Source organism: Lissotriton helveticus, chromosome 5_1, assembly GCF_964261635.1.
Source record: "Lissotriton helveticus chromosome 5_1, aLisHel1.1, whole genome shotgun sequence".
NCBI classification, from domain to species: Eukaryota; Metazoa; Chordata; class Amphibia; order Caudata; family Salamandridae; genus Lissotriton; species Lissotriton helveticus.
The window spans coordinates 590,002,798-590,146,976 of NC_136065.1; the positions used below are offsets into that span (position 1 = coordinate 590,002,798).

The 144,179-nt window shown below is 44.9% G+C and overlaps 1 protein-coding gene across 1 annotated transcript; it reads left to right on the forward strand.

Annotated features, from left to right (window-relative positions):
* The first annotated feature begins 8,477 nt into the window (after positions 1-8,477).
* Positions 8,478-86,340, forward strand: RASGEF1A (RasGEF domain family member 1A). The gene is made up of 13 exons (XM_078642939.1): positions 8,478-8,766; positions 31,588-31,767; positions 39,748-39,876; positions 60,588-60,725; positions 62,790-63,011; positions 64,106-64,180; positions 66,160-66,255; positions 69,655-69,757; positions 70,688-70,767; positions 76,227-76,418; positions 76,873-76,996; positions 79,082-79,154; positions 82,462-86,340. The coding sequence occupies exons 1-13, from the start codon at positions 8,761-8,763 to the stop codon at positions 82,484-82,486; spliced, it is 1,443 nt and encodes a 480-aa protein (XP_078499065.1). The 5' UTR covers positions 8,478-8,760; the 3' UTR covers positions 82,487-86,340.
* Positions 86,341-144,179: the final 57,839 nt, after the last annotated feature.

A 144,179-nucleotide genomic window follows, 5' to 3' on the forward strand; every position in this document is an offset into this window, starting at 1 on the left:
CACTCACTTGGTGCAAATGAGAAATTAATTTATTATTTTTGACAGGGCTGTTTTACATTCCCAGTCCGGCCCTGGGTAGGGGTCCCTAAAGGGTTGGGAGGCCCCTGCGCCATGACCCCACCACCAGCTTCTAATCAACATTTTTAACCTGTCTCTGTATTTGAATTTTTCGACAGTGATTGTTGAAAACAGAGATGTCTGGTTGTGGTTGCTGCCAGTGACCCCTGACCTCAACCACGCAGGACCAGGAAACCCTTAAATGCTGTGGCGAGTAAAATATTCAGACCAGGGTCAGCGGGACCTGGTATAGTTGTAATTTTTCTTTGAATTTTGTTTGTTATATTTAATTCTGGCTTAGGTGAAAAAAACAAAAGACAACCAATTGCAAATATATAAATCTCCAGGATACTAGTGACGTTGCAGCTTGCGATTTAGACTGCCGCACTCCCAGGGCACCTGCGAAGAAAACCCTCTTAAAAGCGTTAAGTCTTCTGAACAGAGCAATGCACTTTGCGGACGTCCATTAGGGCAGCATCGGCACGTTGCATCCTGGGAGAGAGGTTCTGCGAAAAGGAATCATGGACCGGAACCCAAACCATCCTGCAATCCCTGGACCAGGACTCAAACCCTCAAACTATTGTCTTGGGGGCATATGTATGATCCGTTTTTTTAGTCGCAAATGCGGCGAGTCGCAAAAAAGCGTTTGCGACTAAAAAATCGGAAAATGCGATGTATGATTAAAATTGCATTGCAAAATTAAGGAATCGCAAAATTTGCAATCCCTTAATTTTGCGTCAGCATTTAAGGGATCAAAAATTGCGATTCCTTAAATGCTATGTAGGAAGCAGCCAAGTTGTGCGATTTCTCATTAAGAAATCGCAAATTACCACCAACTTGAAGTTGGTGGTAATTTGCGATTTCTTTCACAAATGCACTTTTTGGCATTTGTAAAGGTGCCATGTGGCGCACATGCCTGCCCTTAGGGCATGTATGTGCGCCATATGCGCACACATGTAAATTTCAGGGGTGCATCAGGGTGTCCTTATGACACCCTTGCACCCTTGAAATTATTCTCAATTTGCGATTCTCAAATTGCGAATCGCAAATTGAGAATAACTTTCCATTCATTCCTATGGGCCTCCTGGCCCATAGAAATGAATGGGAAAGTATTCCTTAATTGCGATTCGCAATTTGCTAATCGCAATTAAGGAATATTAAGAAATCGCAAAAAAAATTGCGATTTCTTACATACATCCCTATTTGCAATTCTCAAATAGCGGTTTCAAAAAATCGCTATTTGAGAATCGCAAATCAAGATGTTGATACATATGGCCCTTGAATTCCTCTTGAACCACTTGGCCTTCGTTTTACTCTACTGTCTGTAAGGTGTTTATTCTTCTTAGTAACCTTCTATGTAAGTGATGTAACCTGTGTTAGACACTCATGTTTACTGTGTGATAATTGTGTTATAGCATGTCTAGCTCATCTTCCTATGTAATATGATTTGACTACTGTACACGGTCCCCGTGAACATCCCTCGACAATAAACAGCTGCAAGCATGAGGCCTGCATTGTTGTCATCGCCTACCTGCCACACTACAGCTTCTTCTGCCTGTGAAACACCAGAGGCCATAGTACACATAGTACACACCTGCATGGGGCAACATTCCCGCCTGCTTTTTGTGCCTTGCCCCCATGGGCACTTTGGTATTACACAAGGGGTCACTGATGCTTCTTTAATATGGATCATGTCCGTGCAAATACACACTAATGAAGATGACAAGTGGGTTTTCCCTTATTTGCATTGTTGTGTGCCATTTACAAAAGCACCGGTGCGCTGCCGCCGTAGTACAGACGTGGGCGCAAGGGCAAATAAGCCCCTGGTTTTCCATCAGAAAGAGTTAGGCCAACATAAGTATTACCCTTGGGAGGGTACATGGTGCTACTAGGGGCGCCCCAGGCATTCGCCCTGGCAAGTGTAGTCGCACACTGCGCCCACCCGAAGGGGAATCCCCACCCACTGGCACGGGAATCGCTGTCTCACCTTAGAAATGAGGTTGAATTCGCTTCCAATAAGAAAGGGGTCAGAGTTCTAAACTGTTCTACCCTCTCTCACAGTTTAACTGCTGGAGTTTCCACACACCACTGTGGACAGCGAAATCCCCCCCTCCCACCACCAGGCCCCACTATCTCACTGCTCTTACCTGCACGGGCTGCGGCTGCTTCTTTATCACAGTTCAAGGTGACTCTCGTGGACACACTCCATGACTCCCCACGTTCAATATTCCACAAAGCAAATGCCCCATTCATCCGCTCAGTGCATGTCTCCTGTGACAATGAAGCTGTTGCTCACCCAATTAACAAAAAAAGCATTGGAAAAGCCAATAGGTCTTGTCTTCACGGGTTACTGGCTTTGCCAATTTTGTAGCCACCATGTTGTACAACAGTTCATCACCTATGCAGCATGGCTGGAAGTTAAAAAGAAACAAGCATTTGCAATGCAATAGGTCTCGCATTAGTGAAAGTTTGAGCTATTGGCTTTGCTAATAATAATGTAGCGCCAAAAGCTGAAACTTTCAGTAATGCCAGAGCTATTACATTAAAAATCGATTGTGGCACTTGCGTTTTAGCTTAAAATATCTTAAGCTAAAACGTAGGTGCCGCAATTGCTTCAAAAGTAAACAAATAGATTTTTTTTTCTCTTTCTTTACTTTTGAAACAATGGACGCACCTGCACTTTAGCTTGAGATATTTAAAGCTACAGTGTGGTGGCCGCAAGTGTAACAAGAAATGTTGGACGCATACTTTTTTTTCTATTTATTTATTTTTGTTACAAAGGCAGCATTGCTGCCATTTTAACAAAAGTAAAGTAAATAAACCGTAAAAAAGGCATGTGGCCGCATTTGGTGCCGCAAATAACGAAAGAAAGGCGTGCCGCTATTATGTTAGCCGAGGGGTGCAGCGCTGGATACATTAAAAATTAAAAAAGCGTTGTGGTAGGGAATGTCCGGCCTTGAACAGCAGGCAGGAGAAAGCTATTTAAGAAAATAGTGCTCTGAGGCTGTAATTAAAACGTACTGAGTAGCAACACATGTAACAGGGGGTGTCCTCATGGGAGGTTACAAAAAGAGAAAAGACGGTACAAAGGAGGGATTACTAAGCCTATTGACCAATGAAAAGCCATCATTTACAAAGGACAGTGACAGGAGCCAACTAAAAAGATGGGTGAAAAGTGGGAAGAGCCTCCTGCCCATATCCTGAATATAGCATGTCTCGAAGAGACAGTGCAAGAGCTGCCTAGGTGAGACCTAAAAAAGCACTATGGCATGGCCAGTACTAGCCACATATTAGCACTGTTATTTAACTGCTTAGGCAGCACGGGGAAGGTAGAGGCAAACATGAGGGTGGAGAAAAAAAAACTCGATGATGCAGCAAGAATTGTCCACGTAAGATCGCTTTTTGGTGGCCAGTAAGGGGGCAACATGGGCAACAGAGAAGGGTAATTGGGAGGGAGGGGCAAGCAACACTGACAATCATAGAAGGGGACGGGCAAGCAACAACAGAATAGGGAGTGCAGGAGGGTAGGTGGAAACAAGCACAAAGGAAGGAGAAAGGGTGGGTGAGGGCAAGCAAAAACAGAAGAATGAATACAGGGAGGGTGGGTGATGCAAGCAACAACAGAAAGAGGGAGGTGTGAGCCTAGGTGGTAACAAACATCAATGGAAGAATTGAGGGCTGGTGGGTTGCTTGTGGACAGGCAAAAATGGAAGGAAGGAGTGTGGAATAGCTGGAGGGGGAATGCAACACTGGTAAGAATAAGAGGATGGGGGCAGGTGTAACAGACAGCGGAGCGGGCAAAAGTACATGAGTGAGGTGGCTGAAAAAGAAGCACTCCAGTAGAGTGCTTAACTACACCTAGTAGAGTGCACCTACAAAAATGAGCACTGGAAGGACTCAAGTAATGCATCTATGCACCAGGGCAGAGACAAACACATGATGGGGTATGGAGCTTACGATAGTTGACCAATATCAAGCATGCCAGAGTAACAATGAAGCCGACCAATTGTATGCCATTGGTTGTCCCTAAGCCCACTGGTGGAAAACAAAAGGTTTAGAAGAGACAGCTCATGCGCTTTCTAAGCCAGACCTAAAAATCACTGCCTCAGCATCTGCACAACCTAAGACCCTCATCCTTTGTTTCGTTACATTACCATCCCCTGTGCTCTCTGGCTCTATCCGGTGCTCCTCTGTAGGCTGACACTAGGATTGCTGTGGAAAGCCTGCAGCACTGTCCTGAGCCCTTAGAGTTCCCACCCTGCCTTCAAGAACCTATGGATTTCAACAACCATATCAAGAGCCAACATGACACCATCTCTGAGCAACTACAGGCCACTCATGTCCACAACACCCACTTGCAGCCAGCTCAATCCAATTGTAGAATTGATAGCATACTCCACTCGCCTCCTCAGGCCATGTCATGTTATGTTATGTTGCGTTGTTATTAGAGTGCTCAAACACCCAAAGGTCTCTTGGGCTATCTCAACACACAAGGTAAAGCGATGGTTGTTAAAAAGCTTTAGATCTTAGATACTTTGATCCACCTTCCCCCAAAAACACACAGAAGCTTGCTGGCCTACATTTAGCATTTAGGTTCAGTTTTTGTAACACATTTTTTAGAATATAATACAGTACCAGTGCTTAATTTGTGAGTAAACAGGTGCGGGGCCCATGTTATTGCTCAGAAGGCCACTGCAGGTTGCCCAACCAACTGGAAATCCCATCACTGCCACATTCTATTATAAACACTCACTACTAAACACACTTCTATGAATGTCAGAGTTTGGAAAATTCCAAGCCATACAGAGCATTAAGAATGGACTGGCCGCTCTACCGCTGTGTTTTTAAATATGCCTTTCACTGGTAACAGATGTGCTCCTGTGGAAATAGACAGTGCCACATTGTGGTGGGCTGTGATAGGTAAGAGCCTCTGTTAACAAATGCGTGCCAGTGTCCGTACTGGAAAACTCCTGCACAAATTAATCAATGATATACCCCTGGGGATTGGGAAGAAATGTATGCAAATCGATCTCTCCCCCTTTACCCAAGATGTTGCGTTACAATCTGGGAGGCAAACTGGGGAACCAGTTTCGAGTCTCGGCTTCGGCTCAACATCCTGTGATTCTGGACAATTCACGTAATCTCCTGAAGCCTGTAAACAATACATGTAATGTTGTGTAATGTAACTGGTACTTATGTAAAGAACTCCAATACCTTCGGGTCGAGTTTGCTCTATATTTCAAGAACTGCAGAAACATGCACTGAAAGGTAAAAACAAAGCCTTAACATAAGGAAAAGACAAATAGATACCCATTTACGATCTAATTTGTACAAAGTGAAACAAAAGGCCTGGATAAATCACAGCTTCCCTGCTTAAATTGTGTGATCTTATGTAAATATTTTATTTTACCAAAACTTTATTTTCTTCATTATTGTGTATGAAAGCACTTTCAAATATGTGAGTTCAGACTACCACTTGTACAAAACTACTACTTTTAATAAGTACTTTCTCACTGCACAGCATAATGTGCCCTATTAATGTCAAAGCTTCCATGTTAAAGGAATTCCCTGTAAATTTGCTGGCTCGTCCGCCTCTAAAAAGGGGCACACTTTTATTTCCCTGAGCGTGTTGAAGACAGAAACATACATCAGAATCTCTAGTGACTGGCTCAAGATTAGAGTCATAAACAACAACCTCGCCACGTTTCACGTTCTGGGAAAGCCTGCCGGAGTCTCAGAGAGCTGTAGGGAAACCCCCCGCCTGCGCAATAAAATAAGTTATAGGAAATACTCGCGGGACCAGCCGCGCAGACGCTGAAGGCGATGAAAGTGCAGTGAGTGGACTCGGGGAGACAGATTGCTTGGCGCGCTGTGGTGAACCGAGAACCATGTATGTATGCTCTCTGTGGCATGAAATGGGAGGGGCTTGCTGGAGATCCGGGAGGGGGCGACAAGGGGGATGAAGCTGCGGTTCTGTACATCGCGCCGGTCTCTGACACTTTTCTGCTCTACCACGCTATAAAGTGTTCTAATTGATATATCGATCTGAATGTATTTATTGTAAAAAAAAGCCGAGCCCTTCGAACGGCAAGGCGTGCAAGGCGACGGAAACCAATTAGCACAGGCTCAAATTAAGCATTGGCTGGCCGTGCTTATGGCATTTCAGCTGGATGCTGGTGGGGGTTGAGGTGAGAGCTTGGGGGGGGGGCGTTGTAAAGACGGATGCAGGCTTTGACTACATGAGATATAGCGTGCACTGACGCCCAGTTTTTATATCCGTCTGAATTCTTGTTAAGTTGTAATCCACTCTAATGCCTTACCCAGCAATCGTGCGATTTAATGCCCTGCTATATTATAAGTCTCCCTAATAACCTGTTATGCGGTAAATCCCTTGGATGCGCTTTCAGGCAGCGCTTTAAATGGAACTATAGAAGGGCAGGTACTCCCTGCTCCGAGTACTCGTTTGCTACTGAGAAGTTCTGGTACCCAACCATTAAATGTATTGGAGAGGTGCGTAGTACTCTACCTCTCAATTAAATAAGTGCAGGTACTCGGTACCAGGCAGCACCGGCCTATTTAAAGCACTGCTTTAAAGTTATAATGCGCCCTGCTACCCTGTATTTACATGAAGCCGGCTGATGCCTTTGTGTAACCCCCCTTTGTACCGCTTTGTTCGCCATAAGTTGGCAAGGTATGCCCAGATGTGAGTCCCTTGCTCACGTTGCCATTGGATTCAAGCAAGCCTGGCTGAAGACGGCTGAAATGCCAGAAACCGGTCCTAGGAAGCTTGAATCCGGTCCAGGGAAGGCATGGCTTGGCAGTTCGGGCTGGACTGTTCCCATGAGGCACAGGGTCAGACTGATTTGCATATGACCATGTCTGAACTGGGGTGGCAGAGTGGGCTAAAGAACAGTGATGGATTAAACCCAGATCTGTTGACTGGGTGTGAGTGTTTGATTGCTTCAGATGCTCCGTCCATCACCACCCCCTTTTGTACCGCTTCGTGTAACAGAGCACCTTTAAGCAATGCTATAAAGCTCTTTGATGCCTTTTAATGTTATGAAGCCCTCTTATAAACTGTATTTTTGTAAAGCGCTTTGATGCCCTAATGTACCACAAAGTCTTTTGACAAACAGTCATAGGAAAGTTGAAACATGCCAACTCCCTCACATTAGATCTCTGACGTCCTGTCATGGTAGGAATGGTGTTGAAGCACCTCACCAAATAAAGAACCCTGACGCCCAGTGATGCCTCAAAACTCTATGATGCCATACCATATTCTAAATGGAAAATGAACAATTGATTTACGGAATGCTGAACAATATCAAGGATTCACACCCAAGTACACAGATCTGGGTCTAAATCCATTGGTGTTTTGCCCCCATACCATTCCAGTTTAAACCCAGCCATATGCAAATCAGTCTTGACCATACTCCCCATGGGAACAGTCCAGCCTGACCTGCCAAGCCAGGTTTTCCCTGCACCGGAAACAAGCATCCTAAGACAGGTTTCGGGCTTTCAGCCCTCATCAGCAAGGCTAGCTTGAATCCAGTGGCATGGAGAGCAGGGGTCCCGCATCTGGGCATACCGTCCCACTCGGGGTGACAAATGCAAAAAAAACAATTGATGGACAGAATGCAGACCAATACCAATCATTCACCTCAGTAAAGATATGTTGCCTAAATCTATTGTATTGTGCCCACCATTCCATTCCAGTTTAAACCCACCCACTGTTGGTGGGAGGACCTGGCTTATGGTGAGAAAAAGAACAATGGATTAAACCCAGATCTGGGGAGAATATTTTATTTGTTCTGCATTCCGCACATCATTTGTGTGTTTTTTGCTTTTATACGATATTGTAAAGTGCTCTCAAGCTGACATCTCAATGCGGCCTGACCTTCATAAAAAGCCCGTCATGATACATTAAAATGAGCTTGCCCCTCTCCTCAGAGAAAACAAATGATTACACCTTCTTCAGACGTCAATAAAACGTAAATAAATGAAAGCACTTTAGCCAAAAGCACTTAGGGGCAGATTTACAAGCCCTTGCGCCACTTTTGCATCACTTTTCCCATGTTAAAAATTACGCAAAAGTGGCGCAAGAGCCTTGTAAATAAGCCCCTTAGCATTCCGAAGAGTGCATACTTGCAATGCAAAAAAGTGAAACCACAATTCCCAGAATGCCACTGTGTTCCTACAAGGACTGTACATGGTGGGGGCGTCTTGGGTTGCGACTGGTGGCACACTCGGCAGCTACAGTTCACTTTATTTGCCGGGTTTCCTTCTCGGTCGCAGAGAGCTCCATGCAAGGGGCGTGGCCAGCGTAGGGGGCGTGGCCTGGGAGCAGGGCTGCTTTAACCTGCAGAGCGAGTCTTCGCCGGCCCAGGAAGGAGGAGGCGGTGTCTCGGCCGGGAGTATTCAGAGCTCATACAAAAGCCGCAGCGCCTGGATCTCTTGAAAGAGAGGCGCTGCAGCCTGTGGGGTCAGAGCCGGAGCAGGACCACCCAGGGCAGGGCGCAGGAGACCCCCCCCGCAGTACAGTGGAGGCATACATAAACACCCCCAAGGAGGTCGGGCTGCATTGGCGGGAACCGAAGGATATTTATTGATCTTGCTGGGGGGCAAGCACTGGACTTCTGAAGCCCCCACCTGTGGATCTCAACGGGGACCCCACGGTTCCACCGGCGCCGCCTGGTGCGCAAAATGAGGGTGAGATTCTGCCCTGCAATACTGCTGTTTGGGGTTTTGACAAGGCGTTGGGGGGGGGGGGGGAGTGGGTTGAGATCGGTGGAATTCCTAGGGTTCAAAGAATGTGTGGGAGGACAGATGAGACGTCAAAGTGTCACGATGAGCTGTCTGCGCCCAGTGTGGGTACCTGTTTGTGTCTCTCACGCCATCTAGTATTTTAGCAGTTTTCTTCACACCCCTCCCTTTGCATCCACCTGTTGATTTCTGCCACTTTCCCCCCCTCAGAGCGTGATTCTTGCAGAGGGTGGGGTGTTGAAGTAGGCAGAAAAAATTACAGTTTGCAATTATTTTTGTATTGTTAATAAAACAACAAATATGGATATAATTCATGGGGGCTGGGCTTAGTTGCAAAGTGTCTCCCTTAAATCCTGTCTTTCTATATCACCTCATCCAAGAGCAGGCTGCCTCCTCCTGTATGAGGGGCAACGGTTCTATCACAGGAGAGAGCGGGGCAGGCTAGTCTGACAGTTTTCCCGGGCTGGGAGGGCGGGGGCTGCGGTTTCTGTTTGAAATAAGTAGGTGGCGCGACTTTCCCTTTCCACTGGCCCAGCTGGTAGGCGGGACCCCGAGTTTGGTTCACATTATAAGAGAACATTGGATAGCGAGGCTGGTGGGCTTCTTTAGAGTCTACAGGGCTCCCCCTGGTGGCCAAGGTGAGGAGGGCTTCTCTTATTTATTTATTTCTCTCACTTCTGCCATTTATTGCAGTATTATCCTTCTACCTGTGTTTGGTACTCTTTTGTAACCTGCACACGTCACTTTTCTCTTGTAACACGCAGTTGGCTACCTCTTACATTTTTGTTTGCTTTGGATACTTGCACAAGTGCCACCATTGCCTATGTAACGTTTGTTCTTGTGCTGGAGTGTCTGCCATTTATTGCAGTATTATACCTCTACTTGTACTGTGTACGCTTTTGTAACTTGCACACATGTCACTTTTTCCTCCTGTAATGTACCTTTGCTACCTCTTGTATTTTGTTTGCTCGCAATTGTCACTTTTGCCTCATGTAACTTAACATTTGCTTTTGTAATTTGTTCACTTGTAATTTTCTCCTCATGTATCAGTACTGTCTGTTCCTATTGTGAAGTGCTCTGACACCTTCGGGTAAAGTCCGCGCTATATAAAAACGCATAAAATAAATACATAAATAAATAAATCCCGGCTCGTCGTTGTAACTGGTTTGTCGAAAGTAGAACGCGCAGGGCCTCTCGGGTACTTCCCGTGCAGGTCAGATATTTCGGTTTGTGGTTTCAGAAGGCACGTGCGGCTTATCTGATCTGCTGTCTTCCTTGTTTGTGTGCTGCTGTCACGAAACTCTTGCGGCTCGGGCTATGGGAGCATTCTTTCTCCGTCTCCTTCAGTGTTCGGCTCGAGTGTGTTCTGCCCCCTCCTTGTGCAGTTAGTATGTTTGTGTGATGCCATAACACGAGGGCATCCTACCCACTTAACTGTGCTTTTTGATTGTTTTTATTGTAAGTGTGCGCGGCGCTTGTACCCACAGTGCTTGCAATGCAAATCGGGGCGTAGAATCAGTGAGTGCAGCAGGTGCAGTGGCACCGGGGCCCAGAGACCTAAGGGCCCACTGAACACAGATTATTACTGTATTTTGTATTTCAAACACCAGGGCGGCTTCTGTCCATGCACTAGGGCACGCTGGCTACGCTACTGGTTCGAATGTTTCTGTGACGCCTGAAAACGAGAACCCCCCCCCCCCCCCCCGTTGTCGTTTCCTTGACATAAACGGCGGGTTCCCTTTTTCCTTGCATTGTAGTTGGAGTGTTGTCATCATTAAAGCACTTCCACTACTGTTTGCTGTTATGTCTGTGGGTATTTTTATAGGTACACCTTACTAACACCCCTTTCCTCTGCAGGGTTTTCTGTTGTCAGAATTTTCGAGTGATGCTAAAATTCGAGAGGCATCTTGTTTTATCCAAGCGCAGTGAGAACGTTTGGGTAAATTCGTAAAAATAGCGCGTCTCCAAAACCATGCTTTTGCAAATAAAATGTTTCTGTGGTATTCAAACATGAGGGGTTCCCACAACCCATTCTTGTTGCAGTTCCAGACATAATTATCGTGTCAAAAATACGAGCGGCGAGCCCTTACAAACATGCCTAGCAGTTACGTTTCTGTCATGTTATAATCAATGGGTTCATATACCTCCTTTTCAGCATAAGTGTGTGTATTCTATTATAATGCAACCGTCTCCCTTTCCTCACTCTGTCAGTGCTGTCACGAGGAACTTCAAGCATCCGCGCGCTACCCAAGTGCTGTATACAAGTTTGGTTGTGGAATACCAGATGTGCGCATCTCTCGTTGATTTCCATGTGTCTTTAGAATGTCCGCGTGATTTCAAAATGCAATCTGGGCTCCTGCCTCTGATTGGCTAAGAACAGTGGGTAGCAATGTCGCTATCCTGTTATTGTTATTCAAGTTCGGTTTCAGCGTTCTTAGGAAAAAAAACACAGGGCTTAAAAATGAACTTTGTCCTTTTTTAACGCTCCCTTCCATATGTTGTGGTCAGTTTCGGATGGTGAATGTGATTTGGGTGGACGTACCCATGGTGCAAGACACAACTGCTCTGCAGTGCCTTGGCTTGGTGTATGCTACTTTGCCCTCTCCTCAGCACCTGTCTTTAAGCACTCCGAAGTGAAATGTCCATTAAACTATTCATCTCTGCTGACTCTTGTTTCGTAAAGAACTGAAAAATATAAAGCTGTGTTCACAGTGATCACTGGAATGTGTGACTAGGCCCCTTCTGCGAGGCTGACGTGCGTAGCGTTTTATGGACTCGTTTGTGCACAGGGACAGGCATCAGTGCCTTGTTGAGATGAATGTGTGTAGCACCGATACACTCTTTTGTAGTGCCAAATAATCCTCCCAAGGGGGTAACTTTACCACTGAAGGCAACGATATGGTAATGACGAGGCAGCTAGGCACGTAGTGAGTGGAGACTTGGGGGGCTGTGTTTAAAGGTTGTCGTGTTGGCGTAATAGAAGAGTAGTTTGCTTGCTGACAGCAGCTAGGTTTGAGAACCGGAGCTATGGGACAGACTCCAGCCGTTTCTAGATATTGGTTGGTTGGAGTGTTTGAAGAGATGTAGAGGTTGGCGAGTCACTGAAACCTCAAGCCAGATTCCGGGCTCAGCTCGAGGTACTCTTGGAACCTCGAGCCTACAGTGAAGCAACATTTCTTGTGACTTCTACTAGTAACCCACCATTTAACCTCATGCACCAAAAGTTTAAGGTAGAACCACCTTGTATGTAAAATTAAAGATTGAAAGGGGTACCCATCTGGTAGCTTAAATGGACAGGGTGAAACCAGATAATCTCGGCCCAAACCAGTCTTCATTGCTTGACCAAATATTGTGATGTGGCATAACGGCCAGAGCTGCCATCTTTGGATTTGGGGAACCCAAGTTCGAGTCTGGGCGTCAGCTCAACATCCTGTGATTCTGGGCAAATCACTTAATCTCCCCGGTGCCTACCAAAAATGAATATGCCCTTGTGTAAGAATCTAAGCCATACATTGGGTGCACATGACACCTAACTTGACTCCTATTTCTCTAATATCATTGTTGTGAGAGAAGGGGCATGAATGTTTCGAAGTTGAAACGAAGTTCAACCTATGGCTGTTAATAAATGCCTCTCAATGCAGTGATTACGCTCTTATGTAGTACTTTCAAACACTTCTGAATGTTAACCCCTTGCCTGCGTCGGACGGCCGGTAACGGTGGGCGTGTGCGTCGGACGACCAGGACATGTCCGATCTGCCCCCCGTGGGATTTTCCCGCACCGCTGGGAAATTTCGTCCGAGGTCAAGGAGTTAAAGCAATACACTTGTTTACATTTTGAAGAGACATCATTTTCTAATGATGTTTGTTGCAAGAATTACATGCCAAACATTTTCATGCATCTGCTCTAGCACAGGCTCTTAGAGCCAAGTCAGTCACCTTGCTCATACCTGGCTCGGCTGTTCCTGGTAATTGTTTTGCAGTCTTGCCTTGTTTGAGGGACTGCTTGGTAGGAGTGTTGAAGGGAGGAGAGGTTCTCATGCTGTTTAATGCTATCGATAGGTCGAAGTATTGAAAAGACGGGAAGGTCTGAAGTTGTTTCTGAGGGGCCTAAAGTTTGCGTTACGTAGTAGTGTATTGTTTCGGAGAGGCCCGTAGGTTGGAATAGTGAGGGCATGAGAGGCCGTGAGTCCTCTTTTTTGAAGACCAATTTGTTGTAATACTGTAGGGATGATAAAGTCTGTATTTGTTTCCAAGAGGCCATTAGGTTTGGAGTTTTGAAGGGACAAGAAGGTCTTCAGTTGTTTCTTGAAGGCTGATAGGTAGGTTATTGAAGGGTTTGAGTTATTTATGAAAAGCCTGTATTTTAGATTGTTAGAGGGAATGTAGAGTCTTGCGTTGTTTCCAAAAGGCTGGTTGATTGGACTATTGAAAGGATGATAGTCTTTAGTTGTTTCAAGGGGCTGCTTCACTGGAGTATTGACAGGATGATAGTCTATAGTTGTTACAAGAGGTTGGCTGGTGGTAGTATTGAATGAAAGTCTTTAGTTGTCTGACTAGGCTGCTTGGTTGGAGTATTGAAAGGATGATACTTTTTGGTTGTTTGATGATGTTGCTTTTTTTCTTCTAATTTTTGTATTCATTCATAACGTTTTGTGTTGCGCGAACATGAGCCTAGTTGGTTTCAGAGCTCGTTACATGAAGTGAAGGTAGGGTATAATTGAACTACGTAAAATGATCACATATATGAATGAACACATTACTAAGCTTGTTTTCAAAGGTAGTCCACAATGAAAAGGTCAGGCATCATAAAAACAGTCGCAGGTATGGTTACAATCAATAGTCACAGAGGTGATAGCTTAGGGTAAACACTTGTTCATCAGAAATGATTTTGCTTGGTTGAAGTATTGACAGGATAATAGTTTTTAGTTGTGTCAAGAAGTTGGTTGGTTGGAGTATTGACATGATGATAGTCTTTAGTTGTTTCAAGAAGGTGGTTGGTTGTAGTATTGACAGGATGATAGTCTTTAGTTGTTTCAAGAAGGTGGTTGGTTGGAGTATCAAAGGGATGCTAGTCTTTAGTTGCTTCAAAAAGTTGGTTGGTTGGTTGGAGTATTGACAGGATGATAGTCTTTAGTTGTTGCAAGAAGTTGGTTGGAGTATCGAAGGGATGCTAGTCTTTAGTTGCTTCAAAAAGTTGGTTGGTTGGTTGGAGTATTGACAGGATGATAGTCTTTAGTTGTTTCAAGAAGTTGGTTGGTTGGAGTATCGAAGGGATGATAGTCTTTAGTTGCTTCAAAAAGTTGGTTGGTTGGTTGGAGTATTGACAGGATGATAGTCTTCAGTTGTTTCAAGAAGTTGGTTGGTTGGAGTATTGAAGGGATGATAGCCTTTAGCTGGTTCCTAGAAGACATTTTGCTGGATTGTTGAAGGGACAGGAAGGTCTCGAGTTGTTTCTGGAAGGGGCCAGTAGGTTTGATTATTGAAACAATGGAAGGATTTTAGTTATCTGAAAGACATGTGTGTTGGAGGGAAGCTTTCAAGAGGTTGGTGGGTTGGTTATTGAAGGGCTGGTAGTATTTAGTTTGCCAGCAGAGGTTTGGCTGGAGTGCTAAAGAGACAGGAAGGTCTTGCACTGTAGTTTTGAAGGTGAGTACGTTGGAACGATTCAGTCCTTGTTCTTGGGGGCAAGTTCTGGTTATTGACATTGGTAGACCAATGAGCCAGGGATGGCGGAGATGACATCAGAAGCTATTTGACCCCCCAATCACATTATTGACTATTTTATTTTCCGCACCTGTCGCTCTTTTACAGGCATTTTTTTAATTCTCCGTGTTAGAAGAGGGACACGGAGTCTGAACTACAATAAACAAAAGTGGCTCTGAAAGAGGTATGCTTTGTTTTCCTGCTGCCGCTTTCATGCCCTGAGGCCAGGGGTGGCAAGGCAACGGCCAAAGGTACAAAGGGGGCACGACCCTTCATTGCCACCTGTGCTTCTAATTTATTTATTTATTTATGCGATTTTATATAACGCGGACTTTACCCGAAGTTGTCAGAGCGCTTCACAATAGGAACAGTAATGATACATGAGGAGAAAATTACAAGTGAACAAATTACGAAAGCAAACGTTAAGTTACATGAATCAAAAGTGACAATAGTGAGCAACCAAAATACATGAGGTAGCAGTCGGTACATTACAGGAGGAAAAAGTGATATGTGTGCAGGTTACAAAAGCGTACAAAGTACAAGTAGAGGTATAATACTGCAATAAATGGCAGACACTCCAGCACAAGAACAAGAGTTACGTAGGCAATGCTGGCACTTGTGCAAGTATCTAAAGCAAAAAAAAAAGTGAGAGGTAGCATACAGTGTGTTACAAGAGAAAAGTGACGTGTGCATGTTACAAAAGGGTACCATACACAGGTACAAGGATAATACTGCAATAAATGGCAAACACTCAAACTGCCAGAACACACTGGGAAGGCACTTCCATAGTCATGGACAATAGAATTTTCAATAATGGGAGGTCTTCCTTCAGATGATAGAGAGGGCGTGAATTACTAACCCAGCCTCTCCCTCGCGCCACGCCCTCTCTCGGTGGGCTGACCAGCAGTTTTCGTCCCTCACAGAACTTCCTGTCGCTCTTTCGCGCGCCTCCACTTCCGGAACAGACAGAGCAGCACGTGCCGGTGTTTGCATCTCCTCACACGTCCTTCCATCTCACCCCACCCCCTCCCCTCCTCCACAGCCCCCTGTACTCCGACCCTTGCTTCACCGCTAGCCTGATCCTTGCTAAGCAGGTCCCTCGCGAGTCACGCAGATAATTACATTTCAGATGTCAGAGCTGCCTGTTCCCTGCTGCCAAATCGAATTGACGGTGTAAATTGCCATTGAAGGAGCAAAGCCAGTGGATCTGTGTTTTCCAGAACCACCTTCGTCTCTGTTTTATGAATATTGAAGGCTCTTTATCCGCTGCTCACTCTTCACTTATGCAGAGGGGTTGTTCGAGTTTCATTTCCTGGTCGTCAAAGCTGGAACTATATGAATGGATTTGTGTATGTCCATTGCAAATCAAAATGGCAAAGGGTGGCTGTTATTATACTGATTAAAATCTTTTAATGGTGCAGTGTTACATTGCAACACATATTTTTAATTCGTTGTGCCTCCAGCGCATCGGTGCCATAAATAAACTGAAACATCCGCGCCTCTTCCCATTATGTCTAATTAACATACCATTGCCGTTCCCATCTTAAATAATACTTCGTGGCTAATTTTAATTGTCCGCTTAGCACATTATGGTCAATTGTAGGGGCGTGTGGCTTTTGCGTAATTTGCTTTCACGTAATTACACAAAGGATCAGACAAATTATGCAAAATGACACTTCATCATGTGAAACCAGCATTTGGCACTATGTGTTTGCGCAAAGTGAGTCCTGGCGTCCATTTTAGCGCCTTTTAACTAAAAACCACGAAAACAAACTTAAGTATCAAACAGCAGCTACTTGCAAGCTATTCATTTTATTTTTTTATTTGCATTGTTTCCATGTCAGTTTCCATTCGGCCTAGCTAACAAATGCTGGTGTCATTAACACTACATGGCCTGTTAGAAGTATGCCTAATTAAATGATCGCTGCCAGTTTCAAGAATGCCCCATGGCACATAATTTTCCATTTTGGAAACTGGTGGGTACCAAGCTGGAATATGAAGGTCAACACATTGTGATTATTGTTGATTGTCTCCAGTTAGCGCATCATTTCCAGTTTCTAGTATAACTGGATAACGTAAACAATTTTCACTATGCCCTTGTAGGACAGCATGACCACTTCCAATTATGCCTCTTTGGTAGAATTGTTAGTTTCACTTACAGCCAGCTAAGACATTGTGGTCTTTTCCTTATGACCAGGAAGGACCGGAGATCTGTTGTGAGGATTTTTCTGATGTCTCTCAGGATTTCCTGTCATTAAAGGTGAGACTCCTTGTGTTACCTACTGCTGTTGGTTCCTTTCTCTGGGATGGCCCAATGAGCCTCAAACCATCTTCATTTCTTCTTGGTGTGTTGGTTGACCACTCAAGACTTGGTCTATGGCAAGTCATCTGACAGTGGAGTCGGATATAGTGTGACACAATTATGTACAACATGTGGAGCCAGGATTACTACTTGATAATAAATAAAACATGTAATAAAGACACAAATTGAGAACCATGGTATGCTCAAGTTTCAAGCCCTTAAAGTTTCGGATATCCCATAATCTAATGTCAAGGCAGGGTGACAAGTCGGTGCTTCAGATCTGTTTGTGGGGCTGTTTCCTGGTACAGTTGTGTAAACTTGGGGCCAATAGTGTCAAATTAGTCAGAAGCCAATATGACTCTGGAGCTGTCCACGGTGCTGAAAGTCCTTAGAAATAACTCTACAGATGTCATGGGGTACTTTAAAAAAAAGTCACAAGATTCATAGTCAAGAAGTACCCCTGGGGGACTAGCTTCTGCATGTCCCCCCCCCCCCCTCAAAAATCTTTAAATCAATGGATTCCGATATCACACTTTCTACCGCAGAAAGTAAAGAGTTGTTTTGTTTCTCCAAGCTTTTGGGCTTGGAAGGGACCTCCCAGCTGGAGTAGAAGGTCCCTGTCAGATTCCAGGACCAATATCTTGGAATCTACTTATCTTAGGTATTCATGTGTGTAATGTTTGGGTAGCAAAACCCTAGCCAGAAGGCAGTGGTCTATATTGTTGAAGGCTTAGATGCAATCAGAGTGAATCTAGTCGGAGGTGGTGCATTCTGATCGCATTACTGTATAGCGATGTAGTGTACTTGGAGTTGTGCTCTCCAGTGGTGTAGAAGTGGGCCATAGTGCTAGCAAGGAAAATACCAAGCCTCAACCTCCTAGTTGGGTAGAAAAACTCCATAATAATCAGGGTGCAGTGGACCCCTTGGCTCCTTGCTTCCTGTTGCCACTGCACCACTGATAACTATGTCCCTGGTGTCTTCCGCTCTGTACTAACTCGAAGTAAGGACAGGATGGATACCCTGCATATGCTGACGGTGTTACTTATCCTGATGTCTTAGTTTCTGCTGCATGAATACCTGTGTTTATAAAAAGCACTACCTTTTACAGTTTCTTCACTGTGCAGTTGGAAGTTCAATGACTTGTGATCCTTTCCTCCTGCACTGATGAGCTAAGTCATCCGCCATTTTGGCTACCCGTCTCTGCATTTCCATCAATCAGCTTTTATCGTTCCAGAGGAGGCCGGCAGAGCCAATGTACAGTAACCCAGGAAGGGCCTTCAGAAATGGACTCGATGTTCCACTTGGGGCCTACCTGTATGAACCTATTGCAGTACTGTAGATATGCCCACCTCCCAGGAAATGGACACAATACTCTAGACTGAAACTCTGTTATTAGTTGAGAACTCTTGGTGTGGCCTTGCGAACTGGACTCAATGATACTGGACGTAGTGGCCTCCAGAGGTGGGACCTCTACTCTACATGGGCTTAAAGCAGTGATCTGGAGGGTGGTGTTCTTCTCTCCACAACCCCATATCCACCTTTGCTTTCCCCACATTCTTTTATTGCTTTCTTCATCTTCCGTTTTGAAACTGCGCAGAACTAGATTTGTGCGTCTCTTGTTATTGGTGGACTTAATAAATGAGATGAACGGTTATTTTTTGTAATCAGTTCTTAGCCTGCAAAGAAAAATGCACGGGCAATTTTTTTATACAACTAGAGAATTTGCCCCCAGTAAAAAACAAAATACAGTTTTATACTGTTCTTGTAGATTTGAGCAGAAGTCAGTTAAGATAGACCTATTGATCTCTCTAAGAAAATGCAGATTACTTCTTCACCTGAACTCTGGTTTGAGGAGAAAATGGCTCCGCCAAGAAATTTGCTGCATCAACCAGACTCTTCCGACAAAATGTACGCCCAATTTCACAAAATTCAGAAGACTTTGTGGAGGTGAAAAATCACCCGACCGTAATAACTTATTTTTTACATAACGCTTCTTACTGATCTATGTAAATACCAGATGTTCCTATTACCCAGTTTAATGATAACTTCATTTACCGACTTCCTATGGATGGAAGGCATGACTCTGGCCTGCAAGGACTCGATCTCGAGAGCATCAGATCACCGCAGATGTCAGCGGTGGGCGTCAAGTTTCTGGTGACTCATGTACTGTGCCCCTGGAGCCGAGGCCTGATGACATACTGTCAGCTGTCTGCCAGAAAGCCTTGGTGAGAGGGTTACAGTCACGTGGGCGCTTATGAACAGTGTAAGGACAAGTGGGACAGCACAAGGGAGGGAATGACCCTGGAGTTCTGCCAACCGGGGCTTGTCTGACACCCGCACCCCTCCCTCTGTTCTGTTCCACTTGTGCGTACCGCCTTCTTACTCCGTGTTCCCAACAAGTCGCTCGTGTAACAACTTATGTAAACATCGGAGAATGCCATGCAGGCCTACGCTCCTCTTCTAAGAATGGACGTTCAGGGAAAATTGGTCACGCGTGCGCGGCACTGCATGACTTCCTTTCCGCCATTGTTCTCAAAGTCTCGGGAAATAAAACAAAAATATGGCAGCAAGTCAGCAAAATATACCGGGTGAACGGCGATCAGGAAAATCTCTCAAATTCACTTTCTGACGATTATTTTTAAACAAGTGACTCAAATGGCCTTATGAGTTCTCACCGTATTTTTCTATATAATTCACTTAATTTTGGAGCTAAAATTTCACCACTTGTAAACCTATTTAATTAAAGGACATGCCCGCAGATGCATCAAGCATCCATTTTGCGATTCCTTATTAGCGAAAAATAAGGAATCGCCAATAAAAAATAGCAAAACGGTATGCAAGAAGAAATCACTTTAAGAATAGCGATTTCTTAAAATTCCTTCATTGCGATTCGCAAATTGCGAGTCATAATTAAGGAATACCTCCCCATTCATTCCTATGGGCCTAGAGGCCCATAGGAATGAATGGGAAGAATTTTCAATTTGCGAATCGCAATTAGCGAATCGCAAAATGAGATTGCGATTTCAAGGGTGCAGGGGTGTCCAAAGGACACTCTGTTGCACCCCTGAAATTGATCTGTGCACATATGTTGCGCACACACATGCGCAACATGAAACTTTGAAAAATGCACTTTAGTGCATTTTTCAAACTTTTTGCAAATTACCATGTAGTTGTACCTCATGGTAATTTGCGTGCCCTATTATCGAAATCGCTATTTTTTAAACTTTAATGCATTGCATTTAAGGAATCTCAATTTGAGATTCCTTAAATGCAAGTAATCTCAATTTAGCGAATTCTCAATTTGCGAATTTTGCATTTGGGATGATGAATCCCAAATGCAAAAATACCGGTCGCAAAGGGTCAGATTCTGAGAATCTGCCCCTTTGCGACCAGATTTTCCTTTGATGCATCTGGGCTACCTACCTATAACACTCCAGTTGCCCGTGACACCACTGGTGAGTCTTGCACCAGGATTCTTGCAGGTTTTTCTCCACCAGGGTAGGACATGGCCCTGTGTTTTCCTGCTGAGCCTGACCCCTCTACCAGACCACCATCCGCTACTGACATGCTTGTGTTATGCGCCCTTGTGTAACTCTTGCAGACTGGAGGCCTAGTCAGCTTGTGATGATGTGTCACAGTGTGATTGGTTCTCTTCCTCTCTTCAGTCAAAGTGTCCCATTCATTAAGTTGTAGTTGAAATTTTTGGGTGATTGATGGGTGAGATGGAAGGTCTAACGAGATGGACTTAAGAGTGCTGCTGAATTCCTTAGAGCAAAGGGCATAGGTCACATCAGACTACCCCTCCTATTCGGAAATAGCCTTGTGGTGAAATGCTAATGCCTAGAATTATGATGGGCTTTACATTTTTTTGGCATGGAATGTGGGGACCAGCTGCTTCTCTGATAGGAATAATTTGCAAATGATGTTTTTTTTGTAAGGACACAGCACAGTACAATCATGCAGTGCTGCTCGTGTGTGTAGACAGTTTTGCCACAGCGAATTTTGTAATTGGTACGTAAAACCTGTACTTTTGTTTTTCTTTGAAGGCAGGATAAATGACAATTTAGGGTTGTCTACAAGCAAAATATGAAGGCGTGGTTCGGGGCCTTAGATTTTTTTTTCCACAAATAGCTGTGATTCGTTCTTTGGCACAGAGCCTGCGGTTCCTGCCTTCCAGATAGGGCAGAGGTGAAACCTGACGTGCATGCCTCATGTTGGTGTCGGCGCTCTTAGTTGTAATTGGGACATTTAACTCTGAAACACGTCAGGAGCTCTTGTCGACTCAGTGCAAAATAATTCGGCCTTTCCAGCGGCGCCATTGTTAGGTCTCCCGATTCTGAGACCTAGAAATGTGTTGATTTTTTTTTCTGAATGCTTTTTTTGCCTCTCCTGTAAATGTGTTTCCCTCCACAAATAGAAACTATTACCGTAGCCTCTGTGAATGGCCGTGCAGTAGGAAATGTTGCCAGGCTTCTACTCGCTACAAGGGCCCGTGAATGGGCACGTGCGCCAACATGCATGTATTAAGCGTGTCACTGGAGTGCAGACCTCACAGGCTTGCGTATAAAGGCCCAAAGGGGCTAATCTTGTTGTACATTGTCGTAGTTCCAATGACCGCATTTATACACATGAACACCTGGTTCACACCATAAGTATATATTTGCTCAGGTGCAGGCACTAGCAGAGGGTGTGAGGAAACCATGGTCACCCTTTCACATGGTTTGAGGAAACCATGGGCACTCTTACACACAGTTTGAGAAAACCATGGGAACCCTTTCACAGGGTTTGAGGAAACCATGGGCACACTTTCACAGGGTTGAGGAAACCATGGGCACACTTTCACAGGGTTGAGGAAACCATGGGCACACTTTCACAGGGTTGAGGAAACCATGGGCACACTTTCACAGGGTTGAGGAAACCATGGGCACACTTTCACAGGGTTGAGGAAACCATGGGCACACTTTCACAGGGTTGAGGAAACCTTGGGCACACTTTCACAGGGTTGAGGAAACCTTGGGCACACTTTCACAGGGTTTGAGGAAACTATTGGCACACTTTCACAGGGTTTGAGGAAACCATTTGCACACTTTCACAGGGTTTGAGGAAACCATGGGAACTCTTACACAGGGTTTGAGGAACCCATGGGCACACTTTGACAGGGTTTAAGGAACCCATGGGCACACGTTCACAGGGTTTGAGGAACCCATGGGCACACTTTCACAGGGTTTGAGGAACCCATGGGCACACTTTCACAGGGTTTGAGGAACCCATGGGCACACTTTCACAGGGTTTGAGCAACCCATGGGCACACGTTCACAGGGTTTGAGGAAACCATGGGAACTCATACACGGGGTTTGAGGAACCCATGGGCACTCTTTCACAGGGTTTGAGGAACCCATGGGCACACTTTCACAGGGTTTGAGGAACCCATGGGCACCCGTTTACAGGGTTTGAGGAACCCATGGGCACCCGTTCACAGGGTTTGGGGAAACCATGGGCACCCGTTCACAGGGTTTGAGGAACCCATGGGCACCCGTTCACAGGGTTTGAGGAAACCATGGGAACTCTTACACAGGGTATGAGGAAACCATGGGCACACTTTCACAGGGTTTGAGGAAACCAGAGGAACTCTTACACGAGGTTTGAGGAAACCATGGGCACATTTTCACAGGGTTTCAGCATGGCAGATTATGGCTATCTTTTAGGGCACAGAACTTGATTCTGGGTAACAGGACGTCGCTTTGCATCACACTGGCAGTGCTTGGCTTCACCAGGCCTCTGCCTTCATGATGCAGCTGGGCTCTCTTGAGAGTGGCATGTCTTTTAGCGCCGCTCGTGGGTTTACGTCAGCTGCAACCAGGTGCACGAAGTGTTTGTCTTCAGTATGATGCTTGTTCCTACAATATCCGACACATGTCTCCTGGTCTTCCTAATCCGTGGTGATTTCTGGGTAATGTCTGGATCGCTTGAAGCGATTGGACGTGGCACGAAGCAAGAGATGAGGAAGTTGAGCCCGAAGCTACAAGAATGCAACAATGTGTGCTTACACCATCCTTCTCGCCCACGACGCCCCGCAGTGGAGTTGACTTTGGCTCAGTTCAGCAACCGCTCCCTGGGCAAAGACAGGAGCACATCTTGTGACGCGTGGCAACCACAGTGAAGCTTGCCTGCTTCACCCTGCCTGCACGGGGAAGCCGCAAGCCTGTCGCTACACCAAGTAGCTGCAGCCGTTGAGCATCATTGTGCAATGTTTAAGCCATATATTCAGGAAACACTGCCCTACAATAACCCAATCCTGCTTTGCTTTTTACTTCCTGCTGTGCTGAGTGGGACTGCCGCAAGGGTTTGTCATGGATTAGGTCATCTGTGTAATGGAGCCTCAGTTTCATAGGTGTCACACTTGGAAGTTGTACAAAATGAGCTGAGATCCCTGCAATAGCTTATCCTTGATTCATGCATGGCTCACTCTGAGCTATTTTGGGGTCAATAGCACGTGAGAGCATTATAAACCTGATGAAGAGGGAGTCATCGCGATTCCAGCATTGCTCCTTCATCCGTCATGTCAGTTTATTGTGGAATTTGCATTGTCTTCACGACTTACATAAACTGAACATGAAGGGTCCAAATAACAGTTGAAAAACTAAAGGCCTGATGAAACGTCATTTTGTGGTTGCCACACCTACAATGTGCAAAATCATTGGGTTTGGGATGAAAAAAGCCTATTCGTTATGTACTAAAACCATTTAGTTATTCTTGAACTGGTTACTGAACAGGAAATAAGTTTGGAAACATATAACCAATCAATATTCCGAAAGGGCGCGTTTAGGGCGTCCCTTCCAAATAGTAATTTGTTGTAATATGTGTCTATGTTTTGCAACTGAAATCCAGTTGCAAAACATTGACATTTTATTAACACTTCAAAGGAGGTGGTAACCCATTCGGCAAATGGGAAGGGGTCCGCCAACATTGTGAATGTTCAAGAAAATAAATATATTTAAATATATGCAGTGGTCCATAGTACAACTACCAACTCAAAATCAAAACCATTTCTTTTTAAATACCACCCTGTTACCTTTAAGGAACATGGCCAGCATTTATATATATTTTTTAAATGCCATCAGACAGATGGTCTGCCGACTGCAACCAGCCACCTTCCCTGTGAGGGCATTCAAACGTGGAGTTCCTTCATTAACCCCTTAGCTGCGGCGGCTATTCCGCCGCAGTGCTAAGGGGGAGGGGGGGGCCGCGCGGCACTCCCGTACTCGTGATGGAACTGCTCCGTCAGGAGCCTCGGGTGGGCTGTGCTTGTGACGGAACGGTTCCGTCACGGCCCCGCCCGCCTAATAGAACGGTCAGCGCGGAATTCGCGCCACGCAGGCGCGGGGAGCGGGCCGTGACGGAACTGTTCCGTCACCAGCACAGCCCACCCGAGGCTCGTGACGGAACGGTTCCATCACGAACAGGCAATGGGTTAATATTGATGCAGTAGGTTGGATTTCACTCACTACGATTCAGAATACTGTGAACAGATCTAATAGTGCAGAGGTCGATTCGTAAAAATTCCTTTCCATTCACAAAATGTTGGTGTGCAATTTGTGGCCACCTTTTGAGAAAGGAAATTTCGTGCAACGTGCACTAATATGATTATGAACTTTGGTGAAGCACTAGGCCTCTGTGTATATCTAAAACATTGTTGTGTACAATGTTGTCATCTGTGAGATGCGCTCATCAGCCCTGCGGAACCGCTCATCCGTGCTGTTCCCCAAGCTACTCAATTAATTGATGGCGTTCTCTGCTCCCGCCCCCACCACCTCCATGTAGTACTAATTATGTTCAATGCTGTGGAGAAACAATGACAGTTCTTACTGCGGCCTCCCGGCACTCATCTGTTACTATGGATGCTGGAGTACCACATAGTATAGGAGGTGATGGTGCATGGTAAACTGCACCATAAAACTGCATAGAAACTGCATGTTAATGTAGGAGATTTGTAAAGCGCTCTGTTACCATACAATGGGGCATATGTAGGTAGCCGTTTGCGATTTTCGGCGTTTGCGAATCGCAAACGGCGTTTTGCTATGTAGGTGCATATTAGCAAAATAAGGAATCGCAAAAATTGCGATTCCTTATTTTGCTCAAGCATTTAAGGAATCGCAATTTTGCGATTCCTCAAATGCTATGTAGGAGTCAATTAAAAAATGTGATTCCGGCTCAAGGAATCGCAACATACCACCTACTCCAAGTAGATGGTATTTTTCCATTTCCTTTAAAAATGCATTTTTAAAGGAAAAAAATGCACATGTTGCATCCAGGGGTGCAACAGGTGTCCTTTGGACACGCTGGCACCCTTGGAATTGCGATTCTCAAATTGCGATTTTCTCATAGAAAATCGCAATTTGAGAATGTATCCCCCTTCATTCCTATGGGCCTCTTGGCCCATAGGAATGAATGGGACACTCATTCCTTAATTGCGATTCGCAATTTGCTAATCGCAATTAAGGAATATTAGGTAATCGCAAAAAAATGGTGAATTATTACCTACATTCCATTTTGCGATTCTCAAATAGCGATTACTTAAAAATCGCTATTTCAGAATCACAAAATGGAGATTACCTACATATGCCCCAATGTGCTAGCGCTTGTGAGGTTACCAGCCGTCAATCTGCGAGACTGGTAATATCTGTGCTGTGTGCCAGGTGATAATTATTTTTAATAAAGATCCCCGGGACTGTGTTGCAGTACTGTGTGATCTGAGTACTGCTGTTTTGGGCGGTGTATAAGTACTAGCCCAATCTAAGGTACAAATATTATCTTGTTTGCTAGAAGTGCCTCTTAAGTAGGCCCTGCAGCAGTCCAAAGATGAAAATAGAATAAATGTAGAGTTGTTTTGCTGCCACCTTACATAAGGTGTTCGCGCCCACTGTTTGGGAGGTTAAGCAAAACTCATTTGTTTTCAGCTGACAGAGGGCGGGTCCGTGCCCGGGGAATAAATAGTTCGGTTTCAGGAAGGGCGTCCCCCAGCATGTGCACAGGTGATTGACGGTGATGTCCTCACTTGTTTTCAGTGTGCACGTTTCTAGCATTAGTGAGCTGCTAGTGAGAGGTGGGCGAGTTAAACAATTTAACAGGGAACACCAAGCCAGGGGTCTGGTATGAATTCACCCCACCTTTCAGTGTTCAAATGATGATTTAAAATGATTTAGTGGGCCTTTAACTTGAGCACAAATAGCCGATGCCGTGAGTGATGTGCAGACAGACCACTATATAAGAAGTCAGTGCGTGTCGATGTACATATTCTATCCATCCACTCGCAAATAATTGAACGTGCATTCGACCAAACCAGGGGGCATATTATCAAGGGGGTTTATCTCCGCTTTTTTGGCTTTAAAAGCCAAGAAAGCGGAGATGAAATTATCTCCCTATTACCTAGCTGTCGCTAACACCAGTTAGCGACAGCTAGTAGGAGATAGCGACCATCTTGGGCCCCACTTTGCATGTCAGTGATATTTATCACTAATGACATGCAAAGTGGGCGTGCCAAGATGTTAGCGACTGGAAACAGTCGCTAACATCGCTATCTCCTATTACCAACTTATGGAGATATTTGCGATAAGCGCGAATATCTCCAAAAGCTAACACCTGCCCTGAGCTGTTCTTAGCCATGTTATCCAATGGGAGGTGGATGACATGGCTAAGAGCATTAGCTCGGTAATGCATGAATATCGCTGACTTTTCAGCGATATTCATGCATCGCGATATTCATGCATTGCGGCCGATTTTTATCGCATTTGCGATAAACCTTGGTAATACCAAGGTTTATTTGCGATATAAAAATTTACCGCTGAGCTGCGGTGATTTTTCTCTAACCATAGCGATAATTATCGCTATTGCTTGGTAATATGCCCCCAGATTTGCTCCAGAGTGGAGGGTTCGGCCTCAGTCCTTCTGCGTGATGCACAAGAGGGGAGGTTTTGTTTTTATTTCATACACGCTGTGCGCAGTTGCTGATCCGTATGGCAACAAGCGTGCTGTTTGCTGTAAATACACGGGCTCACCTTGGGCTTGGAAAGCGGGCTGTCGTCGGGGAGAGGAGGGTACCTTTGTGTTGAGACCGCTTTGGAAGAAAGTGGCCTTGTTGTGTTGGCAAGAGAACGCGCTGGCGGCGCTGTTTTAAAGCCGAGGAGCAAGCACAACAGATTTTTGTCATTCCAGCCACTGTAAAACAATGCGAGCAGTATGGCAAAAACATGTCGAACAGCAAGCATGTCGACAAAAGAATAGCCAGACGGGTGCCGGAATGTTCTCTCGCGGCCAAGTGTTGCGAAAATAAACACACCCGGCCGTTGTACAAGCAGGTTATTGTGAAATACTGGCTGGACTCCGGGCCGATTACCCCGTCGGAGACTTCCCTGCTGAACGGAATGTTTGGTGCTTCTGAAAGCCGGGAGGGCTAGGGCAGAATCATTGTATTTCAGTCCGGCTGGCAGCTTGGATGTCGATTTGCTAAACGGGCGCAGCCGGATGACATCACGCGTCCTTTTGACTAGGGGTGACCTCACCCGCCTGACGTGAAGCTCCTCAACTTTGTCCTGTTTGCTGCTGTGGAAAGGCCAATTAATGCAAATTAAAGAAAGTTAGAACTTAGAAGGCTCTTACAGTTTGGCTTTCTTTCTGTTCCTGTTGCTGCTTCAATTGCCCATGAGACCACAGTAGTGGTGGTAGGCGTACAAGAGAGCAAGCGAGGGGTAGTACCCGTGCTTAATTTGTAAAATAAGTGCCAGGGCCCTGAACAGGAGGCCACTGCAGCTTGCATGACCCATCGCCCTTGTCATCGGTGCCAAAACAACTACTAACATTTCTCTATTATTAATGAACCTATTCATGCAAATAAGTTCTGGCATGTTTAAATCTGCACATGCCCCGCCATGACTACTTACACAGTGTGGACATTTCAACCCCTTTGCGGCGGCAATTCCGCCGCAGCGCTAGGGGGGAGGGGGGCTGCGCGGCACTCCCATGCTTGTGACGGAACCGCTCCGTCACGTGCCTAGGGCGTGCTGTGCTTGTGACGGAGCGGTTCCGTCACGGCCCCGCCCTGCTCATTAGAACGCGCCGTGCAGGCGCGCCGGACGGGCCGTGACGGAACCGCTCCGTCACCAGCACAGCGCGCCCGAGGCTCGTGACGGAGTGGTTCCGTCACGAGCATGGGAGGGGTTAAATTTACCACTGCTCGCCAGTTCCTAAACTCAACCTGCTCTTAGTCTGGTATTTCTGGGACTTCCTCTTGCTGGTTGTTTTTTTGAGGTCTTTAAAAATCATGACCCTCTCGGAGTGGCAGTGTAAGAAAGTAACATAGGAGTGTACTTAGACTTTATTTACAAGTGCCTCCTTTCGTTGCAGTCCCTGCGCAAACAGCGTTTGTGTATGGGCTCCAAATTACAAGAGGTATGATAATGTTCACACCCTACACATAATGCCCACTTTAACTTTCTGTAGGCCAAACCTGCCAAAACTTAACAGGGGAGAAAAAAGACAAAGTATATAAGAGGGCATGCAGGTTTTTGTGCGGAAATCCCCATGTTCTGACCCGGTTAGATGGCTAAATTCGTAAATGGTGCAATTTATGACACCTGGGCCTTATAACGGAGTGCCCTGGTGGCGCAGCAGACATGTGCATCCACTTTATGCGCACCCTGGGGCAGTTTTGTATTTCATAAGAGGCCGCCGACACTTGTGTGTCCCCTTCTGTAATACTTTTAGCACTGGTGCATATGTAGCACCAGCGCTATTAGAGGTTGTTCCTTCATTTGCTTGGGGGCGTGGCCCCATGCACATGAGGGAATTAGAGGTTGTTCCTTCATTTGCTTGGGGGCGTGGCCCCATGCACATGAGGGAATTAGAGGTTGTTCCTTCATTTGCTTGGGGGCGTGGCCCCATGCACATGAGGGAATTAGAGGTTGTTCCGTCATTTGCTTGGGGGCGTGGCCCCATGCACATGAGGGAATCACTTTGCCTCTGCTCCCGCGGCGTTTAGAAATAAAGCCCATAGCCAGAAGAGCATAAAGAAATGCATCTTAGCAACATTGTTTTTTTTTTGTTGTTTTTTTGTTCTAATGGGAGGGCTGCCCTGATCATAAAATAAAATAAGCTCAACTAACTATGGAAAAAAAGGCCAGAATCAGAAAACGAACTTGCTTGGTTAACAGAAAAAAAGGGAACTCGAGCAGCTTTGTTTCTCTGCTGCTCGTTCCCAAGAGGAGGTCTGCAGGCCATAAGGAAAGGTTATGCTGGTTCGCCAGCGGCCCTCGGGTCGCACATTGCCCAAAGGCATCGGGCATGTCCACACGCGGTTAGCTTGCTCACTGTGCCATAGGATCCATGCTATGCCTCCCTTACAAGGTCTATGTAGGCCACAACTGGACTAGGGTTGTCTGTGGCCCCTACTGGAGGGGTCCCCACCCTGCAGGTAGGGGTGTGACTGTTCCCACGAGGACCATGGTCGGTACTGATTAGCATATGGCGGGGTTTTTGCTAGATTGGCACAGTAGCAGAAAATTTTGGTTTGGAATGAAGCCCTGAGCGATTGCCAGTGGTTAGCATTTTGCAAGCATCCCTCGCATCACCATATGTGCGTACTGTATAGTACCACATCCTGCCAGGCATACCTAATCAAGGCCTTAGGCCCTCATTAAGAGTGGGCTGGAAAATTCAGATGAAATGCAGAGTTGGCCCAGCTATCATCTGATGCTCCAAGCGGCACACAGACCTCTGCAGTAGAAGCATAACCCACTGAGCTTGCTTTATTTCTGGTTTAGTGTGTGAATTACCAATTTTGCTTCAGGTCACAGTAATGGGTTTCCCAGAGCCCTGTGCTGTGCTGATATGGAGACTGCACAAAGAGGCTGTGCTGAGTAGGGAAAACATTCTTACACATGGCATCCACATTGTTGAAAACATTCTTACACATGACATCCACATTGTTAACCTGTAGACCCTAGAGATGGCTCTGCTGTCTGACAAAACCTGCTGCTCATCTCTGCAGTGTTTATAGCGCCTTGAAATGGATTTAAAGTGAGGTCAAATTCTGGTGGTGGAGAGTGGGACAGGAATGAGTGGCCACCTATAGCCTGTGAGAAGATGCCATACAATATTATAAGATAGTATAAAGTATTGTAGGATAGTTGAAGGTCATAATAAAATAGTTTGAGATCTTAGTATTAGGTAAACATTTGATGTTATAAGATAGTATAATATAGTATAAGTCAACATCAAGCATTATAAGATATTTTAAGATAAGTATATAAATAGTCTAAAATGTTATAAAATAATATAAGTTCAGTATAAGATGGAGTATAGGCAAAAGTCTGACTTAATCTAGAACAGGTTTCTCCAAAGTGGGTCCTGGAGTGCCGAATCTATGCCAGATTTTAAGATATCATTTATCTAAATGGGGATAATCTTAAAATCTGGCTTGGATCCTGCCTTCCAAGACCGACTTTGGAGAACCCTGATCTGGAAGAGCATTTTCCCTTTTTTGTTTTTTATTATTTTATACACCCAAACAAGGGTTGAGAAGACAGGGTGCCATTACACGATGCATCTGTCCACTGGTCTGTTGTGTCATTTTATGATTATGAAAAACAAACTGGTATAAATTGTATCTCCCCTTCTGGCCACTTCTAAATCAGCAGGTGGATTCAGGTTAATGATGAAAGGGCTGATGTCACGTTTTGGACAAACTTAGAAGAATGAGGTGACGCTACTAGCCCCATCTGGGCTGCTGTAGTTTACCAATGAGAAGTGCAGAGTTGGAGTCGTGGGATCCTTCCAGGGTTGTAGGACGGAGGCTGTTGTTGCCAAAGAGGGCAATTCAACATGCAGTGCACAGCTGTATGATTCTGTCATCATGTGGCTTTGAAGAGTTGTTCTTGTACTTTTGAGTAGGTGTACTGTATGTATGAGCACACGCAGGGAGATTTCATGATCGAGGCAGAACTCCATCTGCATGCACAGTGTGTCCTCCCACAATCAGGAGGAGCAGGCGAAGTTCAGTAATGCCGATGTAGAATCCAAGTCCGGCGTGGTATACCGAAGGGTAGGTCTGGTGTCATCCAGTGCTGTGGTACTCGGCTGAATGGAAGGAGGTGATCTAGCGAGGAGCCACCATAGTATGCAACAGCTTTTATGTCCTTATGGAGTCAGGTTACTGTGCTGCAGCTGTGGGTTTCTGGGGAATAGATCCTTGTGGCCAGAAGGAGTGGTGATCTGGGAAGAAGGTTGGATCTTACTTTGTAGGAGTGTGAGTTGTGGTCTAGTAATATTGGCAGAGGATGCTACATTTGGCTTGACCAATGAGGAGTAGCCTACCTCTTACCCAGCTAACCACAAGAAACACTGTGTGATCTTGGATGAATGCTCCTCTACATTAGTCACTTCAGTACCCTAGGACTGCTTAGAATTCGGGTTCAGAGAATGGAACTATCTGAGAAACTAGAAAATGCACACTATAGAAGTGAAATTGACTGTAATGTGAGTGAACCACTTAAACTCATAGCTGCATCTTATTGATGGAGTCCATAATACTCCCTCTTCACCATCAATCCCTCTAACCTCATTCCCACGCGTCTCCTGTCTGGAGAGGGCTGAATGTCCCAACCACAAAATCGTGAGACGCATTAGGTCTAAAGTACACACGCACATTTTTTTTAAAGAATAATGCATACATTAAAAAAAATAGTAAATCACTTTTTTCTTTTCCACAGGAAACTATGCCCCAGACGCCGATTTTTCCCAGCATGCTCGGTTCCAGCTGTAGTGGGCAGGTGCAGCCAGACATGGGCGAGCGGAGCGGTGACCCCGTGTATCAGGATGGGAATGTGGTGTCCGGATCACTAGAGGCGTTGATCGAGCGACTGGTACCGACTGTGGATTACTATCCCGACGTGAGTTGTGGGTTTCTTTAATTTGGGCACTAAAGGGGCGGAGCGGGAGAGTCCAAGAATTGTTGGGAGCTGTGCAGAGCCCTAGCTCCGATCATATGCATTGTAGAATCCCCCTCCTTCCCAGGTGTGCTTTTTGTGTTATTTTGTACCTGTTTGTGTTGCGTATTTGAATGTAGGTCGCTGAGCCTTTTAAGGCTGAGCCTTTTAAGACTGTATGGGCTTTGGCTGAGTGAGTCGCATGCCCACCGTGCTTGATGCATGAGTGAATTTCCCTCACTGGGGAAAATGGATGCTTCTATTAAGAAGGCAGGGGCTAGGTGAAATATGTTTATTTTTCTTGAGTTTAACGAATAGGCCTGTGAATCTAAGAGATTTGAGCTGACATCAGCCCCATCTTCACGGCCATGGGAGTTGTGCTTCTCACCAACCATTCTGGGTGCCTGCCTACCACACTGTTTCTCTTAGTCTTTAGGTACAGATTCTCGCTTGTTGGAATTTAAGCTTCAACCATCTTGTAGCCATTTCTAGGGTCTTGTTTAGTATCTTCACTTTCTTATGAGACCGAAAAAGACATGCACGACTCTTCAACTCCGCATTGGTCACTAGTTCAGATACTGTCTGATGCAGCCAATTGGCTTGTAGCTTGAATTCATTATGCACTGAACATCAATTTCAACCGTAGGTGAACTGACCACAAATTCACCAGGTTGGCCAAGAGCAATGGACCATGCTTAATTTGTTAAAAAAAAAAAAAAGTAAATGCCAGGGCCCTTCTTGGGAGGCCCCTGCAGCTTACACCATCCATTGCCCCTGCCAGCACCGCCAGTAACCGTGCCAGTAACCGTACCAACATAACCAATGACCTTCCATAAGTATGACAATTCTGACTGCTCCAGGCCACAGAATACTATAAAAGAGACATAGGTGGCAGTTTTTATTCATTTTTTATCTATATTGAATTATTAAACATTGTGTCCACTCATTTCAAAATTTGATAGAATGCGCCAGCATGTGGTAGACTGTCATGAGAACCGTTGTTGAGACTTAAGGGCTGGTGCTGATGCTGAGTGCCGGAAACCACCAGCTCAAATTAAGCAACTGCAATATGTTGGTACTGGCTAGTTTCCTTGGCTCTCGATTGCTTTTGTGCACTTGAATAAAGTCCGCCAAACCCCACTGACCGACCTAGCCAACGGCTTTTTCCCGCCATTCGTGATCAGTAGAGTAATGTGTCTACTTTAGAATCCCCTGAAGGACCGGTCAGGGAGGAGGTCTGTTGCGGGTTGAAAAAGATGAGTCACCCTCTCCTTCGTCCTCTGACCACCCTTGTGGCTCGGCATTTATAAAGATTCAAAATAAATTCTGCATATCACTTTAATCTATAACTTTTGTGTGATCTGAACTGATGTCCTCTTATTTAACTCCCTGCTCCTTTGCTCTGGCTGTACAGGTGAGAGAGAGGTCGAATTCCCATTTTGCAAATAATGGAAGCGTGCTTTATTCCTGAATCTTTATAGACCAGGATGTCCAACTACGTCGGTAACGATCCATGCTTAATTGTTTATGGCCGCCACATCAGATGCATTTACATAGAATGAATCTATTCAAAACTTGTCTACATCGTGGTCGACCCTAAAAAAATGGTATTTAACAGGCTTTGCACTGGGGACCCGTGTCACAGATCTTACTCCCAAACTCTTCTAGAAGGAGCACAGTAGGCCGCCTCCTGCTCCCTGGGGAGTTTTGTAAAAGATTCCACATTATGCACTATTCTCAGATTGTTTACATCTGCACACTGTACATGTATTGTTCCATACGGATCTTTCATAACATTTTCTGGGAAATGTACAAATAGTTCAGACAAACTTCTCAGCCTCTCAAACTTTATCTTTGAAAAAATTCAGATTTCACAATCTGCCTCCCTCGGTATCTGGCTTCTTGGGAAGCAAGCAACAGTAAACGCTGTAAAATTCCTTCTTGGACCAGATCTGAAACTAGTGACCTTTCCGTTGACCTGGCGTGAGTGCGCACGCGGGGAGCAGCAAGGCTGCACTGTGGCACCCGGGCCTGTGTTTATCTGGGAAGAGGCTGTGAATAGGTCCTGTGACTGCGTCGAGAACATTGTGTTTGCTAAAGGGGGGTGGGAAGTTGCTGTGGTTTTGGGAATGGAATGTCCCAATCCACAGCTTTGTTGCCTCATTTCGTGTCAGTGGGTCATGCATGGACCCTAGATAGTCCTGGTACAGCTGGAGCGGAATGTCTCCTTGCCTCTGAACATTCCTCGATCTTAAAGAGGGGGGTAGGGTCAGCAATACTTATCTCGCGTTCAGTTTATTTTGTATTTATTTATTTTGTCCCGCGAGGATGCTTAACAAGTCGCTCTTTGTATTGGAATTAATGCCTCTTTATATATATTTTTTTAATTTACACGATTTGAACAAAGGGTATATTGTTCAAGATGTTAAAATTATTAACCGCACCCCCCAATAAAAACATCTATTTATATTGCTAAAAGAATAACTTTATATAGTGGAAATAATGCTTGAATTTTTTTTAATGTGTTTTAATATACTACATTGTAGAAATGTAATAGCCTAGCATGGGACTTGGAAGTGGTGTAAAAAACTAAGCGTTAGTGCTATTCCCAAGTCAGTGGAGGTATTTTCTATCAAACTTTGATAACGGTTAAAAGGCTGAGTTCATCAGAATTGATATTGTTGCCGAGCGGGAATGCACACAATTTTGACTTTTCACCGGTACCTGCCTGATGAAGGTGAGCTGCGTTCATACACAAATTAATGCAGCTTGAGCAGAAGGTTCAGGCCGCCAGAGTGCAAAACCACAACGTTATAAATGAGAAATAAAAAATGTAGTAAAAAAGGGCTCGAGTAAAGGCTATGGCAGCTCGTCATTTTGGAAAGCATACCATTTGTGTTGGTACACAGCCTCTTTAAACCATACAGTACATACAGCCCACATGTTCTTCTTCCAGTGGCTTTTAGGTGCAAACTGCAGGACCTCTCAGAATTGCCGACTATCTTGATTTGTGTAGAATACGTTCATTTTTGTACATGGTAGACCCAGATTCGCTGATGCCTGTTATCACTTCGGTTTCTGTTGCCACATTTTTGATGCCTAACATTGAACTGTCGCTGACACAGGCTGTTGGTAAATTTCCGTTCTGAGCAGACATGGCTGCGGCAGGCGTTCCGCCGACAGGTCCCCACTGACCGTCTCGCAGCGACTCTCTCGCGAGTTTTTAGCTGTTGCAAGACTGCGGCGCACCAGAAGAAGCTCTATGGCCTGGGTACCTTGAGCCCACCGGATCAGAAGAAGGAACCAGTGGCTTTGTGGCTCAACTCCACTCAGTTGTGAAAACAACAATGCAAGATCTTTTGGGAAGCGAATTGGCGAGACTGCAGGGTTTGAGCAACCTCCGCTGCACGAAGGCCCTGCTGATGAGAGGTCTTTGTGCCAGCTGGCTCCTATCTTGGTGTTCAATAATCGTCAGAGGAGTTTACATACACAATTTGTTTTTTAATTTTCATTTCAGGCATTTACAACTTCCTTAGGCAATTAAACCACTTGCCAATTAATGGAAATAGATTACAAGATAACTTAATTTACTGAGAGAGGGGTGCAACTTGGGTGGTACTTTATGGGCACCCATGCCATACTCTGATGGCATCCCTCACCTCTTGGTGCTGTGTGGCTGCCTCCAGGTTCCAGGTTCAACCATCAGTCAATCAATCAGGGATTGGTAAAGCACAACTACTCACCCGTGAGGGTCTCTATGCGCCGGGGGGAAGTGGGTGGCTCTGTTGAGTGCTGGGGTCATCCAAAAAGCCAGGTCTCGGGGTCCTTCTTGAACTGGGGCAGTGTGGGAGATTGCTGGATGTGGAATGGGAGGGTGTTCCAAGCGTTGGCTGTGAGGTAGGAGAAGGACTTTCCTCCTGTTAAAGAGAGCAGGTTTAACAGGGAATTTGGTTAATTAAATGAAGTTGTCTTTATCTATGTCTATCATACTGTAGATTTGGGTACGCATCACTGTTTCATTTGTGGAAATAGAAGTGCTGTGCCCTAAACTTCCTTAGTAGATCACCATTGTTAGCATCCACTTGCGGCATTTGCTGGCCGCCTGCAACCAATGCCGCTAGCGATCACCCTACCCTTTTTTTTATTATAGTTACAATATCTTCGATATTGCTGTGTAAAGTACTTCATTTTACCCCAACTAGATTTGCACCACACTATCAAAATTACTAACTAGGCTACTTACCTGTAATGGGTCAAACTGAGAGCATTTATTTGATTACACTGGGATTTTAAATTTAATGAATGGTTGCGGGGAAGTGTTCTGCAAGTACAGTGCTGTCCTGAACCGCATAAGCTGAAGTCATCCAATGCTATTCAAGCCAGTGGCTATCCCTTCTTGAGGGCGTGGCAGGCCTAGGAAGCTGGCGCCACGCCCTTGCAGAGTTAGTGCTATTTTTAAAAATATAAATGTGTGTTTCACAAGTCTTTAACGCAAAATGGAGAACTGTCTATTAATCAGTGCAGACATGACTGTAAGCCCCTCCTTTAAGTGTAGCTGCTCTAGAAAGAGTTCAGGAGCTAAGATAGATCGAACCCTTGCTCAAATTAATCGATGCAAACCCTCATCCCTACACAGAAGCTTACATTGAGAAAGGTATTATTTGATCCGTCTTCACACTGACCCCTTCTGTCATCTTGCTCAAGTCTCGTGTTATATTTTTAATTGTCTGCTAATTTGCAGGCAGTCTTTGAAATCTATCAGTCCCCTACAATGGATGCAAATTATCAAAAACTCCTGGGATGCTTATGCAGACTGAGTGATGAGGATGCACTCTTCTGAATGTGGACAGCTTGCTGCTGGTTCCCTGTGTGCCACTCCTGCACAAGGGTTGCTGTCCCTGACTCTGGAGCCATATCGAGCTCACTAGTCACTGGACTAAGCATTCAGTAAGAAGTGATATGCTGCATCTTCCCTGCTACTCATTTTTTCCTCTGAGCCTGCAGCAGAAGATGGAGGGCGAATTGGAAGGATGTTCATTTCCATTGACGCTCTAATTTTTTGGGGACCTCAGGCAATTAGATTTAGGATTCTAGAAAGACCTGCCCACTGGGAGTTCATTTGACGAAAGAGCAGGACTGGTCTGCTGGGACATTTTGAAATGGATTATTGCCTCTTAACCCCTTCCATGCTGATGACGAGCTCAGCTCGTCATCAGCGTTACCTACCGTGTGCTGATGACGAGCTGAGCTCGTCATGTAACGCGGTAATCTGAAAAATGCCGCATACCGCGGGAAAAACGGCCGCACGCATGCGGTTAAAGAACGACTGGTTCGTGCAGGGACAGTCATGTGTTCCTGCTATGTAAATGAGACTGCCATGTGCCTACGGTTTCTTTAGGAATTTCCATTGCGGGGTAATGGGTCAATTCGAAATGGCTGCCAGCAAAGGCAAGCGTGTCTAAGTAGATTGTGGAAACTAATCTATATTGTGCTAATGGGGTTGTGGGTAGGTGGGAATGGCAAAATATAGCTGAATTGTTGCCGAAAGGGTAAATGTTTGTTCAGTAAATGCACCAACCTCTCTGCATTAGTTTGCCACCAGGAACTGGCTGGGAGTGGAGAAGTTTAGGTTGATAAAGAATTTCCAATCAGATGGTAAAAAGACTCTGATAAAACCTCTTGAAACGTGTTGTTCTGCCTGCTCAGAGCAAGTAATCATAGAAGTGGACATATTTTGTTGATTCTGAGACAACAGCCTGTCCAATTGAGCCACTTAAATTTCAGTTTGATCTAAAGCAGAAGAACAGATTGAAATCTGTGACCTCTCTTTAAGGCCTGGCGCCTGACTACCGTCCCAAAATGTGTGCAGTTCTAGTGTGTTTGGGTCTGGCGCTCACCAAGACCTTTGATATTACTAATATTATATCTATAATAGATTTCCTTAAAAGAGCTTTCAGCCAGCCCTCTTCATCCATTGATCGGTAATTGTGTTAGTCAGTTTTGTTCCACCCACTACAGGTTAAATATGGGGCAGTGGATCAGCCCACTTCAACCATTGGCTAACGTCACTGTGAGTGACTGCCTTCCACTCTTTCACAATCAGCACATCCACACACAACGTAGTTCCCGTAAGCATGCTTTATTTAATACTACTTTGGCTTTTAGCGAATCCCCTTTGTGTTTTTTTAAGATTGAAGGTCCAGCCTCTTCTCCAGCAAAAGTTGTGTATAAACCATGGCAAAACAGAGAGAACACTAACCGAGCCAAATGAATGTTGGGCCAGTGCCTAACCTTTTGCCTTTACCAATGCTTGATTGTCTTTGGGACACCTGCTTACAGTGAACTGAACCAAGACCAAAAACTCTTTGAAGGCGCACTTCACTCGCACATTATAATGGAACTGGGGCCTCAAATGCGTGTATTGTCTTTTAAACATGGGGTTCGGAGATGAAAGTATGTTCTCGCCTTCGCCAAACCAATAAACTGTTTAACAACCACTTTCACTCGCTGTTTGGTCTGCAAATACTTGCAGTTCATCTGCTCGGTTCCCGCCATCATAGGGCGGGTGGAGCTGCCGGGAATTCGGTCCGTCTCCTACATCATGTCAGTTCCTTAGCCAAATATGTATTTGATACACTCCCCCCCCCCCCCCCCGCCCCCCTGCAACTCACGCACGCACATACTGTTGTAACATGTTCACTGATCACAGGCCTCGGTAAAAAAAGAAAGCGTTATGTGCCGGCGTACAGTAATCGTTGGCATATGAGAAGTAACCCCAGCCAGGTCACGTGACTGCCGGCTGTGGGAAAAGAGGCCGGGAAAGAAAACACACATTGAACTCAAACAGATTTGTGGTCACAGCCTGAATGTGGGCGCTCTGAAGCACATTTTTCACACAAAAAGGCGGCAGCAGGGCAGTCTAAAGGGCGTTGAGAGCGCGTGGAGCAGTTAGGCCTCCGTTTCAGGAACACGTATGCTACCAGACTGGTTCTGTAGAATTTTTTTTTTTTTTTACACTATGCCCCAGAATATGCTGAATGTTGAGCTAAAGTGGAAAAACTCGAGCGTGTCTTTTGTGTTTGGTCGAAAATCATCAAAGTGATTTTTTTATTGTGCTGTCATGGGCATGGACATCTCCTGGCTTTTCAAAACGGTCTCCGGTGCCCCTCAAATCCTTCTGAAGTGGACCTAAATATAGACAGTATATTCATTGAATGTATGAGGGATTCCCTTACCTGGAAAAAGTTTCTGCCTGCCAACTAATTCTTTGGCATGCTGTATCCTTGATCACAGCTACACGCACAGGTGTGTGTTTGAGACAAGCTTTGTGTGTGGAAAAACTGCGTTTGCTGGTTGAAGGCACTGATGTGTTTGTGGAGCGACTGTGGCCCACCAGCGCTTGGTGAATGGAGTAGTGTATGTGTGCTGTATCGAATACGGTGCTAGTTCTGGGTGACCGAAAAGTGAGTGGGCCTTACTACCTTTTAAAGGTGGTAGTGTTTTTGAGCAGTGTCAAGGCTCTGCTAGCGTTGGGCAAAGTCCCCCATGTTTCAAGTGTGAGGAATATGCTGTCTCTGCTACCTCTGGAGCAGGTTGTAGTTGAAGTGGGAGGTATGGGAATCCCTAATATCTCAGATGTAGGGTGCACTTGATGCAATGTCCCTACCGTATCCGGGAGTAGGCAGCTGAAGGTAAGAGGAGTGTGTATTCATGGTGTGTCAGGAATAGGTTGTAGTGAGTGACAAGTGTTGGCCCCTGCTGTACTAGTGATAACTGGTGGTGGGTGCTAGGAGTAATGCTGCCTGCTATCTTGGAAGTAGGTTGTGGTGGGTGTTGAGGAGTGTGTAAGGCCCCTGCTATGTCCATGGTTAGGGTTGTGCTGGGAATGCGCTAGGCATGGATTCGCATTCTGATGCTTTGTTGTTAATCTCTTCCGTTCTGCAGCGGACCTACATCTTCACCTTTCTCCTGAGCTCTCGTGTCTTCATTCACCCCCATGAGCTGCTGGCCAAAGTGGGGCAAATTTGCATCCAGCAAAAACAGCACCTGGAGACGGGAGCAGACGCTGACAAGGTAACTGCACAAAATTACTTTAAAATTAATAGAGCCTCCTTACCATTTTATTTTGCTATGGTGTGGTACTATAGTTTTTTTTATATGTACTAAACTGAGAGTGCCAACATTTTAGGTCACCTAATCCAATATATCCACAGATCAGCATTCGCAGTGGCATAAGCTTTCCCCACACTGTTCTGCCTCGGTGCCCCTATCAGTAAACCATGCCGCTGCTGTGCGGACTGTAATTGGGGATTTTCACCCCAGAAAAAAGGCTGGGCAGTGTGCAACTTTCACAGGCCACCTTTTAGCAAAGGTGAGTCCAAGCCAAAGCTCATACAAGTTGCATGATCTAAGAATGGGTGCTGTAACCAATCCTTTTTTTGCCCATTTAGGAGTGCATTAATTTAAATGTCATGTTACCAGTAGTGCATCTGCTAAGGATGTGGCCGCGTCTCGCTTGTGGACCGCTCAAGAGCTCAAAGCTTCTCTTGTTCTGGTCCATGTGAAGTGTGCATCCCTCTGTTTATCTGGGCCTTGGGAGGCTTGAGAACTTGCCCACAGGGAGCAGGGTGGCAGTATTTGCAAGTGTAACGATTAAAGCAGAACTTTGACATTTAATTGATTTGGGCACTCTCTTGGTTTTTGGATGTGCCGGAAGATTTGATGACGTGGGGATGAGATCTGGTTTGGGCCATGCCGGGTGGATGACCGGAGGTCAGTACATTGTAAAAGTTCTTTAGAGAGTGACACGTTGCTATTGGGCCTACCTTTGGAATTTATTTTTTTATTTATTATAACACTTATAAAGCGCGCTGTTACCAGTCGGTGTCCTGGCGCTGAAGTGATAATCCATAGGGGAAAGCTACAGGACCTAAGAGGAAAAGAGCCATGTTTTTAGATCCCTTCTGAATGCCAGCAGATTATCATTCTGTTTAAGGGAAAGAGGGAGGGAATTCCATGCCACCTCTGCTCCCTTAAAGAAACTCCTTCCGCCCCAACGCATCTTCCTGATCCGGGTCGTTTTGACCAGCCCTAGGTTGGCCGACCTAAGTTGTCTCCCTGGTCTGTACCATTGAAAGCGGTCCTGAAAAAACTGGGGACCAAGACCATGTAGAGCCTTGAAGACTATACAGAGGGCCTTGAACAGAATCCGCTTCCGCACCGGGAGCCAGTGCAACTTCTCGAGCTCCTTGGTAACCGAGGAAAATTTGGGCAATCCCCCAATCAGGCGGGCCGCCGCATTCTGTAGGACCTGGAGTTTATTGAGCACCCCCTGTTGTGCCTCAATGAGGAGACCATTACAGTAGTCAATGCGCGAAAGTATAAGAGCAGTCACCACCGTCTTTCTACTTCCCTCTGGTAGGAAGGGGAGGATCTTCCTAATAATTTTTAAGATCCAATGTATGGAGGAGCTCAAAGCATTGACTTGGGGTTTGAAGGAGAGTTGATTATCAATAATGACCCCAAGATTCTTCACCTTCGTGGCCGGGCAAGGTGGTGGTCCCATATCAGTGGGCCACCAGCTAGGACCCCACAAACTGGTATTTGACCCAAAGATGAGCACCTCTGTCTTGGAGGAGTTAAGTTTTAAACAGCTTTTAGCCATCCAGGAGCTGACTGCAGACATACAGTCCTGAAACCTGCTTGCAACACCCACCTCTGTCCCAGGGAGCACTGAGACCACAATCTGGGTGTCGTCCGCGTAAGATGTTAGCTCAAATCCAAAGGATCTAATCACCGGGGCAAGGGATGATACATAGATGTTGAATAAAGTGGGGCTTAAGGAGGAGCCCTGCGGGACCCCCCCTGGGAGTTGAAAAGGTGTTGATTCAAACTCCCCCATCGCCACCACTTGTGCCCGGTCTGTTAAAAAGGCTTTCAGGGTATTAAGTGCTTGACCCTGGACCCCGCAGCCCTCCAATCGATCCACCAGCAAAGCATGGTGGACCGTATCGAAGGCTGCCGACAGGTCCAGGAGGATCAGCACTGCCTGGCCACCTTCATCAAGTACCTTCCGGACCTCCTCTGTAGATTTTATGAGAGCGGTCTCGGTACTGTGACCCTCCCTGAACCCATGCTGAGCAGGATCCAGGCCCTTGGATTTACGCAGGAAAGAGCAGAGCTGGGAGTTCATGATTTTCTCAACCATTTTAGCTGGCAGAGGCAACCTGGAAATTGGCCTATAGCTGTTGGGATCTACCATATCAAGGGAGGGTTTTTTAAGAAGTGGGTGAATTGAGGCCCGTTTCCATAGTTTAGGAAACTCTCCTCTCTCAAACATTAGATTGTAAATGCTGGCCAAGTGGTCTGCAATAGGGACTGCTGCTAACTTTGCAATTGCGGTCGGGCAGGGGTCTTCAGGTGAGCCCGATTTAGTGGCCAACAGAAGTTTCAATACCTCATCTGTCCCGACTGGCTCAAAAGTAACAAATTTAGCTCCCGGGTGTCCAGCCGGACTATTCCCGTGGGGCATCTCTAAGAGACTCTGGGCCACCAAAGGTTCCAGAGAAGTAAAGATCAGCTGGACTTTACTCAGAAAGAAACTTGCTAAGGATTCGCAAAGTTCTAAATTAGGCGGCGCAGTCACGGTTTTGGGAGAGGCCAAACTTGCCACTGTCTCAAAAAGTTCTTTAGATGAGTTTTTGGCCTTCTCGATTCGCTCCGAGAAATAGACACTCTTGGCTTTTCTGATGTCATCTTTGTAGGCCCTTTGACCCATTTTCAGATTCTCTTTGTCAGTCTCCGAATAATGAGCTCGCCAGGTCCGCTCTAGTTTTTTGCATATTACTTTGGCCTCTCTAAGCGCATTGGTATACCAGGGGGCAGAAGGAGCCAACCTGGTGGGTCTACATCTTTTAGGAGGGGCTAATTTAAGACAGGCCTCATTAATCCACTCCGTATAGTTGGCGGTGGCTATATCTACCTCCACCGGCGGGGCCGGGTCGGTGGCCAGGAGCAGCTCCTCCAGAGCAGTCCCGTCGATATTTTTCCACGCCCTACACATCCTACTTGCCTGCCCCTCGCCCTGAGCCGACTTAATCCGCGGGCTTGACATGGAAAACAGAACCACTCGGTGGTCAGTCCAAATGAGAGGTTCCGCCTTCAAGAATGTCAAGTCAGGATTACTAGAAAATATCCCGTCTAGTGTATGGCCGGCCTGATGAGTCGGCTCTACTACCGACTGAAACAGACCCGCCGCAGACATCACATCGACTAAGGCCATAGTGTCGGCGTCAGTGGTATCTTCTAAATAGAAGTTAAAATCACCCAAGATGGTATAAGAGTTGGCACACAAAGCTTCCTCTAGGATACTACCAACTGAATCAAGGAAACGGGCTTTCGACCCAGGGGGTCTATAAAGGAGGCAGCCTTTGAACGTACAATGGTTGGAAAGATCCAATCTAAACCCCAGGGCCTCACATGCCCCAGAGGTAGCGGGAAAGAAATGTCCCTGAATGGATGCCTGATAAATAATAGCCAAACCTCCCCCTCTCTTCCTAGGCCTGTCCAGGACATAGTGGAGATAGTTTGGCGGTGTGGCCTTCACCAAGTCAGGACCAGATGCAGCATCTGTCCAGGTCTCAGTAATAAAGGCTATTTGTGCGTTCAGATCGAGAATCAGCTCCGCACATTCCATACTATGCTTCACCAGCGATCTAACATTAATCAGGATACAGTTGAAGATTTGATTTCCTTTACTTTCCTTAGTCGTTGGAGTGCGAGTATAAGCCTTAATTTTGTCCCCCATGATGGAAGGGAATACCGTGTTACATATAGCACAACTGTGCAGCCCCACCTGAAAATCTTTATCCGGGGCCATCCTCGGGCACCTCGTCCTCTGGCAACCCCCCCCCAGTTTCAAAAGCACCGTTCTGTCATAGGTGCGTCTCTCACCAGGTGCTGGGGAAAAAAGCGCATGGGTTATGGCGCTAGGCGCGGGCCCGGCGCGGACGGGCGCAGACGGGCTCGCCTTTGGCGAGCCTTCGGCGCGCCGCCGGCGCGCCCGCTGCGCCCGCCCGCTGCTGATGATGGTGGATCCATAGAAAAGACGATGGCGGAAGAGGTGGGATGTGCACCTCTTGGTACATGATACACGTTGCATGTACGTATTTGCAGCTATCTTGGATGTGTGGCACATAGTGTTCTGTGCAGAGGATTTCGCACTCTGCATTGGATGAGCGCTGCTTGTCTGTCATTGGTATGGACTTATGGTTTGCCGTTGGTAGGTTCCATCTCTTTAATGTGGCTTGGTTTAGCCACCCAACATACAATGTTTATTGCAATGCAATACGTTCTACTGACAGCGTAGGTACCGAGGTGTATCCACAGTGTTTAGTATTGTTTTAGACTGTTTAGAAGCCCAAATAGAGAAAGTTACACAAATTGGAACAAAATAGGCTTTCCTTGAAAATAATAATTGTTTATTGGCTTTGTTGTGAATATTTGTATTCCAGCACTCATTTAAATTTCATTTTTTTTGCTGTTTGTAATGGTATGACAGTTGTATGATTGAAAGCTTGAATGATGATTCTTTGAAATGTATTATTGTAAATATGAATTGTTTGATTAGTTTTTTGTTGTGTACATAAGGTCTTAACAAATACAAATTTGAAAAATTGAAATACTAAATAGAAAAGTATTAAACAAAACTTTGAAGTTAATAAAGTAATTGAAAAAAAAAAACCATAGCGTTTCTTTCGGATGTTTTGAGGAAATATTTCAGGTTAACATAGTAGCGGCACGTGCACCTCTTTTTGTTTATTACATAGTATTGTTTTAAAGCAGCACACTGCTCTATGAAAGTCCTTTGGTGCTGTGTGAGCGGTTTTTGGGTGTTTGGAAAATGTTTCAAATATTTCTTGTTGCTGTGGCTGCGTTGCTTTGTGAGGTGTGGGCACACTGGTGCGTTTCATGCCTCCAACTTCGCTTGTATGTGGTGAGGTGCTAGTGACATGGTTGACATTCTTGAAGAGTGTCATTTTCGCATGGCCCTTGCGCAATTGTCTATTCACGCAGTTTAAAACATTACAGTTTATCGAGTTGGTTAATTGTGTGAATTACATTGCAAACACAAGGAGATGATGGACGGAGCGCTGAAACTTTTCAGACACTCGCTCCCAGTCACAAATCTGGGTTGAATCCATCATCATTTTTTAGCTTACTTCACCTAGCCATATTGCAGCCATATCATCCTTCCATACATTACATACAGCTTTACGGTTTAGCCTGCGCTACATTATTGACTGGTGCCTTGACTCACTGAGATGCCTTACTTATATAACTTATTTTCAGTTTTTTCTGATAACCTTATGATTGGTTCATGGGTAGTTCTGTTTATGAAAAAAGGCACCATATTCACTGCTACTCAATAGTTTTGCCACAGGAAAATAAACTATGAAAGTGTACTTTATTAAATCCTGGGACAAGATAGGAGGCTTTATAAGGTTGCAAGTTGTGCCATTTTTGGGGTGAAGCTGGGCAAAGCCCAATTCTCTAATGTCATGTCATGAGAGGAAATTGACGGTCATCTGGTAATATTGGCTTCTTCTATCAATAAGTGATCATGCCTTCGTCGAGATTTTGGGAAGAGTGCTAATAATTCACCAGTGCAGTCATCTCTTTCTCCTGTCGGAAGCACAACATACATTTCAGCATCCTTTTCGACACGCCCAATAGGAGGAGGACAGGAGGTCTGTGTAAGGGTGCCTCCATGCACATGAGCCATGAACTGTCATCTATTGCTTGATCGGGCAATCTTTCATTTAAATTGGACTCTCCAACAGTAAAGGAAATTGAATGTGCCATTAAGAATATGCGTTCCTCTGGTGCGATGGGTCCTGACAAAATCCCAATTTCAGTATTAAAAAACCAGAGTGAACTTTGGAGTAAAATACTCTTTCCAGTGTTTAAATTCTGCTTTTTTAGCGGAACAGTCCCCCCCTCCTGGAAAGGAAGCATCATTGTCCCTTTATATAAAAAAGGGGCAAGAGATCAACCACAAAATTATCGTCAAATTGCCTTGCTTGACGCCATTGGTAAGGTGTTTGCAAAATGTGTGCTTTCTTTAATTAACGATTGGGTATCTGAACATAAAATCCTTCCCCTGGAGCAAACTGGTTTCAGACAAAATCATGGAACTTTAGATAACCTGACTGCATTACAAGTTATCAATGAAAAATATGTGAAAGTTCGGGGTGGTCAGGTATATGGCGCTTTTATTGATTTCTCCACCGCTTTTGATAAAGTTGACAGAAATTTGCTGTGGAGAAAGTTATTTAACCTAGGTATGCCTGCATCACTTATTAAGTTAATTCGCGCCCTGTACTCTGACACTTGGTGCAGAGTATTACTTGGAGGTGATCGCGGCGTATCGAGATTAATTCCAACATCTAATGGGTTGAAGCAAGGTTGCCTTTTGGCTCCGTTGCTATTTTCCTTATATACTGTTGATTTACCCATCGCTCTTTCGGCTTCCGCCGGTATTGCCCCGTCCTTGGGGGGTGTTCCAATTGCATGCCTTATGTATGCAGACGACATCCTAATTTTGGATCTCACCCCAAAGGGCCTAAATAATCGGTTGCATGCACTTTCTGAATATGCTGAAAGTCATTTTTTATCTATAAATACGGCAAAAAGCAAGGTGATTTGTTTCTCTGGTAGAAAGAAGTCTAAATGTTTTAACTTTTCTTGGGTTGTGGGGGGGGAAAAACTAGAATGTGTGAATTCTTATACCTTTTTAGGTAAAATTGTCACTCATAATTTAAGTGACAAACCACACATAGACAATAACTCTCGGAAGGCTATTTCTCAGGGAAAGAGCTTAGTTTCCCTGTATAAAGCCACAGGTAGAAGGCATTTTTCTATTCTTTTAGATGTTTTCAGAGCGAAAGTTCCAGCCTCCCTGTTATATGGAATTGAGTTAGTTGATCCAAAAAAATGGAGTTTTTTAAACTCTGCGGAAGGAAAAACTCTACGGAGTTTAATGTCTGTAGGCACAGCAAATTCGACTGCTTCCTTGAGACAGGAATTGGGATTACGTAGCAGCAGGGTACAAGGTCTGGCTAGTATCATACGCTGGGTAGTAGCGTTATCTAAAGGTGAACCCAATACCTTAAGAAACCTCATAAAAAATGAATTATTAGGATCTTTTAATGACTTCTCATCGATTGTAAAAAACTTCAGATTTGCTGTGTTACAATTGAAATTAGATGAGGAGACTCTATTTCTATTGTCCCCTCATCAATTAAAAACTGTTTTGAAGTCAGCTTCTTGGGAATTGGGGTTTTGCCTTGATAGAGACTTTTGTCTAGCGAAAAAAGGTTGTACGCCTGTTATTGAATCTTATACCTTGCGGAAAGCTCAACCGTATATGTACTGGAACATCTCCCATGGCGTGAGACGCCTGGTGTACTTATTAAGACACAATTTGCTTCCGCTAAAAGTTCTACATGCCAGCTGGTTTGGTTGTTCGGCACGCTGTGATCTTTGCCAATTGTATGATCAGGATCTAGATCACGTCATGTTCGTTTGCCCTACACTGATGCCCTGCAGGCGTAGATGGTTAAGACCAATTTGCTTACAACTTAACATATTTTCAGCATCTTTGTTTAAGGCAGCCTTAATTAACCCACCTAATGAAATGTTTGCTTTTAAACTGTACAACTTTTTCAAATGTTTTTTGGACCTGTATTAAGTTATCTCATGTGTTTGTGATGGAAACCTTTTTTACACATTTTTTGCTTTGTATGTATATGCTGTTTTATGTGGACCTCATAAAGAGTTCCTTATCATAATAAATAAACTTTGAAACTTTGATCGGGCAATCTACATTCAAAATACGCAGTGTCTGTCTCCCTGGCTAACTGGGTCTCCTTCGTTGCAAAAATGCATGGGCCGTCTTCAACAAACACTGTTAGAACAATAACTTTGACCTGCATATGGGTCTAGGCTTTTTGTGTACGATTGTTTCAATTGCAAAAAAAAAATCAAACTTTCAGAAGTTGACATTTATGGCCGCAGGGGCACGGATTGTCGATTAAGGAAAATTTGGCATTATTATTTGGTTTTTTCTCTTCGGATCTCTACCCTCGCTATCCATGAACCCCGGCCACAAACCGGGCTCTAAGGCATTTATTATGTTTTCAATGCGCAGTGGGCTGGCATTCTTTCTGAGAGAACAGGCCTTGGCGCCGCTCCGCGGTTCTGGGCCACTTACGACCATTTCAATCATTTCTCGGCCTCTGACGTCATCACGGCGCGCTGCAGTGACGCAGGAGTCGCGGTGCTGACCTCTGCCCGTGCGCTCTCACGTTCAAGCCCCTGTGCTGGGCTGCATTACGTTCTTGCGCAACTTCAACTGCATTCCGGCCTCTGAACTCCGGCGCGCGCTGAGCCAACAGCTGTCAGGCTGCGGCTGGGAGCAGACATACTGTCCGTCCCCCCGTCTGTCCTGCGCACGTTCCGAGGCCTGTGACTCACACCTCTTGGCTTTGTTACAAAGAAACTATCCAACGATGCATCCTTCACACGGACCACGGTGGCACCTGTTTTATTTCCAAAAGAGGAGCGCGCGCGCGATGGAATGAACCACTCACTTTCCGCTGCACGAGGAGGAGGAGGGGGGGGGGGGGTTATAGATTGGGGAATGCAGTCCTGTCTATGAAGCTGAGTGCTTTTTGAGGCAGCTAGTGGCGGTGTATCTTGAGTTCTAACGTGTGTGGCTCTTCTTTTTCTCTGAGGGGTTCAAAGTGCTGCTGGGTGGACGAGTAAGCTGCTAATAACTTTGTTGTGAGTGCTTAGTAGAATGAATGAGTTTATAAAGAACTTTATATGGGAAAGAGTTTCGGTGTCGTGCATTATGTTGGGGAGGGCAAGATTGAATGTTGTATCAAACCTTTTGCTGCACTTAAGCAGGGAGTGAAGTAATGTAGGAGAGGTCGAGCAGTATTTGCATATGCTACCCCATTTGCTGAGCCTGGTTGGAATTTATAGAGTTGCCTTCGTGGGAGAAGATTAGGCGTCATGAGTGATGCTCAGATGGGGGGCTCCAATCGTTCTGCAGTGAACTCTAGGCTCTGCTTGGTAAACACAATGAGATTGGACGGAGCGATGAAACTTTTCAGACACTTGCTCCCAGTCACAGATCTAAGTTGAATCTATCATCGTTCTTTAGCTCAATTCACCACTTCAGTTCAGACTTACTCATCTTGCCACTGGATTCAAGCTAGTCTGGCTGATATGGGGTGTTACACTGAAACTGGTCCCAGGGTGCTCGCTTCCAGTCCAGGGCAGACCTGGCCTATCAGTTGGCGCTGGACTGCTCCCATGAGGCACAGGGTGAAAACTGATTTGTATATGACTGGGTCTGAACTGGGGTGGTGAAGTGAGCTAAAGAGCGATGATGGATTCAACCCAGATCTGTGACTGGGGGTGAGTGTCTGTCTGAAAAGTTTCAGCACTCCGTCCATCATCTCCTTGTGTTTGCTCTGCTAATGCATGGACCAGTTGACGGAGACAGAATGTTATAAGAGGGATGGAGCTGGACAGACCAAGACTAGCGATTTCGTCGACTGTCTGCGGCGGAGGTCTGCAGCTCCACCACAAGGCTCTGTAATTTTCAAAGTAGCATGGATACCGATTGACCAAAAGGAACAGGTTTATAAGAAATGCTGATGTTTACGGGCTCTGCCCACCTTGGCTATATCCACATAAACTGTAGATAGTTATTTTGGTGAAGACCATTACAAACATTCAACATTTTGGATATATGTTTCGAATATCCAAATTTGCATACGGCTGGGGGTTTAGAGGACACTACTGGCGGCTACCCTGTCTAGTTCGTGGAGTGATGTTGGAGAACGATCTTGAATGGAGCAGAGAACCCTGGTCCGCACAAAGTGACCTCAGGTGGAGGGTAGAGCAAGCTGAATGTTTGGAACCTTGTAGTGGTGCAAGGAGGTTTTGGGGAAGGTTCGACTGGCAGGGACTAGGTTGCAACTGGGGACACTTCAGGTGAGGTTCTAGAAGATTCAAGATATTTCTGAAAACGAATATGAACAGTTTGAGCATATCTTAACAATACATATAATTTTGTATTTCCTAAATATCTCTGCACCAAATAAAAATCGCTTGTTCTTGTTAAATACCTGTTTTATAACTGTTTCATATGTAAAAACCAAAATGACATACAACATAGATCCAGATGAATGAACTATTCCCTACAACTTAGCCTCTTGTGAGTAATAGACACCCCCCCCGCCCAAAAGCTCAAACTTGGTAATAAAAAGCATATTACATGGCAACCTCCCCAAAAGGACCAGCGCACATTGCATGACACACTACATAATGCTCCTTTCTTTTTTTTGTACGCTAGTCCAAATGACTGTTTCTACATTCTAAAGGTGCACATGCCCGCTAGGTTCACCTCAATTTTGGAAGTGAGAATGGCTTGATGTAGAAATTTGTAGATTAGATTGCCTCTTCTCATATTACGACTTAGGAATACGTATAATCAAAGCAAAAAAAGCAATTTTTATTAACGTTCGTCTGTATGTGACATACAGAACACTTTTTACATTATTTCGTAGGTCTTAATAAATGATGATTTCTAGATCACTTGTTAATAATCACTAGCCCCTAGATTCATCATTGTCCCGTTTTGCGAGTCCTTAATAGCGATTATTAAGGAATCGCTATTAAAGACTCGCAAAACGGGATTCATGTAGAAATCGCAATTTTATTTGCGTTTTCTACAGCTTCCTTATTTGCGATTAGCAATTTGCTAATCGCAAATAAGGATGCCATTTCAAGGGTGCCAGGGGTGTCCAAAGGACACCCTGTAGCACCCCTGAAATGTAAATGTAGACTGATGTTGCACGCGCACATGTCCAAAGGACATGTGTGTGTGTAACATACAACTTAGAAAAATGCACTAAAGTGCATTTTTCTAAGTTTTCGCTATTTACCACGAAGTCAGACTTCGCGGTAAATAGCGGCCAAAAATAGCGATTTCGCAATTCTTAAAAGGTTCATGAATAGCATTTAAGGAATCTCAAATTGAGATTCCTTAAATGCGATCGCAATTTGATACATCGCAATTATTTGCGATTTTTCAAATTGCGAGTTCATGAACCATTGATGAATCTCAATTGCCATTTTGCGGGCGCAAACGGGCGAATTTTGCGATTCGCACCGTTTGCGCTCACAAAAATGCTTTGAATCTACCTGTAGATTTATTATTCCAAAAGAATGAAGAACAAATACATGGTGTTATGAGTAAGGCTTGTTACTATTCACCTCAGGAAACCAATTTAGGACTACGTGCCCAGTATGCCCGGTACGCAAGGCTATATGTACCTTTCAGTGTTGTGGCTTTATTTTGGGTTACAATTAATTGATGCCAGCAGCGTTATACAAGTTGTGAAGTAATTTTCAAAAAAGCTGATTGATATATATATATATATCAATTTGTAAGAACAGAATAACACTTAGAATACAAAACTTCACAATGAAATGACTGAACACATTTTAGTGGAATTTTTTTCTTGTTTGTGTTTGGTTGGAGCATATATTCTTCCATACGTTTCTCTGTGTATAAGTTGTGTTCGTCTGAAAGCCAGATGGATGCAACACCGAGTAAGTTATAGGCACCGGCTGCCAGCGTGCTGCAAATGCGCACAAAGTGATGCCGCCACATGGGCTAGCCAGCCTAAAGCCAGTGGCACCATCGCACTGCTGCAGCTGTTGTGCTCTGTGCTGTAACTAACCACTAGCTGCTGCTGTTATCACCACCGCTGTGTGCGTCACTAGAGGCTAAGGGCTCATTGCAGCTTCCTGTCAGAGACACGAGGACGGCAGTGTTGGCTGCCTGCCCTGATCTAGCAGTTATCACATTGTCCTCCACGAGAACATCTTGTTTACATACTAGCATGGGGCCCAGGAGATAATATGTGGATGATGAAAACCATTAACCCCTTCTCCCGACTGTGCCCAAGCTTTAGTCCTAGAGTAGGTACTGCCAGGGCAGAGCGCAGGCAGAGGCCTTGGTGTGCTTGGGCAACCAGCGGTCTTACTCCAGTGTTGTCAGAAAAAATGGTTAGGGGTTCTGCCCACTTAACCCTCCCGTACCTGAGCAGGAGACATCCAAAGATGAATAAGTAACAAAAGAAGGTACTGAAGGGATCAATCCTTTTTTAATTTTCAAACAAGAAACGCCTAATTATCTTGCGAATCAAAAATAGAACATTGGAAACATATGTCGGTTGATTTATATACACACATATGAGCGGACATCTAGGGAGGCACAACAATCAACAATCTATATACAAAATATCACATATACATCATATACAAATATACAAAACATATACAAAGCAAACATTTATCTGTACCCTGAATTCAAAAGATATATACAAATATATATATACACCAATTTACGTAAATGCCTCCTCTTAATTTGCAATGGAGTGCACAAAAAAGTGGTAGTCCCAAAAGTAAAGCACCAAGGGGTTCGAACATCAACCGAATCTCTAATTATATAGGTGCATAACAGACAAAAATCAAATCTTTTTATAAGTGGTAACAGGGGACTCCATTCAAAAAAGGTGTCAACGCAGTCGCGGTCGCGTTTCAGCCAGATGATGTAGGCTTCATCAGGACATGGGTACTCTAATTTAGGTGGCCCTGGCTGAGCCTAGGGCCGGTATAACCGGCTAGTCCACAGGACCACCCACAAGGGTGGGGTAGGAGCCACTTTCTTTTCCCAGGTACTGAAAATAATACCTTATGTATAGAATGTGTGCGCTCGGATAAGGGTAGACTCCAAAAAACACGTGGCTTGAATCACACGGTCTCACTAAATTCAGCTGGTGACACGGACAAACAGTGTTCACCAAGGCGTCAATCACTCCACCGAAAAACTCCAGTGTTGTGGCTTGAGGGGAGCCTTGGCATCCATGCCCAAGGTTTCATAGTTTTATAGGTTAATCTTTTTAGCTTCTTTCTTTCAGAGGCTGGCTTTGGCACTTTTAATCCATTCATGTACGTCTCTTGGGGTTAATTAGTAATTAAAAAAATATATATGGTTAAATGCATTTCTATAACGTATTCCCACCATTTGTGCGGTCCTGAAGCATTTTCGGAGTCTAGAGGCCCTTTTCTAGTTTTAAGATTTTCGTTGACTGGCGTCAGAGTTGTGTATTTGATATTGAATTTGGTTGTGCTTCATATTCTTTAGATATGAATGAAACCAAATAGTGCAGACTTTGGGTAGACTAATGTGTTTTGTAAAGGAATATATTGGCTAGTAGCCAGCTGGATAGAGTTATGGATTAGTGTAAGTATTATGATTCGGTCATTTACCTGTGTGGAGCATTATGTGCTTTGCTGTATGTGCCAAAAACACTGTGCTGCTTGCCCTGTTAATTTTTTTACCCAATGTACTTTTTATTTGCTGAGGTTATATACGCAGTGCTGTACAGTCCCCCATTAATGTTTACGCCAATGTCCAAGTTCAGCCTTGGCAACCACTTTATAAACTCCCTGTCGACTTCCATGTGTAGTATTCTCTTTACTGACCAGTAGGCGTCACTGCTACTACACTTGTTTGTGTGCGTGCCTCTCTGGGAATTGGCCATGCCATACCATGGGGAACCACTAGGTGTCACTATTGCACCAGTGCGTGTGCTTCCCTCTGCTTTCAATTTAATAGTTAATTGACTCTGCTGACTAAAAGGCCCTAGAAGTGGCACAGGGAACGTCAATTTTTATTGGCAAACTTGTTTCTTTAAGAGTTGAGGAGGGCTTTACGTAAACTATTTCTAGACAGCCACCATCACCGAGACAGCCTGAAAGCAGCACTCTAGGAGAAGTGGCCAGATGCTGCCTCTTTGTCCGTGCTGAAGGCCCGAAGTATCTGCTTCTGTATAGAATCTAACAGTACTTCTAAAACAGCAACATGAAATATCTGGACTTTGGCGACCCACGTCACTGCACGGTAATGGGCGATTCCTACTCTGTGTTACTGCAGCTGCGGTCTATGTGTAACATGAAGTCTTCACAGCAGAGCCAGCGGCATATTAGAGGTCGAACCAACCTCTTGGCGGCCAGAGAAGTGAGTCACCGTTTTATAATATTATTTAGTGCTCATAAGTTTCTTTGCAGACCTGCATTGGATACCAAAGGCACTACACGGCCTGCCTTCTCATTATCAAGTTTACACTTTGAATCCTTGAACAAGTGAAGAGGCCGAATCGGGCAAGCCCAATTTGTCTGTGTCTAACCAGTGAAGAAGAACTGGGGTCATTGTGTACCCACAGTATAAATTAAACCAGCGTTTGCAATGCAATAGGTCTCGCAATTATGAGAGTTTGAGCTATTGGCATTGTAAATGACAATGCCTTTTATTTACGTGTTACAACAGATAAATAAAAGGCATGGTCATTTGCAATGCTAATAGCTTAACCGCTTCGGTGCGTTGGACTGCCCCGGCCATCAGACGTCACGGTGGACGTGTGCAGAGGACGGGCGGGGGCCGTCCGAACCGAGCAAGCGTGGAATTCTCCCTCACGGCGGGGGAATTCCGGCCGCAGCGAAGTGGTTAAACTATTGCGACCGCGGACAACTCGGATCGCCACGTTTGGACGAGATACCGCCAAGCAGAGCGGCTAAATAATAAACGGCGGCCCTTATTAAACGACCGGCACTGCGACCACGAACTTGCCCGTAATTGAGACGCGGGAAGCGGTGCGCTATTGCACAGTGCGATTGAATCCTCAGAAACGGCAGGGGATAGATGCCTGTTTTTATAAAAGACGTGAATGGTTGAACATGAGTAAAGCCTAAACATGAGATTTTAAAACTCGTGGACACATAAAGCAAACCATAAGATTGACATGTGCAAGTAGGGTTGCCCTACAAACCTATGAGAGCAAGGGGAGAAGATATACAGTAATCGTAATCATTGAGACAACGAAATTTTATGTCTTGATAAAGATGGAAAAAGTTGTATGAAACCATCGAAACGCGTCAACGCCGAGTTATTGCACAATCGAAGGACAGACGCGATAATAGTTAAATACTGATGAAGGCAATGTATTGATTGACGTGTCTATGAGCCCGAAAAGATGTGCACTTGCATATGACAAAAATAGTGTCTTACATGTTGTGTTGTCTTGATTATTCTGGTCATGGTTGGTCAAAGAAAAAATCTTTTTTGTGATTTATATGCACTGTATATGTTCCTTGTGAGGGATTTTATCTTTTAGATAGTATTGTTCATTTTAATCATGCAAACCTATGTATTATGGAATGTGAGCTCCGATGATTTTGTGATAATAACGTGTTTTTAATCATTTAAATACAGTATAGTTTATGTTGTTGCAAGGTTGTTTATCATATGCCAGTACTGTGAAATAGTGGGTCAAGGGAATTTTGTTTCTGTTAAACTATTGCAAACACAATACCTGTTGCATTGCAAATGTGTGTTATAATTTTTTTTAAAAGCATTCAGAGAGAGCGTGTCCTGCCTGCAACAGCAGACAGGTCAAAGCTATTTCAGAAAATAGTGCTCAGAGACTGTAATTAAAGCCTACCGAGCAGCAACAAACGTAACGTGGGGTGTCGCCATGGGAGGTTGCAAAATGAGACAAGACAGTACTAAGGAGGGACTACTAAGCCTCTTGACCAGTGAACAGGCACAGTTTACAGTGGTAGATGGTACAAGCCAATAAAAAATGTGGGTGGAGAGTGGGCAGAGCTTCAAGTCCCTACCTAAGTACAGCATGTCTCAGAGCAACGCATGCGCTGGCCAGGCTCAACCTAAAAAATGCACTGGATAGTCATCGCACAGTCACAAGTAGCCCTGAAGCCGAGACGGGCACGTTAGTATTCTGAACGCCCTCGCATGGCACTATTGCGGATTCTCAAATCATAACATGAAAGTGTGGGTGACAGCTGAGACACCAGAGCCAGGGCTTTAACTGGGCCGGTCTCACCGGTGCCCGAGCACCATCAGTTTTTTAAAGGAGGCCTCAAAACGGGTCTCTGTCGTGCTGTTTTGTGCTCTAGCACAGGCGGTCCGTTTTTTCCAGACTGCAGTGACAGCAGGCACATCCATATGCCCCTGCTCACACTACTCACTTTTCACTCTTGGAGAAGTTACGGCATGATGTAATGGCAGGTGAGCATTGTAGGGAAAAGGAAATCCTTCAAAAGAGTCCTTTTCTCTCTGGATTTCCCTTCTATTTTTGAAAGTCAGGACCAGCAACATTGTCATGGTGTCACCAGGGCTTTAAGTGAAAGCCTTTTCAATAATATTTACAAGCCACAGTTGCTGCTTATTTATCTTACAAAAAACACAGTTGATGGACAGAATGTAGAACAATGTCATACATTCACCCCAGTACAAGGATCTGGGCCTAAATCCATCGTTTTTTTGCACTCCACACCACCCTGGGTTAGACACTGGCTATATGCAAATCAGCTCTGACCCTGTGCCTCATGGGAACAGTCCAGTCCGAACTACCAAGCCATGTCTTTCCCAGACCGGAATCAAGCATCCAAGGACCGGTTTCTGGCTATCAGCCTTCATCAGCCTGGATAGCTTGACTCCAGTGGTGTGGAGAGCCTGGGACTCACGTCTGAGCATACCCAGCCCACTCGGGGTGAAAATTGCAAAAAACACAGTTGATGGACAGAATGTAGAACAATGTCATACATTCACCCCAGTACAAGGATCTGGTCCTAAATCCATTGTTTGTTTGCACTCCACACCACCCTGGGTTAGACACTGGCTATATGCAAATCAGCTCTGACCCTGTAACTCATGGGAACAGTCCAGTCCGAACTACCAAGCCATGTCTTTCCCAGACCGGAATCAAGCATCCAAGGACCGGTTTCTGGCTATCAGCTTTCATCAGCCTGGATAGCTTGACTCCAGTGGTGTGGCGAGCCTGGGACTCACGTCTGAGCATCCCCAGCCCACTCTGGGTGAAATTGCAAAAAACACAGTTGATGGACAGAATGTAGAACAATGTCATACATTCACCCCAGTACAAGGATCTGGGCCTAAATCCATCGTTTGTTTGCACTCCACACCACCCTGGGTTAGACACTGGCTATATGCAAATCCGCTCTGACCCTGTGCCTCATGGGAACAGTCCAGTCCGAACTACCAAGCCATGTCTTTCCCAGACCGGAATCAAGCATCCAAGGACCGGTTTCTGGCTATCAGCCTTCATCAGCCTGGATAGCTTGACTCCAGTGGTGTGGAGAGCCTGGGACTCACGTCTGAGCATCCCCAGCCCACTCGGGGTGAAATTGCAAAAAACACAGTTGATGGACAGAATGTAGAACAATGTCATACATTCACCCCAGTACAAGGATCTGGGCCTAAATCCATCGTTTTTTTTGCACTCCACACCACCCTGGGTTAGACACTGGCTATATGCAAATCAGCTCTGACCCTGTGCCTCATGGGAACAGTCCAGTCCGTACTACCAAGCCATGTCTTTCCCAGACCGGAATCAAGCATCCAAGGACCGGTTTCTGGCTATCAGCCTTCATCAGCCTGGATAGCAAAAAACACAGTAGTTCGGACTGGACTGTTCCCATGAGGCACAGGGTCAGAGCTGATTTGCATATAGCCAGTGTCTAACCCAGGGTGGTGTGGAGTGCAAAAAAACGATGGATTTAGGCCCAGATCCTTGTACTGGGGTGAATGTATGACATTGTTCTACATTCTGTCCATCAACTGTGTTTTTTGCAATTTTCACCCCGAGTGGGCTGGGTATGCTCAGACGTGAGTCCCAGGCTCTCCACACCACTGGAGTCAAGCTATCCAGGCTGAATGAAGGCTGATAGCCAGAAACCGGTCCTTGGATGCTTGATTCCGGTCTAGGAAAGACATGGCTTGGTAGTTCGGACTGGACTGTTCCCATGAGGCACAGGGTCAGAGCTGATTTGCATATAGCCAGTGTCTAACCCAGGGTGGTGTGGAGTGCAAAAAAACGATGGATTTAGGCCCAGATCCTTGTACTGGGGTGAATGTATGGCATTGTTCTACATTCTGTCCATCAACTGTGTTTTTTGCAATTTTCACCCCGAGTGGGCTGGGTATGCTCAGACGTGATTCCCAGGCTCTCCACACCTCTGGAGTCAAGCTATCCAGGCTGAATGAAGGCTGATAGCCAGAAACCGGTCCTTGGATGCTTGATTCCGGTCTGGGAAAGACATGGCTTGGTAGTTCGGACTGGACTGTTCCCATGAGGCACAGGGTCAGAGCTGATTTGCATATAGCCAGTGTCTAACCCAGGGTGGTGTGGAGTGCAAAAAAACGATGGATTTAGGCCCAGATTCTTGTACTGGGGTGAATGTATGACATTGTTCTACATCTGTCCATCAACTGTGTTTTTTGCTTATTTATCTTATGCAACTAACAACCATTGACAAAGCCAGTAGTCCTGACTTGTTGTGGGTATGATGTTGTTGCATTATATATCTAGATGCAATGACAGAAACGGCAAAAAACAAGCTGGGAGGCACACTATGCTAAGCACAGATTTTTACCGAATGTTTTTTAAGCCACGCCCTTAAATACATTGGCCCGCCCCTTTGAGAGCCCTCTCTCCAGCCACGTACCACACACTTGCTTCCTCTTCCTCCAGATTGTTGAGGCTGACGGATCAGGTGCATTAATCCTTGTTCAGCACTGGCACCGTTGGTGATCGTGGGCAAACATGCAGCTGCTTTTATCTTTCTTCAACCGTGCTCTTGGAATACTAATTTTAAAAGTGTAAAAGCTACCACAGGGTGTTTCTCGGCACTATGCGTGGATTTGGTAATGAGCCTCATGCAGTATTTCTGTGGTAGGGCCTACCCACCAACATTTTATCCCTGAAGTTGTCAATCTTGCTGACAGCAAGCGAGCTTGTGACGAAGCTGAAGATTTCTGGCAGTCGTAGAAACTAAGGGGCATATTAACAAGGGCCATATCGCCGCTCTCCGGCACATAGCGCCGGAAAAGCGGTGATTTACACATCGCACAATCATTAAGGCGGCGCTAACTTGCATTAGCGCATGTTAGCTGCTGTTTACGTGCGCCTCGCATCTTAGCGATCTACATCGCTAATCAGATGCAAAATAGGCGTTCCCTCGAAAACCAACATGAAAAAAGTTGCTAAGGAAACACCACAGTATTTACAACCCGGCCCCAAACATGTGAAGCGATAATTAAAGCTGCGCTAACCACGGTTTTTGCCAGATTCCTACGTCTAGAAAAATCCCGACTTAGCTTTAAGTTAAATGGGAGGTGGATTGCATGGTTAAGTCCACATCTCCCTATTTACAACATTCTCATTAGCGCTGTTCTTATTTCGCTGTATTACGCTACTATTGAAATCGCCATCTATCGCCGGGTTTCATATCGCCTGTCAGCAAAGTGTTGCAAAAACACCGCTAACACGGGGATGTGAACCGGCGATAGACGGCGATAATGCAAATCGCACTAAGCGCGATTTGCAATGATTACCGCAACCCCTTGATAATATGCCCCTAGATCTTTTAACCTCTTTTCCACCTACCACCGAAAATATATTTTTTGGCACACATTTTAGCGTCCATCTGTTGATGAAATTCTATATTCTAGCTATCTTTAGTGCAATGGCAAGTAAAAATAAGTTGCTTCTGCTATACCCCGACATCATCATGTAAATGCCCCATTACTTTGAAATACACTAACAAATCACTGTCAATAGTCACCAGATATACCATGAAATTGCCCTGCTTTTGTAAAATATGACCAAATAATGCACGGAGATTTTCTATCTGTGCGAATTACCTATGCTAAACTAGATTGCCACCAGATTAAATGTGTTATGCCACCTTTCCGGAGTGGGATAGTTTATAAAAATATCAGATCTCAGTTGTACTTCTTTTGAGTTCCTACCATATACAACCCGTCAGCTTCTCCACATGGGTTCATCACAAACGTGGCACATTCAGAGGAGAAGGCCACTAGAGAGTGAGTGGGTTATCTCTTTTTATCTATCCCGTCTTAGTCGGTTAAAATTCCACTAAGGGTAATTGTGGTTTTTGTTCTACCTAAAAACGAACATGTTATACTTTAATTACCAATAACTGGCTATGTGCTTAATGCAGCCCTGAGGAAGGCCTGTAGCCAGTTCAGTGAAATGGGCCGCCGAAAGAATGGCCTGACTGTAGACAATATATTGGCATTCAAGTTGATGGTTCAGCTGAAAAACTTCAGTATATGTGTATGTCACATATTTTATAATTGAAAGGTTGATTGTATTGAGATTTACCTGTGTTTTTTTAATGAGTTTTATTGTCTGATGAATGTATGTTTTACAAGGAGCATAGAGTAGAACATACAATCAACAATGAATTAACGTATTCTCGCTCTACGTCAATGTAACGAAAAAGTAAAATGCTTTTTTTTATTTGTTACCAAGTGTTATATTCGTATAAATTAGGATATTTGGGCATTTGGCTAATTCTTAAAAAGATTAGATTAGTCCGGAGTCTGGTGTTTTATTTAAAATGTGAAAAAATATTCAAAGACTTGAAAGTAAAATCTCTCCAGTGATTTGTTTTTATGTATTTACACATACATTTTGTATAGGTTTTCATTGTTTCATAGCCATTTCTGTTAAGTTGCAATCAGGGACCCCAACAGTGTGTGTAAACCTGCTGCTCTCTTATCTCCACAGGCCAAGCTCAAGTCCTTTGCTGCCAAAATCATCCAGTTGCTGAAGGAGTGGACGGAGACCTTCCCATATGACTTCCAGGACGAGAAGAGCATGAGGGAACTAAAGGAGATTGCGCACAGGATCACACAGTGCGATGAGGTACATGCCACCTCGCAGGACCCTGGGATAATGTGCCCTAGAGTAGGAAATATGATGGATGCTGGGCGGCTAGGCACAACTATGATATCAGTGCTTAATAAAAAAAAAATGTAAGTGCAGGGGTCCAAAGATTTTTTTTTTAGCACCCTACTTTGGTGCTACAGAAAGCCGGTGTTACCAAATACCAAGGGTGTCTGGTCTTCACTCCCCATCATGCCTCTTTCTTCTACTTCATTACACTTTTATCTCATTAACCTAATACGTTCAGGTGCTTTTTCATCCCTGCTTTCTACCTTTGTCAAAATGTTCCTATCTCTCGCTTCCACCAACTTTCTCCCTTTGCCATCATTGTCTCTGTCTTTAATTCAGTCTGATGATGAAAATAAGTCCCAGTCACCCAAAAAACAGTGGCTGTGTCCACCACTGGTAGAAATTGTGCACTGTTTGGACCCCCACATGTTGGGCGATCTGAATGGTGGTCGCGGTGCGTACATGTATGCATGGCCAGTTCCAGCCAATGTGCTTTACATGAGTGGATAGTATGCTACCAGTTATGAATAAACTGCTGGTGTCATACTCTGAAGCTTGTATGGCCTAACATGCCCAAAAGGCTTATGGAAAAGTCCCTACCCTTAGGCACATCCAATCTGCCCGGTAGTAAGAGCCATCTATTCCATTAAGTGTACACAACATGTACTGACAAGTGTGCCTACCTCACACAAACCTCCTGCCCATCCGTGACTCGTCACATTCATGGGTGCCAGGTCCCTATACTCTAAGAAAAATGTAAGCACTGCAAGATAGCTGTAGTCTGCACAAAATGGCTGCAGCCAAAACATCCTGTCACGCGGCGACCATTGACGCCAGCCATGTTCTCCACCACCCCTCCCCCGACCTCCTTTCTGAATATTTTTTAGTAATTCAAGCCAATGTGGTCAGATTGTCTTTCTTCCTTGTCATTTTATTACAAATATTAAATGGGGATAACATTTTTTTTAAGTGCCTACCCCGCCCAGCACTTCAGTGTTTTGTTTACATTCAACACATCTTCACAGTCCTCTGTTAGAAGGTCAAGTGAATCTGGGAGGGGTCAAGATAGACCCGAATACAGTTACTTGAAATTACTTGCTTAGTGTTTAAAGTGACAGTTAAAATGTCCCTTTGTTGTATAGTGATGGAATCGTTCTGTTAGAGTAAAAGTGCATCCTGATAAATAACAGAGGCATCTCCTCCTCTTCTGCCTTCTCTCATCCGGAATTGGGGTCAGAAACTACCCGGAGGCAGCTGCGAAATACCATTTACACTTCAGAAACGCTGTTGGGCTATTTATAAGTCAGCGAGCATTGCTGGAGCCAGCAGGAGCACAAGTGCTTTGTTTTTGAAGTGTCATGGGAGCTTGGGAAACAGGTTTTTCAGCAGTGTGGAAGCGGAGAGAGGAAGCGATACCACAAACATATGATAAATAGCACCGCTGGCACATGCGAAGAAGGATTTGAGTTTCGCTGTTGACCGTTTTGACTACAGTTAGGGGTAAGGAAGTGATCCAGTCAACCACGCCCCCAAAATGGACGCCTTCGGTCTATGAAGGCCACAGTTGGAGCTTTATTGACTAAGCTGCTGGGATCCTGAGACTGGAGATTTTGCTTTGATCAAGTAGTTGGTCAGATGATCTCAGCAGATATTAGTCATGTGAATGGGGAACTAATTCTTGAAGTAAATGTCTCACCACTTTTATAGATAACTCATCTTTTCTGGATCACTAACTTGAGAAAGACTCCGCGTTGATAATCTGTGTCTCTATTACTCCAGTAGTCATTTTTTCGTGAGACTGAAGTCTTCATTTTTTTAGAGTGGTTGTGTGTTTTGTAATACATGAACATTTAAAAGCACAATAGATAGCAAGTGTGTTGGATTGGCCAAGTATGGGAAGATGGCTCTCTTTGGTGTTTATTGATGCTGAGCTGTTATAAGCAGCACCGTCATTTTTACTTCGGTTTGCAGTGTTGGGTCATGGCTGTCTGTGGCTTCTTACCCTTGTTCTTTTCTCCTTTCACCTACCCACAGGAGAATGCTACAGTGAAGAAGACTATCTCTCAGATGACGCAATCTCTGATGCGGGCGCTCGCGATTCGTGGTCAGTTTCAGGACATTCGGGATAAAATCCGGCAGCCTGTTCCCGACAAGGGCACGATCATGAAGAACAAGCCCCAGTCTGCGCAGAAGGACATCCTGAGCCTGTGCAGCGAGCCGTCTGTGCTGGCGCAGCAGCTGACCTACATCGAGCTGGTGAGGCGGCAGGAAAAATTGGGATTTCGAGGTTGAGTCTTGATCAGAATTGGGGGTCTCTGGAGAGGGTTCTAGATCTTCCTGCTCTAAGTCTGGAACCTGAGGTGGGACCTGGAATTTCAGGTTATTCTAGAAATGGCCTTAGTTCTGTGGTGTGTGATCTAGCTCTCCAGACCTTCAGTACTATAGAGGGGAATCTGAAACCTCTAGGTTTGACTTTCAATAGACACTGGTATCTTGGACTTTGGTACCGCCTTCATCCTAGGTTGCATGCCCTTTAATTATTTAGTCATCCAGATATTATTCTGCCTGTGGGAGCCTTTATCATGTAATTTCCACCTTAGAACATTGACCCATACTCCATCTACCTCGGGCAGGGTGTCCGGGAGTTGTATGTTGGCCTGGGAGTTATCCGACATTGCCGGCATTAAGGAGATGCAGTTCCTTTGGGGTGTGCTGGTTGTACAGATAACAACCTTACATAAATTGTCACCATGTGATTGTGTTGAGAGATGGGCTGGGTCTTGGCGAGGCCATGGAAGCTTAGACACTGGGTCTGTAGACCCCCAGCACTGCCTAAACAGACACACTTGCTCTCCCCAACAACGAGACCGAACTCATTTGGAGTCCCCTCCAGTGTCCTAGGGAGGTTTAAATGGCGTTCACTAATGAGCTGGAAACCTGTTATCTGCCAGGGTTTCCAACAACCTGCATGACAGCGGCTTTTCACCATGCGGCCATGTAATAAGCAATTAAACCATGTGTCACACTGTAGGGCTGAGGAGGGAGCACATCCGGGTATCATATCGGCATATCAAAGTAGGGTGTGCTGCATAAACAGGCATTCTATTTCCATTGATAATTTCAGAGCTTCCTATTGGCCAAATCAGGCATCAGTCACAATACACGCGCTGTTCATGTGCTGATATCATCCATAATTGTAAGCACCCATCAAGAGTGCCCAATCTTGACACTTGTGCCATAAGCGTCCATCTTTGGAGGTCTTGGCTGGCGACCATCTTTTAGTTGTGTTAATACTTGGCTGTGGAATCTGCACTTAGAACTTTGATTAACTTTTTCTCCTTGGCCTTCAGGAGCGGCTGAGGAACATCTATCCAGAGGATTTGATGCAGATCGTGTGCCACATGGACTCGCTGGATAACCATAAGGTATGTACATGCAACAGTATTGTCTGCTAACAAGTGCGCATGACAGTGAGTGGACTCCAGGAACACTCGCGGGAGCGAGGTTAATCCCATACTGGTTTTACTGAATTTGGAAAATTTTACTCTTGGGTGTTATGGCACCAACAAGGTGCAGGGTGGAAATGGATGGTTGGGGGATAAAATTAAAAGCCTGAAAGTAGGGAAGAGGTGATCGTCTTCACTGCAGAAAAGTACATAAGAAGTGAAGAAGGGGGAAGAAAAGAACCGGAGAACGGTTAAAGAGGAAAGGAAGAAAAGCTTGAATTAACTCATGATTGAGCTGGAGGAAGTTAGTCAAAGGTCAGATATAGGGTCTCCTCAGGTCTTTAAGTGGGCCGGGTCTCACCAGTGCTGAGCACCAGCAGTTTTTTTTAAAGAAGGCCTCGAAACGGGTCTCTATCGGGCTCTGTTTTGCGCCCTGGCACAGGCGGTCTTGCAGTGACAGCAAGCAAATTGATGTGCGTGTGCTCACACTGCTCACGTCTCACTAGTGGAGAAGTTAGGGCATGACGTCATGCCAGGGGAGCATTGTAGGGGAAGGGAAATCCTTTAAAGAGTCATTTTCTCACTGGATTTCCCTTCTGTTCTTGAAATTTTGGAGCAGCCGCATTGTCCTGGTGTCACCAGGGCTTTAAGTGGAAGCTTTTTTAACATTATATACAAGCCATAGTTGCTGCTTATTTATCTTATGCAACTAACAACCATTGACACAGCCAATAGTCCTGACTTGTTGTAGGTATGATGTTGTATTATATATATCTAGATGCAACAACAGAAACAGCAAAATGCAAGTCGGGCGGCACACTACACTAAGCACAGATTTTTTTAGCTTAAGTGTTTTTAAGCCACACCCTTAAATACATTGGACACGCCCCTTTGAGAGACCCTCCAGTTTTTTCATCCCACTTAAAGCCCTGGGTCTCCTTGTTGTGAACATTTACAGTAAACCTTAATAAGAATTGACAGAAAGGAGTCGACCTGTTCGAATTGACATGCAAAAGAAAATTGACGTTGAATTCCACAGGATAGGATAGTCAAGTTGTCATTCTGTATTTGTACATTAATTTGGGACACACACATTCAACCAAAGGGGTCCTCATAATGATAAAATCTTCTATTTTTTGCGTCTTGGCCAATTGTCTTGCTTCACGGTCGACTGTGTATGTCATGCTTTACCCCTTCTGTTTCTACATGGATCAACGCTGTCTGTTCATGCGTCTCTCGCTCTCTTCCCTCGGTCTCGTGTCTTTCCTACCACCTCCCCCGTGCGAGTGCAGTTTCCATGTGTGATTTCCATTTTTCCTTTGTATTCTACGAAGTGGTGAGAGAAGCGGTGTAAATTAAATAAAAAGTGTAAGAAAAAACAAAAATATGCTAAATCTGCGAAGCCCTGTAATCGTGATTTATGTAATATTTCATCTGTACAATGAAAAAATATATATGTATCGGAGCTCATATTTAGATTATCTTTTTCTTGCTCTCTTTTCTTTGTCACTTTCTGTCTCTTTTCCTGACACAATCTTTCCTTCATGTGTCTCACTCCCACCCATCTGCTCTCTTTCTCATCTCCTCCCCCTTTCCCCATATCTGTTTCTATACATCTAACCTATTCTCCTCCCCCCCACCTTCGGCTCCTAAATGTTTACTGTATAAAGTGCAACCCCTCCAGCTAGTGCCAGGCTTTTAAACCACAATCATTTCCATTCAGTAACTCGAAGTTGTCCTTCTTCCATTGGAACTGTGGGCCCAAAAATCCCGGCATGCACAGCACTCTTGTCTAAAGACCCTTATTGGCTGATGGCGTCTGATACAGTGTGGCCTGGTGCAGATCACTAGCTTTGCACGGTGCAGAATACCAGGCACTCTGATGGTGACAAGGCTCTGGTAGGCAATGTCTGCATCTTTATTACTGTAGTTTACACCACTCCCTTCTCCCTTTTCAGTGCCGGAGTACAGACATGGGAAAGACATACAACCTGGAGGCGTACGACAACTGGTTTAACTGCCTCAGTATGCTGGTAGCCACTGAGATCTGCCGGGTGAGTTCAAAGTTAAGAGTGTGTTTGCCCACATTTGACTGTCCTTGCGATGTCACAGGCAACGTGCGTAGCACAGTTGTCGTGAAATATCCTGGGGCCACTGGAATTATGTGGCAATGTTTGCCAAATTATGCGGTGGGGTTGATTAAATTATGCGGCCCAGAAAAGCCAAATTATGTAGCGTAATCCAGCACATTATATGAATGTATTATGTCATTATTTTGTAATTTTTACACTTGTTAACACTGTCTGGGCATTGGTTGCATCTCATTTATTTCAGTTCAACACTTAAATATATCAGTAAGCAACCAATCAATCAATCAATCAATCGGAGTACTTGTAAAGTGCGCTACTTACCCGTGAGGGTCCCAAGGCGTTGTGGGGAGGGGGGTGCTGCTACTGCTCGAAGAGCCAGGCCTTGAGGAGCCTTCTGAAGGCAAGTAGGTCTTGGGTCTGCCGTATGTGTGATAAGGGAGGGTGTTCCAGGTCTTGGCGGCGAGGTAGGAGAAGGATCTGCCACCGGAGGTCGTCCATTGGATGCGGGGACAGCAGCGAGGGTGAAGCTGGCGGAGCTGAGATGGCGGGTGGGGGTGTGGAAGCTGAGTCTGCTGTTCAGGTAGGCTGGTCCGGCGTTGTGGAGTGCTTTGTGTGTGTGGGTGAGGAGTTTGAAGGTGATCCTCTTGTCGACGGGGAGCCAGTGTAGGTCTCTCATGTGGGGGGTGATGTGGTTGCGGCGGGGGACTTGGCGATCAGTCGGGCGGAGGCATTTTGGATGCGTTGTAGTCGTCGTAGGTGTTTGGCTGGGATTCCTGCGTAGAGTGCGTTGCCGTAGTCCAGAGTGCTGCTGACGAGGGCCTGTGTCACCGTTCTTCTTGTTTCGGTCGGGATCCACTGATAGATCCTGCGGAGCATGCGGAGGGTGTTGTAGCAGGAGGAGGAGACAGCGTTGGCCTGCTTAGACATGGAGAGGGGGGAGTCGAGGATGAAACCTAGGTTGTGTGTATGGTCGGTGGGTGTTGGTGCTGTTCCCAGTGTGGTCGGCCACCCTGAGTCGTCCCAGGCTGAGGGGGTGGGTCCGAGGATGAGGACCTCCGTCTTGTCCGTGTTCAGCTTCAGACGGCTGCTCCTCATCCAGTCATCGACGGCCTTCATTCCCTCGTGGAGGTTGGTTTTGGAGGTGTGTGGGTCCTTGGCGAGGGAGAGGGTGAGCTGGGTGTCGTCGGCGTTGGAGATGATGTTGAGGTCGTGATGGCGGGCCACTTGTGCGAGTGGGGCATGTAGACGTTAAACAGAGTCGGGCTGAGGGATGAGCCCTGGGGGACGCCGCAGATGATGTCGGTGGCTTCAGATCGTAAGGGTGGGAGGCGGACGCTCTGGGTTCTGCCGGGCAAGGAAGGACGTGGTCCAGTCGAGAGTCTTCTCTTGGATTCCAGCTTCTAGGAGGTGTGTCTTTAGAGTGCGATGGCAGACCGTGTCGAAGGCGGTTGATAGATCCAGGAGGATGAGGGCTGATGTTTCGCCGTTGTCTAGTTGGCGCCTGATGTCGTCTGTGGCGGCGATGACCATTCAAACTTTGGAAAGGACCTTCCACTGTGCGGCAACACATCTCAACGCTTCTAGTAACTTTTGAACCGTTTGAGCTAGAAACAATGGTATTTTTAGGGGGGGGTTAGAATCTGCAAATTATGCAGCAGATGGGAGATTTTCTGGCAAATCTATAATGATGCGAAAAGCGACGTGGCCGTGCAATCGCATAATTCCAGTGGCCCTAAATATACTCTATCTGTGTTTCAACTATGTTTTTCTTCAATAGCTCTTCTCGGGCAAGTGTTAAAAAAGAGGAAGGTAACACTTTAGAGACTACAGATTCCCAAGGCATTAAACAGACTAAATAACACTTCCCCGTTAACGTCATCCAGACACCATGCACCTGCGTTCTCCACCTACACCCAGCCCCTTAAGAATCCAGATACAAATTTCCTTGCCAATGAACTCACTGGGGAACACTAGACATTCAGCATCACAGGTAGCTTAAGTCACTACTAGCTTATGTGTTACTTTGATAGCCTGAGAAATCCAGAACTACATTGTCAACAATGCGATTTGGTTAGCACCGGGTTTGAAGCTCATCGGCGTTGATGGGCGATGATAAAAGAAAGGCACCCCTGAAAGCACCGAAACACACACTGCGCACCACGTACAAAGTAAGATACCGCACAGGCTCCAGCCTGACAGCGAGCACAAACCATGTGGAAATGTACACGACCTAGCGCTTTAAAGATCATGCCAGTGGCAGATGTGAGATGCATTGACGTGGTAGCCTAAAGGCTAGAGTGGTCGACCTCGGAGCTGGGGAGTCGGGTTCGAGTCTCGGCAGGGACGCTCAACATTCTGTGATTCTGGGCAAATCACTTAATCTCCCCATAGCTACCAAAATGAATGTGTCTGTCTGTAATGCAACCGGTGCTCATGTAAAGCGCTCCGATACCTTCGGGTCGAGTTTGTGCTATATAAACACCCCCACCCCCCCAAAAAAATATATCATGGCGCATTTGTCAAACATGTCCACAAGGATGTCACTTCTTCCCTGCTTGATTCAAAGACAGTTGGAGGATTGCTGCATTCACTCACTAAACATGGAGCAGTAATCCGGATTAGACTAGTAACTCAAATAACTGGCCCCATCAGGATTACTAGTCCTGTAGGAACGTACAAGATCAGTATATTTCACCTGCTGAAAACAGGCAGCATTTGGGCGAAACACCTGGCAGATACATATATCAATCGGTGCAAAAACACTGATTCCCATATGTTATTCCCCAAAATCTTGCAATGTGCAGAAATGCCTTACCCCAGAGTTACTCATGTCTGCTATATCAGGACTTTCGGGGGGGGGGGGGGGGGGATTGCTGGACCAAATTTTTATGATACTCATATTGGGCCCCTTACTAGATGTATTCCTGAGTTACATATAGACATAAATATATTTGGGGAAAGAACAACCGTCCGCACAGCACAGGAGCATAGGTGGGAACTAGCTCTGCTTCTAGCCTTTACTTTTAGATTGCCTCGTAGCAAAGTGTCGAAATAAACAAAGGTTTACAGAACATTATCCAACCGATACTGAAGGCCGCTTTGTCCTCCATTTTGATAGGTTTGACAAAGGGGTATATTGATTGGGTTAAGATGAGAAGGTGTCTCATTATGGGTGACGCCTTGAAGTAGGACGTGTAATAAAGCATCCAGACCACTTCCTTTGCAAGCTCCTGGATTTTCCTTTTTACCGTTCTAATCTGTAGTGACCCTCCCCTATCTCCTCACGGTTCAACTAGTGGACCAAGCCAGGTTGTGTGGACGAGTTTGTCTAACTCTAAAGTATCCCTTCTTTCCGGCCTGCAGGCGGTGAAAAAGAAGCAACGAACGCGGATCGTGGAGTTCTTCATCGACGTGGCTCGTGAATGCTTCAATATCGGCAACTTCAACTCCATGATGGCTATTATCTGTAAGTACACACAGGCTGCATCTCCAGCCAATCAAAGCGACTCAGGGTATGATTAGCCACACACCTGACTAATTCTCAAAATGATTGTCTCACCTTTCATAAGGGCTACTCTTCGTTTTGGAGCATGTCAGACTCACCAGACGAGAGACTTTATTTCTTCTTAAATAACAAAATTTGGATTATTATGTGGCATGCCTCGCAGTCGGTCAACAAAAATAGGTGTAGACATTTGTGAATTGTGTGGCAAATTAAAAACCTCTGCACTCGGTTTCCTGGTTTATCTCAGTATTGCACAGGATTCCCATCAGCACAAACCTGAATTTCAAGAGTGGGTGCAGGTCAAGGAAGTTGCGTATTCTCGTTTCACAGATTGCCCCGCTGAACGCAATGCTGGCCAGTTTGTAAAAAGGGAAAATGTTTTGCAACCCATGCCAGCCACAAGTGCCTCTAGCAGTACATGTTTGAAGCGTGTGTTACTACAGATCATATGCTTTGCATACTTCTGCCATCTAGTGGTCAGATCAGATATTGCAAGTTGTTTTTAATTGAAGTAGAGGTTACGGTTTCAAGGTGATTTGTGACCCCTCCCCGAAGTCAGCACTGCACCTGCACAAAGACTCCACCTTAGATTTTTCTTTTTCTTTTAACCATTAGGTTTAGGCATATTTTGCAAAGCTCTAAGAATGTCTTCACCCAACGCTAGATGGGAGGAGTGCGCACAACATATGAACCTACAGCTCTATAAGCTGCAAACCAGTAGTTGTGGCTTTAAAAGGAGATTTGTTTATTAATAATTTGGCACATAGACCATGGGTTGTGTGTTTTACAGTGTTCACTTGCAGCTGCGCCAATCTCTTAGCTAGTGAAATGAGAACATGCACTGAAGCTGCTCATTAACATTACTTTTTCAAATATTTTTTTTTTATTCAGCTGGAATGAATTTAAGTCCAGTGGCCCGACTGAAAAAGACGTGGTCTAAAGTGAAAACTGCCAAATTCGATGTATTGGAGGTATGTGCAATTATGTGTACATTTTTATTATACGTTTTTTTTTTTGGGGGGGGGGGTGGCCAAAGTTATCTAATCTTAAGTGGACTTTATGAAAATCCAGACAAAGTGACTTGTTCAAAAGCACACCGAGCGTTCATGGAGAGCAGGTTATGATTCTAATGTCTAACTGGGCTTGACCAAAAACCTCTCTCCACCTGACTGCATGTGTGTTCGCTCTTACACTGAAGTGCAAACGGCTTAAAAGGTGATTTGGTGTAGCCATCGTCCTCTCATTAAAACCCACTGCTTTGCCCCGCTGCTTCCTGCACTTTGAGTAGATGTGGTTGAAACGACGACGCTTAAAGAGGGATTTGACAACATGAAATGTGTTGTCAGGTGATCACATCTCAAACAGATGTTTTCTTCCTTGTAAATTCACAGCATTCAACATAGGGAAATGTATCCCGTGACATGCAACAAAATGTTTATGAAGTCCATGATAGCGAAACACTGATTAAATCAATTTTCAATCCACCACGATAAAAGCTTTATTATAATATGGTTCATGGCAGCAGATAGGTAACGGAATACTTGTGATGTCGCTCAGCGAGGTAATGTTTGCTGCAAGACCTTGTACGCTACTATGGTGTAAACTTGAATCTTGGTGGGTAAGATTAGCATTTCCAGAGTCGAGGTAGAATATCATTAGCTTTTACCCACTCTTCATACGTTTAATTCTACCCCCCCCCCCCCCAACTCAGCGCTTTACCCTGATTCCCAGCGATTTCTGAAAGGTCGGCTCTTCCCTCCCTCTCTTACCAACCCCCCCTCCCCCCCTTCCCTTTCGTCTTCTCTGCACCCTATTACCAATTGTCCATCTTCTACTTGCAGCCTACCCTGGTCATTATTGTTGAACCTATGGGATGACGAGACATCTGAGAACAATGCACAGTGCATGTTGACTGATGTGCTCTCTAGTGGCAGGAAATAAATACTACAGCCCAGAGGTTCCTTCTATGCTAGTGTTTCCCAAACTATGGGAACTACTTTTTTTTTTCTTCTTTTTTTGTGGGTCGCGAAAGTCCAAGCAATACATCAAAATGCCTTTAAATTCTGCCTTTATCTTATCACATTTCCTGTGCTTCGAAGACAGAGGTCAAATGTAAGACAATGTCTTTTGACAAATTACTGTTTTTTTTAATGGAGATTGCAGTCAGGGAAAGAAAAGTAAAGTGTATTAATTGACAATCTGCTGGGGTACAGGGAGTGGGAAAGAAGAAAGCCGAAGGATGTCATTTTCTTCAGGAACTGTAGACATTCAGCAGTTAGGAAAGCAAAAACGAAGCATATGTTTTGTGTAATTCTGAAGTGGTATGCAAACAATGATTATAGTATGATCAAAACACCCTTATGATGCACAAACGGCTGTTATTCATTTAAACCCAATTTCCGCACATTATGAGTGTGTAGTATAGTTTTATCAGTAACATTGTATGTCAGTGCAATTTTAGTGGCCATTTCAATGGAAAATATGATGTCTGTAATGACAGTGTGCTACAACACAATGCTTTAGTTATATTAAAAGAAAAATCACCATTCTCATTCCACTAAATCTAAGTATGTTAGAGTTTGGTTGTGGTTCTAAAAGTGTTGGCAGCGGGAAACATCCTTTACAACGCAACTTTTACCACACAGTGCCTTTACGACGCAACTTTTACAACGCAAACCATTACAACGCATTGCGCTGGGGGGCGCTCTAGGATAGGGAATAGGTTTAATTTACTATCAAACACTTTCCCTACTATCCGCGGGGACTGGAGTTGGAATAGTAAATTAAACTATTCACTACCCAGCGCCCCAAAGCACTATGCGTTGTAAAGGCATGCGTTGTAAAAACCGCGTTGTAAAGGCATGCGTGGTAAAAGCATGCGTTGTAATGTCATACATCCGTTGGCAGCACTGTTCTGCACAGATGCCGTCCGTAGAGTTATTACTTCACACTAATCCTGAGTAGGAAGGATAGTGCTGCTAAAACAGAAATGCTTGGGCTGGAATTTCCTTCATTTGTGTGGAGGAAAATAAGTTGCAGTATCAGAGTTCTCACATCCAAGTTCCTTGATTAAGGAAATAGTCTCGCATCCAAGTTCCTTGATCTTGAACTACATTATTCCTTCATGTTCCATGCATAGGCACTGGAAGGCGGGGTGCTGATGCATCCCCAGAATAACCATGCTAGAGTTCAGAAGGTGAATGAGCCCTAAAGAGGCCTTTAAACTTTGTGCCTATTTCGTCCTAGTGGCCGAGGGTTCAAAGGAAAAGTTCAAATGTCTGGCAAAGTCTTCTGATTCTATTATTAGTGAAACTAGTGTTTACTTTTCTTTCTCTGACTGCAAATGTTTACAATTGACCTAGGTGACACTCAGGCCGGGGCTACAGGTAGGTAGATTCGACTTTTTTCTAACGCACAACAACATTTCAATCCCTGTAAATGAACAATAGAGATTACAAAATATTGAATCAATTCGGAAGCACAAATGAAGCATTTTTTGTGGATAATTCTGCAATAATATGGCAACAACAAATCAAGGCACTGTATTTGGAGATGTGCAAATGATAAACATTCTCTGAAGCCTGAGTTGCACACACTATCATTTGCGCTATATAGTTTTATCTGTACATTTAGTGGCCATTTCAGAGGAAAAGTTGCTTTCTGTAAATGACAGTGTGCTACCACGCCAGTGCTCCGAAATGCAAGAATGGCTACATACCACACCCATACCACTCTCCTGCTGAATGGGCATGGGAGATTTGCGACTTTTGTTCTTTGTGTGATGCTTGGATTTTTCACAATCCTTGCGACTTCAGTAATCTAACATCAATGGCAGCACCTGCCCTCTGAAAATTGTTCCAGCACCAGTTGTTCCTTGCATAGGTTACTATGACATGATGCACAAAGTCCCTCGCGCCTCAGTTCAATTAGCAGGAACACTTGCAGATACAACGCAAGCATTAGTGCTTCATGGGCACGAATCACACTCTCGTCTTTGGGAGGATGAAAGGCTGAGGGAAGCTTTGTTCTAATTCCAGCATTACAAGCCCCTCACAGCTGGTGTCTTAAACAGTTGAGCTCCTGGTCTGCACGAGAGAAGACGTAGAATTTGAAACCACTGTTGAATGGTGCTTTTATCAATCTATTTCAAACAGTCCGGAAGAGTCCATGCAGCCTGCACGGACACGTTCACATCCAGGTGACAGCTGCTCCACGAAAATCTCTTTTTTCAAGAGCAACAGGTGTTTTGGCTTGTCAGTGTGACAACCATTTGCAAATTGCTCCATCTTGTGGTAGATGCTCGGTACTACACCCTATTACAAATGGTCAATCTTCTTGTTGGATGAATTAATGACCTATTAGGCAAAATACGCTATACAGAATTATATCATTTGTGTGTAAAATTCAAAACGTCCTATGGATCAATAGGGAAGAAAATAGCAGTGGGGCGGTTTAGGAAAAGTCGTGGAACGTAATCGTTAAAGTAGACATCCTGAAACACTTGCTCTGTCGTTATCTCGAGTCCTTGAACTTCGCTCTGTAAAACCAGCATATCACCACCAGGTCTTCTCAAAATAGACGCTTGGGTACCCTTTTTTTTTTTTACCAAAGTTGGAAATTTAAGACCATGTGTTTCTGCAAATTTCTCTCTGTTAGCCAGATTACCTGGCAGGGTATAACATATATTGTTATTTGTAGCCCAACACAAGTGATGTTAGCTTGAGTGCTTTGAAAAAAAAATCAGATTTTCACGGAAATGTGCCACATAGAGGGGAAAAAAGGTTGTTAGAGCACACAAATATATTGATAGAAAAAATCTAAGATCTAATGGCAAAGTGCACACATTCGTAGAACTCTAGATGAGTAACCGTGAACTACAGGTATTTTTTGGGCCGAGGGGTTCTGAGTGCCATCACAGACAACTTGAGCTTCGCTCTCGCCCATTTGATGTCATTCGGAAACCCCAAGGTAAAAAACCATTCCTGTAGTTCCCATTTTATAAATGTATGTTATGTATGCCCCCTCAAAATCATCTGCCCTTGCACTCAACTACTACGCATGGGCAGAGGAGTAATGGGAGAGACATAAATACAGTACATGGCTTCTGTGGAGTCGTGTGTGTAGATATATACACGATCCTGTTTTTTTAAATAGATCTATCTGGCCTCCTGCCACCTCTTCCCGTGACCAGTGTCAGCCAGTAATTTTGACAGGGATGGGAGCGAGCGGGCCACACACACACACTCATGCATTCAGAAACACCCACATAAACACCCATTCGCAACACTCACTCACAACAAATTCATACATCTATACGTACATGCATGCACCAAACATTCAAAGACTTAAAACTTTACTTTCCTGCAGCTTTGGGTGAGGAAAGCCTTGGCGGTACCAGAAGGGTTCGGACTGCTGTCTTCCCTCATTGGCTGACCCTAGGTCAACCAATGAGGGTAGGCAGCAGTCACTCACTCATCATAGAGTGGGCTGGGGCCAGTGAGAGTTGCTGACCCCCACCCTACTCTGTGATGAGGTGTCACTGACCGCACTCTGTCTTAGGCAGTTCAGGGCTTAACACTGAATCGCTCAGATCCATGGCAATCAGTGGAGCTTCCCCCTTGTCAGGAGCAGGAGGGCCTCAAGGCACTTTTGCCAGGCTGAGGAGGTCCTGGCCATAAGCTGTGAAAACTTCAGCCTGGCAAAGTTAATCTCAGGCAGCCAGGGACCTGCGCATTTAGCGGATGTCTATCTCCTGGCTGCCTGGCCTGAACAAGAAGAGTGTCTATCAGGCTGACCTTCACTCAGCCTAACGGGCTCTGTTCCTCACTGGAAAAAGGAGATTGGGCATGACCCCTCCGGCCATATGGAAGGGCCACAGCTGCCCACAACTCGCTGTGCCCTCTCCTTCAGAAGTGGTGCTCCCTACCAGTGAAGCTTTGACCAGCACTTAAAGGGCGTAGACGGAGCAGCCTGGAATTTGGTTACAATGTAACAGTGGGTAGTTGCTTTTGTTAACATTGCAGCAGTGAGTTACTGGGTTTGACTTCAGTTACTCACGCTCGTGGCTCTTTGCCAGACACATTTATAACAAGAGTATTAACAACTTGGTCTTTAGCATAACACATGCCACAAAGTAAATTCTCTTTTGGTGCTTGGCTAGTAAATGCTATTGCCAAATTCAAAGGTATTCATTTTGGCGCCCATGGGAGTATGAAAGGCTGATTCTACCCTGATGCCTTTTAAATATGTGTCCCACGTGTTCAATAGCAGTCTTTGCAACAGGTGTTCAACCTACAGAACTATTTAATTGGCTTATCAGGCTGGCCTTGAATAGGGAGCAAGCTTCATGTCCTAACAATAAAAAAAAAGAAATAATCCTGGTGATGCCCTTTTTGTCTAATTGAAAATCTGTTTCTTGCTTTCCAAATAGCATCACATGGACCCTTCCAGCAACTTCTGCAATTACCGCACCGCCCTGCAGGGGGCAGCTCAGCGATCGCAATCTGCGAACAGCAGTCGGGAGAAAATTGTCATTCCTGTCTTTAACCTGTTTATTAAGGACATATTTTTCCTCCATAAAGTCCACTCCAACCGCCTGCCCAGCGAGCACATCAACTTCAAGGTGAGACCAATGAGAACACAGCCTTTCAATGCTCTTGTCGTATGGGTTCCCGTGATGTAAAATTTACATGAGCTCATCTCACGCAGAGATCATGGTAGAATGAGGCAGGCTCATTAGAGCTCTTGCTTTCATGCCTTGATGATGGTGATATCTTGTCTCCATCCAGATGGCCGAGACAGGCCATCTTTATGAGGTTTCAGACCACATATATAAAACAATATCTCCTTCCTAAGGAATACCCCAAAAATGGCTAGGAAGGCAGGGGGTCACCGTCAGATGTACAGAATACATTCCGCCTGGCATTCCAATTTGCGTCGTTATCCGCTTAGTCGAAAATTGTTTAGTTCAGACATTTTTAATCCAATCATTAGAAATGCCAGCTGTAGGAAGAGGGCAATAGCACTGTTGCTACATCTTTAATGACATCATATCACTTGTTCCCTCATACCTACAGAAATTTTGGGAAATCTCCAGACAGATCCATGATTTCTTGACCTGGAAGCAGGTGGAGTGTCCATTCGAGAAAGACAAGAAGATCCAGGCATACCTGCTGTCGGCGCCCATATACTCCGAAGAAGGTAGGCACAGCTGCAGCGTTCAAGTCTAACACATTGTTGCTTGGCTGCTCTTGGGCAGTGGTCAGAGCCATAAAGGCGGAGGAGTGCTGAATGTCTGACTTGTGAAATTGGTCCTAGTTAAAATAAAATATTAAATTCCTTTACCCAACTCTCCTATACAAGACCTCTCCAGTTATAAGCATGTATTCTCCTCTTCCCCACAAAAAGTGTTTTAGAGGAAATTAAAATAAATTTTACTATACCAGCGTACTTTTTTTTTTTATATATATGCCATATGCAATCCTTTGTGTAGATGAATATATTTTTTGTGACAAATGTTGTCGCCCAACAGATGTGAACTCTTTAGCATGCAAAGGAGTCTGCATTGGCCAGTGAAACAATGTACTTGAGAAGAGGCCACTGTACCACTGAGCTAGATTTCTTTAGACACAAGAAACGACTAGTGTTTCACCTAGATGGTGCATAGCCTGTTGTGAAAAGCTAATTTGTTATGGTGTAAAAGGTCTGGTGACCACTGGGCAACAGCATGCACGTTGATAAAGATGAGTTTAGCTGGATCCAGTGCACTCCTATTAAATAGACAAACGAGACGTGTTGGCACCAAGCCTCATTCTTCAGTTTGAAATCTCTTCTGGATTCACGTGTTGTGCATTATCCCGCTTGCTAGTGTCGGGTCTCGGATCGTATGTGAAGAAGTCACATTGTTGAAAATAGGTAATCAAGTGAGCTATATCTGAAGCAGTTTCGGAATTCTCTGTGATATATTAACATACACATTTCCTTTATTTAGATCTAGGCAAAAACCAAGAAATTTAGGGGCATATTAGCAAGGGTAGTATCACTGCTTTAGCAGCACTTTTTGCCGCTAAAGCAGAGATATTTCTTTCGCCCTATCAGCAAGCTGTCGCTAACTGCAGTTAGCGACAGCTTCCAGGCGATAGCGACCATTTTGGGGCCCGCTTTGCATGTCAGCGATATTTATCGCTATTGACATGCAAAGTGGGCGTACCCAAACTGGTAGCGACTGAAAGCAGTCGCTAACACAGCTATCGCCTATTAGCAACGCAGGCGAAGCGATAAAAAAAGTCACGCTAAGCACAATTATCGCTAGAAATTAACACCTGCTTGAAACCTGACTTACCTGTATTCCCCAATGGGAGGTGGATTATCAGGCTAAGTCCACCATGGCGTTAACGCATGAATATCGCTGGATTTCCAGCGATATTCAGGCATTTCGGCGCTATAGCTGGATATTTTATCACAGTGGAGATAAACGTTGGTAATAGCATGTTTTCTCCGCTAAAATATCCAGCGATAGGAAGCGATAAAAATAAACGCGCTAAGCACGTTTTGCGATAAATATCGCAAGTTCTTGCTAATATGCCCCTTAGATTGGCCCGATGAGTTCTCCCTGAATGAGTTTGGAGTAAATCACAAAAGTGTTTGAACCCCTTTCTGTCCTCCCAGTTGCATCTTTTTGAAGAGCAACTTCTAAAGGGCGATTCCTTTCACCCCATTTTGTATCTTGACTTAGTTCATTCACTTTAAGGTAGAACTTAGAATTTTGAGTATTAACACAACCTGAACAAACAGGACTGTTAAATCTAGTCTAGAACTTCACTGAGGCAAATTATTCCCCCAGACATTAAAAAATGTTTACTAAAAAAAAGAAAAAAACTTCCTACCCTTTGACCAGTACGATTCTGTAAAATAAAAAAAATCGGTCTAAGTATGGTTATTGCAATGTCCCCATTTTAAATTGTTTAAAAAAAGGAATATTGCAGAATAGAGATAGATTTGGGATGGCTTTCTTACTGTTTGCCATATTGATCCTCGTGGGTTGTCCTCAGCACTACACAGAACAAGATTTTGCTGCGTCTTTATTTCTCTTTTCCTCATTAACATCATTTTATAATTCCATATCGTCTGTTAAATTTTGGGCACATTGGTGAGTGGCGGGAGTTTCATGTTGGCAGTATTGTTCTTTTATCATGGAAATTAGGAAACTATGGAGCAAATGAAAAATGGGATTAGTGGAACAATTTAGGGGCCTACAGTTCTAATGTCCTTTCTCTACTTCCATAGCTCTGTACCTGGCTTCCTTTGAGAGCGAAGGCCCTGAGAATCACATGGAGAAGGACAGCTGGAAGACGCTCAGGTATAATCTTTATGCCTGAGTCCTGAAACAATTTGCATGCAGGACTTTAGTTTGACCTCTTGCTTTTTGACTTAAAACCGCTCTTAGATATTTACATTTGCTCTGAACAAAAAAATGTTTATCGATTGTGGTGGTACCAAGTCATTGTTGCCTTTTGCTTGTGTTTAGTGGTCTGTTTGCAACAAATGAACCTTTTTTCGTGAGTGTGAAAAATATTGATTTTTTTAAATTTATAACCGACTGGTATTCTCCCTCACAAGGGGCCATTTTTCAACTGTATAGATTTTAAATATTTTTGGGGACAAACTTCACCTTATTGTCTTAATGTTGTAATGGCATGCGTTGTAATGGTACCTGCCTTTTCATGGATTCATTGTAATGGCTTGCGTTGTAATGCCTGCATTGTAATGGTAGTTCCTCTAGAGCAGACATTAATGTTTACTGAGGAACCATTACACCCTAGAAATAACGAGGCGAAAAAGTAGCATTTATGCGTTAATTACACCAGTGGTTTTTATGGTGTTCTAAAACTGAAACAAATATATGGCCTTTAGTGCAGTATATGGGACTCGGCAGAGTTATAGTTTTAAACAAAAGGGGGTATTTGAAGTGCAATTAAGGACTTTTTAGATGGGACGAGGAGTTAAAGGTAAGCCTTCTCAAGCCATTTCTGGGATACTTGCAGTTAACATATTCAGTATATTCTTTTCCAACACATACTGCCCTGTTTGTGGACTTTAAGTCAATTTGTACATTCCATTACAAAATATGTTCCCGATTTAAAACATGAATGTGATGACAAGTCTATGAATGTTCTACTCCTGTACAGAAGTGTAGTGCCAGAAAGGTGGTGAATAGTTTCCATGCACCACACAAATGTACAGACAAGGGTGTTTATTTTCAGATCTAGCGATAAGTCAAGATCTTTTAATTTTAATAAAGTAATGCGTTTTATATATTCACTTTACTTTACAGGGGCTTTCAACTAGCTGTCTTCATCCAGTAGTTTGTTGTGGCATTTAAATTGTTCTTCCACCCTCTACAGCATAGAGCATGATGCATTGAGTCAGCCCACTTCCTACACAAAATGTGAGAGGTACCCATACAAACGTAGGGGACAGGGTCAATTACAAAAATCAAAATGGTCTCCCCACGTGACACCTAATTTCTTCCTCACACGGTGAACGCTCTCATATTCACACATTAACCATACACCAACAAAAATACTGAACCCAATTTTATGTGATGATGATTCATTTTATTACTATAATAGTGGTATGAAAGTGCTATTAAGAAAATATAGAAATTCTTTAAAACGATGTTATTACAGTTTAAAACGGGGCCTTATCTCTTCTGATATTGACCACCAATTAATGATATCTATACAAATACAATTCATACATCAATATATACATATTAAAAACACATTAAATCACATAAGAGATACATATTTGAATCTGCCATATGACCACCCAAATTCACAGATAATGTAGAGAAACATGTTGTCGACACAACGTTTCGTGGATGGTGCTCGATAATAAAACAGCTTCAGTACTCTAATTTTGTGACAATAATCATCTGTTTAGTTATTATCCAAAGTATGCATGTTGATTTAAAACCAACATTTTTGTTCAGTCTTCACACCAGGCTTTCTTTTGCATTTATTTTATGGACCGCGTTATAAATTTCTTTTGTTTGTGTCCAATCCAGTCTACACAATCGGGAGTTCTGCTTCCTTTTTGATGAGAAAGACTGAACGAAAAAGAAAAATGCATCACTTACCTTCAACATACAGATTAGGAAATACTGGGTGGAGTACTAATTAGAGTACCTCACCATACAATATATTGGGGGTGGATTTTATTGAATAACTGAAGAACACTGGGGATGTAGTGAAAGTTACCCACAGGAGAATATAAACAGATCCCGGAAGTTGATTTTGAATCAGCATGCATACTTTGGATAACAACTAAACAGATGATTGTTGCCACAAAATTAGAGTCCTGAAGAAGATGTTTTTTATCGAGCACCATCCACCGAAACGCCGCGCCGACAACCACATGTTTCTCTATATTGTCTGTAAATGTGGGTGGTCATATGCCAGATTCGAATATGTATCCCTTATGTGATTTATTGTGATTTTGTTATATATATATATATATATATATATATATATATATATATATATATATATATATATTGATGTATGAATTGTACTTGTATGAATATCATGAATTGGTGGTCAATATCAGAAGATATAAGGTCCTGTTTTAATCTGTAATAACATTGCTTTTAAATAATTTTTATATTTTCTTAATAGCAATTTCATACCACTGTTACAGTAATAAAATGAAACATCATCACATATAATTGGGTTCAGTATTTTAGTTGGTGAATGGTTGATGTGTGAATAGGAGAGCAATTAGCGTGTGAGGAAATTAAGTGTCACATGGGGACACCATTTTTAGCTTTTGTACTCTCCCCCCCCCCCCCCCACACACACACACACTTCTGCCATTGGCTAACTTCACTGGGAGGAATGTCTTTCTGCTCTTTCACTAGGAGAACATCCAAACTTTAAGTAGTTCCCTTAAGTGCTAGGGATTTCGAAACAAGAATGACAGGCTTTTCAGAACCAAAAGAATAATTTGTGCTGCAAGGCATTTTTTCATACTGGTGAGGGTCTGGCTGCTCCCCAAAGATAAAGTTTTATGCAAACCATAGCAAAACAAAATATTGACGGAACCAAAAATGCCTGCAGCCAATGCCAGATCAATTGGCTTTGCCAATGCTTGTATTGAGTGCATCGTTACCACGAATTTAGCTCATCAAAAGTGAACAAGATTGCATCTGTGATAGGCACTTTTTGTACCAGTCTTAGGCTAGCTTGCACTGACAATTGCTCTCTGTGCTGGAGAACAAATATGGGAATGTGCGTGAAGCAAATATGCGCTAAAAATTAGCCCTCTCGAAAGGGGACTTGCGTGAAAATAAACAGCTGTACCCATAATGATAATGATGATTTCAAAACAGCACTCAGTGCTCTACTCTTTGATTTTTCCCTACTTTTAAAACCTCAAAGTGTAATGAAATAATTGTGAAGTATAACGTTGTGTGGCTGGGCTAACAGATTACAAGCCTAAACTGCGGTAGCAGTGCCATCTAGTGGCCATTGACAGAATGGCATCAAGCTGCAGCTACATTTCTTAAAAGCTATGAAGCCGGTCTCGTGTGGGTGTCGAGAACTATGCTGTGGAAATGTTACGAATGCAGCAAATCTTACTCCATTTTATCTTTTTGTTTACAGGACGACCCTTCTGAATAGGGCCTGAATCTTCGATGAGAGAAGAAAGCACATGGAAGAAATATTTTTTGCTCCAAAAAGATAAACTTTGAAATGAACCTAGCCTCACTGGTTGAGTAGGGTTTTGTAAATAACTTTTTATGATGAAGGAGAAAAAAAGAACAAAATGCTATAGATATATATATAAAGTTATATATTTCATGCGTCAGATTTTCGGCACTTAAGACCAGAATGAAGAAGAGAAACTTAGTTTGTGTTTGTTTTTTTGTTAAATTAAAGGGCAGGGCCCATTTTGTGACCGAAGAGCGGCATCATGGGTAAGAAGCTCTTGATTTACTGTTCTGAAAGCCGAAGACTGTGGCCAAAGGCATTTAACTTTGGACTACGATTTCTGCAAGCTCTCCTCCAGTTTTGTTGAACGTTCATTTAAGTGAAGAATTAACAGGATCAGACCAGCTAAGAGCGGCCATTCCGAGAAAAGGACTCACATCTACAAAAAGAGCGAGTGTGATCAGCCCCTCCTGGACATCTAGGGGAACAGCAGCCACAACAATTGGCAAGTTTTGAAATGTCACGTCAGACACGAATCGAGAGGATCTTCCCTGTCTTTGGAGAGGATGAAGAACCAGATTTGTCGCCAATATTTAAGTAAAGTGAACTCTACATTTGAATTGCCAACTTTATTCTTTGGCTTGCCAGGGGTGGGTTTCTCTGTAGAACTGGTAGCCCCTACAATTTACCATGCATCTTATCTTCACCCTGAAATTATTCCAGGCGTCTCCAACCTTTTCTGTACTGAGAGCTACTTATATTCAATGAAACGCATTGACAGCTATTAATATTATTAATGCTGTATAATTAAAAAAAATGTATATGTAGAATAATTCAAACGAGCAAAAGCTTTCTAATTTAATAAGCTGCACAGGAGAGCTACTCGGAGGTAGCTGGAGAACTACAGTAGGTCACGAGCTACTGGTTGGAGACCCCTTATTCTACTCTCATTCCTGACCTGGAGCACAAATACTTGTTAGAGGGCGAGGACTGCCTCCCTCTATGTCACTCCATGAAGCTGCCTTAAGTGTTACGCTGACACTTCCCCCTAAAAATGGGGTGGGGGGGGGAGTTTACCATCTCTATCCTCTTCCTTAAATTACTGAGATGATTCACTACATCTCTAGATATGATGCCCTTCTTAAATCATTTTATGAATGTAAAGGCTGGGGGTTCTAAAAAGAAACACATTTGGGTATTGCGAGGTTGGTGGAGAGGTGTTCTGTTCTGTAGTCATTTCTTTCTGAAATATTTTGTTTTGATTCATACATGGGGAAATTACTGTGGAACTTTGAGCATCCTTTTTTATCAGTACTTGTGAAGAGTGTATATCAACAGGGTTTTATGACTGTTGTATATTATTTTGACGTGTTTGTGGATGTGCCTTTTCTTTTGAGAAATCTATACTGTGCAAAGTTGTCAACTCGTATAGAATTCTTGATGGAGTGCTGTTGGGGATGAGGGTGTGTAAGATATTGCCATGGTTTTCCTAGCAACATCCCTACATTAGGAATACATTTTGTTAGCAGCCCACATGTTCTAACAAAGATAAGGCTAATTTATTTTCATTATGCCTAGGCTTGTGAGTGGAGGCCTTTGCATGGTCATGGGCATGTGGCACTCTGACTTGTTGATTGTGGTGTTCCATATCACTTCTGACCCCATTTCAGCATGGATGGAGGTATCTGGAATACCACTCTAGACTGAAGGTTGAACGGCACCTAGAGATTTAAAAAAATTTGTTGTGCTCTGCCACCGTGGCCAGTACATATGGTGTTTAGAGCCTTGCCAATAAGTGCAATAATATCCATCTACATGACCCAACCACATATATACTCCCCATATTGCGTATGTCGCTGACATCGCTTATATAAGGACATGAAATTCTTCTATGTGGTCAGGAACTGTAGGCACCCCAAAGCTGTTCTACAAACAAGACCACAGTATATCTAGAAGACCAGAAGAAGGATTAGAGAAAACCACTCTCTGAACCCATCGTCCTTTCTTGGACATTTTTATTAAATATCACTCTAGGCTCCACCTCCACGCTGATGACGTATTTTTCTAGAGCATTGATTGTAATTGAGGTCACAAGTCCAAAAACATTTCCACATTCATCCATTTTTTGAGTTGTAAATTCCTGTATGCAAAGTTACTTGGGACACCCAAGTATCACATTGATCCATAGTATTAAAATCCAGTGCATATGATATCATATGAAAGAAAGGCACCTTTTAAAGCTATGAGAAATTATAGAATATCTTCTGCTCTTTGCAAAGATTCCTAAATTTGGTTTAGAACGAGATGCTGACTTGTGAGCTCTTTGATTATTATTATTTGTTTTTAAATAAATTGCAGGCGAATTCTGTCTTTAACATTTAAGGCTGTGCCTCGGCCTTCCGGCATGTCAGAGGTGTCGTCCTGGCAGGAAATCCTAAACTACCATAGTATCCCAGCTCTGCATTTCACACACACAGGACCTACGTAATCATTTGCAATCATAGTGCCACCATAATACTAAGGATTGCCTGGCATAAAATGGTGGATTCAACGATGCATCAGCTTTAGATGTATCCTTTGATCTGCTTCATGAACTGGGAATAAGAACGTGCATATTTACAGAACACTTTATGTACTACAGAACATCAAAAGTAGACCTCAAATGCTCAGAAGGCTAAGGTTCAGCAGTCCTAACTAAGCTTCAATGAAACAGCGCTTCCCAGACACTAGAGCGTAATTTATTTAATAAAATAGGAGCTGTTGTCCGCAACCATTTGTAAACGAGCGTGGTATCCCAGTACATTCAGAAAGGGCTTCTGGTCAGCAAACAATCTTCTGTTGGGTGTCGTAAAAATGTACAAGTACATTAATCCCAAATCAAAGAGTGGGCATAGGTAAGTGGAATTGTCCTATACACATACGTGGCATCACTTTCCTACTAAACCTACCCCACGTTCCAAAAATTGATCTCCATTGGCTCAAATGTGATTTTCCCCCAAAACGTACTTTCTCCTTGGTGAAAGCCAAGAATGGCAGAGGTGTATATCCCAGGACGAAACCGAAAATTCCACTTCTTAATTTCACCAGTGGTTAGACTTCCAAAAGACTTTTGTAATAGAATAATCCTTGCGTTTCTGTTATTTTACTACAAATAGATTAAAATGAGTTGTTTGTGGATTTGAGGGTGGGGGGAGTAGTTTCCATAGCAACAACAGGATGCTAATACAAAGATGCTGCTCTGCCCTGATGTAAATAGAAGAGATGGAGGCAAGGAAAGGCAGTTGCCAATGGCAACAGTTCAGAATACAGGCTGGCTCTGATTCGAACACTGCTGCTAAAATGTTCCTGTACCAGAGAGTCGTTGAGCTTACAAATATGCGTACTGTATTATTACAGTGTTTTTTTGCACTTTCATCTCTAAGTGTTCATGCTAGATATTGGACACCTGGGGACACTACAAAAAAGGGATTGTATATCAGCTCTGTGTGTGTATACTTGACATGTTTTTTTGTTTATTTTTTTAAAAAAGCAAAGCTTCTAATGGTAGAAATTATATATTTGAAATGTACTTTTAGAACACTGTACAATGTGTTCTGCTAAAAGCTTTCTTATCGGACTGTGCAGCAGGTCACCCACACTCTCTGTATGTTACTTGAAGCGAAAGCAGTTTGCATTCCAGTATCAATCTTTGTGTTTCTCGCACATTCTGAAAATCTTCATTCTTTTGTTGTTCTGCAGTGAACTGTTAACTATTAGCTGTACCATAAAGCAGATGATTTTTCTGTGTTTTGACTGGATGTGCTTGCATAATAAAACATTGAATTAGTTCAAGACAAGTGTCTTCTAATTGTTTCTTCCAAGCATGGCAAAGAAGCCAAGCCTCCTTCCTCTTGTTTTAGTTTCGAGCAATGAAGAGTCATTTCTCTGTCAGCAAAGTTCAAAAACATCCTTGAAAATGCACAATTTGATTAATCAAATTCGCCATGTTAACCTTCTCAGTTCAATCAATCATTCAAGGGCATTGTAAGCGCGCTACTCACCTGTGAGGGTCTTAAGGCGCTGAAGAGGGGGGGGGGGGGGGGGGGAGATGCAGATCTGTTTAGCCGAAGAGCCAGTTGTTTAGGATGTTTGTAGTTTATTTTTTTATTTCATGAGTACAACTAAATGACTGCTAGAATCGGAACTTAAAAACACACAAAATATTACCTTTTCTCATAGAGAGAATGTGCTCCTTGTTGCAGAAGAAGACCGGTTTGTTGACCATTTCAAGTTACAGAAGTAGTGAAGGCGATTCTTAAACATACACACTGTTATTCAGTAACACATTACTTGCCCATTCTCCACGAATGACACTGTTACAGGGAAATGTATATTTAGGAATGCATACAAAGTGCACATTTAAAAGTGGTGGGTGTTGGATTCTATGCTAACCAAATGCAATATAGCGTCATCTGTTTTAATACGATTATGATTTGACTTTTGAAATGAAGTCACTTTAGTCTACCTCTGGCCAGATTTGCTAAGCACTTGCGCTGTTCTTGCGCCACACAAGTTGATGACAGCCAATGCAAGTGCCTAACCCCTTCGATGCTCATGACGGAACGGTTCCATCATGAGCGTCGGTTGGCCTGTGCTCATGACGGAACCGTTCCGTCATAAGCCCGTTGGCTCATTAGAACGTTCAGCAAAGCGCGAAAATTCGCGCCGCGCTGAAGCGGTTAAGTGACATTCATAAAGCCACACAAATAGAGATGTGTGGAATTGTGTCACTTTCAGTCTTAGAATAACACAGCACCTTGCTCTGCTTTGCATTACCCTGTGTCAGGTAGGCATTACATGGGTGGAGGATGGACGTTCCGTACATCCACCCATGTATTTTGATTCAATCCCAGATTCACTCAACTAAACCTGGGTCTGTAAACCTGGGTTTGCGCCAAAATTGTGTGCATACCACAGCAAGGCATAATGAGGAGAAATATCTTTAGCTCCATGTTACTTTCTCTTTCCTTTTATGCTGCATTCTGCAGCACACATAGAAAGATGAAAAATAAATTAAAGATTGTTTCTGTGCAGGTAGGTGTCCCTTCCTGCATAAAAAAACAATCCGGCGTATAATGCAAGCACCCTTGCACTACTGTGCAAGGGTGCCTGCATTAGTGCTAGGCTGCCTAAAGTGTGCTGGCACCATAAGATCAGGAGTGCATAATCACTTAGTAAATATGGTGCATTTCTGCTCTCTCTTTCCCACAACCCAGCACATGAAGTTGCCTTGCTGCATTGCATGAAAAGTTATTAAATCTGCCCCAACATCTCTTTACAAAGGAATGTGTTCAGAGGTTGCCCTAGCTTGAAACTGGATAGTATACAGAGCAGCGTAAAATACATGATCTATTTTCTCTGGCTATATGTTTTGTTATCACTAACACCATGTGGTCACCTTCATGTGTGACCGCTTAATGTTTTTCTTAACTACAGTTTATGTCTTATTCAACTTTGATTATAAAAAATGTAAAAATATATAGGGGGCATATGCACAAGGGCATTGCGCCCCCTGCACGTCGCTTTTTTGGATGGTCCGGTGGCGCCATGCCCTGCTCCATATTTACAAAGCGACATTAAGCCACTTTCCTTGGCTTAACACCACTTTGTAAATATCGTACCCTTTCACACAGGTATCTGCATGAAAGGGGCGTGCAATGGGTGTTGCTCTGGGCGTGCCTCTGCAACACCCACTGCTCAGCAATATTTTTATTGAAATTTTTCAAAAGCTTATCCTCACCGAGTGCCATTATAATCCCATCTCTTACAACATACAATAGGAATCTATAAGGAGGTACAGTTGCTTCCTTTCAGAGACAAGGTGAATAAACTATCGGCTTGACCAATAAAGTGGCACCGCTGATCATCTTCGTACATTAGTCAACTAAAACCCCAATCCCTCTCAACTCTTTCCCCCCCCCATCCCTCCCCTTAAACATAAAGGATGCACTTGGATCTGTTGATTCCTGTTTAAATGTAAGGATTGCCCAGCGTGGTCAGGGAGACCCATGAGACCTCTACCCCACATCCCCATCTCTGGGCCACTTCCCACCCCTCCATGTGCTAAAATTGAAAGAAGTAGAAACGTGTAGGACATGCAAACAGGGGAAGGCCAAGTGATAGGTACTCCACCAAGGGTCCTCATGTGTACTCGAAGTTCTTAATGGTGTCTGTTAACACGCTCGCCATTCTTTCCATAGTGAGACCCTGCCATAGGCGAGCGTGCCATTGGGTCAGGGAGGGGCCTCCCTCTGCCTCTAAGTTGCTGCAACTGGCGTTTGGCTGCCCTTAGACCCAGCCAGAGAATGGTTCTATCAGTAACTGTCTGGTGTTTGAGAGCATCAGACCGAAGACCCAGCAGAGTCGACCCCAGATCAGGGGGAATGGGGTAACCCAATATGTCCTTGATTTGTGCCAGAATCTCTGACCAGAATGGCCGAATTGTAGGACAGTCCCATCAGATATGTCTGAAGGCCCCTTGAAGACCACAGCCTCTCCAGCATAAGTCCAACGTCTCAGGGAAAATCCTTTTGAGTTTCGTGGGATACCGATGCCAATCATTGAGCAATTTGTAGTGAGCCACCCTTGTTCCCATCAAGAGATTGAATTTGTGTATGTCCATGTATAACTTGTCCCACTGTTTGTCTGTGGGGCTCACCCCCAAGAGATGCTCCCAGAAGAGCCCGTGTCTGCGCTGTTCAGTATACAGTGCAGACTGCAGTATTTTATAGACGTGTGAATTTGTACCCTTTGTACTCTATTTAAAATTTTGCCAGGTTCTCTATTGGCGTGAACTCTCTAGTCGCAGGTTCCCGGATACCCCGCGTTAGGACCCAATGTCGCAGCTGGGTGTAGATGTACGTTGGCTGTAAGATTAAACTCCCTCTGGCAGTGCTCGAAAGTGAGTATGTCCCCCCTATGGAACAGCTCGGAGATCGTGAGACATCTCCCTAATACATTTCCAGTGGGTTGAACTAATACATATACAGAGATACGGCTTTTTTGTAACAAGCACGTAATGTCTGAAAATTCTATTGGCCATAGAACACACACTGTTAGTGTGAATCATTGTTGGTCCACCACCAGATAATACCACTGGTGTTGTTGGGACCTCACAAGGTGCACTTATCACGATATGATCTATATATGTGTATTTGTTTGTACATATATGTCTGTTATCCACAACCCTCTCCCCACCTCTCTTTTTTTCCCTAGGTTTTTTCCAGAATACAGGAGAAGAACACACTTTTTGATTTAGAATCACATTTTGTGATTCTGATTTCGCCACCAACATGGACAGGGTACGCCTTAGCGTGCGCAGACCATCCCGTTGGCACTACATTGGTCCTGAAGAAAACCTTACAATCACACATAGGTTGAAACATGTAGACCTCTTTTTAACTACACTATACGATTTATCTAAACACCAACAGCCCACCTAATCGGGCAACTGGTGTCCCACATTTTTAATTAGTATCCAAGACACTCCAGAATAAAGTATTTGAGTGGGTAGCATTGGATACCTTTTAAACACACGATTACCTCTCTTGTACATATAAAGAAGAAACCAGCTCCACTGTAGTCAGGTGTCGCAGCACACCTGGACGGCACTCGGCTGTTCAGGTGGGACCCCGATGATGAAGCATGTCACCAACTAGGTTGGTGAGTGAGGGGTCTTCTAAAGGACAAAGGATGTCCCATAATGGGTTGTGTTTAACGCACCTCGCCCTCCCCTACTGAGGTTGGGATTTATTGAAAGGGTTTACTGCTTACTTTGTTGTTTACCATCTCCCTTCCCTCCATGCGTCAAAAGGACCCGGGGCCTCTGCTGGCGGAAATGCTGGATTATAGTGTATAGAGTAAACGGTGAAGGGAAAGTGGTCAAAGCCGACAGCCTGTGTATGTCACCCCACACTTTTGAGGGTAGTTTTAGTAGGTGTACTTATATAAACATTAGGCGGGATTTCCGCTTTGCGTTTCCACAAAAGATCCCAGATACTCCTCCCTGTCACTGCTCTGTACATAGGCAGCCAGTGTTTATCTGACACCCTGGATGACCATTCTATAATCCCCTGGAGCTGAGCTGCTTTATAATATAGATTCATGTCTGGCAATGCCAGACCCCTTATTTTTAGGGAGCCGGAGTTGGCGGAAAGATAATCTTGCCCTTTACCCTCCCCATATAAAGCGAGTGACCAGCGATTTTAATGCAGTGAAGTACCCCTGTTCTACTTCAATCAGGAGGCCCTGAAAAAGGTATGGTACCCTTGGAAGTATCATCATCTTAATCGCCTGGATTCTGCCTATCCACGAGAGGTATGCAGGAGTCCATCTTTGAAGATACGTTTTTATTTGCTGGAGAAGTGGGGGATAGTTTGCCTTGTAGAGGTCTTGAAGCTTGGGGGTTATTCTAATTCCCAAATAAACCATTTCTTTTTTTAGCCCATTAAAAGGGCATGGAATTAACTAAGGCTTCCATGTCCCTCTGAGGCACTGTTAGGTTCAGCAGGTAGGATTCCGCAAAGAGGGAGATCTTATGTTCATCACCTCCGAGCGGAATGCCTCAGATCTCAGGCGTCCTATGAATTTTAATTGCCAACAGAAGTGGGGTGAGGGAACATTTATGGCGACCCCCTCTCTAGGGTGAATACTGCTGAGCTCACCCAGTTAAACAGGACCCTGGCGCTAGGGCATGCAGAATTCCCTTTTATCATGGCTATAAATCTGTCACTAAACCCGTATTTCCTCAAAACCTGTAAGAGAAAGGGCCAGTCCACCCGTTCGAAGGCCCTCTCAGCATCTAGTGCCAGAAGGACCACTAGTACCAATTTTTTATTTGCCTTTTCCACGAGATGGAAGATCCTCCGCAAGTTTTCGTTAGTTTACCTGCTGTGGATGAACCCATACGGGTCCAGGTGGATCAATTCTGGCATTAGGGATTCTAGCCTACTAGCCAGTATCTTTGTATAGATTTTTGCATCCAGGTTGATGAGCGGTAGGAGCCACATAGTTTAGGGTCCTTCCCTGGCTTGGGCAGCACCAAATGAATAGCCTACCCCATAGAGTTCGTCACCCTCCCCATCTCCGCTATAGAGTTGTATAAGTTTCTCAGGTGTGGGACAACCTTCGCCCCATATGTTTTGTAGAACTGCCACCTGGGCCCGGTGATTTGTGTGGTTTTAGATTAGTTATAGCTTTACTAACTTCCTCGGGTGTTATCGGTGCCCCCAGGTCGTCATTCTGTGTTGCCAACATTTTTGGGAGTTCCATCTCCTCTAGATATCATACTTGTGCCGCTGTTTCGTAGCTGTTTGCTTGATAACGATTTTGGTAAAAGTGGCCAAAGGCATGCGCCTCATCAGTCTCTGTGGTTACCGTATCCCCCCGTGGACCTATCTCTCCTATATAGTGCTGTTCCCTTTTTATCCTTCGCTGCCTGGCCAGATGCGCCCCCACCTGGTTGCCCTTATCATAAATGGAGCATTTGGGACATAGGAGAGTCCGTTCTACTCTATTACGATGTATAGCATTTAATTTACCCCTAAGTGAAGAAACCTTCCTTTACAAACTACAAATAGGTTGTCTTTTGTGTTCCCTTTCTGCCTCTTTCAGTTCCGCCTCCAGTGCCAGTCTCTCTTGTACTCTGCACTTGATCAATTCTGTATTAAGCACAATGCATTGTACTCTCAGGATCGCCTTGAAGGCGTCCTAGTTAGTGGCCTAGGAGGTATCTTTGGTATTAATTGACTTGCGTAGTTCATCCTGCAACAAGTGGTCCCGTGTGATAGCTACTGGAAACAACCATCTTTTATATTTTGAGGGGGGACCATCCCAGGTCAGAGTTAAGGTGCATGGGGCATGGTTCGATATATTAATTGGGTGTATGGAGGTAGCCAGCATTGCTGGGGTTAAGGTTTTACTCATGAAGATATAGTCTATCCTAGAATAAAACCTATGGTTATGAGAGAAGAAAGTGTAGTCCCTATCATTAGGGTGCATCGTTCGCCACGTGTCCATTAGTCCCAGCTCATTAAAATCTTTTTTCAGGGCTTTAGTGAAGGTGCTAGATGTTGCCCTTAAGGATTGTGTGCTATCCACACCTGCCTTCCATGTCAAATTAAAATCCCCTATTAAGAAAATGTCCCCTCCGCGAACCCCCCAACCACAAGAGGACCTTGGAGATAAACCTAGTTCGATTAGAGTTGGGCGCATAGATGGAGGCAAAGGTACCGCTGTGGCCCTGCAGTTTCCCCCTGACCAAAACTATTCTGCAGTCCTTATCCATTTTGCTGCCCTCTGGCTGGAATCACAGGGATCTATGAAAGAACAGTGCAAACCCGTTGTGTTTAGTTGTGGCGGATGATCGATAGTCAAGCGGATATGCTCTGTGTTTCAGCCGATGGGCCTCTGCCCTTTTCATGTGCGTTTCCTGCAATGCTACGACATCATGCCTTTGCTCCTGGAGGTATTTCCATAGTTTCTGGCATTTACCCGGGGAGTTAAGCCCCTTCACATTCCATGTGAATAATTTGAGCACCATTTGTGATTAAACTGTAGGAGTCGGTGCTCAATGAACAAAAATAGGTTAAGCCCCTCTCTAGAACTCCTCCTCTCTCCCTTCCATGTTGCGAGCAATCTCTTACGTATGCTGCCCGCCCTATGCGTGCATGTCCCGTAAAGTATTAACCCCTTCTGTGCTCATGACTTGCTCAGCTCGTCATGAGCCACGGCGCTCCGGTGCTCATGTTGGAACGCTCGCACGCTGGGCTGATTCCCCTGCTGTGCTGAGTGTTCCATTAAACGGGCGCGGTCATGACGAGCTGAGCTCGTCATGAGCACCGGAGCACCGTGGCTCATGACGAGCTGAGCTCATCATGAGCACCGGGGCGCTGTGCGCGCCCCCCAGCACAGCGGGGGAAACAGCCCCGCAGCGAAGGAGTTAATGTCCCCTGTGCATCCCAAAAAGAACAACATAACAGACCCAAAACCGAACATTTGGGGTCAACCTGACCCATCTTCCTAGAAATACTTTAGTAAAGTACATTTGTTTATGTACCTACCATGGACGTATTGGTCTATGTCTGCATGTGATGATCTCTAGAATGCGATAATCAAGTCACCTGCTCCTGAGTGGACTCCCACAGGCCTACAGTGATGTTAGCCCCCTTTCAGGAGCCCCTTCGGTCCTAAGCCTGTGTGTCCTCTCCATAGTTTAATGATTAGTCCCTCCCCTCCTCCCCCTCACCTCAATCCTGGCCCCAAGGGGCCAGCTCCAGCCATCCTCCATGGTCAGCCCCTTTGAGCCATTCCAGTCCCAAGGGATGCAACACCCCTACTTCCAACTTATCTTGTCCCCTGGTGGATATCAAGTCTATCCACATTCTGGGATACACCTCCAACCTCACGGGTATATTAGTACAAATGTCACAGACACTTGTCTACAGCACATGGCTTTGAGTTCAGGTATGGGTCTGGGTCATCTGTCATTTAGCTCCGTCTCACCCCAGCAGTGTTACTTCTGCTTTTGCGATTTTGTTCTTCTATGTTGTTGCCATAGTCCTTCTCCGTGTGATTCCACCATCCCTCTCCTTGTTTAGCTCCTTCAGGGTCCTCAGGGGGTGCCAGGCCCAGTAGCTCTGCTGGTTCGGCAAAGGCGTTACAGTGGTGTTGCCTATTGTGTAGGGAGAAGAGAATGCCAAATGGGTAGGTCCATCTGTATTTTATGTGATCCTGCTGCAGCTTCTCTGTAATTGGGCGAAGCAGTTGCCGGTGTGTCAGTGTCGCTGGTGACACATCTTGATAAAGATCTCATTTGAAGCCTTGGAAAGAGACCACATCTTTTGATCTAGCCACCATGAGGATAGCCTCCCGCATCTTGTGAGTGTGTAATTTAGCCAGGACATCTCTTGGATGCTTCCGTCCCCCGGATGGTGGTGAACCCACTCTATGCACCCTGTTAATTTTTATCTTCATGCCTCCCGGGCCCAGCACCACCCCAAACATTCCCACGATGAAGGCTTCCAGATCCATCCCATCTGCAGCTGTTTCCAGGTTCCGTAAGCGAACATTATCCCTCTGGGTTCAGTTCTCGAGATCTTCACATTGGAGGCTATTAACTTGTAACTGCTCGTGGAGCTCTTTTGTCTCGTTTTCCATCGCACCATTTTAAGCTCCAGCTCGTGAACCTCAGATTCCGTTTCTAGAGTATGGGTGCCCACTGAGTCGACATCTTGTTGTAGCGTTGTTAGCTTGCCTTGAATGTCGGAACATGGTGCCTCCATTGACCCCTCGAGTTCCGCCTTATTTTCTTCCCTGAGCTCCTTCTTAAAGTCTCTCAAGTAGGCTAGCAGGTCCCCCTTGGTGAGCGCTCTCTCACCCCTTTGTCTGCCCTCTGGCGGATTCCCTCTTGCTTCCATAGGAGTAAAGTAGCTGGAGACTCGATTTGTTTGCGTCTGAGCATCCCCCTCAAGGCTGAGTGCTGCTTCTTGTCGTGCTATGCCCCCTTTGCTTGAACAAAACGTCCAGCACCTGGATCTCTCAGTCAACCCACGAGGTTCTCCGCACTGTCGGGCCCACATGTGTGGCTGTGGTCTCAATGTCCATCTCTAACTACTTAGGTGCTCTGGTAGAGGCCCCTCCATCCCCCTTCCACCTGTTCTCTGTTGAGGCTCTTCCAGCATTTGCCAGTCGGGAGGCCTGGTGCACCTCTGTAGTCTGAAGCTCCCTTACTGTGCCGTCAGCCCCTCAGCCTGTACATCCACTATGTAGAGCAGTGCCGCTGTAAATAGAGGCCGTCCCTGCCCAATCACTTTGGTTAACCAGTGCTTTTTATAATGGCTGGTGCAGCTCAAAGATCTCTGGGGGCCCGCCATGTTGAGTTCAGGCGCCATAATAATTTATGACCTATTGTGTAGTGTCCCTTAGTGCTTCCATCGCTCTGTACCTGCTTATACCGAACTTCCCCATCATGCTGCAGGCAAATTCGTCACCTCAGTGTGTTCTCACTGTGCCCCTCGTGTCTCTCGTGTCTTTGAACCTGCCTCAGCACACCGCGCCGCCATCTTAGCATCAGGCATCAGCCTGCCTCCTCCACGTGTTCTCCCAGTGGCCGCTCTGGTACCAGAAGAAGACAACCCTCTCACTTGACTGCTTTGAAACCTTGTCATCAGGGACTGCCCACCCCTGCCTGAGAACGCTCGCTGAGGCCGCGGCCCACTGTCTCGTTGTCTCCTACCGGGTCACGGAGCTCTCATCTATGCTCCTGCGTCTTGTGCAGACTCAGTTTTTCCAGCAAACACACTTTTCCCATAGCCTTGGTCGGCTCTCCGGTCCTTCCAGCGGCTCATTGCTGACCGTTGCCCTCGACGAGGGCCTCATGCCACCCGTCTGCTGCGTAGTTGCGCTGCTCCGGCTGTGCACAGTGCCTTTTAGCAGTTCCCCGTTTTCCTCTCGGTGCCTCACTACCTCTGGTCTCCCCACATTCCTTTGGCAGCGAAGAGAACCATCCCCGCAGGTAATTTGGTGACTTTATCTATCGGCTCACCGCGGAGCCTCCGCGGATTAGGTCCGCTCGGCCATCTTGGTTGACCATGCCCCACCCACTGCTTTTTGACGCTGCTCCCAGATTTACAAGGATCTGTAAATCTGAGGCAGTGCCAAAAACTAACGCCAATGAAAAGCAGGTGCTAGATTGGTGCAATGAAGAGAAATACTTTTATTTCTCCTCATTTTTGCTCTTTGTATGTGTGCTGCATTCTGCAAATCACCTTTAATGATTCTTTATGTGCAGGAAGGTGTCCCTTCCTGAACATAAACAATAATCCGTGCAACGGAGACACAGTTGCACCATGACGCAAGGGTGTTTGTGTTGGCGCTAGGCAACTGTTTTTTTTAAGTGCCAGTGCCAGTGCAAGGGAAAACACAGGAGTGCGCCATATTCTTGTGAGTAAGGCCATCCTAGCGTTTTTTAAATGATGCATCATGGATCTGCTGAATTGCTTGCAGTGCCACGCCGCACCATTTATTTGTGAATTTTCCCCAATGCCTCTTCCCATAATTTTCTTCATATATATATAATCTCTGGATAGGGTTATTTTTAAATTTCCAGAATTATCAAATTAACATCCATAATGATACCTGGTTGGACTTTGTTGTTTTAAGTTTACTGTACCCCCTTCCAACCTTGGTCTACGGCAGGGATACTCATAGTACGGCCCACGGGCCGCTGGCGGCCCGGCAAGCCTTCCCTGGCGGCCCGCGGACCGTCCAAACATCGTACCCGTGTTTTAATGTATATATAGTTTTTTAAGAGTATCAGCAAAAACCCCTGCGGCAGTGCGAGTCAAGAGACTGCTGCTCTGTGGGGGGCGGGACCGGGCGATTCCGAGGAGCTGCAGGGGCCTACGAGGTGAACAAAGCCTCATTAACATGGGAATGGTCTTTTAAAAACCTGTTAATTGCTCGGGTGCGGCTGTGTGTGTGTGTGCCTGGAAGCTGTCTCAGCCCAGGCACACACAGGCAGGATGAGGTGAAGAGGGTGACAGAGGGAGGGAGGAAGAGGGGGAGAGAGACAGAGGCAGACAGAGGGAGAGCGAGGGAGGGAGAAAGAGGCACTGAGCGAATCACATGTATTGCACAGATATGTTCATGCCATGTCACAGCATATGCATTATTGATACAAGCTGTCCACAACTATCGTAATCCTACGGATCCTGGTGTGCTCATACCTGTTTTTCTTGTCTTTAATTTAAATCAAATAAATAAATATTTGTTTGAAAACACCTTTCCCTTCTGTCTCAATTTTCAATGCCCTGGAGCATCGCTCTCGTCATTCCCACATCCAATGCACTCTATCTATGTTTCTCCTTTCCCTTCTCCCTCACTCGTCCTCTCTTCAGAGTCCGGTGTCTGCAGTGGTCACCGGTGCTGCTGAGCTTTGCTGCTCTCCTCAAAGCTGCTCTGAAAGGCTGGGGCTTAGGACAGATACACATCTCCTTTCCCCTGACATGCACTGGGGTCAGTGTTGGGGGGCTTAGGACAGACCCACATCTCCATCCCTGAGGGAGAGCGAGGGAGAGGCAGACAGAGGGAGGGAGAGGCAGACAGAGGGAGAGCGAGGGAGAGCGATGAGAGCGATGAGAGCGAGGGAGGGAGACAGAGGCAGACAGAGGGAGAGCCAGGGAGGGAGAGCCAGACAGAGGGAGAGGCAGACAGAGGGAGAGCGAGGGAGGGAGACAGAGGGAGAGCGAGGGAGGGAGACAGAGGCCGAGGGAGGGAGACAGAGGGAGGCAGACAGAGGGAGAGCGAGCGAGAGCGAGGGAGGGAGACAGAGGCAGACAGAGGGAGAGCGAGGTAGAGGCAGACAGAGGGAGAGCGAGGGAGGGAGAGTGAGGGAGAGCCAGACAGAGGGAGAGCGAGGGAGAGTGATGGAGAGGGAGGCAGACAGAGGGAGAGCGAGGGAGAGGCAGACAGAGGGAGAGCGAGGGAGGGAGAGTGAGGGAGAGCCAGACAGGGAGAGCGAGGGAGAGGCAGACAGAGGGAGAGCGAGGGAGGGAGACAGGCAGACAGAAGGAGAGCGAGGGAGGGGGACAGAGGCAGACAGAGGGAGAGCGAGGGAGGGAGACAGGCAGACAGAGGGAGAGCGAGGGAGGGGGACAGAGGCAGACAGAGGGAGAGCGAGGGAGAGACAGAGGGAGAGCAAGGGAGAGTGAGTGAGAGAGAGCGAGGGAGACAGAGGCAGACAGAGGGAGAGCGAGGGAGGGAGGCAGACAGAGGGAGAGCGAGGGAGGGAGACAGAGGCAGACAGAGGGAGAGTGATGGAGAGCGAGGGAGAGCGAGGGAGGGAGAGCGAGGGAGGGAGACAGAGGGAGAGCAAGGGAGAGGCAGACAGAGGGAGAGCGAGGGAGGGAGAGTGAGCGAGAGCCAGACAGAGGGAGAGCGAGAGAGAGCGAGGGAGAGGCAGACAGAGGGAGAGCGAGGGAGGGAGACAGGCAGACAGAGGGAGAGCGAGGGAGAGGCAGACAGAGGGAGAGCGAGGGAGAGGCAGACAGAGGGAGAGGGAGGGAGAGCGAGGGAGAGGCAGACAGAGGGAGAGCAAGGGAGAGTGATGGCGAGGGAGGGAGACAGAGGGAGAGCGAGGGAGAGGCAGACAGAGGGAGAGTGATGGAGAGCGAGGGAGGGAGACAGAGGCAGACAGAGGGAGAGCGAGGGAAAGGCAGACAGAGGGAGAGTGAGGGAGAGCCAGACCGAGGGAGAGCGAGGAAGCAGCAGACAGAGGGAGAGCGAGGGAGGGAGACAGGCAGACAGAGGGAGAGCGAGGGAGGGGGACAGAGGCAGACAGAGGGAGAGCGAGGGAGAGACAGACAGAGGGAGAGCGAGGGAGAGTGAGTGAGAGAGAGCGAGGGAGACAGAGGCAGACAGAGGGAGAGCGAGGGAGGGAGGCAGACAGAGGGAGAGCGAGGGAGAGGCAGATAGAGGGAGAGCGAGGGAGAGTGATGGAGAGCGTGGGAGGGAAACAGAGGGAGAGCGAGGGAGGGAGACAGAGGGAGAGCGAGGGAGGGAGACAGAGGCAGACAGAGGGAGAGCGAGGGAGAGGGGGTGTCACTTGTCTTGGTCTTTTTTCAGGAAGCAATTAGCTCGAGTTGTAGTTTTACTTCCTGTAAGCAAGAGCAGAGCAGAGGGAGAGCGAGGGAGAGCCAGACAGAGGGAGAGCGAGGGAGAGGCAGACAGAGGGAGAGCGAGGGAGGGAGACAGAGGCAGACAGAGGGAGAGGCAGAGGGAGAGCGAGGGAGGGAAGCAGAGGGAGTGATACAGAGCGAGGGAGAGAGACAGAGCGAGGGAGGGAGACAGAGTAAGGGAGAGAGACCTCAGAGTGAGGGAGACCTCAGAGTGAGGGAGACCTCAGAGTGAGGGAGAGGGAAGGAGAGAGAGGGAGACAGAGGGAAGGAGGGAGAGTGAAGGAGACAGAGGGAGACAGAGGGAAGGAGGGAGAGGGAAACAGTGAGGGAGAGGGAAACAGAGTGAGGGAGAGGGAAACAGAGTGAGGGAGAGGGAAACAGAGTGAGGGAGAGGGAAACAAAGTGAGGAGTGGGAAACAGAGTGAGGAGTGGGAAACAGAGTGAGGGAGAGGGAAACAGAGAGGGAAACAGAGAGAGGGAGACAGAGAGAGTGAGACAGTAAGAGTGAGTGGGAGAGAGGGAGTGAGACAGTCAGAGTGAGTGAGACAGAGGGGGAGAGGGAGTGAGACAGTCAAAGTGAGTGAGACAGAGGGAGAGCGGGAGTGAGAGGGAGTGAGACAGTCAGAGTGAGAGAGGGAGACAGAGGGAGAGAGAGGTAGAGAGAGGGAGGAAGAGGGAGGGAGAGAAAGAGGGCGGGACAGACAGAGAGAGAGAGAGAGAGAGAGAGAGAGAGACTGAGAAAGAACGAGAGAGATAGAGGGATGTGTGTATGTCGGGTCTGATGGCTCAGTGGACGAAGGCGTCTGCTGCAGGGACCAGTGATCAACCTCATGGTACCAGTTTTTTTTGTTGCTCGAGCCCCGCCCCCACTGACCCCGCCCCACTGGTGCGGCCCTTGGCCACAAACCACACTGTAAATTTGGCCCCCGAGAGAAAGTTTGTGAGTACCCATGGTCTACGGGTTGTTCATGTGTTTGTTTTTTTACTGAATGCATTGTCGCCCGATTGCGAGAGTTTTAAATGTAAATATTTTTTTTACCTAATTTTATTTATAGGTACATACTCTCAATTTTAAAAGGAAGTATGAGTTCAAGAGAAACACCAAACTATTTGGAAGAATACACCAACAAAAGTATCAGTGGACCCGCCCTTCTAAGCTCCATGTCACCTCATTGTGCCAAAAACAGCACAAAAACACTCCTTGATAAATTGGAGAAACTTACAAGAAACATAAATGCACTAACTGCATGCTTACTGATTACTTGAAAGCAGGCATTGTCCCATTTGGATTACAACACCTCGGAGATCTTTATTAAAGGCCCGAGATGTCCTTCTGGGTTCAGCCATGTAGCAGCTCCTTGCTCCCACGTTTGGATGGTGTTGGGTATCGACACTGCACTTAAAGACAGTGAAAAAGAATCCACTGAATTATGCTAAAAGAGTTTTAGAGAAGTTGGAATAAACTATAACTGATTTCAATGTCAATGAACAAAACAAAAAAATAAACAAAATCTAGAGGCAATAAAAGTCTGTAAAGAAAGTAACACGTTCTATACTCAGTCTCTAAACCAAACAAAGAAGTCCTTGGGGCAGAGTAAAAATAAATAAAAAGACAGTCACATTCACCGAATCATCAGTTCCACAGAAGACCCTCTAGGAAGGGCAAATGTGAGTACTCTACAAACCAATCACAATTAACCAGGCTCCTTTGTAGATCATAAAATACACTGGAGACAGGGCAGAGGGCATAGAGGACTTCACAGGACGCAATGCTACAATTACCCAGATGTCTGACCAACACAACAGAAATATTACTGTTGCGGTGATCCCCAAGAAACACAACACACCTTTTTCCCAAAAACAATCATGGCAACACCCCCACTAAGAACAGATGGGAACCAGGAAACAACACCCACATTTTAATTTGTCCCAAAAAAATTAATATCTGATTAAATCAGATTTCAACAAAGGCCCATTATTATAAAACACAGCAATTTATTTTTGTTACACGAGGATAGCCACAGATTCTTTAGAGCATTAGACTACAAATATATTTTGCAAACCAATCTGATAACCGGTAAAAACATGGCATTGCTCTATGAAAAGGTCTTTCATTATTAAGATACTTTTTATCAACAAACATAGGAGTCTTGGTGGGAGTCTGTTTCACACCCAACTTCGCTATTCTATATGGTCCTTAACGAGCGAAATCCTTTCTGCCCTAATATTAGTCTATGAAAATGCTACATTGAGAATATCTTTCTAATATGGAAAGGCAATGAATAAGGCCTTACTATCTTTATTGCTTGGCTCAATGCTTATCATGAATATCTTCATTTTACTTCTCACTACAGCAAGACCGCCATAGCTTTCCTTGACCTGAACATCAAAATTACTAATGGAACATTGGGTACTGACCTTTGCAGAAAACCTAATTAATTCAACACATTACTGTCAAAAAAAGACATTACTTGTCTCGTGGCCTCAAGAATTGCCTTCCATAGGTTCTATTGCTACAGGTTTGAAGAAACTGCAAGTGGAAATCAGATCACTGTAGAGAGGCTGCTATACTTTCAACTAAATTACATGAATGAGGGTACCCCAAACGTCTCGACTCCAGGTCCCTAAAATACACATGGTTTTGTCCTCTCAAGACTTTGCTTACCTCACTCGAAGAGAGTAAAGATACACACATTACATGCATTACAACCTTCAGCCCAGCCCCTAATAAAGTCACACAAAAAAAAAATCAAAAAAGCTGCTCAATTTTGACCACCAGTGGTCTGTTTAAAGAACCTGCAGGACCACTTGGTTAGGACCATGAATTGGACATCTACTGTCATCATGGCTGCATTTATGCTGGGCCTACCATTTGTTTTAAGATACCAAAACTGTCACAATTGCTCTATACGTTATCAACGTTTGACACACAAACACAATCGACTAACACATATTATAATCGAAATCTCCAATTGTAACTCCACAAACGTGTATGTAATCTGGATATCAACGTGCCTTGATATGTAGGCCAAAGTACACAGAAGATCAAGGGCTGCATTATTAAACATAAAAGCAATATTCAATATCACAATGAGAATGCTCCTTTGGTGTCTCATTTCACTCAATGACACATTCTGAATCTGAACTCAAATGGTAGGTACTTGAACAAATTCAATTATCGCCTAGGGTGGCAACGCACAATCATTTCTTACTAGAATTTTTTTGTTGTAGTTTTTTATAGCGCTAACTAGTCCAGAAGGTATCAGAGTGCTTCACATGAGCACCAGTTACCTGACAGAGGGACACATTCATTTTTTTTAGGCAGCGGGAGATCAAGTGATTTGCCCAGAATCACAGAATGTTGAGCGTTCTTGTCGAGATTGGAACTTGGTTCCCCAGCTCCGAGGTCGACGGCCCTAGCCATTAGGCCACATTCCCTCCCCAAGTTAAGTGAGCCACTTTGGATCATGAAATGTGTTGTGTCCTATGAAGGTAGACAGCAGGAGCCAGGTTGTATATTTAAGTCTTCTTTATACAGTTTCCAGTTCAGGTTACAACAGTCTTGACTCCAGCCAGCCTACTGTGGTACCAGCCTCACTAGGAGCAGCCTGCCTAGCCGCTCAGCCTATCTCTAACTGCCAACACTCATTCACTCAGACATCCAGTCATTCCACGCATCACAGGCACCAACATTCTAAGATCAACTCACACTCCGGCTGAGTAGATAGAGGCACCAGGGCTAGAATACATGTTATACAACTAAGTGGGGTATAACTAAATGTTTTTCAGTTACAGCAGGCCTTACCACCATTGAGAAATGGGCCACAACGATTAAGATGTAATACATGCCCTTTCTTGATGTATATATTCAATATTGTTATACTTATCTGTCTATTAACAGTGGACCTGTATGTCACAATAGTGAGCCCTTTATACAAGTAGATAATGTATGTAAATACTACTCTTGTAATTCTTGTTAACAATTATCTACCAGCTTGTCATAACGGGACCAATTATATATTGTTATATGCCACACATTTTGTTTTACCAAGAAACACTATGGACACTATTCACAAGCGTAAACCCTGAGTGCAGAAATAAAGAGAGTACTTGTGAATGCCCTTTGAGAATTCCCAAAATTGTAAACATAGACATTTGGTCTAAGTTTAGACCAAACGTCTACATTTACCTTCTTGAATCGGGGTCTCTGTTCCTAGCATGCGTGGCTGTAGATACGGGTACTCTCAAATATTTTCCAGGCCTGTGATGTGCTGAGGGACACACTGATGCCAGCGGGTTGGTCGTCGGTTTTGGGAATAGGAGGGGGTGTTGGTGGTAAGGTGGGTGTAGGGAAAGTGAGGATATACAGCTAATGAAAGCCGAAAACCTGGGATTAATCTTTGCTTCCCCACTTTACCGAATTGTGCGACGCTAGGCTATTGTTTTATTGCACTTTTCCTTCTTTTTCTTCATTATCACATATAAGACTTTAGGATGTGGGCTGTAGAAATCAGTCACCTGTGTTTGATTTAATGAACTATAATGCTGTTCATGTATAATAAGAACCCAGGCCACTAAAAGAGCTCACATAACAACTGACTTGCCTCTTAGTTCAGTATTGGCATTGTTGTCAGTGTGGGAAAGAATGTAAATTCATGTTTGAAAACTATCAGTTTAAAAAAAAACACTTCTCAATACACTGATATAATCTGATGTACTAAGGTGAAACGGTTCTGCATGTTAATGAAATACACTTTTTGAATTTTGATCAGACTATCATCATAATTTTACACTTTTGCTGCAGGATGTCTTTAAAAATGTCGGTGTTCCTGAAGTTAAGTCATGCAGGACAACCTAGTTACTCCCTTTCTTTAACTTCAGTTAACATTTAAATAAATGCTTGACTGTTTATTTCAATTTTTTTAATGTTCGTGCCAAGTCGAGGAAACTGCAGCCTGTCCTGTTGGTAACCAGGTGGGTTGCATGTAAAAGCCAGGATGTTTGCAAGTTCTTTTTCATCGAAGAAGTCACGACGTCTCGGTGACTCCTTCGCTGGTTGTAGATGCACATGGGAACCAACTCCATTGTTAGATAGTTTTTCTCTGGTTCAGACTTGAATCAGTGTCGCTACCATCTCGACAAGTTCATCTGTACCATTGTGGCCCCAGAGTTTGTTGACTTCCATCCCATTGCGTGAAGACTCCTCCTTGAGCCCATCATCTTCAAGCTACCGGGCGGCATGGCCCTCGAGCCCCTCTGGGCCACTGTGTGCTTCAGTCTACCCTCAGAGAATGAAGACACTCAAGACGATGGAACAGATGCCCTTCAAAAGATGCTCAAAGTTGCATTCTGAATACCTTTGGGCCAATCTCCATGCCATCTGCAATCTTTGCCTCCAGTTGGAGCAAAACGAGAGCTGGTGTAATTTCTGTTCGGAGTTCCACAGCAAGAAAACTCTACCTCAGTGATGAGACAGGTGGTGGAACCACAGCAGATTTGTTATCACATGCATTTACAGTGTTTTTCTATAGCCCTACTTCACCAAGTGGTATTAGAGCGCTTTTAAAATGTGACACCAATTACAAAGTACTGAAGCATGATACGTATTCAAGTAGCATAGATTTTATCGGTGTGTTAAAAGGAGAGGAAGAGAGGGCACAAGTATTATTGATGAGAGGAATGATAAGGGTAGCAATAGATCACTTTGCTGAAAGAAAGGGAAAGAGTAGAGAACATTGGTTTGATCTGTTAAGTGTTTGACATGAAGTGGTTTTTGAATAGTAAGGGGCAGATTTACAAGCACCTCGCGCCACTTTTGCGTCACTTTAACATGGGAATAGTGATGCAAAAGTGGAGCAAGGGGCTTGCAAAACTGCCCTTAAAATTCTTAAGTTACTTCTTAAAGGCAAGTATGCCTCAAGGCAGTTTTAGTTTGTAGGAGAAGGAGTTCCAAAGTGTGGGAGCGGCACCGCAGAAAGACTGTTTTTGGGCCAATGATGATTTGAATATCGAAGGTTCCAACAGGAGGGAGGATTTGCTGCAGTATTGCCAAATTCACCTGATATTTTCAGTAGATCTGAGAGGTAACTGGGCTGGCCCATCTGAAGTGATCTGAAGGTAATGCAACCAATTTTGAATTATTTGATCTGAGCCTCTTGTGTAAGCCAGAGTAGGTCTTTCAGTATGGGTGAGATATGGTCAAACATTTTTTTGTCTGAGATTAGGTGAACTGTGGAATGGAGAGTCATTTTCAGTAGGTCAAGAGTAATTTCTGGAAGACCAAATATTAAGGCATTCCCACTGTCAATTCTGGAGATCACCAAGGCTGGGGCCACCATTCTGATTATTGAAAAGGAGATGTCTTATTCTTTTTAGTAGTCTTGGATGGATGTTCTCTCTTTGGGCTGAATGTCGAAGCCCTCTTCAGAAGCAGCAGGCATATTCAATGAGACTGACCTGCTCTGTGCCAAAGAGGAGGAATCTGGTGAGTTACCCACCCTTCCTGCACACCAGACCAGTCCTGAGAACGGCTCCGATGTCTCAAATTCAGAAGCGAAAGAAATTCTGGAAGAAGAGGCACGCACCATTCCACCTCGGTCAGTGCCAGTCCACGTTGGAAGATCACGTCTTGTGTGAGTACTGTAAATACTCTGGCCCTTCTCAAAGCCCACAAATGGCCTCACATCGGAGCCGAGCACCACTCCTCTGGGGGACGAGTGTTGAGCACTGTGCCTAAGCCATTGTCTATGAGTGCTGGTTGACACCGAAGCAAGGCCCTGGAGATGAAGCAAGGCCCTGGAGATGAAGCAAGGCCCTGGAGATGAAGCAAGGCCCTGGAGATGAGGCAAGACCCTTCCGGGGGCCTTGACCTCAACCACCCTCGAGTCAGAAGACGCCCTTCAGCGCTAAACCCTCGATTCCAGGCCAAAAGCGTGCATCGGCACTGAAGCAGCCACTGTCAGGAGAGGATGTAGCCTAATGGTTAGAGCAGTCGACCTTGAAGTTGGAGATCTTGGTTCAAGTCTCAGCAAGGGATACTCATCCTCCTGCAATTCTAGGCTAATCACTTAATTTCCCTGTGCCTAAAAATGAATGTATCCATTTGTAATGCAACTGTTGCTCATGTAAAGCGCTCTGATACATTCGGGTCAAGTTTGAGCTATATAAAACTCTGACCCCCCCCCCCCCAAAAAAAAACAATCCAGAACCACAGTCTGCTTCGAAGCCTCTGCTCATGACATTGAGGAAAGCTCAAGTCTCAAAAGACTGCAGCAGGCACCGGACAAAAGACAGAGAAGGATCATTATCACCAGCACACAGGCAAAATCACTGCTTCTGAAGACCCTGTCAAAGAAGCGCAGGCAGCTTTTGAGGAAATCTTGTCACTGGACACTAATTTATCTCTCTTGCTACCCAAGAGACCTATGGACAAAGCTTTGCAGCTACTCCTCCTAGTCGCCCGCCACTGCTGCCACCACCACAGCTACCATCCTCGCCTATGACTTATCCTCAGGGATCACCAGAGTCATAATCTGACACGTACAGTCCTAGCCCTTATTCTCTGGCCCTGGACTTTGCCCCAGTCTACACTGGCCCATGAGAATATCCGTGGCAGGATTATGATGTGGACCCACAGACAGACCCAGATATAGAACACATCCGAGTCAGGGTCTCCCTGCCAGTTGACACCACGCATACTTCAGCGTTATTCAACATGTGGCAGTTACCATTAGGTGGATATATACATTACCTCTGAGAATGATGATTTTTTTGGTGGCGAGGCCATCAAAGACTGGGCATTATCAATCTCTTCCCATGCTCAAGGATATGATAAATTCTGACACTGGGATTTTAAAGGACCCTATCAAGTTCTGGGTAGCCACGCCTCGAAAATAAAATAGGTACAAGCCCGCCCATTCCGAACTGCTCAACATCAGAGGGCATGTCCCCCTTGACTCCCTAGTTGTCACCATCACTAGTAAAAGGGCAGCGGCCCAGGCTACAGAGGATGCTCTCTCTACTGAAAAATAGAGCAAGGGGATTGTTACTGCAGGGAAGAGAGTACTGGTGGGTATAGCTATGCATTGGTATATCACCAATTCTGTAAGTATCATCTCCTGTTATTATAGGGCTCTCTGGAAGGAGATGGAAGGACTCGTACAACACCTCCCTGAACAATATCATAAAAAGGGGGAGGAACTCATTGAATAAGGCAAATGCATCTCCATTGCTACTATTAGGTGTGCCCTGAACTCGTCTGAAAGCAAAAGACACACAGATGAGCCACCGATGAGGGACGGAATGCGGAGCAAATCAAACATTCACCCCCAGTCAAGAGATCTGGGTCAAACCCATCGTTCTTTTGCTCACAATGACACCACAGTTTAGACCCAGCCTTAAGCAAATAAGTCTTGACCCTGTGCCTTATGGAAACAGTCCCCCCGAACTGCCAAGCCAGGTCCTTCCCTGGACCGGTAACAAGCATCCTGGGACCGGTTTCGGGGCATCACCCCCTCATCAGCCAGGCTAGCTTGAAACCAGTGGCACAGTGAGCCTGGAACCCATGTCTGGGCATACACGGCCCACTTAGGGCGGGAAAGCAAAAGACACAAAGATGATGGATGGAATGCAGAGCACATCAAACGTTCATCCCCCAGTCAAGAGATCTGGGTTACATCCATTGTTCTTTTGCTCACCAAGACACCCCAGTTTAGACCCAGCCAATGCAAATCAGTCTTGACCCTGTGCCTCATGGGAACAGTCCAGTCAGAACTGCCAAGCCAGGTCCTCCCTGGACTGGAAACAAGCATCCTGTGACTGGTGTTGGGGCCTCACCCCTCATCAACCAGGCTAATTTGAAACCAGTGGCACAGTGAACTCGTCTGATACGTCAACCTAAGGTGCCACTCCTGGCTCTGTGTTTGGGTTTGCCATTCATTGGTGAGCACAAGTTAGGACTTTGGGTGGCCACCGTGCTTGGAAAAAACAAGAAAGACATGGAGACCACTAAAGCGATGGGTGCCCTCCAGGTCCCTTCCGACAGAGGCTCCTTTCAAAAGCAACAATAGAGGTGGGTCCAAGGCCACTTCTACAGAACGAATCCACTTCTACCAGCGACTGTGTTATCACCAACAGGGTGGCAGAGACTTCTCATAGAGCTAATTTAGGGGCAATAGTTCCAAATACCGAGGCAGAGGTACTCCCCATAATGGAGCTTCTACTTATAAGAATAAACTCGCCCGGTATCTCTCTGATCAAACAACATGTCATGACTGCCTGACCTAGAACTTTCAGGGCAGGGTACACACCAGACATTGTAATGCTGTTAAGGTGCGCTAGATAACCAGATAATTTACTGCATTTGTTTTCTCTTGCAACAGCACAGGTGTGAGGAGGGCAGTCAGTCATAAGCACTGTATTTGAGTCCCACCACCCTCACCTCCATCATTAACTTTAGACTTCAGAGTGTAGTTTTGTATTTGAGGGCAGTGTAGGATTGTCAGCGCTACACTAATCAACATGTATTTTTTGGTCTGACGTGACGAGGCAGCTGTTGCCTTAGCATATGATTTGATTTGATTTGATTTGTCAATTTATAGAGCGCAGCGATTGCCCATGGGCGTCTTGGCGCTAAGATAAGTCCTTTCCAGCTCTGTAGCAGTGTCTGGTGTTAATCGGAGAAAAGCCATGTCTTTACTTCCTTTCTAAAGGTTTCCAGAGATGGGCAGGTTTTTATGTTAAGAGGCAGTTGATTCCATGCACGTGCGGCATGTACCAGGAAACTTCTCCCTCCCCAGTTAGTTCTTTTAAATCTGGGGACAGCAATTAGTTTCATCTGGCCTGATCTCAAAGATCTCATGGGTTCATACTGTTTCAAATGGTGTCTCAAAAATTGTGATCCTTTTCCCTGTAGTGCCTTATAGGTTAGGCAGAGTGATTTAAATGTAACCCTCTTTTCAATTGGCAGCCAATGGAGACTTTTCAGTCTGTGTTTGATTGGCTCAAACCTGGGTATGTCTAGAACCAGTCTCGCTGCAGCATTTTGCAGGCGTTGTAATTTATCTATGATCTTTTTTCTGGCTCCGGCATATAAACCATTTCCGTAGTCCAGTCTTGCTAATGCTAATGCTAATGCTGTTACCACTGTTTTGCGAGAATCCTGCGGTAAGTATGGAAATCGTTTTTTTATCATTTTTAAAATGTACCAGAGTGATGATGACAGTTTGTTGGCTTGAGCTTCAAATGATAATTTCATATCAAGGGTAACGCCCAGATTCTTCACTTTTTCTGATGATCTAGGACATCTGCCCATATCCTTAGGCCACCATGCGGGTGACCAGATATTTGTATCCCCTCCTAATATCATCACTTCACTCTTGTCTCCATTGAGCTTCGGGCAATTCCTTTCCATCCATTGGCTGATCTGTATCATACAATGTTGGAATTTTTCCGCTGTTTCTTCTATGTCTTTATTGATGGTCACTACAATTTGAGTATCATCAGCGTATGATATTGGGGTAAAACCACAATTTCTTATTATCTCTGCAAGTGGGGCAACATAAAAATTAAAAAGGGTGGGACTTAGCGATGATCCCTGCGGAACTCCGCATGGTAGAAAAAAGGCTTTAGATTTTACTCCTTCTACTTCCACTGCAAAGGTTCTATTGGAGAGATAAGATTCCATGAGGATACATGTTGAGTCATGTATTCCTGCTATTTTTAATCGATTTAAAAGAATTTCATGACTGACCGTGTCGAAGGCCGCCGATAAGTCGAGTAATATCAAGGCGGCCTTCGCTCCGTTGTCCATCACTTTCCTGAGTTCTTCTACTGCTGTGATTAATGCAGTCTCTGTTCCGTGTGCTTCACGGAAGCCAAACTGAGAGTCGTCCAGCCAGTTGCCGTCAATCAAATATCGAGATAGCTGCTTGTTCAGAAGTTTCTCCAGTATTTTAGCGGCGAAAGGAATTCTGGCTATGGGTCTATAATTGCTTGGCTCGTCTCTATCAAGATTGTTTTTTTTTTTTACGGTTGTGAAAAAAAAGATTGTTTTTTTTTAGTAGTGGTCTGATGGAAATCTTTTTCCAGTCATCCGGAAAGGTATTGGTATCAATTATTTGACCGAATAATTTTGCTAGTACAATGCTCAGTTGTTCTGAGCAAATTTGCATTATTTTGGGCGGACATGGGTCTGTTGGGCTGCCTGAATTGATGTTAAGTAATTCTTTCTGAATTTGGTCTGTTGTTGGGATGGTGAATTGGAACATTGTAGGTTGAACTAGTTCTTCCTCTGAAATTATTGTTTGAGCATTGATTGAATCTTGCTGATCAGTTTTGTCTGTTTTGTAGTTTTTGAAAGATTCGTAGACTGATGAAACGTTTTTTTACGAAGAATTCACCCAGAGTATTACAAAATTCTGATGACATTTCTTCTGGGATGCTATTTTCAATCTTGGAAAGTTTTTTAACCGTAGAAAAAAGGGTTTTACTGGAGTTTTTTGATGCATTAATTTTATGGATAAAATATTTGCTTTTCTCTGATGTTATTAATTTTTTGTAGCTAGCAAGTGTTGTTTTATATTCAATTCTTTGCTGCGCCTCATAGTTAGCTCTCCATTTCTTTTCTGCTCTTCTACATTCTTGTTTTTTTTCCTTCAGAGCTTCTGAGAACCATGGCTGTGAAGGGGTCTTTCTTTTGAGAGTAATTTTCTTCTGTGGGACTGTAATTTGGACTGCGTTCTCTAGCCATGTATTAATTTGTTTGCAGGCTTTATTGCTGTCTGCATTTAAAATTGGGTACGATGAACATAGAGTATCTATGAATATTTGGGGCTGGATTTTGGACCAGTCACGGTATGTGTTTTTTTTGGCTTTTGCCTGTCTTCCTGTATCTTGCATATTTTCTAAGAAGAAGGAGACCATCTTATGGTCAGACCATGGAATTAAGAGCGTATCAGTTATATATAACTTCTGACATGAAGTAAAAATTCCGTCCAGGGTGTGGCCGGCGCAATGCGTGTCTGTATCTACTTTCTGCTCTAAACCAAAGTTTGACATTTCTTCTTTAAGTAACTTTACCTTGGGGTCTGATGTTTTTTCCAGGTGTATATTATAATCTCCTAGAATTGTATAGTCGCTATACGTCACACTGGATTCTAGAAATGGGCTTAGTAGCTCAATTAGAGGGGTTTTGGCGTTTGGTGGTCTATAAATTAGTAGACCGCTGAAAGTATAATTATTGGTGATTTTTATTTGAAAGGTTAGCGTTTCGCAATCTGGGTTACTTCCTTTATCTGAGCTTTTAATCTGAATTCCTTCCTTCGCTATGATTGCTAAACCTCCTCCACGTTTTATTTTTCTGTCCGCTCTGTAGATAGAGAAGCCCTCTGGCCTTGCTAGGGTCAGATCTGCATCAGATGCTTCATCTGCCCATGTTTCGGTTACAAACATAAGATCCAAGTTTTGGCTTTCGATTAGCTCAGCTGTCTGGACATTATGCTTGACCATAGATCTAACATTTATAAGACCAGCTTTAATCAATGATTTTCTATAAGTTGTTGTTTTAGGTTGGTGGTCGGTCATGCTAAAATCTGTGGTCTGTGAAAAGGCAAAAGCTCGTGAGCAGGTCAGACATGTCCAACCTTCCTTATGTGGATCAATCGGGTTGCATGTTGCCTGAGGTCTTAATGCTAGAATCTCCTGACTGGAGTATATCAGTCTTCTGCTATCTGCATGTATTTTATCAGGGGGTATGGCCCTGGGCCCGGTCCCGGCGCGGACGGGCGCAGACGGGCTTGCCTTATGGCGTGCAAACAGCGCTCCCGCTGCACGTCCTGGGAATGACCATGTTTTATAAGCGTAGGGTAGTGCTAACAAGGGTCGTAGGTGGGGGGCGTGGCCTCCAATAGTGGGCGTGGCCTAAAGTGCCGAGTGATGGCGGCAATGTTTCTTTGGAACCCCGTAACAGCGCTAAAATCGGCTGTGCGGGTTATCCAGGTCTAATATCCTCTCAAGAAGTTAGTGCCCAGGGGGAGAACATGCAATTAAAACAAAGTAAGTTTCAAACAGTTTTTAAAATGTGGCAAATATCCTCCCGGCTTTCCGCCTCAGGAGATGGTCAGGAATGTATCAAATGCGCTTGTATTCAGCGCTTCCTTATATCGTAGGCGGGGGGCGTGGCCTCCAATAGTGGGCGTGGCCTAAAGTGCCGAGTGATGGCGGCAATGTTTCTTTGAAACCCCGTAACAGCGCTAAAATCGGCTGTGCGGGTTATCCAGGTCTAATATCCTCTCAAGGAGTTAGTGCCCAAGGGGAGAACGTGCAATTAAAACAAAGTAAGTTTCAAACAGTTTTTAAAATGTGGCAAATATCCTCCAGGCTTTCCGCCTCAGGAGATGGTCAGGAATGTATCATATGCGCTTGTATTCAGCGCTTCCTTATATCGTAGGCGGGGGGGCGTGGCCTCCAATAGTGGGCGTGGCCTAAAGTGCCGAGTGATGGCGGCAATGTTTCTTTGGAACCCCGTAACAGCGCTAAAATCGGCTGTGCGGGTTATCCAGGTCTAATATCCTCTCAAGGAGTTAGTGCCCAGGGGGAGAACGTGCATATCCTCTCAAGGAGTTAGTGCCCAGGGGGAGAACGTGCAATTAAAGCATATGTGACCAACCAAAAAGAGCATTCAATGGTTTTGATGTTGGTTACCTCATGTGACAACCTGTGAATATAGAATGTTATCTTTGTGAGAATTCTTGTTAGGCCTTCTTAGAAAAGATTATATTTCCTTAGCCAACTGTAATTCTGTATCCCTTTCAGTTTTGCATATGTTAAAATCAACAGGTATTTAAGTGTAGATTGTTATAACTCTGCATTAAATCCTATAGATGTCTTAAAGACAATAGGCTTTTAAGGGTGGGTTATTACACTGTTCTAATAGCCTGTATTTTGTTACAAGGAATCTCACAGATTACTGCAGTAGGCAGAGGTCTTGGTGCTGTTTTTGTTACCCCCCTCTGACAAACTGTGGGTATATAAGATTTTCGCGGTCAAAATTGTTGTAATGCTCCTTTAGGAGAGATAGTATTTTGCATTGCCAATTGCATTTGTGTATACTATGTATTTTATACCTTGTATGCTTGATGGTTGCTTTGTGAGAATGCTTACATTTGGCACTGGAGGCCTAATTTGGTTATGGTGACAAGCCAAAGATAATAGCTTGAAGACTTATTGGTTAACTAAGAAAACATATATCCGATGCAATATGCCTGCTTCTGCTTATTTTGAAATGTTTTGATAAATGCTGTAGGCCTGATATATTGATTGTACAAAGCAAAAGTCAATAGGCATTTAAGGTTAGATTATTATTTCTCCTAATCAAAGTCTATATATATAGGTATTTTGTCACAAAAAATGTAACAGATTACCTCTGTATGGAGGAACGATTTTGGTGCTGGTTACAGCCTCTGCCAAATGCTAGGAATAGATTTTTGCTGTGATAACTCCTGCTAAAAATACCTTTCTAGCTGCATGCCACGGTCTTGTAATAAAAAATATATTGAGTAATACATGCATCCATTTATATAAATATGTACCCATACATTTATATGGTACATAGGTTGCCTTTGGGTAAGCTCTGTTATGCCTGTGTCATTTATACTGTGCTCCCATCCAGAATAGAATACTATACGGGTCAAAGGCTCAGTCCACATCAATCATTGGCTCTCTTGCTCTGGGAATGACGGCATTTTGTGATTACACGTGTACCTCCATCTAAAAATGAGTGAGCTTCAGTGTCCGGTATGGTGACCAGAGTTTCAAAGGGAAAAACCAGGAAAAGCCAAACTTTGAAGTAGGACTAAAGGGTGACAATGAAATGGAATTGGCATATGAGAAAGAGCTCTCTCTCTCCTCTCTTCTCTCTCTCCATCTATCACCCCCCAACCCCACCCCATCTCTTGTGGCAGTGAGCTTCAAACACTCAGAAAGCTGTGCCGAAGGTTGCAGTTTAAAACAATGTTTCTAAACTAACACACTGCTATTTTTACAAATGTACCAAAATAGACATATTTAAGCTACATTTACCTATGGCATATGCTTGGCACCTTGGTAAGTATTATGAACCTGGTGTATTTAACATAATGATGGCCTACACAGACTTGTTCTGAAAGTTATAGGCCAGAGGTTTTTAGACTGTGTTGATGAACTCCCCTGGTGGTCCATGGTGTGGGGCGGGGGGGAATGCCTTTGCAATTACTTGTAAACGAAGATGGCCTGGAAGCACAACCTTTTTTTATTTGATAGGCTCCAGGCTGTCTTCATTTACAAGCAGCTCTTGAAGTGTTAAAAAAAAGTATTGATTCCAAGAGCCATTGGGGCAAGACTCTGTGAGTTTGGTGGCAGAGTCAAAGGCATGAATAACAAACATTGACATAGCCAATAGGTCTAGTCTTTGGGACCTTATAAGTGTATAGTTATCCAGAACAATATCCTTGGTGCAACAATATCAAGTGTTGCATGGCTAAACACTTATAAGGTCCCAAAGGCAAGACCGATTGGCTATGCCAATGCTTATTTTGAGTGAGTGGCTCGTGCAGGTATGCCGCTGTGAGGTAGAGATGATGTGAGTGCTTTTACAGGAGCCCCTGTGACATTGCGCCTCTTCAAAATGTATCTTGGGTTTGGTGTAATACTTCTAGCCCCTATTCCCGTCTTCTCGCATCCAATGCATCCTTAAATGTCCCATCTACAGCCGGGGTTGACACTCCTATTACCCCTACCCTCCAGTGACACTTTACCAGTCACGGGTGGTGAATGTGGTGGTGGTCATGGTGGTGGTGGTGGACATGGTGGTGGTGGTAGATGTGGTAGTGGTGGACATGATGGTGGTGGACATGGTGGTGGGCATGGTGGTGGTGGATGTGGTGGTGGTGGACATGGTGGTAGTAGATGTGGTGGTGGATGTGGTGGTGGTGGAGGACGTGCTGGTGGAGAACGTGGTGGAAGTGGATGTGGTGGACATGGTGGTGGATGTGGTGGTGGTGGACGCGGTGGTGGATGTAGTGGTGGTGGATGTAGTGGTGGTGGACGTAGTGGTGGACGTAGTGGTGGTGGACGTGGTGGTGGGGAAAGTGGTGGTGGTGTACGTTCTGGTGGTGGTGGGGATGGACGTGGTGGATGTGGTGGTGGTGAACATGTTACAATCATTTTGAACATAAATGACTAAATACAGGAGAAAATCTCATACAATGTATATCTAAACCTTATTAAATATGCCTAAACTATAACACATCACCATCTCTGCCTCCTTTTCTTTTTTTTAAAGTCAGAATACATATGCAAAAACATAAACAACTGTATCCTCATTACCTTGAAACTATGTAGTCCTACAACCTTTTAGGTTTAGTGTGAATTTGCAGGATTTTCCTATTTGTCATTAAATCAATCTAAGTGTTCTCAGTCATGTGTTTCTTATAATATTAACAGGTTTAGTATTGGTGAAATTTCCATATTTTTTTGTAGGATCCCTAGCTACACGGGATGTACTCCACCAACACCCATCTGTCCATTTTACAACACTTCTGCGTAGCTCACAAACTTGCTAAAAATCCTTAAATTTCAACAATCATTTCCTCATCAAAACAGGATTTTATTTTTTTTCTCGTACCCAGACATCGACTTTCAGTTTGCATACATTCTTGCTAAGCAGTCCTGCCAAGTATCACGCATCAGGCGTTAGACTATTGCATTTCAGTGTGGTGCTCCGCATCACCGCACTGAAATGCATTGTCACGCATAATGCATAGTGGCTGAGTTGCCTGTTAAGTGCTGCCTACAATCTGTGTGTGTCAGCTGTCAGTGCAGTGCGCTGCCTGTGCGCGCTGCTGCAGCAGTCTTGGGGCGCTCCCAGCTGAGTTAGCTAATGCCTAGAGGGCAGTGCTACAATGTATCTTCTTGTGATTGATCCCGCAGCGCCGCGCAGCTCTGAGTCAGTGTGTCAGCCTGCCTGGCGCCAATGCAGAGTAGCACTCAATGGCAACTACCACGAGAGCCATGGCCCAGTCAGATTGCGTGACACAATTTGTGGCCTTGGTGCCGTGTGACGTCACGTCTTGTTGCATTAGAGCAGGGAGTATCAGGAGAGGCAGTGGTTTGCGTGTGGTTCTGGCTGCAAATGAATCATGACGCGGGGCGTAGCGCTGCAGCTCGCACCGGCCGGGCCGGGTCGCCTGTGCTGTGTGGGCCAATATAATTGTTGTGTAGTATTGCTTACAATAACGGCCGTTGCCCACCAGCAAATTTTTATTTAATTCATTTCCGAGCCTGCCTGGTCGAGGGAGAGTGCAGTGGACGGGGCGTTATGGAGTCAATGAGTGACTCATTGACCGTCACTGTCGGTTGCAGCGGCAGCCAAGACTCACTGAGGAAAGCTGGCAGTGGCACGGTGAACCGGGCAGCAGGACCGACTACAGTGGATTGCCGCGGGGGTAGCAGCTCAATCGCGGCCTGAGCCAACCAGCTGAGCTGTCGCTGACGCTCCAGTCACTCTGCTTGGCTGAAGATCAAAAACTGTAAGTAGTAAGTTGTTAATGTTTGTCAGCCACTTGCCACCATCAACCCAATGTGTGACTGTCATAAAATTACACAAATTACATTTACTATCACTGACTTCACGTTTAGAAAGTTAATTTTTCTAAGTGGAGGGAAATATAACTATTTTTACCCCATCAATGTGAGGAGAACAGCGCTGCCTGCAACTCCATTTCCTCTGACACACCTTGATCAGACGCCTGCAACTGCACCCCATCACCCCCCACCCCATCCCCATCCCAGTCGAATCATTGTTGTGAAAGTATCTGCATCTGCTTAGAAAGTGTCAATGAACTATAAGGAGACCCGCATTAATGAAAAAGATCAATTCAACTGTACACTTTCCAGTCAGTCTGGACCGTTCAACTTCTTGTTCTGTTAGAGCCAACTGTAAAGCATGATCCTCCGCTCCCAACTTAGTCACTACACCCACGGTTCCTAGACTTCCCTGATAATTCCCAGTTCCGGGACTCAACCCTTAACTTGTCTATGCTGGGCCCTGTTTCTGCCTGTACATGTCCAATTTTCCCACTTCTAGCATTTGCGATTTTTAAGAACTTTTATGTCTACTTTTAAGCTCTTGCTGGGTAATGTGTGAGCCCTCGTCTCCTGCAACCCTTTACCCCAAGTTCCAACTTGGCCCATGAGGTAATCTTCTTTCTCTTGCTGTTGTTCAGGCTGTATGCAGGTTCGGGGCCTGTCTGTTATTGGCAGTGGCACGTTGTAGTCTCCCTTATGCATGTACTATTTGTGCTTACTATGTCTACTGTCCCCGCCTGCAGGGATAGCTCAGTCCTGTTATTTACCGCAAGTTACCCGCAGCTTTTAACTTATTGGGCAGGCCCAACAGAGAATCTCATTTTTAGCTGCTCCAAGGTTCCTTGTGGATTCAAGTGCCTTCGTCTCTGAAACTCACACTAGTGACTCTGAGTAACTATGATAATTTATTAGCAGGCAGCTGATATCATCCACGCTGTGGTCTCTCACATCCTGTTTGGTACAGCCGGGTCCCACAGTGCCCTTCCATTTCTGGTGCTTTACAGCAGTATTAAGATGATCTTAGAGTTTCTTGTTGCTCAATTATGTGTAATTTCTGATATTTATATGTTTCCCTCATCTTCATTGCTTGATTTTGCTCGCAAGAAAGTGTCACTCATGGTCGTTGGATGTCACTCATATTTACACTGAAATTATGACAATGTTACACATAAGCAATCTGAAACCTTGGCAGCTATGTCTTACTAGATCATTTATTAATCCTTTTTAGATTTGTTTCGTTTGGTACCTTTTCAGCTGCCTTCCATACATCTTTCCCATTACATCCTTCATGAAACAAATTTACCATTCAGAGTGGACACAGTTCTGTAAATGCCTTCCTTACTCTAATTAGTTCAAATGGAGTTTTGTCAGTAGCAACGTGTCGTTTAATGCGTTAAGACCATACTAAATACTTGATTGCCTGCTCATCACATGAGATGTTTCTGTGTGCTCCTTGAATACACCCCACCAACACTTTACTAATCGTTCAACTTTACATTACTTTGTGGGTGATATAGTGGCATCCTAATGTGTTTGATTCCACAAATATGCTGAAATTGTTGCATTTCTGTTGAAACAAACTGTACTCCATTGACCATTCAAATTTCTCCTGATAACCCTTCTCTCCTAAATATTATTTTTAAACAACTGATCACACTCCTTTGTAGTTGGATGGTTGACTGATTCTTACTCTACACATCTGGACAGATGTGCAATTATGACAATGAAATATTTCATATTACATGGGTAAATGTTTCAAAAAATCAATTCCTAATCTTTGCCACACTCTATGTGGTAAAGGGAGAAAAGATTCAACCTGCCCTTCTGTAACCAACACCTCATCACTACTACTACAAAGTACACACATTTTAACATATTCATCAATTGCTCCATCCATTGTAGGTCACCAAAAGTCAGTCTGTATTGTACTTTTTATGATGGTTGACCCCAAATGACCTATGAGCTGTTGAAATTATTCTTTGCCTCAAACACTCAGGTGGTATTATTTTCTCCCCCACACTACCTTCGGACCTTCAATGAATAATTCATCAGCACCTTCCAAAACATTTGCAAATCAGCTGACAGATTCTATTCCTTAGGCCATCCCGATTTGATCAGTCATTACCTTGTTTACAGCCTTATCCCTATTTACTGCATTCAGCCATTCCTTTCCTTCCACACACATATTCTTGTCTTTAATTCATGCTACAAAACATTCTGCAATTTCTGTTTCCCATTCTTGTTCTTCTACAACTACAATTGGTAGCCTAGACCAGTAGTCTGGCCTACAGTTTTTAGGTCTCGGACCGACGGCTGGCTTGACAGCCGGAATTCGGAGATTTAATGATCTTCAGTAGGGCAGTTTAACCCGCCTCTCTCCTCTGTCTCTCCTCCATTGGCTGGCTTCCTAAACGGAGGCCAGCCATTGGAGGAGAGAGGCGTCCCTCGAAATAAGCTCCGTCTCTTTCGGATTCGGGGGCGTGTTCGTGCTATTCTTTCCACTTTTTAGCCACGCCCCTTTTGAGAACGCCGAACACTACCCCGAATCCGAAAATGTTTCGAGCTTTGCGGCCGCCATTTTTTTTCTGTTGTGTTGTGCTTAGCTGTGTTCGGCAGCTCGTCAAGAACTCTTTCCCTAGACGCCATTATATTGAGGTCGTGACATTCTATAAAACCTCCAGAGTGTCCTTTCTGTGGCAGGGCTTCGAGACGTCACTGTAGCGCTCTGCTGGTGGGTGATGCACGGACTCAAAACCTTCTTCGGTGGCAACACGGACGGGACGCGGCGCTCCTGGCCCCTGTGCTGGCATTCCTCTGCTCTCCGGGGCCGCAGGGGTTAACGCGCTGGCTGCCCCCGTGAAGGGTTTGCGGTCGGGGAGCCGAGCATGAAATCCGCCGAGTGGGAGAGCAACAGGACTTGTCTTGCCTTCTTCCCCCTGATTGCACTCGTGTTTTTCTTGACTTCTGCCCCGCTGTCCGTGTATGATTGCACTCAGGAGATCAGGGTCTGGTCTCCTGCTGGTCACCTTCTGCACGGCATCACTGACACGCTGCGGAAACTTCGAGGCATAGGAGCTAGGATCAAGGTAAGAGGTCTGTGGTCACCTGCCTGCCACCCCGGGTTCCACCCGCCTTTGCTGCTCCATCTGCTTTATGCCACCCTCCTCGGCCCGACCCCCCTCCCCAACCACGCCCCTTTGCTTTAACTGCCCCATGGCCACTGCTCATTTCCTTTACTTGACCCTTGGCTCTCCTCGTTAACTTCTGACCCCTGCCCTTCCCAGTACCCACCCAACCAGTTTGCCACCATCTATCCAAGCCAACCCCCTCCCTTACACTGCCACCCTTTTCTTCGGTCCCACCGCAACGTGTAACACTCACGGTCTGTGTCTTTGCCCCCTTCCACGGCAACCTCCTCAATTTACTGCCCCCTCTCGATCATAGGATCTATTCTCGCCCCGCCCCCCCACATACACGTTCTCCCTTCCACATTAATTGTCACTAACATACCCTACCTATTCACTGCCCACCCTGTCCGTCCCCTGCCTTTACAGACCTTCCAGTCTTTAGGTCCACTGCCCCGACGCATTCACTGATTCCCTCTCCTACCCGCATTCCACATTTTCTGCCCTCCCGCCCCCATACACAAACAAGGTCTTCTCCATCCATTGCCCTTCATTCTCGACCCACTGCTTCGTGTTAGTGATTGCCCTTCACTTCCTCCTTTTATTGCCCTGGCACTTCACTGGTCCCCTGCCCCCAGCCTTGCTGAGGTAACGCTTGTTGACGCTCTGCTCCATAGCTTACACCACCCACACTATATGGGAGGAACCAACCTTACTTACAGAAGAACGCGTGTTTTTGAGCGATTTGGGGGTCTTCAAGAGATTTACCGCCCCCAGTATGGAAAAAAGAGCGGAGACAGAGGTCTTACTTATTTCGAGAACGAAATGATTTCACAGTTTGGGGGGAATGATGGGTACACAGACAGCATTAATTGCATCTTGTAAGGGTGCCCTCTGCAGTAGGCCAGCCTGTTTTCAGTTGCTAGGAGATGGAGGCTGGCGGTCATTTTGCTGACGGGCTCCAGATCACAGTTCTAGCCCGTCCTGCCCCCGCTTGAATACATGCATTGCTCAAGGCAGATTATCACTTTCTGATCCACTTTGCAGGTCTACCAAAATACTGTAGTGCTCAGAAGTTCGCTCAGTGCTATCGCAGGTGCTATGTAAACAGCCGTAGATTAGTGCAAGCGAAGGTGAGTGAAATGCAGGTTGCCCTATTGTGAATAAATCATATTTGACTTGTAAAAAACTAAAGTCTGCTGTTTAGAATTCACCAGTTGAGATTTCTGGTTAAAGAAAAAATCAGTTTACATTGGTCATGGGAGCATAATAGGAAACTTGCATTCAAGTGTGTCCTAGATTTTTTCCGCATCTTTTGCATTGCCTGGTGGTTGGGGGCTGGTGGTACGATGATGAAAGAGTTTCCGGTTGGGAGACATGACATCAGTTCTCCTCAGTTTAAATTAATATGCACTGCAATATTTTGAATTAATCGGTATTCTGTTACTTCATGTATTGCAATTCCCTTTGTAAACTGAGGATGTGTGTGTGTAAGTGCCTCAGTTTTTCTTGCCTCTGCCCCCGTTTGTGCCGTTTTTCTTGCCTCTGCCACCCTGTTTGTGCCGTTTTTCTTGCCTCTACCACCCTGTTTGTGCCGTTTTCTTGCCTCTGCCACCCTGTTTGTGCTAGTTTTTCTTGCCTTCTGCCCCCTGATTGAACTCGTTTTTCTTGCCTTCTGCCCCCTGATTGAACTTGTTTTTTCTTGCCTTCTGCCCCCTGATTGCAGTCGTTTTTTTCTTGCCTTCTGCCCCCTGATTGCACTCGTTTTTTTTCTTACCTCTGCTCCCCTGATTGTGCAATTTTTCTTGCCTCTGCTCCCCTAATTGGGCCATTTTTCTTGTCTCTGCTCCCCCGATTGTGACATTTTTCTTGCCTCTGCTCCCCTGATTGTGACATTTTTCTTGCCTCTGCCCCCCCGATTGTGACATTTTTCTTGCCTCTGCCCCCCTGATTGTGCTCGTTCTTGTTTTCTCTGTTACTCAGGAGAGCATCTTCTGTGGCCCTCCACGGCCCGAGAGAGCAGAGGGTAGGGGGGAAAGCACATGCCTTGGGCATCCATAGCTACCCTGTGTGTGCTGACAGAGATGGGTGGTTCTCCTGCATAGAGGGATTGTTTGAGAAACGTTGTGTTTACGTGAATTTAAAAGACTTGCCGGGAATAGGACTATTGATTTGGGGGCATGATGAGCATTGAGCAGGCCAGGGTTTAATACCTATTATTAAGCCCTACATTAGTAGTTATATCACACAAAATGTTTTAGTAGATGTCGGACAGCCCACGCGGGCCCACCGGACTTTTGTCATCCTGCTCCGCAAGCCATGGTGGAGTTGGTAAACGACCTCCTGCAGCTGCAGGCCGTGGGTGCGTGGAGGGACCTGATGACCAGCGACAAGCTGCGGACCGCCACCATGCTGCTCGACACCGTGGAGGAAGGGGCCTTCGTGCTGGCAGAAATAGTCACAGAGAACACCGACAACCACCGTGAGTACCACTTCCGTCCCCTTTTAGAGTCACACAGCACGACGGAGGGCACAACACACTCCTGCCTAGCAAAACTTAAACTGCACATTTTCTGACGAACTGAATACCAGCAGCTTTGTAGTTTTTGTGAAAAATCTATATTGTGTAGGGAGCAATAGCGTTTATTGGTCCCACAAATGAAACAAAACGTTTCTTTTGGGGGTCTAAAGAACGTTTTCAAACCTCTTCCAAGTAGAATTCGTCCCTAAAGCACTACAGCTGAATGAGTTGATTAAGTGAAACCCTCAACACATTCTTTGACTCACTTATGCAGTGATCAGCTAACACATACACACTGCATTTATGCTGTCTGTGTGTGTGCGTGACTCTGTCTGTGCGTGGCTCTGTCTGTGCGTGCGTGGCTCTGTCTGTGCGTGCGTAGCTCTGTCTGTGCGTGTGTGGTTCTGTCTGTGCGTGTGTGGCTCTGTGTGTGGCTCTGTGTGTGTGTGTGGCTCTGTGTGTGTGCGTGGCTCTGTGTGTGTGTGCGCGGCTCTGTGTGTGTGTGTGCGCGGCTCTGTGTGTGTGTGTGGCCCTGTCTGTGTGTGTGCGCGTGGCTCTGTCTGTGTGTGTGTGCGCGTGGCTCTGTGTGTGTGGTTGGTTGTGTGTGTGGCTCTGTGTGGATAGCTTTTTTTGTAGGTGGCTCTATGTATGGGTGGCTCTGTCTGTGAGGGTGGCTCTGTGTAGGTGGCTCTATGTGAATGTCTGTGTGGGTGGCTCTGTATGCGTGTGTGGGTGGCTTTGTGTGTGTGGCTCTGTGTGGGTGTAAATGCAATAGGTCATGCATATGCGAGCGATTAAGCTATTGGCATTGTAAATGACAATGACATTTATTTATGATTTTAAAAAAAAAGTCATAAGCAATGCCAATAGCTCTACCTTTAATAATGCCGAGACCATTGCATTGTAAATGCTTGTTTCCTCTTGGAATGTATTCCACTGTGAAAGTAAAATCTAAAAGTTTGGCAGACAACCGTGCAATACAGGCTGTAGAACATTTCACTTTTTTAGCAGACAAAATACCCACTCAAGGACGATTATCTGTTTTCAAAATAAATGCCCAATAGATACTGTTTAAATTTTGTTCACTCCACAGACATGCCAGTAGTTATTTTTCAATCACTGTATACTTGCATTCCACCTGACGTAAAGTCCTTGACGCAAAACCTATAGTATTTTCATATGTGCTTTCAGTTTGTGACAAAACTGCTCCTAGCCCGTATCACAAGCTTCTACTGCCACTATGGGTTTCATCCCCTCCACAAATGGTTGCAACACTGGTGCGCTAACGATTCTCTGTTTCAGCTTTTGAAATAGTTTCACATTTATAAGACCATTTAAACGTAGCTACTTTTTTAATAGGGAGCTGAAACACTCAGTATGCTTTGCAAAGTCTTTTAAAAACTTGGGAGAAAATTCACACATGCCTAAAAAAAGACAATAATTGTTCTGTGTGTCTTGGAGCCAGTGCCTCCATAATACTCCTTACCAAACTGCGTCTGGGTTTAACACCTTGTTCTGACACTGCATGTCCTAAATGTTCTGTTTCTCTAGTTTTAAAGATGCATTTATCCTTTCTTAATATCACTCACTTTTTTCTCTAAAATACTTACCAAAGAATCAAGAGTACTATCATGTTCCATTTCGCTGTTAGCAAAGATTAGAACATCATCCTGGAAAACCACCTTATGATGATTATCTTGAAACATATCTGACATTAGTCTTTGAAATACGGCAACTGCCGATGTTAGACCAAATGGCAATCTGCAAAACCAGAATACTCCATCTGGAGTCAAAAATGCTGTTAAGTGTCTGACCTCCACATCTAATTCAACTTGGCTGTATGCCACCTTTAAATCTAATTTGGTAAACCAATTTACACACACAATTTCTGTTATCAAATCCTCTATCCTTGGTAAAGGAACATTTTCCACCCACATTGCATCATTTAAACTCCCTAAGTCTATACATTTAAACTCCCTAAGTCTATACACCTTCCTAAATCCTCTGGTTTATTTTTTTCGCTAAAACAATTGGTGAAAGCTACTAAGTTGCTTCAACTTTTAAAAAAATGCCTTGTTCAGATAAGTCCTTCAACAATGTAGACAAATCTTTCCAAATACTTAATGGTATATTGCACATCTATTTGTGCTTTACTGGTTTTGCTTTTTGCTTCACCTTAATAGTGTGAATGAAATGTGTGATCTTACTCAATTTGTCTTGAAAGACTTTTTAAAATGATCCCTTAATGAATGTACTTCTTTTTTATCAATGAAAACAAGTGGGTCTGATCCAGGTTTAATAGTTACATTGAGTTCAGCTTGTTATAGCCATCCAAGAACATTAATCTTTTTTTTGTATACATAAATCTTCCCTTGAATGATCTCACCTAGTACTTCAATGGATGCCCAAAAATATCCAATGAGATCTGTTCTACTTCTTTCGAATGCTACCGTCAATACATCAGGAGGACATCATATTTTGTTATTCCAAAACTAAGTACATTTCTCCTGAGATACAATGGTAATGTGTCCACCTGTGCCCACTAAAAGTTAGACTTTAAGATTGTCTATTAAGACATCAACATCTGAGTCTGCAATTACATTCTTCTTCTGTAAGTTCATGTCTTGAACTACTAAAACAAATTCTTTATCATTTCCTTTTTCAGACTCATTCTCTCCATATTCCTTTAGAACACATATGATGCTATTACTTTTTGCTTCTCTGTATACTTTAGCATAATGACCCATTTTACCACAATTTCTACATTGTTGTTTCATAGCTGGACAGTCTTTAAATGAAGACACATGTGATAGAATGACCCCTAAACAAAAAATGGCTTGTGTAGATTTAAGTGGTACATTACATTTACTCCTACCAGTAAAACTTTGTTTTTTTACTATCCTGAGCACTAATCAAACCTAGTTTCCTACTGTCTTGGTTTTGTTAAGTTTTGCTAGTTTACACCCCTGATATAGTTGTGTTGGAAAGTGAGACGTCCAATTGCTTTGCTTCCTCACATAAACATTCTATGCTCTTTGCAATGTCTATTACCTTGTCTAAAAATGAGGGGTCTTTGCATGTTAATAGCTTTTCTTGTATTTTCTCAAAGTAACATCTAGCAATCAATTGATCTCTTATCAATTGTGATGTAAAGTTTTCAAATTCACATTTAGCTGCCAATACTTTTAATGTGATAATAAAAGTATCTATGCTTTCATTGGGTTGCTACAACTTTCTAAAAATGTATACATATGCACCACAAAGTATTTTGTCTTAGCTAAATAGCTAGCCAATTGCGCTACTGCAAGTACCCTAGTGTCAGTGCAGGTTGCCCAGTCCTTTAGTTTACAATTCTTTCCTTTTATAGTTCCCATTTAATGTCTTTGCTTCTCTTTTTATTTTAATGTTTCTAAAGAGGATACTATTGCTATCCAGGCAGTTCTAATGGATAGTTTCCTGGCCACACATTTCATTTCAAATTCACAGCATCCTACTTTGTCACTTCTTCTATACAAGCAGACCTTTATGGAATGCTTTGGTCTATAGTGTATCATTGTTATACCATTCAAAGATAGCTAACACATTGGTACTAAATACGGTGGCCATGCTTGAACTTTAAAATGATGGAGTATTTACGATACATCTTCAGAACAGACATCTGTAGCTATATTTAGTTACATTATTGTAAACATCTGCTTTTTTCTAATTGTAGTCTCTTAATGAACATGTTACTTACTTTCGGTAATGCCTTATCTGGTAGAGACTCTAAATAGCCAAATCTGGAATTTTTTTGTGAGCAGTACCCCTGTGCACCGGTAGGTGGTGTTGTTCGGCTCTGCGTGGCGTTTTCTGTGCCAGAAGTGATGCGGGTGATATAGGAACCACCCCAGGGTGATAACGTCAGTTTCTTTTTGCAGCTTTCCAAGCCAGAAGCACAAAGCCACGAAGAACAATAAAGGACAACTAGTTTGTAAAACTAGGGCCTTTAAGGGGGAAAAACGCTGTCCCCAGAAATCCGTTCCCAGAGCAGGGAGGAACTCTTTTGTGTGGTCAAGATAGAAGGCCAACGCTCTTTTTGGGTCCAGTTGGTGGACTCGGTCCTCTTCCTTAGAGGGAAGCGGTGGAGCAAAAAAGGTAGGCAGTGATGCATTGGCCTACATGAAAGGGAGTGACCACCTTCGGAAAGAAGGAAGCCCTGGTGCGAAGGACCAACAGGTCCAGGAAGATGTTGAGGTGTGGAGGCTTAGATGACAACGTCTGGAGTTCACTAACCTTCTGAGCAGATGTTATAGCCACCAGAAAGAGCATTTTGATACTAAGGAGCCTGATAGGACAGTTGTGTAGAGGCTCCGAGGGAGTGCACATGAGAAAAGGAGTACTAAATTTAGGTCCCACTGAGGCATGATAAAGGGTGAAGGAGGGTGAATGGGTTGGCCACCTTCCGAAAAACCTATGTACAATAGAGGATTTGCAGACAGATGGTTGATCTCGCGACTTCAGAGACTCTGAAATGGCAGTAAGATAGTCTTTTAATGTCCCTGAAGCAGAATCCTACTGGGCAAGAAAAAGAATAAACAGTGCACTTGAGGCAGGGGTGCAAAAAGAGGAATCACTCTGTCTGCACACCATGCCACAAATTTGTGCCAATATGGGTCCCTCGTCCACTGGCGTAACGAAACTTGAGGGGGCCTCCCTGCAAGATACGTGGAGGGGCCCCCTCCAGGCTCAATCAGGAGCTCTCCAGCCAGAGTGCTGTGCTGAGGGGGCCCCCTGGAGCTTGGGGGCCTCCCGCACTGTGGGGGCTGCAGGGGCCTGTGTTACGCCCCTGCCCTCGTCTAGATGAACGAGTTGAGAAAGAACTGAAAGCGTGCCATTTAAGTAACTGCTTATCTCCCAAAGTGACGCAGCATCCATTGGCGATGTCTGACCTTCCTGTGCATGCCTGGGAGAGAGTAGCTGTTCATTTCTTTGGGCCCCTACTAAATAGACATCATCTCATGGCAGTCATTGATGAATACTCTTTTTCTTTTGGTGGAAGACATATCATCGACATCCCATGACAAAGTCCTTGAACAACTTGATGACATCTTTGCAGCATGGGGAATTCCCGCTATTCTCAAATCTGACAATGGCCTGTCTTAATAGCAAAGAGTACAAGGAGTTTCTTGCTCGACTCAATATCAAGCATCAAAAGAGGATATCTCTGTGGCCTCAGGCCAACGATGTTGTCAAAACAAATTTATGACCACCTTCTAAAGAATGATTCAGTGAGCATCGATGGAAGGAATCTATCTAAAACAAGCCATGTTTAAAGCCTTTCGTGCCTATCGATCAACTCCACACTCCATCACTGGAGAGAGCACTGCCACCTTGCTGTTTGGGAGAGTCATCGGAACTAAGCTACCACAATGGACATCAGACCATTCAATAAACACTGATACGGTTTGTGTGTCGACACTTCTCGAAAGTGCAAGATGGAAAGCTATGCTGATCAGCGCTGAGGCGCCCAGGGTCCTGGTTAAACAGAAAAGAAAGCAGAAAATTGACACTCCGTTTGCTGTCAACCCTCTGAGAGTTGTAACGACCAAAGGACGCATCTAATGGTGACCACTCATCATCACGGAAAGTCTATCACACGTGACTTGTCACACTTAAGACATTTGCCTCTGTGTTCATCTGCTCCCACGATCATGATCGCAGCAACCCCACATGAACGTCGAGATCAAGTATCTGAGCCTACGTCATCAGTGAATGATCAATGTGCCCCTCAACTACCTCGTACTACCTGATCTGGCAGACCAGTGTGAGTGCCTCGACAACTCACTGTGGAAATATGATTTTAATGTTGTTTATACCTTTTATTTAAATAAAAAAAAAAGGGGATATGTTGTATCTTTAAGATTATGAGCGCTAGGACCCTCATGGTTCTGGGTGGACTTTGAACAGGAATTATGCAAGAAGCTGGGAGTGTTAGGGTGTGGTTATTTAAGTTATGATGCAATGAGTGCAGTGTGTGATTGTCTGCTGAAGAATGAAGATGTATGTTACAGAGCTCTGTGTGTGGGGTGTATATTTGCAGGCTCCTGGGCTGGGGAGGACGCTACAGTGATGACACGCAATGTGCCTTTCCAGATCACAGACCCTACTTCTGCATCACATTCCTTGCACAGGGGTCCATCAGCGTACATGTTTGACTGTCATGTCAAAAATGATCAAAGATTTACTACATGGGCAATTCAAGGAGCGGTTCACTTTTTCCCAAGCAATCCAGCAGACCTTTTCTGTGCGAACAAACCATTAAACAAATCTACGTCAAATCTACAAAAAATAGATTAAAAAACAGCGTCTTATGCGCATCCCGATATGGTGCAATTCCGTCCAGAAGTTATTTAAGAGGCCATGGGTGTATTGTCGTTTAGAGTTAAAAAAGGAAATAACGTCAACTGACAATTGAGCGTGCATCTTCCAATCGGGAAGGTGTATGACCTCATCTCTGCGACTTCCCCAGAGACTCTGTACCAGTGCTTTAAATGGAAAAAAATAAGTGCAGGTACTCACCAAAAGGCGCAGTGGGCGGAGTTCTGGGAGGGGCCAAGGTGGATCAAGGGGCGGGGTTAGCTTTTTGACTTTGCCATGATTGTATGCACAAAATCTGCATGCATTGTTAGAATATCGGATATATCTGTCCATTAGTTATCTCACTAATAACTATATATATATGGCACTTACTAATAAGTGTTTATTACTACCCATAGTAGCCTTTTTTAGCATCCTTAAAATAAGAAAAGATTGAGGAAAAACAGCAAGGTTTTAAATATATGCCTTCTTGTTTGCAGGCAGGGCCTTGCTGCAGGGTCATAACTCACTGAGCTACATTACAAGGATGTTAACTTTTGACCGGCAGGTAACACAAGGCTCTATGGCACAAAACAGTAATCAACTAAGCTGTCTACATAAAAAAACGAATCTGTGACTTACATGTTGCATACTGTGCTTTCCAGCAGACACATTGATCCTCTATGCACTTTTATGGTAAGTTAAACCCTTGGTTAGAATGTACACAGATCTTTCTAGCAAGTGCATTAACCTCCAGAGTTATCCACTATATTGTTACTTATGATGCCTTAGCTTTCTGGTTCTCACGAATGGTGAATAAGCACCTGCAAAAAGCTTGGAATTAACCTGGAACTATTTTCATTCTCGCTACTAGTGGGTGTTTCTTTCAAACCTGGAAGCCAGAGTTGCTTTCGAAAAGACATACTGTGTATAACTTTAGTGAGCAGCATATTCTCTCTCTCTCCCCTTGCTACTGGATGAGAAATGCTGACACGCAGACAGACACTAGCTTTATTGCTGCTGGTGGCTCACCCTTTCAACATTCCATTTTATGTGATTGAAAAGGAGTGGTGGAAGGAGTAAACATGCTACAGACAGGATATCAGAAAGAATGAAGTATCTACTGGACTGATCTGGCTGCACTGTTTGTAATAAAAATACACACCATGATCCCAGGTGTGTTAATTCAGCTAATAATTGATATTATATGCCTCATATACTTACTATACTAAATGCCAAATGCATTCTTGCATTTGTGGATGAAATACATATTAAAAAGAAAAGAACAGGCTTTCAAATCACATTATAAATGGCAAGATGGTCTTTCTGAATCAAAGCATGGCCAATGACGTGAAGTCCTGGTTAGGAGATGGGGCGTATTACAAATTAAATATGTTTTCTGTGCTTGTACCACGTAACTTGTACAAAAATGTATGTTTTCCTGCTTTTGACATTTGATTACAGTGTGCAATAAATTGCAACCAATGAGTGTGTAGAACACGCACATACCTGGCCATGCAACACATTTACCGGCTTCTGATAAAAATGCAGCCATGTACATCCATGTGGCATGTAGGTACAGGTAGTTTAACACTGGCTGCAAACATCCCTGTTTAAAGAGCATTTCACATTTTTCACCGGACTGACATGGTCGATAAAATAAGGATCAGCGAGTTTGGTAACAAGATCCTTTTTATTTACACATGCAAGTATTGTATTGTATTGTAATTGCATTTATGTAGCGCATACTACCCCTGATGAGGCGCCAAATCACTTTTTCAGTGAGTAGCACCCTACTCCGTAACCCATAAAGGATTAGTGTTAAATTAGTATATTTAAATATGAAAATAATTTGAGTGGTAGACATATGTTAGTCAGTTATTTGGTTTGAGAAGGATAGCGGAGTGTTAGACTAGGGAAAAAGGTTTGTATTTATATCGTGCTTGTTACCCCTAAAGGGGTATTGAAGCACTTTCTTGGCGAGTAGCACGCTACTCTGGAACCTATAATAGATTTGTTTAGTGAAATATGACTGGACATGTTAGTCTATTACTTCGATCGAAAAGAATAGTGGAGGGATAGAAGAGGGAAGGATGTAGACTTTTTTTTGAGGTCATAGCAGTAGGTGGCGGCTTGGGATGAGCAAAAGGGATGTGGAGGGGACGAGTCAGAGGGAAGGGTTTATAAAGGCTTGTGAAACCACAACGTCCTTAAAAGTGATGCTCGGGCACCGCATTATTTTCACACTGTGCTTGTGATGAGAGGGGAGAAGCAGCAGCAGTGCCATCAGAAATTGCTGATAAAGGGCCACTGGTCAAATGAAGCCAACAGACTGGCTGCACTGCGACGTGACTCTGGACTTTTAAAATGTCCTAGACATTGCCGTAGGGGCCAAGCTGCTGGCATTACTGCTGCAATCGAGGACCAAATTACAAAACCACGGGGCAACTAAAACAAGTTCTTTTTGATGATACGATTAAAGTGAATATTGGGTCTGTCTGTGGCATCGTCTTTCACATTTTACCTTCAAAAAGGAAATACACACTTTTTTGGGGGGAATGTCACTGTACGCAGGACAGGACCTTTGTGAGGGACAGATAAAAAGAGGGGAAACTGTTCAAGCATTTAAGGGTTTGGCTTTATATTGACGCACAGAAGAGCCATGTATGTACCCTTCCTAAGCTATCTCCTCGAGTCAAATAGTTTGTTGAAAGGACGCACTCTGCAGAAAACATGCCCACGTGAACACAGTGCTCCAAATAACATTCATTCTGCACCCCTCAAATATGCTTTAAACCCACACTATATCGACTATGAGTTCAACTGTCTCCATTTAGTAACCACCCCTCAGGACAACAGAATGAATTTCATTTTTTTACTTTATCACTGCAAGGACAACACGGGAAAAATTATGCAACACATTCGGGAATCTTTAAAATCTGCCTGCTTCTTGAAATGGCTGCTGTGGAAAAAAACCTCGAGATGAATGCATATTTAAAACTCTTCTATGCTGCTCTTCCATCAGTGCTCTCACCCCACCCACTCCATTCATGAGGTTGTGAAGAGCGTCACTTTGTTTGTCCACATAGAAAGCGAAAGCTCTTTTAACGTGAGCACACCAGGTAGTGAACTCGGTGTGAAGTGCTTTAACATGTGGGTCCTTTGGAGCATAAACCCACTTTTAAATGAGACACTGCTGGTCAGTGATAACTAATATTTTCAACAACAGAAAAACAAAGAAAGTAGCAGCAGGCAAGTAGGCAATTCACATGCGTGGTAGGCAATTCAGATGTGTGGCAATAGTGAAAGCAATAGCAAACGCTCTTTTGTTCTGTCCTGTCCACGATTCTATCCAGAACAGTGAGGCCCACAGCCACCCATTTGATTGCACCCCCCTCTCAGCCCCGTGAAAGATCAATGGAAAAGATAACCACTTGGCAGACACACACCCGCCCTGATGAATTCCAAAGCAGCTCACGCTGGGTGACAAGTGCTCCCCTGATTAATTCCCTGCGGTGCTCGGTAAAGGTTGAGGGATGAAATCAGCGCTGCCTATGTAGAAGTCAGGTTCCATGAGTACCGGTACTCTCTTCCCTTTTAGGAAAAGTGCCGGTACTCAAGGGGTGAAAAGGAAAAAGTGCCGGTACTCAGTACCGGTGAGTGCCGGCCCATTTAAAGCACTGCTCTGTACGGTCCCCAGTATCCCTGTATCTGTCCTGTTTGGCAGAGAAAACAACTGACAAGGAGACCTTATGCCGTGCACAGGAGCCGACTTTGCTAGCCCCATTGGCACCTGTAAATCCTGTTGGACCAAAATGTTGTCGTGAGTATTATTGGAGTTCTAGTGCCCTCCAGTGGACATATATACCAGAATGCATTTCCTAGTGAGCAACAGCAGGCTATTTTTAGGTCTCGCCTGTCGATGCGCATGCGCATCGAGCAAGCGAGACTATAGGGGCTCATCTACTCTTTATCTAACTTGCAAGGAATCGTGGCGATTCCTTGCAGTGCCCGTGACTTTTAAGCTCAATGCGCATGTGCATTGAGCTTAAAAGCGCGTGCACAGCCGCCCGCATTCCTCCGACACCTTTGAAGTGAAGCTTAGCTTCACTTCAAAGGCCCGGCTTCTTCACACCCACATGCCGCTCTGCCCCGCTCCGCCCCCTCCCCTGAGTCATCCTGCCTGCCCCTTCCCGCCGTGTCGCATTTCTCCTCCCCCCTCCCCTCTCTTCCCTCCAGCTGTATTTAATTAAGCAGTTTTTTTAAAAGAAATCAATACTTTTAGTTTCAGCCTGTTAAAGGCACTAGGCTGGATGTCTCCGAGTCAATTGAATTTCATGTGAGTTTGTGAGGGATATAAGGTTTCAGCGCTCTCGCTGTCTAAAGCCTTCCAACACTTTAGAAGCCAATCTTCTGGGCTGCCATGAATCTTTGCAGCTGACACCCATAAGAGGCAATTGTCTATTATTTCAGTAATAGCTTGTAAAAACACATTTTAAAACATAGTCCTTCTGACGTTTGCTAGCACAGCTCTTAGGAGAGTGTGAAAGTGGTACCGACTAATGAACTGCATTCAATTACTAGAAGCAGAAACGTGCATCGCTCGGGACTTAAGTGCTGCTGCAAACAAAATGCACTCTTCTTTGCGCTACCTTTCAAGGGAAAAATAACGTTAGTTTCCTTCCTAGTGCGCGAATGTAAGTACAGTTTATTTAACGATCACCAGCATTAAACAATAAAATACATTAGCATCATTCAGAGCTCTTTTCTCCTTGTAAAAACTGCACATGCCGCTCTGCCCCGCTCCGCCCCCTCCCCTGAGTCATCCTGCCTGCCCCTTCCCGCCGTGTCGCATTTCTCCTCCCCCCTCCCCTCTCTTCCCTCCAGCTGTATTTAATTAAGCAGTTTTTTTAAAAGAAATCAATACTTTTAGTTTCAGCCTGTTAAAGGCACTAGGCTGGATGTCTCCGAGTCAATTGAATTTCATGTGAGTTTGTGAGGGATATAAGGTTTCAGCGCTCTCGCTGTCTAAAGCCTTCCAACACTTTAGAAGCCAATCTTCTGGGCTGCCATGAATCTTTGCAGCTGACACCCATAAGAGGCAATTGTCTATTATTTCAGTAATAGCTTGTAAAAACACATTTTAAAACATAGTCCTTCTGACGTTTGCTAGCACAGCTCTTAGGAGAGTGTGAAAGTGGTACCGACTAATGAACTGCATTCAATTACTAGAAGCAGAAACGTGCATCGCTCGGGACTTAAGTGCTGCTGCAAACAAAATGCACTCTTCTTTGCGCTACCTTTCAAGGGAAAAATAACGTTAGGTTCCTTCCTAGTGCGCGAATGTAAGTACAGTTTATTTAACGATCACCAGCATTAAACAATAAAATACATTAGCATCATTCAGAGCTCTTTTCTCCTTGTAAAAATGTAACTGCCGACTACAACATTCCCATAACAAAGAAGTTATATGAAAAGAAATTCTGATCATGTGCTGAAATGCTGACAGCCGCCAGAGACTACTACATGTCATTATTTTCAATGAGAAAAAACACTTCCTGATTAATGTAAATTGTATGTGAATCTGCGTTCACACATCTCAAAGTGCAAGGCAGTGAGGATCGGTGATATGGAAGGCATATTAGTTATGGGCGCGTGCCGCCCGGTCTCTGAAGCTATGGTGAAGATGAGGACAGGGTTGCATGCCCATCCCTGTCCGCCCGGGAAACTGTTGAGTCTTAATTTGCTGGTCCGAATGCACACAGCCCTGGCACCACTGAACACTAAACCGTACTCCTGTCCGAGACCATGATATGTCCCCGCAGATCTCTCCCAGGCTTCCCAGACCGGCAGCGGGTGTCTCCAGGTTACATCTGTGCATATGAGACCTACAGCTCACAACACCATCTGAACCGTTCATTCTTCAGAGGTCGATATAATCAATACCGTTAAATTTGGTAATATCAATGCCGTGGTTTACAGCACATAGAAAGGGACAAACTATGATAGCTAGCGCTGTATGTATTATAATGTGTGCATTTCAACAGAGGTTTTGAAAACAGAGTATGTGAAGTCACGTGTCTAATATCCACATCCTACTTACGGTTTTAAAAAACACCGTCCTGACAGTCACCCAGTTTCCAAGCGCTGTGGGCGCTACTAATCCTAGTTTCAGATTTTACGGTGTTTATGCAGGGAATCCCAGCTCCGCCGCTGGGGCACGTTGTGTGATCCTGTACGACAGTTTCCTTGTCGTAGAAACCCAAATAGTCAAATGGGTTAAGTGCTATTTAAAGACGGGGCCATTCGTTGACATTTCCACCCCCAGCCCAGTGTATCTGTACTGAATATATATCCAGCATTTCAGACTGCATTTCAGAGCTTTTAGAAATGTTTATGGCTTTTTTTCTTTGTAATTCTTTAGCATTGCCTACAGGAAACAAAAATGCTAAAGATTTAAAAAAAAAACCCATAAACAATTCTAAAAGCACTAACTCTAATGCTGCGAGACCTATTGCATTTCCAATGCTTGTTTATGACTCGTCATACAGACCGCGCACGCTGTCCTCAGGTTAAAACGACATCTTCAAAATGTCAGCGGCTTTCCTCACAAATGACCCAAAACAGGTAAACGTCGTAGAAGGCATTTGATAGAACAGGCAAGACAACTTTGGTGGTGTCCAGCCAACTAGTGTTTTACAGATCCCAGAAGCATCGAGTTCCGGAGAAAATGGAAATACTTCCTAATACACCTCTTCTGTTTAAGGGCATTCAACGTAGATCAAAACCTTCTGAAAATATTTAGTCTAGACGGCATTTTGTTTAGAATTTCTTAATCAGATCGAACAAGTGCAATTCTCTGGAAGTTCATAAAACGTCATTTATGTACATTATTTGAGCTAGGCAGGCAAGTAAATTGGGTTCTAATGCGATGAAGGAAATTGGTACTGCGCCCCCTGGGTTGATAATAATAAACACCACTAATTGGGGCGCAGTAAGCACATCACAGCCACTGGCCCTGGTGCAACTGCACATTCGGCACCACTGATAGCTAAGGCCCTGTGCAGCACTAACACCGGTTTAGGCGCCTCGTGAGAGTGCCCCAGCTAGTGTACGGATTGCGAATGTCTAGATGGAGTCTGACTAAGCCAGTGCAACATCTTCCATTAATGAAACATTGTAAAATGGTTGAGCTTGTACCCGCATCTGCATCTTAGATGTATCGTAAGTAGGCGTCTGCACCTTTGCTACATCGTGAGTAGTGGCGTCTGCACCTTAGATGCATCGTACGTAGAGGCGTTGCATCTTAGATTCATCGTGAGTAGTGGCGTTATCACCTTAGATGCATCATACGTAGAGGCGTCTGCACCTTAGATGCAGTGTACGTAGAGGCGTTGCTTCTTAGATGCACCGTGAGTAGTGGCGTCTGCACCTTAGATGCATCTGCACCTTAGATGCATCGTGAGTAGTGGCGTGATCACCTTAGATGCATCGTACGTAGAGGCGTCTGCACCTTAGATGCATTGTACGTAGAGGCGTCTGCACCTTAGATGCAGTGTATGTAGAGGCATTGCTCCTTAGATGCACCGTGAGTAGTGGCGTCTGCACCTTAGATGCATCGTATGTAGAGGCATCTGTACCTTAGATACATTGTACGTAGATGCGTCTGCACCTTAGATACATCGTACGTAGATGCGTCTGCCCCTTCGATTCATCGTGAGTAGTGGCGTCTGCACCTTAGATGCATCGTACGTAGAGGCGTCTGCACCTTAGATGCATCGTAAGTAGAGGCGTCTATACCTTAGATGCATCGTGAGTAGTGGTGTCTGCACCTTAGATGCATCGTGAGTAGTGGCGTCTGCACCGTAGAGGCATCGTGAGTAGAGGGTCTGCACCTTAGATGCATCGTGAGTAGAGGCGTCTGCACCTTAGATGCATCGTGAGTAGAGGCGTCTGCACCTTAGATGCATCGTGAGTAGAGGCGTCTGCACCTTAGATGCATCGTGAGTAGAGGCGTCTGCACCTTAGATGCATCGTGAGTAGTGGCGTCTGCACCGTAGATGCATCATATGTAGAGGCATCTGCACCTTAGATGCATCGTACGTAGAGGCGTCTGCACCTTAGATGCACCGTAAGTAGAGGCGTCTGTACCTTAGATGCATCGTAAGTAGTGGCGTCTGCACCTTAGATGCATCGTGAGTAGTGGCGTCTGCACCTTAGATGCGTCGTGAGTAGAGGCGTCTGCACCTTAGATGCATCGTACGTAGAGGCGTCTGCACCTTAGATGCATCGTGAGTAGTGGCGTCTGCACCTTAGATGCACCGCGAGTAGTGGCGTCTGCACCTTAGATGCATCGTATGTAGAGGCATCTGTACCTTAGATACATCCTACGTAGATGCGTCTGCACCTTAGATACATCGTGAGTAGTGGCGTCTGCACCTTCGATACATCGTGAGTAGTGGCGTCTGCACCTTCGATGCATCATATGTAGAGGCATCTGCACCTTAGATTCATCGCAAGTAGAGGCGTCTGTACCTTAGATGCATCGTGAGTAGTGGCGTCTGCACCTTAGATGCATCGTGAGTAGTGGCATCTGCACCTTAGATGCATCGTGAGTAGAGGGTTTGCACCTTAGATGCATCGTGCATATGGCGTCTGCACCTTAGATGCATCATGCTCCTGGAAATTGTTTGAGCTCAAACCAGAAGGATGCGCTACATAGACTACTTTCAATGCATGCTATCCATTTCTTAGAGACACTTAATTAAATATGGCGTAGCAACCCATGAAGAGGGCTTTTGTTTAGAAGGTGAGAAAGACACACTTGGTGGTTTTGTGGCTTCTTAAGTCTAGGAAGTATTTTCCTCTCTCTCTCAAATTGTTTAATGGTGTATTCAAAAGTAGGAAAATCACAGTCCTCATAGTCATGGGCATGGTCCAGGTCCTTGTGATAAACGTCCAATAGCGACCTCTTGCACTTGCAGTTCTTGTAAGGCTTGAACCATTGAGCCCATGCAAAAATCAAGAACAAAAATCTGGGAAAATAGGGGGGAAAAGTATAGCTCTCGCTTCTTGGTGCCTACGGAAACAAGGGCGGTAACAGAAATGACGTCCAGCAAATGGAAAGTGAGAATAAAATATAAATCAAGACACAAGCGAATCAGAAATGATTCGGACACAGGGGGGTGGATTGAAGTCCCCTTGTTCATACTCTTCACTTACGCTCTCGCAGGCGAGGAGCGCATGTGCTCCAATGCCAGGCCGGGGCCTAAAATGGAGCTGACGTTGTGATCCTATATGAAAACTGCATGTCGCATGAGGGGGTGAGACCAGCAAAACTCCACTTAGTAAGCCAATCTGCTACCAGCTGCAGCCCATAAGACAACAAACATTTACAGATTAAGTTAAAAGCTAATAGCAACCACGACCTACTTTTGATATCGGCACCCTATCGCTAGTTGCTATGGCCAGAAGAACCTATACCTTTCTGATGAAACAGGAAGCGGTGGTCCTCTGTCAGCCGATCTGAAGATGGTGGCACGTGCGGCGGGGTTTCCTTGAATGAGAGGGCAGAATCCAACTGAACAATTTGGAGCACCCACTTGTCCGAGGCTATAGACTGCCATAAAGGCAGGTGGTGCTGGATCCAGTGAGCAACTGATTGCCCATGATGTTGAGAGGGCACATTTAAGGGGTCCAGATGCTGCAGCTGCAAGGGGGTGGCAGACTGGTCAGCTCTTTTGCCTTTTATGCCATGAGGCTTGTGGGAGTCACATCCGTGAAAGGACTGGACAGACTGATGGCTGTTGTGGCTGGGCAGAAATGGACCTAGCTCGTAGTCCCTACTGTAGAACACAGAAGGAGCGAAAGGCAGAATGGGGCTGGCGTAGGGCCATGGAGAGTCCCAATGACTGGGCAGTAGTTCTTCTGACCTTAAAGGACTTGAGCGCTGAATCTGCCTCGACACCAAGCAGGCGAGTGCCATCGAAGGGCATGTCCATAAGGGATGCCTGGACATCCCCCATAAAGGCAGTTGACCTTAGCCAGGTGTGGTGACAAAGTGTCACTGATGAAGCAATCATTCCACCTAGCGAGTTGGTTGTGTCTAGTCCACTGTGCACTGTGAACTTTGCTGTGTTACCTGCCATCAGCAATACCCTAAGATAGGATGGCTTGGGCCTCCTCTCACTCCACAGGCATAATTTGCAAACTTGAGTGATGTTATGTGTATTTGTAAAGGGCACGATCACCCATGAGGGTATCCTGGCGACGAGCATGTCCTGTGTGCCTAGCCCTCCCTATGGTAGGTAGATTAACTAAAATGGCAGGTCTTCAGCTTTCTGCGGAATACAAGGCGAGAGGAGGAGGCTCTGACTTGGAGTGAGAGGTCGTTCCATGCTCTAGGAGGGATGAAAGAAAACACCTGTCCTCCTGATCTGATTCTGTGTATGCATGGTATATGTGCGAGTAGTAGTCCTGCGCAGCGGAGGTGTCTGGGTGGATGGTGGAAGGAAATGCAACTGTTCATGTAAGTGAGGCCTAAGTTATGCCGCGCCTTGAAAGCGTGTGAAAGTAGTTTAAATTCAGTGCGGTTGTGTACAGGAAGCCAGTGCACTTCCCGGAGATGTGGTGTGACGTGATGTGAGCTCTGGAGACTGAGGATTAGTCTGGCTCCAAAGTTCTGCATGGTTTGCAGTCTTCTAGTGAGTTGCTTGATGATCCCAGCGTAGATGGTGTTCCGATAGTCTAACTTGCTGGTGAGTAGGGCTGGACAGTTTTCCTAGTGATGCTTGGGGGTTATTTGAAGATCTTCCTCAGCATCTTCAGGGTTTGGAAGCAGGATGCAGTTACGGCGTTCACTTGTGCGGTAATGTGCAGTTTGCTGTCGATGATTATTCAAAGGTTGCTGAAGTGGGTCTGATTAACCATGAAGCACTCCGCGTATAAGTTTGGGGGCTTCCAAGGAATAAGGTGCCAGGCTTAAAGCTTGTGTTCTATCAGCTAAGAAGGAGCAGAAGCAGCGGGTCCTTAGATGCCAATCTCGTGCAGGCGCCGGATGGGGTGTGAGCCTGTTTTAAATTCTGCAGAGAGGTCCGGGAGTATGAGGGCTGCCGGGTATCCTCTGTCACAGATAATGCAGATGTCGTCTTTGGCAGCAATGAGTGCTGCTTCTGTCCTGTGGCTGGGTCTGAATCCGACAGTTTGGCATCGAGGAGCAGGTGGTTGCTGAGGGAGTCGGTGAGGCATTGGTTGAATACTTTATCTAAGATCTTTGCCTGGTATGATAGGAGGGAAATGGATCTGCAGTTGGAAAGCAAGGCTGGGTCAGTGATGCTTTCTTGAGCAGTGCCATTTTTTGTAATTATAAAAAAAAACTTTTGGCCACCATGTCACCTCAACTTGGGAGGCTCAGGGAGGACCTGGTCTGGCAGTTTTGGCAGGGCAGTACATATTGGAGCAGAGTCCGGACTTACTTGCATATGACTGGTTCCAAACTGAGGTGGCATGGTGGGCATAAGAACAGCTGGTTGGAATTGAACCCGAGCAATTGCCAGTGGTTAGACTTATTGTAAGCATTGCTCCCATCACCTTTTTTGTGTTTGATGTAACGCCCTAAGCGGCCAAGGGTATGCCTAGATGTGTGTCCCGTGCTCAGTGTGCCACTAGAACCAAGCTATACCTGTCCGATGAACCACAATCAGGGCAAAACTGGTCTTGGTTTGCTTGTGTTCCAGTTCAGTGAGGACGTGGTCTGGCACCTTGGACTGGACTGTTCCTAGAGTAGCAGGGTCAAGGCTCGTTTTTATATCGGTGAGTCCAAACAGACGTGGCATGGTGGACAAAAAGACGATGAGTTGGAATGCTACCATGAACGATTACCAGTGGTTAGGCTTATTGCAAGCAATCCTCCCATCACCTTATCTGTGTTTGAACCAATGACATTAACTTCAGCCCATCTCAACACTCCTTTTAACAATTATCCCTCCATAGTATTGACACAAGCAACATTCTTGAAGCCTTCCAATCTGGTTTCAGACAAGGGAACAGGACTGAAACAGCCCTTCAGCAAATTGTGGATACTTTCTTCTGATTCCCCAACTCCAGTAACTCCTGCCTACTTATGCGTTTGCACCTCTTGGCTACCTCAGATACAGTCAATCACACCGCTCTGATTACCATCCTGAGATAACACATGGGAATCGATGGTGCAGCCCTAAAATGGTTTGATTAATCTTTGTCTAACTGATCACTAACAGTTACAATATGAAGATCTGTTTCGAGCAAGACTGACCAAAAACAGAGGTTCCACAGGAATATGACCTATCTTCACCTTTATTTTACCTACATCTCTTCACTTAGAGAGACTCTGAGTAACTCTGGAATTCTTTATCATCAATATGCAGATGATACCAGATCCAGCAGATCTCTTCACAAATGGCATCCTCCTACTCTTCAACACCCTTGACAGGATTCAGAAGTGGATTGCCAACCACTACCTAAAACTCAACCCAATTAAAACTGAAAACAAAATCCAACCTCCCTGCCTAAGAGCAGCCGGATTCTTTCTCTCCTCTGAGATGTCAAAAGTTATTGTGGGGAATGTGAAATCACTGGCTTTCATGCTGGACTACGTCTTAACCTTGAGAGCAAATCTTGTTCATGGCCAAGAGCACCCGCCACCAACTAAGACTCTTTTAGAATTTCAGGCAGTTCATTCCTGAACAGGACCAGAAAACTGTAACCGAAATGCTGTTACTGTCCAGCTTGGACTAGGGAACTCTCTGCTCTGTAGTCTTCACTCAGCACATCTTGCAACTGTGAGAGCAGTGCTTCATTCATCTGCCTGCTTTTTGACAGGGCACAAAAAATGTGGGCACTTTTCTTCTATTTTCGCACCATACAATGGCTCCCCAATTTTGTACTTCATGAATCACCCAGAAAAGCTATCCAGAATGCCACACCTTGTGGGGAAAAATCTAGCACTCCAAAGTGCAATACCCAAATGTCTGACTGGCGGTCCCCACCGTCATCTTTTCTGTACAGATATGTCCATGCCGGTGGGAGAGATTGCAGCACGCTGAGGAATAGATTTCATTGATAAATTGATAGGTGCCATGCTGTTGCACTGCCAGAAGAGGGAACATATCCCAAGACTTAATTTACATGGTTGTCCATTGGTAATATGGAATAGAAAACACCATCCTCGTCATAGGCAACTCAGAGGCAAAAATAATGTTGGCTTGACCAAGGTCAGGAGAAGGTGATGCTGTCCTGGGAGACATCATTTTGATCAGGACTACAAGTCCCAGCATACCTGAAGATGGTAAAGGAGAAATGGAATTTGATGTCTCTTAGTAACATATCAGGCCACCCAGTCCAGCACACGCCATTGTATTCAGAGATCAACCAGTCTGTAAAGCAAAGTTGCCTGGTGCAGCAAACTAAAAGACATAGCTAGGTCAAGTAGGAGAGTGTCCACTCCATTCTGATCATCAATGCATTTAACATAATCGCAAATAGTGATGTTTCTGCTCCTTGGTCTGTGTATAACCCGGTTTGATAGACAGAATGTTATTTGCATTAAAGAAAGTAGGCTACAAGAAAGTTGTTCCCTCATTGAGCATGCCTTAAAAGTGTCCACTTGCAAGTCTTATAAAATTGACTGGGTGAGAAGGGTAAGACTGTTCCTAAAGTAACGATTTGATAGAGAAAGATGAGATTGGGGAGGGCAAGAAGTGTGAGAGAGGGTGATCAGGTCTCTGAAACAGGAAGCTACTTATATGTTGAGAAGATCGAAGGTAGTCCTGACGGGATACAAAAATCGAGTTACCTACCTTTGGCAATGCTCTTTCTGGTGGACAGATTCGTACCTTCTGATTATACGCCAGTCCTAAGAAAATACTTAGAACCTTTAAAGCAGTAGTTCTGCGAACTGTGTCCCCCAATGTCATTCTACTCTAGAAGTGATAAGTGGGGCCACATAAAAGCAAGACATGTATACTAATATTAGTTGGCTGTCCACTCCCTGCTCAGACACAGGGCCTAACGGCAGATTGGCATGGTGAGGAAAACAAGTTACTTACCTGTAACTTTGGTTCCCCAGTATTGGTAACTTTCATAGATTCCCATGCTTTGTATCATTCCCCGTCGTCGGAATGGGAGCCTCGGTAGTATAGAAACAAAAGAGAAGCCTAGGCCTCATCTTATTTTGTATCCTATCACCCTCTTTTTGTAAAAAGAGACCAAACTTTTGCCAGGACCAATCAGAGCAGCCTCACCCTCTAGAACCTTCCTGAGAGAGCTCAGAGCCTCAGATTTTCGTAGCCGTTGTGCAAACCGCCACTAACTCTGTAAAAAGACCGAGCTTTCCCAGGGGAGGCGGGCGGGCGCATGGGAATCTATGAAAGTTACCAATACTGGGGAACCAAAGTTACAGGTAAGTAACTTGTTTTCTTGCCCCAGTATTGGAACTTTCATAGATTCCCATGCTTTGTATCAGAATAGCTAGCAGTAAAGAACCAGGAACACATTTTGTAAATACATGGCATCACATAACCATATAAGCAATACATATAGCATAGCAAAACAAACAAAATGTGCTCACCCGGATGGAGGGATCGTAGGGAAAGCTCACCTCTCAATTAAAAAGATTCCGCAGGACTGCTTGACCAACAGCCGCGTCGTCTCGACCTGCAGACTCCAGGCAGTAGTGTTTCGTGAAGGTATGAGTACTGCTCCACGTTGCTGCCCTGCATATGTCCTTAATGGCAACTCCCGAAAAGAGAGCCACAGATGATGCCACCGACCTCGTGGAATGTGCACGGACTCTTCCGTCCAGCGGCTTGCCTGCTTCCTGATGACAGAATTGAATCGCACTGGAGATCCAGCGGGAAATGCCACTCTTTGTCAAAGGCAATCCCTTTCGTGGTGCGCTGTAGGACACAAACAACTGAGTTGACTTCCGAAAGGGACGTGTGCGCTCCAAGTAAAACTTTAAGCATCGCTGAACGTCCAAAGAATGTAGTGTGCGTTCCGCAGGTGTAGAAGGGTGCGGAAAGAAAGATTTCAGAATCAAGGGTTCATTCAAGTGGAACTCAGATGGCACCTTTGGTATGAATTTTGGATTTGTCCGGAGAACAAGACCTTCTCTTTTAAATAGCAGGAATGGATGCACTATGGAGAGTGCTTGAAGCTCACCCACTCGTCTTGCTGACGTTAAAGCCACAAGGAGGGCTAGTTTCCAAGATAGTAACTTTAAGTCTGCTTTGTGTACAGGCTCAAACGGAGCCTTCATGAGTTGCGCCAAGACAAGGTTGAGCTGCCACACTGGTGGAGGACAGACTGGCGGAT

Bases quoted from the DNA above. Each gene is read 5' to 3' on its own strand.
- RASGEF1A (XM_078642939.1), top strand. The intron at 63,012-64,105 runs GTGAGGCGGCAG...CTTGGCCTTCAG, and splicing joins AGCTGACCTACATCGAGCTG to GAGCGGCTGAGGAACATCTA. The intron at 69,758-70,687 runs GTAAGTACACAC...TTTTTTATTCAG, and splicing joins CTCCATGATGGCTATTATCT to CTGGAATGAATTTAAGTCCA.